This window comes from Pleurodeles waltl, chromosome 9, assembly GCF_031143425.1.
Source record: "Pleurodeles waltl isolate 20211129_DDA chromosome 9, aPleWal1.hap1.20221129, whole genome shotgun sequence".
NCBI classification, from domain to species: Eukaryota; Metazoa; Chordata; class Amphibia; order Caudata; family Salamandridae; genus Pleurodeles; species Pleurodeles waltl.
The window spans coordinates 462,743,670-462,887,848 of NC_090448.1; the positions used below are offsets into that span (position 1 = coordinate 462,743,670).

A 144,179-nucleotide genomic window follows, 5' to 3' on the forward strand; every position below is an offset into this window, starting at 1 on the left:
TGTTAAGGTTCCACAAAGGAACTGGTGGCGTCCTTGGTGGGATAATTCTTTTCAGACCCTCCCTAAAAGCCTTTATGACTGGGATCCTAAATAGTGATGTTGAATGCGTAATTTGCCGATAAGCCGAAATAGCGTTGAGATGAATTTTAATAGATGAAAAAGCTAGCTTTGACTTTTGTAAGTGCAGTAGGTAGCTGACGATGTCTTTAGCAGATGCGTGTAAGGGTTGTATTTGTTTATTATGGCAGTAATAAACAAATCTTTTCCACTTATTTGCATAGCAATGTCTTGTGGTTGGTTTCCTAGCTTCTTTTATGACCTCCATACATTCTTGTGTGAGGTCCAGATGTCCGAATTCTAAGACTTCAGGAGCCAAATTGCTAGATTCAGCGATGCTGGATTTGGGTGTCTGATCTGTTGTTTGTGTTGGGTTAACAGATCTGGTCTGTTTGGTAGTTTGACATTAGGCACTACTGAGAGGTCTAGTAGTGTTGTATACCAGGGTTGTCTTGCCCAAGTTGGTGCTATTAGTATGAGTTTGAGTTTGTTTTGACTCAATTTGTTTACCAGATATGGAAGGAGTGGGAGAGGGGGAAAAGCGTATGCAAATATCCCTGACCAACTCATCCATAACGCATTGCCCTGAGACTGATCCTGTGGGTATCTGGATGCGCAGTTTTGGCATTTTGCGTTTTCTTTTGTTGCAAATAGGTCTAATTGTGGTGTTCCCCATCTTTGGAAGTAGGTGTTTAGTATTTGTGGGTGAATTTCCCATTCGTGGATCTGCTGGTGATCCCGAGAGAGATTGTCTGCTAACTGATTCTGAATCCCTGGAATATACTGTGCTATTAGGCGAATGCGGTTGTGAATCGCCCAATGCCATATTCTTTGTGCCAGGAGACACAACTGTGTTCGAGTGTGTTCCTCCTTGTTTGTTCAGATAATACATCGTTGTCATGTTGTCTGTTTTGACAAGAATGTGTTTGTGTCTTATTGTAGGTTGAAATGCTTTCAACGCTAGAAACACTGCCAGTAGTTCTAAGTGATTTATGTGAAACTGTCTCTGCTGAGTGTCCCATTGTCCTTGGATGCTGTATTGGTTGAGGTGTGCTCCCCACCCTATCATGGAGGCATCTGTCGTTATTACGTATTGAGGCACTGGGTCTTGGAAAGGCCGCCCTTGGTTTAAATTTATATTGTTCCACCATTGAAGCGAGGTGTATGTTTGGCGGTCTATCAACAACAGATCTAGAAGTTGACCCTGTGCCTGTGACCATTGTGATGCTAGGCACTGTTGTAAGGGCCGCATGTGCAATCTTGCGTTTGGGACAATGGCTATGCATGAGGACATCATGCCTAGTAGTTTCATCACCATCTTGACTTGCATCTTTTGTTTTGGATACATGGCCTGTATTACATTGTGAAATGCCTGTACTCTTTGCGGACTTGGAGTGGCAATCCCTTTTGTTGTGTTGATTGTCGCCCCTAAGTATTGCTGTGTTTCACACGGCTGAAAGTGTGACTTTGAGTAGTTGAGTGAGAAACCTAGTTTGTGGAGGGTTTCTATGACATACTTTGTGTGTTGTGAACACCGTTCTTGCGTGTTGGTTTTGATTAACCAATCGTCTAGGTACGGGAACACATGCATTTGCTGCCTTCTGATATGAGCAGCTACTACTGCCAGGCATTTTGTAAAAACTCTTGGCGCAGTTATCCCGAATGGCAACACTTTGAATTGGTAATGTACCCCTTGGAATACAAACCTTAAGTACTTTCTGTGTGAAGGATGTATCGGTATATGGAAGTATACATCCTTTAGGTCTAGTGTTGTATAAGGAAATGCCTCCTTGGCATGGTTGCCCCCTGACTTTTTGCCTTTGCTGATGCTATGTTTACAATTGAAAGTGTGCTGAGGCCTGCTAACCAGGCCCCAGCACCAGTGTTCTTTCCCTAACCTGTACTTTTGTATCCACAATTGGCAGACCCTGGCATCCAGATAAGTCCCTTGTAACTGGTACTTCTAGTACCAAGGGCCCTGATGCCAAGGAAGGTCTCTAAGGGCTGCAGCATGTCTTATGCCACCCTGGAGACCTCTCACTCAGCACAGACACACTGCTTACCAGCTTGTGTGTGCCAGTGAGAACAAAACAAGTAAGTCGACATGGCACTCCCCTCAGGGTGCCATGCCAGCCTCTCACTGCCTATGCAAGTATAGGTCAGTCACCCCTCTAGCAGGCCTTACAGCCCTAAGGCAGGGTGCACTATACCATAGGTGAGGGTACCAGTGCATGAGCATAGTACCCCTACAGTGTCTAAACAAAACCTTAGACATTGTAAGTGCAGGGTAGCCATAAGAGTATATGGTCTGGGAGCTTGTCAAACACGAACTCCACAGCACCATAATGGCTACACTGAAAACTGGGAAGTTTGGTATCAAACTTCTCAGCACAATAAATGCACACTGATGCCAGTGTACATTTTATTGCAAAATACACCCCAGAGGGCACCTTAGAGGTGCCCCCTGAAACTTAACCGACTGTCTGTGTAGGCTGACTAGTTCCAGCAGCCTGCCACACTAGAGACATGTTGCTGGCCCCATGGGGAGAGTGCCTTTGTCACTCTGAGGCCAGTAACAAAGCCTGCACTGGGTGGAGATGCTAACACCTCCCCCAGGCAGGAGCTGTGACACCTGGCGGTGAGCCTCAAAGGCTCACCCCTTTGTCACAGCCCAGCAGGGCACTCCAGCTTGCTGGAGTTGCCCGCCCCCTCCGGCCACGGCCCCCACTTTTGGCGGCAAGGCTGGAGGGAACAAAGAAAGCAACAAGGAGGAGTCACTGGCCAGTCAGGACAGCCCCTAAGGTGTCCTGAGCTGAGGTGACTAACTTTTAGAAATCCTCCATCTTGCAGATGGAGGATTCCCCCAATAGGGTTCGGATTGTGACCCCCTCCCCTTGGGAGGAGGCACAAAGAGGGTGTACCCACCCTCAGGGCTAGTAGCCATTGGCTACTAACCCCCCAGACCTAAACACGCCCTTAAATTTAGTATTTAAGGGCTACCCTGAACCCTAGAAAATTAGATTCCTGCAACAACAAGAAGAAGGACTGCCCAGCTGAAAACCCCTGCAGAGGAAGACCAGAAGACAACAACTGCCTTGGCTCCAGAAACTCACCGGCCTGTCTCCTGCCTTCCAAAGAACTCTGCTCCAGCGACGCCTTCCAAAGGGACCAGCGACCTCTGAATCCTCTGAGGACTGCCCTGCTTCGACGATGACAAGAAACTCCCGAGGACAGCGGACCTGCTCCAAAAAGACTGCAACTTTATCCAAAGGAGCAGCTTTAAAGAACCCTGCAATCTCCCCGCAAGAAGCGTGAGACTTGCAACACTGCACCCGGCGACCCCAACTCGGCTGGTGGAGAACCAACACCTCAGGGAGGACCCCCGGACTACTCTACGACTGTGAGTACCAAAACCTGTCCCCCCTGAGCCCCCACAGCGCCGCCTGCAGAGGGAATCCCGAGGCTTCCCCTGACCGCGACTCTCTGAAACCTAAGTCCCGACGCCTGGAAAAGACCCTGCACCCGCAGCCCCCAGGACCTGAAGGACCGGACTTTCACTGCAGAAGTGACCCCCAGGAGTCCCTCTCCCTTGTCCAAGTGGAGGTTTCCCCGAGGAAGCCCCCCCTTGCCTGCCTGCAGCGCTAAAGAGATCCCATGATCTCTCATTGACTAACATTGCGAACCCGACGCTTGTTTCTACACTGCACCCGGCCGCCCCCGCGCTGCTGAGGGTGAAATTTCTGTGTGGGCTTGTGTCCCCCCCGGTGCCCTACAAAAACCCCCCTGGTCTGCCCTCCGAAGACGCGGGTACTTACCTGCAAGCAGACCGGAACCGGGGCACCCCCTTCTCTCCATTCTAGCCTATGCGTTTTGGGCACCACTTTGAACTCTGCACCTGACCGGCCCTGAGCTGCTGGTGTGGTGACTTTGGGGTTGCTCTGAACCCCCAACGGTGGGCTACCTTGGACCAAGAACTGAACCCTGTAAGTGTCTTACTTACCTGGTAAAACTAACAAAAACTTACCTCCCCCAGGAACTGTGAAAATTGCACTAAGTGTCCACTTTTAAAGTAGCTATTTGTGAATAACTTGAAAAGTATACATGCAATTGAAATGATTCAAAGTTCCTAATGTACTTACCTGCAATACCTTTCAAACAAGATATTACATGTTAAATTTGAACCTGTGGTTCTTAAAATAAACTAAGAAAATATATTTTTCTATAACAAAACCTATTGGCTGGATTTGTCTCTGAGTGTGTGTACCTCATTTATTGCCTATGTGTATGTGCAACAAATGCTTAACACTACTCCTTGGATAAGCCTACTGCTCGACCACACTACCACAAAATAGAGCATTAGTATTATCTATTTTTACCACTATTTTACCTCTAAGGGGAACCCTTGGACTCTGTGCATGCTATTCCTTACTTTGAAATAGCACATACAGAGCCAACTTCCTACATTGGTGGATCAGCGGTGGGGTACAAGACTTTGCATTTGCTGGACTACTCAGCCAATACCTGATCACACGACAAATTCAAAAATTGTCATTAGAAATTGATTTTTTGCAATTTGAAAAGTTTTCTAAATTCTTTAAAGACCTGCTAGGGCCTTGTGTTAGATCCTGTTTAGCATTTCTTTTAGAGTTTAAAAATTGGTAAAAGTTTGAATTAGAACCTAGAACTAGTTGTAGATTCTTAAAAAGTATTCCAACTTTTAGAAGCAAAATGTCTAGCACAGATGTGACTGTGGTGGAACTCGACACCACACCTTACCTCCATCTACAGATGAGAGAGCTAAGGTCACTCTGTAAACTAAAGAAAATAACAATAGGCCCCAAACCTACCAAAATACAGCTCCAGGAGCTTTTGGCAGAGTTTGAAAAGGCCAACCCCTCTGAGGGTGGCAACTCAGAGGATGAAGATAGTGACTTGGAGGGAAATTCCCCCCCTCCAGTCCTACTTAGGGAGAGCAGGGCTACTCAAGCCCTGACTCCACAAATAATAGTCAGAGATGCTGGCTCCCTCACAGGAGGGACCAACAACTCTGAAATCACTGAGGATAACCCCAGTGAAGAGGACATCCAGTTAGCCAGGATGGCCAAAAGATTGGCTTTGGAAAGACAGATCCTAGCCATAGAGAGGGAAAGACAAGAGATGGGCCTAGGACCCATCAATGGTGGCAGCAACATAAATAGGGTCAGAGATTCTCCTGACATGTTGAAAATCCCTAAAGGGATTGTAACTAAATATGAAGATGGTGATGACATCACCAAATGGTTCACAGCTTTTGAGAGGGCTTGTGTAACCAGAAAAGTGAACAAATCTCACTGGGGTGCTCTCCTTTGGGAAATGTTCACAGGAAAGTGTAGGGATAGACTCCTCACACTCTCTGGAAAAGATGCAGAATCTTATGACCTCATGAAGGGTACCCTGATTGAGGGCTTTGGATTCTCCACTGAGGAGTATAGGATTAGATTCAGGGGGGCTCAAAAATCCTCGAGCCAGACCTGGGTTGACTTTGTAGACTACTCAGTGAAAACACTAGATGGTTGGATTCAAGGCAGTGGTGTAAGTAATTATGATGGGCTGTACAATTTATTTGTGAAAGAACACCTGTTAAGTAATTGTTTCAATGATAAACTGCATCAGCATCTGGTAGACCTAGGACCAATTTCTCCCCAAGAATTGGGAAAGAAGGCGGACCATTGGGTCAAGACTAGGGTGTCCAAAACTTCCACAGGCGGTGACCAAAAGAAAGGGGTCACAAAACCTCCCCAGGGGAAAGGTGGTGAGACAGCCAAAAATAAAAATAGTAAAGAGTCTTCTACAGGCCCCCAAAAACCTGCACAGGAGGGTGGGCCCAGAGCCTCTTCACAAAACAATCCTGGGTACAAGGGTAAAAACTTTGATCCCAAAAAGGCCTGGTGTCGAAACTGTAGTCAGTCTGGACACCAAACTGGAGACAAGGCCTGTCCCAAGAAAAGTTCCACTCCAAACTCCAATCCAGGTAACACTGGAATGGCTAGTCTCCAAGTGGGATCAACAGTGTGCCCAGAGCAAATCAGGGTCCACACTGAAGCTACTCTAGTCTCTGAGGGTGGGGTGGATTTAGCCACACTAGCTGCCTGGCCGCCTAACATGCAAAAATACAGGCAGCAGCTCTTTATTAATGGGACAAGTGTAGAGGGCCTGAGGGATACAGGTGCCAGTGTCACCATGGTGACAGAGAAACTGGTTTCCCCTGGCCAATACCTGACTGGAAAAACTTATACAGTCACCAACGCTGACAATCAGACTAAAGCACATCCCATGGCAATGGTAACTTTAGAATGGGGAGGGGTCAATGGCCTGAAACAGGTGGTGGTCTCCTCAAACATCCCAGTAGACTGTCTGCTTGGAAATGACCTGGAGTCCTCAGCATGGGCTGAGGTAGAACTAAAAACCCATGCAGCCATGCTGGGTATCCCTGAACTGGTGTGTGTAAAAACAAGAGCACAATGCAAGGCACAGGGTGAAAAAGTATAGCTGGAGTCTGGAAAAATGGCCCAGCCTACCAAGAGAAAAGGAAAGTCAGTTGGGAAACCAACTGCAACACAGTCAGAAAAAGAGAACCTCTCTTCTCAGGAAGAAGTTCTGCCCTCTGAGGGAACTGAGCCTTTGGAGCTTGAACCTTATCAGGTTGAGCTCTTAGGCCCAGGGGTACCCTCAAGGGAAGAGCTGTGTAAGGGACAGGAAACCTGTCCCTCTCTTGAAGGCCTTAGGCAGCAAGCTGCTGAAGAGTCCAAGGGCAAGAAAAATGGAACACATAGGGTCTAATGGGAAGATGGACTCCTGTACACTGAGGCCAGAGACCCCAAACCTGGTGCCACTAGGAGAGTGGTAGTGCCTCAGTCGTTCAGAGAGTTTATTCTGACCTTAGCCCATGATATTCCCCTTGCTGGGCATTTGGGACAAACCAAGACGTGGGAGAGGTTAGTCAACCACTTCTACTGGCCCAATATGTGCCAGAAGGTTAAGGAGTTTTGCCTCTCCTGCCCCACCTGTCAATCCAGTGGTAAGACAGGTGGGCACCCAAAGGCCCCCCTCATTCCACTTCCAGTGGTGGGGGTCCCCTTTGAAAGAGTGGGTGTGGACACAGTTGGTCCACTAGAGCCTCCCACAGCCTCAGGAAATATGTACATCCTAGTAGTAGTGGATCATGCTACTAGGTATCCTGAAGCTATTCCCCTTAGGTCGACTACTGCCCCTGCAGTAGCCAAGGCCCTCATTGGTATCTTTACCAGAGTGGGTTTCCCTAAGGAGGTGGTGTCTGACAGAGGTACCAACTTCATGTCAGCATACCTAAAGCACATGTGGAATGAGTGTGGGGTGACTTATAAATTCACTACACCATACCATCCACAAACTAATGGCTTAGTTGAGAGATTCAACAAGACATTAAAGGGCATGATCATGGGGCTCCCAGAAAAGCTCAAAAGGAGATGGGATGTCCTCTTGCCATGTCTGCTTTTCGCTTACAGAGAGGTGCCACAGAAGGGAGTAGGGTTCTCACCCTTTGAACTTCTGTTTGGTCACCCTGTAAGGGGACCACTTGCTCTTGTTAAAGAAGGCTGGGAGAGACCTCTTCATGAGCCTAAACAGGACATAGTGGACTATGTACTTGGCCTTCGCTCTAGAATGGCAGAGTACATGGAAAAGGCAAGCAAAAACCTTGAGGCCAGCCAACAGCTCCAGAAGTTTTGGTATGACCAAAAGGCTGCAATGGTTAAGTTCCAACCAGGGCAGAAAGTCTGGGTTCTGGAGCATGTGGCTCCCAGGGCACTCCAGGACCAATGGAGTGGCCCTTACCCAGTGCTAGAAAGGAAGAGTCAGGTCACCTACCTGGTGGACCTGGGCAGAAGCAGGAGCCCCAAGAGGGTGATCCATGTGAACCGCCTTAAGCTCTTCCATGACAGGGCTGATGTAAATCTGTTGATGGTAACAGATGAGGATCAGGAGGCAGAGAGTGAACCTCTCCCTGATCTTCTGTCATCAGACCCAAAAGATGGCTCAGTAGATGGAGTGATCTACTCAGACACCCTCTCTGGCCAACAGCAAGCTGATTGTAGGAGAGTCCTACAACAGTTTCCTGAACTCTTCTCCCTAACCCCTGGTCAGACACACCTGTGTACCCATGATGTGGACACAGGAGACAGCATGCCTGTCAAAAACAAAATTTTTAGACAGTCTGACCATGTTAAGGAAAGCATCAAGGTGGAAGTCCACAAGATGCTGGAATTGGGAGTAATTGAGCGCTCTGACAGCCCCTGGGCTAGCCCAGTGGTCTTAGTCCCCAAACCTCACACCAAAGATGGAAAGAAAGAGATGAGGTTTTGTGTGGACTACAGAGGGCTCAACTCTGTCACCAAGACAGATGCTCATCCAATTCCTAGAGCTGATGAGCTCATAGACAAATTAGGTGCTGCCAAATTCTTAAGTACCTTTGACTTGACAGCAGGGTACTGGCAAATAAAAATGGCACCTGGAGCAAAAGAGAAAACAGCATTCTCCACACCTGATGGGCATTATCAGTTTACTGTTATGCCCTTTGGTTTAAAGAATGCCCCTGCCACCTTCCAAAGGTTGGTGAATCAAGTCCTTGCTGGTTTGGAGTCCTTTAGCACAGCTTATCTTGATGATATTGCTGTCTTTAGCTCCACCTGGCAGGATCACCTGGTCCACCTGAAGGCTCTGCAATCTGCAGGCCTCTCTATCAAGGCATCCAAATGCCAGATAGGGCAGGGAACGGTGGTTTACTTGGGACACCTTGTAGGTGGAGGCCAAGTTCAGCCACTCCAACCCAAGATCCAGACTATTCTGGACTGGGTAGCTCCAAAAACCCAGACTAAAGTCAGGGCATTCCTTGGCTTGACTGGGTATTACAGGAGGTTTGTGAAGGGATATGGATCCATTGTGACAGCCCTCACTGAACTCACCTCCAAGAAAATGCCCAAGAAAGTGAACTGGACTGTGGAATGCCAACAGGCCTTTGACACCCTGAAACAAGCAATGTGCTCAGCACCAGTTCTAAAAGCTCCAGATTATTCTAAGCAGTTCATTGTGCAGACAGATGCCTCTGAACATGGGATAGGGGCAGTTTTGTCCCAAACAAATGATGATGGCCTTGACCAGCCTGTTGCTTTCATTAGCAGGAGGTTACTCCCCAGGGAGCAGCGTTGGAGTGCCATTGAGAGGGAGGCCTTTGCTGTGGTTTGGTCCCTGAAGAAGCTGAGACCATACCTCTTTGGGACTCACTTCCTAGTTCAAACTGACCACAGACCTCTCAAATGGCCGATGCAAATGAAAGGTGAAAATCCTAAACTGTTGAGGTGGTCCATCTCCCCACAGGGAATGGACTTTATAGTGGAACACAGACCTGGGACTGCCCATGCCAATGCAGATGGCCTTTCCAGGTTCTTCCACTTAGAAAATGAAGACTCTCTTGGGAAAGGTTAGTCTCATCCTCTTTCGTTTGGGGGGGGGGGGGGTTGTGTAAGGAAATGCCTCCTTGGCATGGTTGCCCCCTGACTTTTTGCCTTTGCTGATGCTATGTTTACAATTGAAAGTGTGCTGAGGCCTGCTAACCAGGCCCCAGCACCAGTGTTCTTTCCCTAACCTGTACTTTTGTATCCACAATTGGTAGACCCTGGCATCCAGATAAGTCCCTTGTAACTGGTACTTCTAGTACCAAGGGCCCTGATGCCAAGGAAGGTCTCTAAGGGCTGCAGCATGTCTTATGCCACCCTGGAGACCTCTCACTCAGCACAGACACACTGCTTACCAGCTTGTGTGTGCCAGTGAGAACAAAACAAGTAAGTCGACATGGCACTCCCCTCAGGGTGCCATGACAGCCTCTCACTGCCTATGCAAGTATAGGTCAGTCACCCCTCTAGCAGGCCTTACAGCCCTAAGGCAGGGTGCACTATACCATAGGTGAGGGTACCAGTGCATGAGCATGGTACCCCTACAGTGTCTAAACAAAACCTTAGACATTGTAAGTGCAGGGTAGCCATAAGAGAATATGGTCTGGGAGCTTGTCAAACACGAACTCCACAGCACCATAATGGCTACACTGAAAACTGGGAAGTTTGGTATCAAACTTCTCAGCACAATAAATGCACACTGATGCCAGTGTACATTTTATTGCAAAATACACCCCAGAGGGCACCTTAGAGGTGCCCCCTGAAACTTAACCGACTGTCTGTGTAGGCTGACTAGTTCCAGCAGCCTGCCACACTAGAGACATGTTGCTGGCCCCATGGGGAGAGTGCCTTTGTCACTGAGGCCAGTAACAAAGCCTGCACTGGGTGGAGATGCTAACACCTCCCCCAGGCAGGAGCTGTGACACCTGGCGGTGACCCCTTTGTCACAGCCCAGCAGGGCACTCCAGCTTGCTGGAGTTGCCCGCCCCCTCCGGCCACGGCCCCCACTTTTGGCGGCAAGGCTGGAGGGAACAAAGAAAGCAACAAGGAGGAGTCACTGGCCAGTCAGGACAGCCCCTAAGGTGTCCTGAGCTGAGGTGACTAACTTTTAGAAATCCTCCATCTTGCAGATGGAGGATTCCCCCAATAGGGTTAGGATTGTGACCCCCTCCCCTTGGGAGGAGGCACAAAGAGGGTGTACCCACCCTCAGGGCTAGTAGCCATTGGCTACTAAGCCCCCAGACCTAAACACGCCCTTAAATTTAGTATTTAAGGGCTACCCTGAACCCTAGAAAATTAGATTCCTGCAACAAGAAGGACTGCCCAGCTGAAAACCCCTGCAGAGGAAGACCAGAAGACAACAACTGCCTTGGCTCCAGAAACTCACCGGCCTGTCTCCTGCCTTCCAAAGAACTCTGCTCCAGCGACGCCTTCCAAAGGGACCAGCGACCTCTGAATCCTCTGAGGACTGCCCTGCTTCGACGACGACAAGAAACTCCAGAGGACAGCGGACCTGCTCCAAAAAGACTGCAACTTTATCCAAAGGAGCAGCTTTAAAGAACCCTGCAATCTCCCCGCAAGAAGCGTGAGACTTGCAACACTGCACCCGGCGACCCCGACTCGGCTGGTGGAGAACCAACACCTCAGGGAGGACCCCCGGACTACTCTACGACTGAGTACCAAAACCTGTCCCCCCTGAGCCCCCACAGCGCCGCCTGCAGAGGGAATCCCGAGGCTTCCCCTGACCGCGACTCTCTGAAACCTAAGTCCCGACGCCTGGAAAAGACCCTGCACCCCCCAGGACCTGAAGGACCGGACTTTCACTGCAGAAGTGACCCCCAGGAGTCCCTCTCCCTTGTCCAAGTGGAGGTTTCCCCGAGGAAGCCCCCCCTTGCCTGCCTGCAGCGCTAAAGAGATCCCGTGATCTCTCATTGACTAACATTGCGAACCCGACGCTTGTTTCTACACTGCACCCGGCCGCCCCCGCGCTGCTGAGGGTGAAATTTCTGTGTGGGCTTGTGTCCCCCCCGGTGCCCTACAAAACCCCCCTGGTCTGCCCTCCGAAGACGCGGGTACTTACCTGCAAGCAGACCGGAACCGGGGCACCCCCTTCTCTCCATTCTAGCCTATGCGTTTTGGGCACCACTTTGAACTCTGCACCTGACCGGCCCTGAGCTGCTGGTGTGGTGACTTTGGGGTTGCTCTGAACCCCCAACGGTGGGCTACCTTGGACCAAGAACTGAACCCTGTAAGTGTCTTACTTACCTGGTAAAACTAACAAAAACTTACCTCCCCCAGGAACTGTGAAAATTGCACTGTGTCCACTTTTAAAGTAGCTATTTGTGAATAACTTGAAAAGTATACATGCAATTGAAATGATTCAAAGTTCCTAATGTACTTACCTGCAATACCTTTCAAACAAGATATTACATGTTAAATTTGAACCTGTGGTTCTTAAAATAAACTAAGAAAAGATATTTTTCTATAACAAAACCTATTGGCTGGATTTGTCTCTGAGTGTGTGTACCTCATTTATTGCCTATGTGTATGTACAACAAATGCTTAACACGACTCCTTGGATAAGCCTACTGCTCGACCACACTACCACAAAATAGAGCATTAGTATTATCTATTTTTACCACTATTTTACCTCTAAGGGGAACCCTTGGACTCTGTGCATGCTATTCCTTACTTTGAAATAGCACATACAGAGCCAACTTCCTACATGTTGTCATGTAGTCTTGTTGTTTGAGCAGTGGGATTACGTCCTGTAATGTCACCATGTGAAAGTGATCTGATTTGATGTAGGTATTTAATGTTCTAAGATCTAATATGGGTCTTAGAGTCTTGTCCTTTTTGGGTATGAGAAAGTACAGAGAGTAAACTCCTGTTCTTTTCTGTTGAATTGGTACTAATTCCATTGCTCCTTTTTGTAGTAACGTTTGGACCTCTAGTCCTAGAAGATCCATGTGTTGTTTTGACATAGTGTGTTTTCGGTGGGACGTTTCGAGGGAATTTGTGAAATTCTATGCAATAACCATGCTGGATAATTGCTAGGACCCAAGTGTCTGTAGTTATTTCCTCCCAATGTTTGTAAAACTTGGTTAGTCTTCCCCCCCCACAGGTGTTAGGTGTTGGGGATTTGTGATTTGGAAGTCACTGCTTGTTTTGAGGAGTTTTGGGACTTTGGAACTTTCCTCTACTCTTTTGGAATTGGCCCCCTCTATATTGTCCCCGAAAACTTCACTGCTGATATTGGCTCTGATAAGTGGGCCTTGTTTGTGAGGTTGTGGGTTCTGTAGTTTGTCCTCGAAACCCCCCTCTAAACTGAGTTGTGCGAAATGTGCCTCTGCTCTGTGGGGAGTAGAGTGCGCCCATGGCTTTGGCCGTATCAGTGTCTAAGTTTTTCAATAGCAGTGTCCACCTCCGGCCCAAACAACTGCTGTCCTTTAAAAGGCATATTAAGCACGGCTTGAATCCTGACGTACGCAACCATGCGTGTCTCCTTATGGTTACTACTGTATTTACTGTCCTAGCAGCTGTATCTGCTGCATCCATTGCGGCGGCGTATCTGATTTGATACACTTTGTCCTTCTTCCACCACTTGTTGTGCCATCTTCTGGAACTCCTTGGGTAAGTGTCCAATGAAATGTTGCATTTCGTCCCAATGAGCCCTATCATATCTTGCCAGCAGTGCCTGTGAGTTGGCAATACGCCATTGGTTGGCAGCTTGTGCTGCAACCCTTTTCCCCACAGCGTCGAACTTGCGACTCTCCTTGTCTGGAGGTGGTGCATCTCCTGAGGTGTGAGAGTTTGCTCTCTTGCGAGCTGCCCCTACTACCAGAGTCTGGTGTTAATTGCTGCGTGATATATACAGGGTCTGTTGGCAGTGGCTTGTACTTTTTTTCTACTCTTGGAGTTATGGCCCTGCCCTTCACAGGCTCCTGAAACACCTGTTTGGAGTGTTTTAGCATTCCGGGTAGCATAGGTAAGCTTTGATATTGGCTATGAGTGGAGGATAGTGTATTAAACAAAAAGTCATCCTCAATAGGTTCTGCGTGCAAGGTAACGTTATGAAATGCAGCTGCTCTGGACACCACCTGTGTGTAAGCTGTACTGTCCTCCGGTGGCGACGGCCTCGCTGGGTAACAGTCTGGGCTGTTATCTGACACTGGCGCATCATAAAGATCCCATGCGTCTGGATCATCCCGACTCATTCCAGTATGAGTTGGGGATTGCATTAGTGGTGGAGTGGCTACCGGTGATGTGTGCGTTGATGGTGGTGGGGATGGTGGCGGTATTGGTTTTGCCACCTTTGCCTGTGGCTGTTTGTCCTTTTCTTAAAAGGCAAGTCTTCTTTTCATCCTAATTGGGGGGAAGAGTACTTATCTTCCCTGTGTCCTTTTGGATGTGGAGCCTTCTCTGGGTGTAGTCTGGCTCCATTGACTGTAGTTCTTGTCCGAACTTATGTCCTTGCATTTGGGAGGACAGTCCCTGTTCCTCTGTGTAAGAACCTGATTTCGGTTCTGAGGCTGGATGTTTCGGTAGCCTTTTTCGGCTCAGACGACACCTTTATTTTCGGCATCCTGCGCTCTCGGTGCAGACTTGTTTTGGTGCCGCTCTCTCAGTGCCGAACTTGCTCAGACCCGCTGTCTCGGGCTCGAGTTTGCTGTGTGCCGGTATCTCGACCGGAGTCGGATGACTTCGACACATGCGTGCTCTTTTTCGGTGCCGATGGTCGTCACCTATTTTTCGGGTTAAGCCATGGCCTGCTGGCGGTGGCGTCCCCTGGGCTTTTGTGGTCTTCTCGTGAGTTGTGTGTCGACGTCTTACTCACGGTTTTAGGCGTCTCTTCAGGATCGAGCTCTTCAGAGTCCTGGATGGAAAAGGTTTCTTCTTCCTCCTCCAAGCGTGTTTGTCCTGTCGGCGCCGACGCCATTTGCAGTCTTCTTGCTCTTCGGTCTTGACCGAAACGCTAGACAGGCTTCACAAGTATCTTCTTTGTGTTCTGGAGACAAACAAGTTACAGACCAGGTGCTGATCTGTATACGGATACTTGTTGTGGCATTTGGGGCAGAAGCGGAATGGGGTCCGTTCCATCAGCCTTGGAGACACGTGGTCGGCCGGACCAGGCCCCGACGGGGGGATCGAAAAAACCCCGAAGGGCCACCGGAGCTCTTCAAAAGTCGGTGTCGATCTGTTGTAACTAACCCGATACCGAACGCAAACAATACAGTCGAATTTTCAGAGATTCTATCTTTCCGAACCGAACCACGGAGCGAAAAGATGGGGAGTTGACCATGCGGCTGCTTTACATATCTCAACCATTGGTAGGTTCCCTAAAAATGCCATTGATGCACCCTTCTTTCTTGTAGAATGCGCTTTAGGAGTGATCAGAAGGTGTCTTTTTGCTTTTAAATAGCATGCATCTAACAATGCATCTTGCTAAACCTTGTTTAGCTAAAGGATTGCCTTTATATGGTTGTTGGAAAGCAACGAAAAGTTGTTTTGTTTTTTAAAAATCTTTAGTTCTATCTTTATAGTACAAAAGAGCTCTTTTGAGATCTAGGGTATGAAGAGCTCTTTCTGCAGTCTGGCTGTGGAAAGGAGAATGGCAATTCCACTGTTTGGTTGATGTGAAACGGAGATACTTTTGGTAGAAATTTTGGATTTGTTCAAAGTACAACTTAATGTTTGTGTACTTTGAAAAAAGGTTCCTCAAAAGTGAACACTTGTATCTCACTAACTCTTCCTAAAGAGGTAATAGCTATAAGGAAGGCGACTTTGCATGTTAGAAATTGTATGGTCCCATGAGTCTGGTAAGTACTATATTTAAATTCCACAATGGAACAGGTTGTGGTGTAGGTAGAATAATGCGTTGTAATCCTTCCATAAAACCTTTAATTCACAGGAACTCTGAATAGAGAAGTGTGCTGAATATTCTAAGTAAGCTAATATTGCAGTTAGGTGTATTTTGATGGATGAAAAATCCAAATTTGATTTCTGCAAATGAAGTAAATAGCATACATTATGTTGAATAGATACGGTAAGTGGTTCGATGTTTTAGATTGGCAATAGAAAACAAATCTTTTCCACTTGTTTGCATAGCATTGTCTAGTAGTAGGTTTACGTGCTTGTTTAATTACTTCCATACAATCTGGAAGCTTTAGATAACCAAATTCTATGACTTCAGGAGCCAAATCACTAGACCGTGCATTGTGGTTTGGATGCCTGATTTGACCTTTGTTCTGTGTCAACTCTGACAGATCTACAAGTGTTGTGTACCAATGCTGGCATGCCCATGTTAATGCTATAGGTATCGTGGTGAGTGACGTTTGACAGTTTACTGACCAAAAAGGGAAGGAGTGGGGGAAAAGCGTAAGCAAATATTCCCGACCAATTGATCCATAGAGCATTGCCCGTGGATGTGTGTGTCTGGATGTGAAGTTTAGGCATTTTGTGTTTGCTTGTTGCGAATAGATCCATGCCTGGTGTTCCCCACTTTGGAAAGTACTTTTGAAGTATTTGGGAATGAATCTCCCATTCAAGTGTTTGTTGATGATTTCTGCTTAGATCTGCCAGCTGATTTTCTATCTCTGGAATATACTGTACTAGTAAATAAATTTGATTGTGCATTGCCCATTTCCAAATTGTTTGGGCTAGAAGGGACAGTTGAGATGAATGTGTCCAGCCCTGTTTGTTGAGGTAATACATGGTTGTCATGTTTGTTTTTATGAGAACATTCTTCTGTTTGAGAAGAGGTTGAATGGCTTTTAGGGCAATAAACGGCTAATAATTCCAAGTGGTTTATGTGTAGCTGTTTGTTTGACATCCCATTGCCCTTGAATGGTCTGATTGTTGAGGTGAGCTCCCCAAACGATCATTGATGCGTCTGTTGTGAAAATGGTCTGTAAGGAAATGCCTACTTGGCATAGTTACCCCTTGACTTTTTGCCTTTTGCTGATGCCAAGTTATGATTGAAAGTGTGCTGGGACCCTGCTAACCAGGCCCCAGCACCAGTGTTCTTTCCCTAAACTGTACCTTTGCTTCCACAATTGGCACAGCCCAGGCACTCAGATAAGTCCCTTGTAACTTGTGCCCCTGGTACCAAGGGCCCCGATGCCAGGGAAGGTCTCTAAGGGCTGCAGCATGTCTTATGCCACCCTGGTGAACCCTTACTCAGCACATGCACACTGCCTCACAGCTTGTGTGCGCAGAGGGGTAGAAAATGACTGCCATGCCAACCTCACACTGCCTGTGGCATAGGTAAGTCACCCCTCTAGCAGGCCTTACAGCCCTGAGGAAGGGTGCACTATTCCACACGTGAAGGCATATGTGCATGAGCACTATGCCCCTACAGTGTCTAAGCCAAACCTTAGACATTGTAAGTGCAGGGTAGCCATAAGAGTATATGGTCTGGGAGTTTGCAAACACAAACTCCGCAGTTCTATAATGGTAACACTGAAATCTGGGAAGTTTGATATCAAACTTCTCAGCGCAATAAATGCACACAGATGCTACTCTGGAATTTATTGTAAAATGCACCCAGAGGGGATCTTAGAGCTACCCCCTGAATACTAATCTGACTTCTAGTGTTAGGCTGACCAGTTTCTGCCAGCCTGGCACAACCAGACGAGTTGCTGGCCGCATGGGGAGAGTGCCTTTGTCACTCTGGCCAGGAACAAAGCCTGTACTGGGTGGAGGTGCTTCTCACCTCCCCCTGCAGGAACTCAGGCTCACCCCCTTTGTTACAGGGCCACACGGCATTCCAGCTTGTGGAGATGCCCACCCCTCAAGCCACTGCCCCCACTTTTGGCAGAAAGGCTGGAGGAGATAATGAGAAAAACACGGAGTCACCCACTAGTCAGGACAGCCCTAAGGTGTCCTGAGGTGACCCATGCCTTTAGAAATCCTCCATCTTAAGTTTGGAGTATTCCCCCAATAGGATTAGGGATGTGCCCACCTCCCCTCAGGGAAGAGGCACAAAGAGGGTGTAGCACCCTCCAGGACAGTAGCCATTGGCTACTGCCCTCCCAGACCTAAACATACCCCTAAATTTAGTATTTAGGGGCACCCAAGAACCCAGGAAATCAGATTCCTGCAACCTGAACTAAGGACTGCTGACCTGCAGAGACGATGGAAGACAACTGCTTTGGCCCCAGCCATACAGGCCCCCCCCCCCGAAAAAACTGCAACAGCGACGCATCCAACAGGGACCAGCAACCTCCGAAGCCTCAGAAGACTGCCCTCAACCTAACCACCAAGAAACTCCTAGGAGCAGTGGCTCTGCTTAAGAAACAACAATATTGCAACTTTCAAAGACTTCACTCTTCCTGCCGGATGTGTGAGATTTCACTCTGCACACGACACCCCCGGCTCGAGATCCAGAGAACCAACACCACAGGGAGGACTCCCAGGTGACTGCAACCCCGTGAGTAGCCAGAGACGACCCCCCTGGACCCTCACAGCGATGCATGCAGAGAGAATCCAGAGGCTTCCCCTGCCTGTGACTGCCTGTAACAAGGGACCTGACGCCTAGAACAAGCACTGTACCTGCAGATCCCAGGACCAGAAGGAACCGACCCTCAGTGCCGGAGTGACCCCCCCCAGGCGAGCCTCTGCCTAGCCCAGGTGGTGGCTGGCCCAAGAAGCCCCCCCTGTGCCCTGCCTGCACCGCTAGAGTGACCCCCGGGTCCCTCCACTGACTTTAATACAAAACACGACGCCTGCTTTGCACACTGCACCCGGCCGCCCCTGTGCCGCTGAGGGTGTGTATTGTGTGCCTACTTGTCCCCCCCCCCCCCCCCCCCACCAACCCCCCTCCCAGTGCTCTACAACCCCCCCCCCCCCCCCCCCCGGTCTGCCCCCCAAAGATGCAGGTAGTTACCTGCTGGCAGACTGTAACCAGAGTACCCCTGTTCTCCATAAGCACCTATGTGTTTTGGGCACCTCTTTGACCTCTGCACCTGACTGGTCCTGAGCTGCTGGTGTGGTAACTCTGGGGTTGCCTTGAACCCCGAACAGTGGGCTGCTGATGACAAGGAACTGAGACTTAAGTGTCTTACTTACCTCACAATCTAACCAATACTTACACCCCCCCCCCCCCATTTCCCCCCAGAACTGTTGATTTTTGCACGGTCTACTTTTAAAATAGCTTATTGCCATTTTAACAAAAACTGTATGTTATTGCTCTAATTCCAAGTTCCTTACTTACCTGTGTGGAGTACCTTGCATTTTATATATTTACTTCAAATCTTGAACTTGTGGTTCTAAAAATAAAGAAAAGGTTTTCTATATAAAAGCTATTGGCATGGAGTAAAGTCTGAGTGTGTGTTCCTCATTTATTGCCTGTGTGTACAACAAATGCTTAACACTTCCCTCTGATAAGCCTACTGCCCGACCACACTACCACAAAATACAGCATCAGAATCATCTTTTTGCCACTATCATACCTCTAAGGGGAACCCTTGGACTGTGCATGCCATCTCTTACTTTGAGATAGTATATACAGAGCCAACTTCCTACAATACGTTTTTTTTTTTCCTTAGTGAAGTGCTCCAACACCCATTGAGTTGGTTTCACACTGCTCACTTTAAACAGGGACTTTGTTTGCTACTGTGCAGTAAATGGTCTTGGTTTTCATATTCTTTTTTACCTTCCGATTAGACTGTATTGCTATAATGAAAAGTTTAAACATGACACTATATAAAAGAAAGACAGATTGTGACCCAAAGAAAAATAAGTTTTATTTGCACAACTGTAAAAATATGCACCAAGTGTTTATGTCCAATACCAAGATTTAAAAAGAATCCACATGCTGTGTCAGGGCAAAAATAACAAGTGTATTGACTTAGTTAAGCAGCTTAAAGAAGACCAATTGTAGTAAATAGTAGTAAAAACACATCTGCAGATTTTAAGTGCAGCACAACGATATGCTCTTGCAGCTTATTCACATTTATGTTGCACCTCTGGAGTAAAATGAGTAATGCAGTTTCCCCCCATTGGCTTGCGTTGCGTTTAAATGGCATCAATATCAATATCATCTTCTTTAGTTGCAGTTTTCAGAGTTTCAATTTTAGGAACACTGGCAGTGTTGGAATAGACGACCTTAAAAGGAAAAACAAGTAGATTAACAAGTAGAACACTAATTAACTGAGAAAGTTAAGTTATTGAATTGAGTCAAATCCACTGACCTACAAGAAAAAGAAAAGTTACTTACCTGTATTCCAAATTCTGTTCCTGGGGATTTTTTTTTAACAAAGACACAAGCACTTCTGTCAATGCGCACAAGTTGAGCTAGTGATTATGGTCAAGTGCAAGTTCCACTGGCTTTTGTTGTCGTTTGAGGAATTCATTCACAACTGGGCACTGCCTCACCATATCCAGCTAGCTTTTTTGCATACCAAGTTGTGTAGAGCCAGTGCTTTGTGTGTTGGTGCAAAAGTCGATTGTTCTTTCAATCAGTTTGGAAAGTGTTGAGCAGGCTATATATCAGGGGTTTTACAGTTGTAAAGGCTTTGTGATTCACCTTCATCTTGATGTGAAGATTGTACAAAATGTTTGTGAGACCTATTTTATCAGCTCATTTTCAAATTTTGGCACATTAGATATGGGGGTTAGAGAGGATTCACACTGGAGGAGTTATGTACAATGGAGTTTTGTAGCAGTCTGAGGAAGTGTTAATCATATGATGCTTGGGAGGTGTATTGTAAATCGAGGCCATATGATGTATGTTAGGCTAAGAGTGGGCTTGTGTTAACTGAACCTTGTACGAGTTACAGCTTGTGTGGTTGTACAGCATAGTGGATAGTGTGGCGGTATTCTGATGACAGTCATGGTAACTGACAAGGAACACCTACAGTAGTTGCGTCTATATATGATGGTCTGTGGACCTAATGGTAGGTGAATGTGATGTATTTGTGAGCCATTATTGTTGAGTGGTGGTGGTATAGAACGGTGTGGGACATTGAGGTTCTCTCATCATTAGTGTATACTGCTTGTACAGAGGTATATATTGATGGATTTGTACCCACACACTAGCAGATATTTTCATAGAATGGTGGAGGTGGTTTGTAAAGGCTGAGGTTACTTTGAAACAGAAGGTGGATATATCTATTTCAACACTAGATGGCAGAACTATGCAGAGCATTTGGTTGTACAGCCACACATGCTTTAACAAATGTTTACCGGTGGGTGTAGTTTTGCATCTTTAATTTTCTGGATTCACATGCCGTGCATTATTCTGCCATCTAGAGGTTGGGTCTGGAATTCTCCAACTTTAGTCTTTTGAGTCCTTGGTTTTTAGCAGTCTTTGAACCTACCCATTTGGTGCTTACTTGACGTCCCATCCCCTCCTTCGAAAGGTCCCACCTTTGGACGTCACCTTCAGATTTTTTTCCCTCTTACTATCTTCTTGGTGGAGGTTGGTGGATCGCTTGTGAATCCAGAAAAGTCTTAAACACGCTCTGGTAAGAAACTATTCACTTTTCATGGTGAATCTTTTCTGGATTCACATGCCGTGTACTGTAATGGTTTGTTCGTTTTGCGGTGAAGATGGATTTAAATTTGTAAACAGATGTTTCAACGTCTGTCCCACCTGAGCTTCCTTGCCAATTTAAATGTCAGTACAGTAGTCTTGTGAATGTGTGTAGAGATTAGCATGTTGCTGCCATACATATATCCTCTAACATGTATTTGCTAAAAAGGCAATAGTTGCTACTTTTTCCCTTGTTGAGTTTGCGTTTGATATTATTTTCACTCCTGCCCCTGTATGGCATAGTTTAATAGTTTGTGTGATCCATCTGGCAATAGTCCCTTTAGTTACAGCCTTCTCCATATTGCCTGCAAAAGACAAACAGCTGCTTTGTCAATGTAGTACTTTAAAGCTCATCATGTGTCCAGCGTATTTAGCGATCTCTGCCTAATTCTTTGGGAAACACTTGGTATTTGTATAATTTGATTTATGTGGAACCGTAACACAAGTTTACGTTAAAAAAAATAAAAAATAAAATAAAAAATTGTCACAACGATTCAGACTTTTGAGAAGGGATGTTATAGCTAGCAGAAATAGTCGTTTGTGGGAACATCTTTAGCATGGCTTTATGTGGAGGTTTTCATCAACTGGGTTAGTACATTTAGGTTCTATATGGGTGGGGGTACTTTCCTTAGTGGTGCCTTTCTTTTAGCCCCTTCTAAAAAGTTTTGAAGTATCAGTGCTGTGAAGCAGCTTCTTCCAACGTGACCCCTTGTGAAGGCCACTGTCACCAAGTGAACTTTTAAAGATGCATCCTGCACTCTAGCAGGTATTAGATATTTTAACATGGTTTCTCCTGCGTTTCTTTACTAACCACTTTTGAGACACAAGGAGTATAATGTCCATTGTGCGTTGTAGCACTTTGTTGTTGGTCTCCTTGCTTCTGAGGACAGCCATTGTGTTCTCTGGCAGTCTTACATGACCGAACTCCAAGTATTCAGGAACCAGGCTGCCAGGCTCAAAGACTCTGGTTTTTGAGTTTAGTACCTTTCCCTACTTCCACTTACAAGACAGGTTGCGTTGGTAGTTTTAGAGTGTTCCCTTGTACCATTTCTATCAGCTCTGAAAACCAGGTCTGTCTTGCCCATTGTAAGGCAACTAGTATTAGTGTAATCTTGCTTCTCCTGCATTTGTTGATCACCTTGTGTAACAGTGGTCAGGGGAAACACCCTAAATCAATCTATCGGCAGGGCATTCCCTAGTAACTAATGAAATGGTTGGAGACTTTTTTTGCATTATGCGTTCTCTGGAGTTGCAACTAGATCTATTTTTGGTGTTCCCAATTTCTGAAGATTTTTCGATAATTTTCTGATTGAGCTCCTATTTGTGAGATCATGTTGCTGGTCTGCTCAGGCTGTCCATTTGTGTATGGTCCTCGCCTGTAGATGAACAGCCACTTTCTCCATCTTCCTCTGAACTGCCCACTTCCGATAGAGCAAAGGATTGAGACCCTCCTTGCCTATGGATATAAAACACTACAGTTGTATTGTCTGTTTGAATCAATATATTCCCAAATAGTTTTCTGAAATGCTTTTAAGGCTGGGAACACTGTTTAATTCCAGGATATTGATGTGCTTTACAGCATCTTGTTCTTTCTAGACTCCTCATACTTTGAACATGTTGATGTGCACTCCCCATCCCATATGAGAGGCATCTGTTGTAATGGTTACTGTTGAGTTGATTATATAAATGTCCTTCCTAGTGTTGTGTGATTTGTTCCACTGAGCCATTTCCTGCTGTAGTTTGTGACAACACTAAATCCTCCCAACTCACTGTGGCCTGTGACCGTTGACCTCATAGCCATTCCTGAACTGGTCTCATGTGTAGGCTTGCGTATGGAATCAGGAAGATGCATGACACCATCTTGCGTAACAACTTCCCCAGAGTCCTCACCCGACATAGCTTACCCCTTCTGGTAAAGGTGAGTTTCCATCAACAGCGAATCAACACTCTTCTCACTGGGATACACTTTCACTTTTATGGAGTTGATCCTTGCTCCCAGAAACAACTTTTCCTGTTCTGGGGTTACATCACCAAATGGTTCACAGCTTTTGAGAGGGCTTGTGCAACCAGAAAAGTAAACAGATCTCACTGGGGTGCTCTCCTTTGGGAAATGTTCACTGGAAAGTGTAGGAATAGACTCCGCACACTCTGGAAAAGATGCAGAATCCTATGACCTAATGAAGGCTACCCTGATTGAGTGCTTTGGATTCTCCACTGAGTATAGAATTAGGTTCAGGGGGGCTCAAATCCTCGAGCCAGACCTGGGTTGATTTTGTGGACTACTAAGTAAAAACACTGGATGGTTGGATTCAAGGCAGTGGTGTAAATGATTATGATGGGCTGTACAATTTATTTGTGAAAGAACACCTGTTACGTAATTGTTCAAATGATAAACTGCACCAGCATCTGGTAGACCTAGGACCAATTTCTCCCCAAGAATAGGGAAAGAAGGCGGACCATTGGGTCAAGACTAGGGTGACCAAGACTTCCCCTGGGGAGGCTTTGTGACCCCTTTCTTTTGGTCACCCCCTGTGGAAGAGTGCTGAGACATCCAAAGGGAAAATAGTAAAGAGTCTTCTACAGGCCCCCAAAAACCTGCTCAGGAGGGTGGGCCCAGAGCCTCTTCACAATCCAATTTTGGGTACAAGGGTAAAAACTTTGATCCCAAAAAGGCCTGGTGTCGTAGCTGTAATCAGCCTGGACACCAAACTGGAGACAAGGCCTGTCCCAAGAAAGGTTCCACTTCTAACTACTCCAGCTAACACTGGAATGGCCAGTCTCCAAGTGGGATGAACAGTGTGCCCAGAGCAAATCAGGTGTCACACTGAAGCTACATTAGTCTGAGGGTGGGGTGGATTTAGCCACACTGGCTGCCTGGCCCCCTAACATGCAAAAATACAGGCAGCAGCTCTTAATGGGACAAGTGTAGAAGGCCTGAGGGATACAGGTGCCAGTGTCACCATGGTGACAGAGAAACTGGTTTCCCCTGGTCAATACCTGGCTGGACAAACTTATCCAGTCACCAACGCTGACAATCAGACTAAAGTACATCCCATGGCTATGGTAACTTTAGAGTGGGGAGGGGTCAATGGCCTGAAACAGGTGGTCTCCTCAAATATCCCTGTAGACTGTTTGCTTGGAAATGACCTGGAGTCCTCAGCATGGGCTGAGATAGAACTGAAAACCCATGCAGCCATGCTGGGTATCCCTGAACTGGTGTGTGTCAAGACAAGGGCACAGTGCAAGGCTCAGGGTGAAAAAGTGGTGTTGGAGCCTGGAAAAAGGGCCCAACCCCCCCAACAGAAAAGGAAAGAAGACTGGGGAACCAGCTTCAACCCAACAAGAGAAAGAGAACCTTTCTTTCCAGGAAGAAGTTCTGCCCTCTGAGGGAACTGAGCCTCTGGAGTTGGAACCTTATCAGGTTGAGCTCCTAGGCCCAGGGGGACCCACAAGGGAACAGTTGTGTAAGGGGCAAGAAACCGGTCCCTCTTGAAGGCCTGAGGCAGCAAGCTGCTGAAGAGTCCAACAGAAAGATAACAGGAACACATAGGGTCTATTGGGAAGATGGACTCCTTTACACTGTGGCAAGAGATCCCAAACCTGGTGCCACTATGAGAGTGGTAGTGCCTCAGGAGTTTAGGGAGCTCATTCTGACCTTAGCCCATGATATTCCTCTTGCTGGGCATTTGGGACAGATTAGTCAACCACTTCTATTGGCCCAACATGTCCCAGAAGGTCAAGGAGTTTTGTGTCTCCTGTGCCACCTGTCAAGCCAGTGGTAATACAGGTGGGCACCCAAAGGACCCCCTCATTCCACTTCCAGTGGTGGGGGTCCCCTTTGAAAGAGTGGGTGTGGACATAGTGGGTCCACTTGAACCTCCCACAGCCTCAGGGAGCCAATACATACTAGTTAGTAGTGGATCATGCTACTAGATACCCTGAAGCAATTCCCCTTAGGTCGACTACTGCCCCTGCAGTAGCCAAGGCCCTCATTGGTATTTTTACCAGAGTGGGATTTCCTAAGGAGGTGGTGCCTGACAGCGGTACCAACTTCATGTCAGCATACCTGAAACATATGTGGAATGAGTGTGGGGTGACTTACAAATTCACCACACCTTACCATCCACAAACCAATGGCCTTGTTGAAAGATTCAACAAGACGTTGAAAGGCATGATCATGGGGCTCCCTGAAAAACTCAAAAGGAGATGGATGTCCTCTTGCCATGTCTGCTTTTCGCCTACAGAGAGGTGCCTCAGAAGGGAGTAGGGTTTTCCCCCTTTGAACTTCTGTTTGGCCATCCTGTAAGGGTACCACTAGCTCTTGTGAAAGAAGGCTGGGAGAGACCTCTTCATGAGCCTAACCAAGATATAGTGGACTTTGTACTAGGCCTACGTTTAAGGATGGCAGAGTATATGGAAAAGGCAAGTAAAAACCTTGAGGCCAGCCAACAGCTCCAGAAGTTTTGGTATGACCAAAAGGCTGCAATGGTTGAATTCCAGCCAGGGCAGAAAGTCTGGGTTCTTGAGCCTGTGGCTCCCAGGGCACTTCAGGACAGGCCCTTACCCAGTACTAGAGAAGAGTCAGGTCACCTACCTGGTGGACCTAGGCACTAGCAGGACCCCCCCAATAGGGTGATCCATGTGAACCGCCTCAACCCTAAAGATGGCTCAGTTGATGGAGTGATCTACTCAGACACCCTCTCTAGCCAACAGCAATCTGATTGTTGGAAGGTCCTCAACAGTTTGCTGAGCTCTTTTCCCTAACCCCTGGTCAGACCCACTGGTGTACCCATGATGTGGACACAGGAGACAGCATGCCTGTCAAAAACAAAATCTTTAGACAGTCTGACCAAGTTAAGGAAAGCATCAAGGTGGAAGTCCACAAGATGCTGGAATTGGGAGTCAGTGGTCTTAGTCCCCAAACCTCGCACCAAAGATGGAAAGAGATGTTTTGTGTGGACTACAGAGGACTGAATTCTGTCACCAAGACAGATGCCCATCCCATTCCAAGAGCAGATGAACTCATTGACAAACTAGGTGCTGCCAAATTCTTAAGTACCTTTGACTTAACGGCAGGGTACTGGCAAATCAAAATGGCACCAGGAGCAAAAGAAAAGACAGCATTCTCCACACCTGATGCGCATTATCAGTTTACTGTTATGCCCTTTGGTTTAAAGAATGCCCCTGCCACCTTCCAAAGGTTGGTGAATCAAGTCCTTGCTGGCTTGGAGTCCTTTAGTGCAGCTTATCTTGACGGTATTGCGGTCTTTAGCTCCAGCTGGCAGGATCACCTGGTCCACCTGAAGAAGGTTCTGCAAGCAGCAGGCCTCTCTATCAAGGCATCCAAATGCCAGATAGGGCAGGGAACTGTGGTTTACTTGGTCACCTTGTAGGTGGAGGCCAAGTTCAGCCACTCCAGCCTAAGATCCAGACTATTCTGGACTGGGCAGCTCCAAAAACCCAGACTCAAGTCAGGGCATTCCTTGGCTTGACTGGGTATTACAGGAGGTTTGTGAAGGGATATGGATGCATAGTGACAGCCCTCACAGAACTTACCTCCAAGAAAATGCCCAAGACGGTAAACTGGACTGTAGAATGCCAACAGGCCTTTGACACCCTGAAACAAGCAATGTGCACAGCACCAGTTCTAAAAGCTCCAGATTACTCCAAGCAGTTCATTGTGCTGACAGATGCCTCTGAACATGGGATAGGGGCAGTTTTGTCCCAAACAAATGATGGCATGTTGCTTTCATTAGCAGGTTACTCCCCAGGGAGCAGCGTTGGAGTGCCATTGAGAGGGAGGCCCTCTTTGGTACTCACTTTGTAGTTCAGACTGACCACAGACCTCTCAGATGGCTGATGCAAATGAAAGGTGAAAATCCAAAACTGTGGAGGTGGTCCATCTCCCTACAGGGAATGGACTTTATAGTGGAGCACAGACCTGGGACTCCCCATGCCAATGCAGATGGCCTTTCCAGGTTCTTCCACTTAGAAAATGAAGACTCTCTTGGGAAAGGTTAGTCCCATCCACTTTCGTTTGGGGGGGGGGGGGGGGGGGGGGGTTGTGTAAGGAAAAGGATAATGAGAAAAAATGAAAATGTCACCAGTGTTCTTGCCCTAACCTGTACTTTTGTTTCCACAATTGGCACACCCTGGCATCCAGGTAAGTCCCTTGTAACTGGTACCCCTGGTACCAAGGGCCCTGATGACAGGGAAGGTCTCTAAGGGCTGCAGCATATCTTCTGCCACCCTGGGGACCCCTCACTCAGCACAGACACACTGCTTGCCAGCTTGTGTGTGCTAGTGGGGATAAAACAACTAAGTCGACATGGCACTCCCCTCAGGGTGCCATGCCAACCTCACACTGCCTATAGAGTATAGATAAGTCACCCCTCTAGCAGGCCTTACAGCCCTAAGGCAGGGTGCACTATACCATAGGTGAGAGCATAAGTGCATGAGCACTATGCCCCTACAGTGTCTAAGCAAAACCTTAGACATTGTAAGTGCAGGGTAGCCATAAGAGTATATGGTCTGGGAGTCTGTCATGCACGAACTCCAGAGCACCATAATGGCTACACTGAAAACTGGGAAGTTTGGTATCAAACTTCTCAGCACAATAAATGCACACTGATGCCAGTGTGCATTTTATTGTAACATACAGGGCACCTTAGAGGTGCCCCCTGAAACCTTAACCGACTACCCGTGTAGGCTGACTGGTTTTAGCAGCCTGCCACACACCAGACATGTTGCTGGCCACATGGGGAGAGTGCCTTTGTCACTCTGTGGCTAGTAAAGCCTGTACTGGGTGGAGGTGCTTCACACCCCCCCCTGCAGGAACTGTAACACCTGGCGGTGAGCCTCAAAGGCTCACCCCCTTTGTTACAGCACCCCAGGGCACTCCAGCTAGTGGAGTTGCCCGCCCCCTCCTGCCACGGCCCCACTTTTGGCGGCAAGGCCGGAGGAGATAATGAGAAAAAATGAAAATGTCACTTACCCAGTGTACATCTGTTCGTGGCATCAGTCGCTGTAGATTCGCATGTTTTGCATAGCTCGCCATCTGGTGTTGGGTCGGAGTGTTACAAGTTGTTTTTCTTCGAAGAAGTCTTTCGAGTCACGGGACCGAGTGACTCCTTTTGTCTCCATTGCGCATGGGCGTCGACTCCATCTTCGATTGTTTTTCCCCGCAGAGGGTGAGGTAGGAGTTGTATTGTAGTAATAGTGCCCATGCAATGGAGTGACTAAGTATGTACCTATTTAAGGTTAAAATAATATATATACAAATAGTTGAAGGTACCTTCCGAACTGCTACAGGCTCCCGGGGAGGCGGGTGGGCACATGCGAATCTACAGCGACTGATGCCACGAACAGATGTACACTGGGTAAGTGACATTTTCAGTTCGATGGCATCTGTCGCTGTAGATACGCATGTTTTGCATAGACTAGTAAGCAGTTATCTCCCCAAAGCGGTGGCTCAGCCTGTAGGAGTGGGAGTAGTCTGAAACAATGTTCTTAATACGGCTTGACCTACTGTGGCTTGTTGTGCGGATAACACGTCTACACAGTAGTGCTTGGTGAATGTGTGAGGCGTAGACCATGTGGCTGCCTTACATATTTCTTGCATTGGGATGTTTCCTAGAAAGGCCATGGTCGCACCTTTCTTTCTGGTTGAGTGTGCCCTTGGTGTAATGGGCAGTTGTCGTTTGGCTTTAAGGTAGCAGATTTGGATGCATTTAACTATCCATCTGGCTATACCTTGTTTTGATATTGGGTTTCCTGCATGAGGTTTTTGGAATGCAATAAATAGCTGTTTAGTTTTCCTGATGCTCTTTGTTCTGTCAATGTAATACATTAATGCTCTTGACATCTAAAGTATGTAGTGCCCTCTCAGCTACGGAATCTGGCTGTGGGAAGAACACTGGAAGTTCCACTGTTTGATTTAGATGGAACGGTGAAATTACTTTTGTAAGAAATTTAGGATTAGTCCTTAGGACGACCTTATTTTTGTGTAGTTGTATAAAAGGTTCCTGTATTGTAAACGCCTGAATCTCGCTTACTCTTCTTAGAGAGGTAATGGCGATGAGAAATGCAACCTTCCATGTTAGGAACTGTATTTCGCAGGAGTGCATGGGTTCAAAAGGTGGACCCATAAGTCTAGTTAAGACAACATTTAGGTTCCATGAAGGAACAGGTGGTGTTCTGGGTGGAATAATTCTTTTAAGGCCCTCCATGAATGCTTTAATGACTGGTATCCTATATAGGGAAGTTGAATAGGTAGGCTGCAGGTATGCAGATATTGCTGCAAGGTGTATTTTAATGGAAGAGAAAGCTAGGTTAGATTTTTGTAAGTGAAGCAAGTAACCCACTACATGTTTTGGGGTTGCGTGTATTGGTTGGATTTGATTAATATGGCAGTAGCAAACAAACCTCTTCCATTTACTTGCATAGCAGTGCCTGGTGGATGGCCTTCTTGCTTGTTTTATGACTTCCATACATTCTTGGGTAAGTTGTAAGTGCCCGAATTCTAGGATTTCAGGAGCCAGATTGCTAGATTCAGCGATGCTGGATCTGGGTGTCTGATATTTTGGTTGTGCTGTGTCAACAGATCTGGCCTGTTGGGCAATTTGATGTGGGGTACTACTGATAGGTCTAGCAGCGTTGTGTACCAAGGTTGCCTTGCCCAAGTTGGTGCTATTAATATGAGTGAGTTTGTTTTGACTGAGTTTGTTTACCAGGTAAGGAAGGAGAGGGAGAGGAGGAAAAGCGTAAGCAAATATCCCTGACCAGTTCATCCATAGGGCATTGCCTTGGGACTGTGTGTGTGTGGGTATCTGGATGCGAAGTTTTGGCATTTTGCGTTCTCCTTCGTCGCAAACAAGTCTATTTGAGGTGTTCCCCAGAGTTTGAAATAGGTGTTCAGAATTCCCCATTCGTGGACCTGTTGGTGATCGAGAGAGATTGTCTGCAAGTTGATTTTGGATCCCTGGTATAAATTGTGCTATTAGGCGAATTTGGTTGTGAATTGCCCAACGCCAAATTTTTTGTGCTAGCAGGCTTAACTGCGTGGAGTGCGTCCCCCCTTGCTTGTTTAGATAATACATTGTTGTCATGTTGTCTGTCTTGACGAGAATGTATTTGTGAACTATTATTGGTTGGAAAGCTTTTAGCGCTTGAAAAACTGCTAGAAGTTCTAGGTGATTTATATGCAGTTTTGTTTGATGTACGTTCCATTGTCCTTGTATGCTGATCGAGGTGTGCTCCCCACCCTGTCATGGAAGCATCTGTTATTACGTATTGTGGCACTGGGTCTTGGAAAGGCCGCCCTTTGTTTAAATTTATGTTGTTCCACCACAGAAGCGAGAGGTAAGTTTGGCGGTCTATTAACACCAGATCTAGAAGATGACCCTGTGCTTGAGACCACTGTGATGCTAGGCACTGTTGTAAGGGCCTCATGTGCAGTCTTGCGTTTGGGACAATGGCTATGCATGAAGACATCATGCCTAGGAGTTGTAATATCATCTTTGCTTGTATCTTTTGTGTTGGATACATGCGTTGTATGATGGTGTTGAAATTTTGAATTCTTTGGGGACTTGGAGTGGCTACTCCTTTTGTTGTGTCTATTATGGCTCCTAGGTATTGTTGTACCTTGCACGGCAGAATGTTGGATTTCGTGAAGTTGACGGTGAACCCTAGTTTGAAGAGGGTTTGTATGATCTGATGTGTGATTTGAGCACTCTATTAACGAATGGGCCTTGATTAGCCAGTCGTCTAGATATGGGAACACATGTATTTGCTGCCTTCTGATGTGTGCAGCGACTACTGCTAGACATTTGGTAAAGTCTCTTGGTGCGGTTGTTAATCCGAAAGGCAGTACCTTGAATTGGTAATGTATTCCTTTGAATACAAACCTTAGGTATTTCCTGTGCGATGGGTGTATTGGTATATGGAAATACGCGTCCTTGAGGTCTAAAGTTGTCATGTAGTCGTGTAGTTTTAGCAATGGTAATACTTCTTGTAGTGGGACCATGTGAAAGTGGTCTGATTTGATGAATGTGTTCACTATTCTGAGGTCTAGGATTGGTCTCAGCGTGTTGTCCTTCTTTGGTATCAGAAAGTACAGTGAGTAAACTCCTGTGTTTATTTGTGTGTATGGCACTAATTCGATTGCATTCTTTTGCAATAGTGCCTGCACTTCTATCTCCAGGAGATTGGAATGATGTTTTGTCAAATTTTTTGCTTTCGGTGGTATGTTTGGAGGGAATTGTAGAAATTCTATGCAATAACCATGTTGGATAATTGCTAGAACCCAAGTGTCTGTAGTGATTTCCTCCCATGCTTTGTAATAATGACTTATTCTTCCCCCCACTGGTGTTGTGTGGAGGGGGTGAGTGACATGTGAGTCACTGCTTAGTAGTAGGGGTTTTGGGGCTTTGAAATTTTCCTCTATTCCTAGGGAATTGCCCTCCTCTATATTGTCCCCGAAAACCTCCTCTGTGTTGCCTGTGAGGTGCTGGCTTGTGTGCTCTGACCCCGAAACCCCCCTCTAAAGGGTGTTTTACGGAATGTGCTGTAATTCCCTCTGCTCTGCGGGGAGTAGAGTGCGCCCATGGCTTTAGCAGTGTCCGTGTCTTTTTTGAGTTTCTCAATCGCTGTGTCTACTTCTGGACCGAACAGTTCTTTTTCGTTAAAAGGCATATTGAGAACTGCTTGCTGAATCTCTGGTTTAAATCCAGACGTTCGGAGCCATGCATGCCTTCTGGTAGTTACAGATGTATTAATTGTCCGTGCAGCTGTATCTGCAGCGTCCATGGAGGAGCGGATTTGGTTGTTGGAAATGGTCTGTCCCTCCTCAACCACTTGTTTTGCCCTATTTTGTAGGTCCTTGGGCAGATGGTCAATGAGATGTTGCATCTCATCCCAATGGGCTCTGTCATAGCGCGCAAGTAGTGCCTGGGAGTTAGCGATGCGCCACTGGTTTGCAGCTTGTGCTGCGACTCTTACCAGCTGCATCGAACTTGCGGCTTTCTTTATCTGGGGGTGGTGCATCTCCAGATGTGTGGGAGTTGGCCCTTTTCCTAGCTGCTCCTACAACGACAGTCTGGTGGCAGCTGTGTAGTGATTAAAACCGGGTCTGTAGGAGGCGCCTTATACTTTTTTTCCACTCTTGGTGTGATTGCCCTACTTTTGACCGGCTCCTTAAAGATTTCTTTTGCGTGCCGGAGCATACCAGGGAGCATAGGCAGGCTTTGGTAGGAGCTGTGGGTGGAGGAGAGTGTTGAATAAAAAGTCATCCTCGACCTGTTCTGAGTGGAGGCTTACATTGTGAAATTGTGCTGCTCTAGCCACCACTTGAGAATATGCAGTGCTGTCCTCTGGTGGAGATGGCTTCGTAGGGTATGCCTCCGGACTGTTATCTGACACTGGGGCGTCGTATAAGTCCCATGGATCTTGGTCACCCTGGCTCATGGTGGTGTGAGCTGGGGAATGTGATGGAGTTTGTGCTGGTGAGACGTTAATCACAGGTGGAGGAGAGGGTGGTGGGGTAACTTTTTTCACCACTTTTGTTTGTGGTGTTTGTTCAGTTTGGAACTCCAATCTTCTCTTTCTTCTAATACTAAAAACAATCGAAGATGGAGTCGACGCCCATGAGCAATGGAGACAAAAGGAGGAGTCACTCGGTCCCGTGACTCGAAAGACTTCTTCGAAGAAAAACAACTTGTAACACTCCGGCCCAACACCAGATGGCGAGCTATGCAAAACATGCGTATCTACAGCGACAGATGCCATCGAACTAAGTGTAACACACTAGGCCCTAATAAGTACTTTTATAGCCTATCCATGTTCTTTTTATAAAAAATAAATAAATAGATGAGCTACAGCCAATCAGGAGTCAACACGCCCAACATAGGCTGTTTCTCTGAGATTTTCTACCGCACGTCATGTGAAGGCAGTCTCCCTGAGCTCTGCTCAGTTTATTCTTCTGACAGGATTATTTTCTCTCAGAGATCCCAGCTTTGCAGTGGACAGTATGTCCCATCAGACTAAGAAAGGACTTTTTAGAGACTGACAGTTGTGGGAAGAAAATACTTCACATTGATGATCCCCACAAGAAATGCATCTACAGCCTTCATCAGGATCATAAAGGTGAGAGACTAAGATCTGTCGCTCCTTCAGTCACAAAACCCTCAAAGACCACGAGGGTAGGCTTTTGTTGTGGCTCCAAAAGCAGACAGCCATGGAAAATGCTTCTTCGGATGAGAGTGAAGCCTCATCTCACACTTCTTAAAAAGTCCGGGAGAGAAGGGAAAACTACCTACAGAGCCTCCAAGAAAGATGGCTAAAAAGAGAAAATATATATCTCTGGAAAAACATAAGTGCCAGGAGAGTGCTGCCTCGGGATCAGAGACCAGTTTAAGACTATCAAAAAAGGTGCACTCTGAGACTACCACACCTTTTTGGGGGGGGGGGAGGGCACCCCTAGAAGTCCCCCTCTGTCCCCGTCACCGGTGAAGGACCTGGGAAAATTCTCCGATGCTGCCAAAAAGGTCAATGGTCACTGCGACGACAGTAGACATTTACTACAGCGGTGTCCTGGATGATCGTTACGCTGTCGCCACTTTCAAATCAATCATTACTGCCAAGATCTATAAGAAAGCATTGTCGCCGAAATCCTCGTTGTTTCATCCGTCAACAGTGGCACCCCGACGAAACACCTGATGACAAGGGCGAAGGCGGCACCGTCGACAGCAAACTCTACCAACGAGGACATTGTCGTCGGGAGAAGGGTTGGTGAGGAAATCAGCGCAACTGTCGACGACACCATCTTCAAGAGATTTAATGCCGCAGGAGGACTCTGCAAGATTCCTCCCTCTTCCTTTTATAAACAAGGGAGAGAAAACATCTCCAATCCTCCAGAGGCATTCCTCAGCATCTCTTGGACGATGGCAGACATTTATTCGCAATAGGAGGGAATGTTTGGTGCAGCCAATAGTCCGTCGCAACTACATGTAAAATGCCAGGATCTGGATGAGGATGAAGGGCAGGACCAGCCCACCTACTCGTGATTCTATGAAAGATCCAATACTGGACAACTAAGTTTAATCTTTTGAGAACTGGTTAATTAAAAAGCCCACATGGGCATGCAGATTGTAACCAGCAAAAACGAAGCGATTAGTTGATGTGTAAAAACTAGAATACATTTGTTATGTTTATAGAATGTAAAAATAACATGAACAGAACTAATTAACATTTTTTAGTGTGCAGTCTCCCTCACCAGGGTTGGAACTTAATGGGTAAGAAAATCAACTAAAAAAAAACATATCAATCTCCAACACTTCCACACTTTTAATACCTTTCTTTGCACATGCCTGATGTTAGATAAACTAAAACCTGCATACACCCAGGCACAATGCTATCCTGCATGATTTTCAGACTTGTCCATATCACCACAAGTCTGGCTTTGGCTGCTTGCTTTGATTTATACTCTGGTGGTTCAATGGATGGATTTTTTGTTTGGGGAGGAGTGGAAATTTACGTCTAAACATCAGGAAGGAGGAATTCAACCAGTTCAGGCACCACATCTTTCCTTTCAGAATTGTCACTGCATATTGGTAATATCAAAAGAAACAGATGTGTATGCACACAACTGCATATCCTCGGGTCCACTCTGGAGGGAAGCATCTAGTGTAAGTGACGGGGAGATTTCCCTGTTCATCGGTGAGGACCATAGGTCTATCAGTAAAAACTTTGAGGCAATAAGGAGTTTAATAGTGTCTAACCTGAGATAGAAACAGTAATGTTCACCTACGTACCTCAATGTTTTCATCATCGTCATCCTCATTGCCAGAGGACTCCTCTTCTGCTTCTTTCAACCACTTAATGAAAGGCTCAGCTTTGACACGAATCTCTTTGGCAAGCTCCTTGGAAACATATTTTTTTGATGGCTTTAAGTGGAGAGATTTAATATGATTACTCATTCTAGAATTTGAGAAGTCAAAAATAGGCATTTGGTCTTCTAATATGAAGATTTTCACTTCTGTAAGTTCTCTAATATATATGTACTGCGCATTATCTATACTATACTTTTATTGGAGAAAATGAAGCGATAGTTCACAATAAACTGAAATCAGGCCAATATTTCATGGTTCCTTGTGAATGGGAATGTTACTTACCCAAAAAAACAGCTGTTTGTGGCATGTAGTGTAGTTTCACATCCTTAGCATAATCATGCCATCTAATGTTGGTAATGTACATGGTCATCTACTCCATTATTAGACTGTTTTCCCACATGGCAGGTGAATATGCAAAGTGTAGTATGGAAAATGTCACTTACCCAGTGTACATCTGTTCGTGGCATTAGTCGCTGCAGATTCACATGCTGTGCACAGTCCGCCATCTGGTGTTGGGCTCTGAGTGTTACAAGTTGTTTTTCTTTGAAGAAGTCTTTGAGTCACGAGACCGAGGGACTCCTCCCATTTCGAGTCCATTGCGCATGGGCGTCGACTCCATCTTAGATTGTTTTGCCCACAGAGGGTGAGGTAGGAGTTGTGTATGCTAGTAATAGTGCCCATGCAATGGAGTGAATGTGTATGTACATAATAAAGTTTTAAGTAATATATTTACAAATGTTTAAGATCTACTTCTAAACGGCTACAGGCTCCCGGGGAGGCGGGTGGGCGCATGTGAATCTGCAGCAACTAATACCACGAACAGATGTACACTGGGTAAGTGACATTTTCCGTTCGATGGCATGTGTAGCTGCAGATACACATGCTGTGCATAGACTAGTAAGCAGTTATCTCCCCAAAAGCGGTGGTTCAGCCTGTAGGAGTTGAAGTAGTTTGAAATAATGTTCTTAATACAGCTTGACCTACTGTTGCTTGTTGTGCAGTTAGCACATCTACACAGTAGTGCTTGGTAAATGTATGAGGCGTAGACCATGTTGCTGCCTTACATATTTCGTTCATTGGAATATTTCCTAGAAAGGCCATGGTAGCACCTTTCTTTCTGGTTGAGTGTGCCTTTGGTGTAATAGGCAGTTCTCTTTTAGCTTTAAGATAGCAGGTTTGAATGCACTTAACTATCCATCTAGCAATGCCTTGTTTTGAAATTGGATTTCCTGTATGAGGTTTTTGAAAGGCGACAAATAATTGTTTTGTCTTTCGAATTAGTTTTGTTCTGTCAATATAGTACATTAGTGCTCTTTTGATGTCTAATGTATGTAGTGCTCTTTCGGCTACCGAATCTGGTTGTGGGAAGAATACTGGTAATTCTACCGTTTGATTTAGGTGGAACGGTGAGATTACTTTTGGTAAAAATTTAGGATTGGTCCGTAGAACAACTCTATTTTTGTGTATTTGAATAAATGGTTCTTGAATGGTAAATGCTAGAATCTCACTCACTCTTCTTAGAGATGTGATGGCAATTAAAAATGCAACTTTCCACGTTAAGTATTGCATTTCACAAGAGTGCATGGGCTCAAAAGGTGGACCCATGAGTCGTGTTAGGACAATGTTGAGGTTCCATGAAGGAACTGGTGGTGTTCTTGGTGGTATAATTCTCTTTAGGCCTTCCATAAACGCCTTTATGACTGGTATCCTAAACAATGAAATTGAGTGCGTAATTTGTAGGTAAGCAGAAATTGCCGTAAGATGTATTTTAATGGAAGAGAAAGCTAGGTTCGATTTTTGCAAATGTAGTAAGTATCCTACTATTTCTTTTGCAGATGCGTGTAAAGGTTGGATTTGATTATTATGGCAGTAATAAACAAATCTTTTCCTTTTATTTGCATAGCAGTGTCTAGTGGTAGGTTTTCTAGCTTGTTTTATGACCTCCATACATTCCTGTGTGAGGTCTAAGTGCCCTAATTCTAGGATTTCAGGAGCCAAATTGCTAGATTCAACGATGCTGGATTTGGAGGTCGGACCTGTTGTTTGTGTTGTGTTAACAGATCTGGTCTGTTGGGTAGTTTGACATGAGGTACTACTGAAAGGTCTAGTAGTGTTGTGTACCAAGGTTGCCTTGCCCATGTTGGTGCTATTAGTATGAGTTTGAGTTTGTTTTGACTCAACCCGTTTACTAGATATGGAAGGAGAGGGAGAGGGGGAAAAGCGTACGCAAATATCCCTGACCAGTTCATCCATAGAGCATTGCCTTGGGATTGATCTTGTGGGTACCTGGATGCGAAGTTTTGGCATTTTGAATTTTCTTTTGTTGCAAATAGATCTATTTGAGGTGTTCCCCAAATTTGAAAGTAATTGTTTAGTATTTGGGGGTGAATTTCCCATTCGTGGGTTTGTTGGTGATCGAGAGAGATTGTCTGCCAACTGGTTCTGAATCCCTGGAATAAATTGTGCTATTAGGGGAATGTGGTTGTAAATCGCCCAAGGCCATATTTTTTGTGTTAGGAGGCACAACTGTGTCGAGTGTGTCCCTCCTTGTTTGTTTAGATAATACATTGTTGTCATGTTGTCTGTTTTGACAAGAATGTATTTTTGGGTTATTATGGGTTGAAATGCTTTCAGCGCTAGAAATACTGCCAACAGTTCTAAGTGATTTATGTGAAACTGCCTCGGAAGTATGTCCCATTGTCCTTGGATGCTGTGTTGATTGAGGTGTGCTCCCCACCCTGTCATGGAAGCATCCGTCGTTATGACGTATTGTGGCACTGGGTCTTGGAAAGGCCGCCCTCGGTTTAAATTTGTACTGTTCCACCATAGAAGCGAGATGTATGTTTGGCGGTCTATCAACACCAGATCTAGAAGTTGACCCTGTGCTTGTGACCATTGTGATGCTAGGCACTGTTGTAAGGGCCGCATGTGCAATCTTGCGTTTGGGACAATGGCTATGCATGAAGACATCATGCCTATGAGTTTCATTACCATTTTGACTTGTATCTTTTGTGTTGGATACATGGCCTGTATTACCTTGTGAAATGTTTGAACCCTTTGTGGACTTGGAGTGGCAATCTCTTTTGCTGTGTTGTAAGGAAATGCCTCCTTGGCATGGTTGCCCCCTGACTTTTTGCCTTTGCTGATGCTATGTTTACAATTGAAAGTGTGCTGAGGCCTGCTAACCCGGCCCCAGCACCAGTGTTCTTTCCCTAACCTGTACTTTTGTATCCACAATTGGCAGACCCTGGCATCCAGATAAGTCCCTTGTAACTGGTACTTCTAGTACCAAGGGCCCTGATGCCAAGGAAGGTCTCTAAGGGCTGCAGCATGTCTTATGCCACCCTGGAGACTTCTCACTCAGCACAGACACACTGCTTGCCAGCTTGTGTGTGCTAGTGAGGACAAAACGAGTAAGTCGACATGGCACTCCCCTCAGGGTGCCATGCCAGCCTCTCACTGCCTATGCAGTATAGGTAAGACACCCCTCTAGCAGGCCTTACAGCCCTAAGGCAGGGTGCACTATACCATAGGTGAGGGTACCAGTGCATGAGCATGGTACCCCTACAGTGTCTAAACAAAACCTTAGACATTGTAAGTGCAGGGTAGCCATAAGAGTATATGGTCTGGGAGTCTGTCAAACACGAACTCCACAGCACCATAATGGCTACACTGAAAACTGGGAAGTTTGGTATCAGCACAATAAATGCACACTGATGCCAGTGTACATTTTATTGTAAAATACACCACAGAGGGCACCTTAGAGGTGCCCCCTGAAACTTAACCGACTGTCTGTGTAGGCTGACTAGTTCCAGCAGCCTGCCACACTAGAGACATGTTGCTGGCCCCATGGGGAGAGTGCCTTTGTCACTCTGAGGCCAGTAACAAAGCCTGCACTGGGTGGAGATGCTAACACCTCCCCCAGGCAGGAGCTGTGACACCTGGCGGTGAGCCTCAAAGGCTCACCCCTTTGTCACAGCCCAGCAGGGCACTCCAGCTTAGTGGAGTTGCCCGCCCCCTCCGGCCACGGCCCCCACTTTTGGCGGCAAGGCTGGAGGGAACAAAGAAAGCAACAAGGAGGAGTCACTGTCCAGTCAGGACAGCCCCTAAGGTGTCCTGAGCTGAGGTGACTGACTTTTAGAAATCCTCCATCTTGCAGATGGAGGGTTCCCCCAATAGGGTTAGGATTGTGACCCCCTCCCCGTGGGAGGAGGCACAAAGAGGGTGTACCCACCCTCAGGGCTAGTAGCCATTGGCTACTAACCCCCCAGACCTAAACACGCCCTTAAATTTAGTATTTAAGGGCTACCCTGAACCCTAGAAAATTAGATTCCTGCAACTACAAGAAGAAGGACTGCCTAGCTAAAAACCCCTGCAGCGGAAGACCAGAAGACGACAACTGCCTTGGCTCCAGAAACTCACCGGCCTGTCTCCTGCCTTCCAAAGATCCTGCTCCAGCGACGCCTTCCAAAGGGACCAGCGACCTCGACATCCTCTGAGGACTGCCCCTGCTTCGAAAAGACAAGAAACTCCCGAGGACAGCGGACCTGCTCCAAGAAAGGCTGCAACTTTGTTTCCAGCAGCCTTGGAAGAACCCTGCAAGCTCCCCGCAAGAAGCGTGAGACTTGCAACACTGCACCCGGCGACCCCGACTCGGCTGGTGGAGATCCAACACCTCAGGAGGGACCCCAGGACTACTCTGATACTGTGAGTACCAAAACCTGTCCCCCCTGAGCCCCCACAGCGCCGCCTGCAGAGGGAATCCCGAGGCTTCCCCTGACCGCGACTCTTTGAATCCAAAGTCCCGACGCCTGGGAGAGACCCTGCACCCGCAGCCCCCAGGACCTGAAGGACCGGACTTTCACTGGAGAAGTGACCCCCAGGAGTCCCTCTCCCGTGCCCAAGTGGAGGTTTCCCCGAGGAACCCCCCCCTTGCCTGCCTGCAGCGCTGAAGAGATCCCGAGATCTCTCATAGACTAACATTGCGAACCCGACGCTTGTTTCTACACTGCACCCGGCCGCCACCGCGCCGCTGAGGGTGAAATTTCTGTGTGGGCTTGTGTCCCCCCCGGTGCCCTACAAAACCCCCCTGGTCTGCCCTCCGAAGACGCGGGTACTTACCTGCAAGCAGACCGGAACCGGGGCACCCCCTTCTCTCCATTCTAGCCTATGTGTTTTGGGCACCACTTTGAACTCTGCACCTGACCGGCCCTGAGCTGCTGGTGTGGTGACTTTGGGGTTGCTCTGAACCCCCAACGGTGGGCTACCTTGGACCAAGAACTGAACCCTGTAAGTGTCTTACTTACCTGGTAAAACTAACAAAAACTTACCTCCCCCAGGAACTGTGAAAATTGCACTAAGTGTCCACTTTTAAAACAGCTATTTGTCAATAACTCGAAAAGTATACATGCAATTTGTATGATTTGAAGTTCCTAAAGTACTTACCTGCAATACCTTTCGAATGAGATATTACATGTAGAATTTGAACCTGTGGTTCTTAAAATAAACTAAGAAAAGATATTTTTCTATACAAAAACCTATTGGCTGGATTTGTCTCTGAGTGTGTGTACCTCATTTATTGTCTATGTGTATGTACAACAAATGCTTAACACTACTCCTTGGATAAGCCTACTGCTCGACCACACTACCACAAAATAGAGCATTAGTATTATCTCTTTTTACCACTATTTTACCTCTAAGGGGAACCCTTGGACTCTGTGCATGCTATTCCTTACTTTGAAATAGCACATACAGAGCCAACTTCCTACATGTGTTGATTGTCGCTCCTAAGTATTGCTGTGTTTGACACGGCAAAAGGTGTGACTTCGCGTAGTTGATCGAGAAACCTAGCCTGTGAAGGGTCTGTATGACATAGTTTGTGTGCTGTGAACATGGTCTTAGCGTGTTGGTTTTGATTAACCAGTCGTCTAAGTACGGGAACACATGTATTTGCTGCCTTCTGATATGTGCAGCTACTACTGCCAGGCATTTTGTAAAAACTCTTGGCGCAGTTGTTATTCCGAATGGCAACACTTTGAATTGGTAATGTATTCCTTGGAATACGAACCTTAGGTATTTCCTGTGTGAAGATGTATTGGTATATAGAAATACGCATCTTTTAGATCTAATGTTGTCATGTAGTCTTGCTGTTTGAGCAGTGGGATTACGTCTTGTAATGTGACCATGTGAAAGTGGTCTGATTTGATGTAGGTATTTAGTGTTCTGAGATCTAGTATTGGTCTCAGAGTTTTGTCCTTTTTGGGTATTAGGAAGTACAGTGAGTAAACTCCTGTGTTTTTCTATTGAATTGGAACTAATTCTATTGCGTCCTTTTGTAGCAATGCTTGAACTTCTAGTCCTAGAAGATCTATATGTTTTGACATATTGTGTGTTTTCGGTGGGACGTTTGGAGGGAATTGGCGAAATTCTATGCAATGACCATGCTGGATAATTGCTAAGACCCAAGTGTCTAGTTATTTCCTCCCAAAGTTTGTAAAATTGGCTTAGTCTTCCCCCCACAGGTGTTATGTGATGAGGGTGTATGACTTGTGAGTCACTGCTTATTTTGAGGGGGTTTGGGGCCTTGGAATTGGCCCCCTCTAAATTGCCCCCAAAAACCTCCCTTTTGATATGGACCCTGGTAGGTAGGCCTTGTTTGTGAGGTTGTGGTTTCTGCGGGTTGACCTCGAAACCCTCCCCTAAAAGGTGTTTTCCGAAATGTGCCTCTGCTCTGCGGGGAGTAGTGCGCGCCCATGGCTTTGGCTGTATCAGTGTCCTTCTTGAGTTTTTCGATGGCAGTGTCTACCTCCGGCCCAAACAATTGCTGTTCATTAAACGGCATATTGAGCACAGCCTGCTGGATTTCCGGTTTGAACCCAGAAGTGCGCAGCCATGCGTGCCTTCGTATTGTGACTGCAGTGTTTATTGTCCTTGCAGCTGTATCTGCTGCATCCATGGAAGACCATATCTGATTTGAGATACTTTGTCCCTCTTCCACCACCTGTTGCGCTCTTTTTTGGAACTCCTTGGGTAAGTGTTCGATGAAATGTTGCATTTCATCCCAGTGAGCCCTGTCGTATCTTGCCAAAAGTGCTTGTGAATAGGCAATACGCCACTGATTTGCTGCTTGTGCTGCAACCCTTTTTCCCGCAGCATCAAATTTGCGGCTCTCCTTGTCTGGAGGTGGTGCGTCGCCCGAGGTATGAGAGTTGGCTCTCTTACGAGCTGCCCCCACAACTACTGAGTCTGGTGTTAGTTGTGTTGTAATATATATTGGATCTGTGGGCGGTGGCTTATATTTTCTCTCCACCCTTGGAGTTATGGCTCTGCCTTTAACTGGATCCTGAAAAATTTGTTTTGAATGTCTTAGCATTCCTGGGAGCATGGGAAGGCATTGATACTGGCTATGGGTGGAGGATAGGGTGTTAAAGAGAAAGTCATCCTCAATTGGTTCCGAATGTAAGGAGACATTGTGAAACTCGGCTGCCCTTGCGACCACCTGTGTATAGGATGTACTGTCCTCAGGTGGTGACAGTTTTGTAGGATAAGAGTCTGGGCTATTGTCAGACACTGGAGCATCGTAGAGGTCCCATGCATCGGGATCATCCTGACTCATTGTGGTATGAGCTAGTGAGTGCATCAGTGGTGGAGTTGTTGCTGGTGATGCAGGTATTGATGGTGGTGGAGACGGTGGTGGGGTTGTTTTCCTTGCCACCTTTGCTTGTGGTTGCTTGTCCTTTTGTTGAAAGGCAAGTTTCCTTTTTATTTTGATTGGGGGAAGAGTGGTTATCTTCCCTGTGTCCTCATGAATATGAAGCCTTCTTTGGCCCCCCTCGCTCAACTGGCCCGCCAACATCATCTCAGCATCATCTCCTACGCCGACGATACCCAGCTCGTCCTCTCCCTGACCAAAGACCCGCTCTCCGCCAAAACAAACCTCCACGAGGGACTAAAATCCATCGCCGATTGGATGAACAACAGTCGCCTGAAACTCAACTCCGACAAGACGGAAGTCCTCATCCTCGGACGCACTCCCTCGGACTGGAACGACTCATGGTGGCCCTCCGTCCTCGGACCCCCACCCACCCCTGCCAGCCACGCAAGAAACCTCGGCTTCATCCTGGACTCCGCCCTCACCATGCCCAAACAGGTCAGCGCCGTCTCCTCCTCCTGTTTCAACACCCTTCGAATGCTCCGCAGAATCTTCAAGTGGATTCCAACAGAAACCAGAAAGACGGTGACCCAGGCCCTCGTCAGCAGCAGACTTGACTACGGCAACGCACTCTACACAGGCATCCCAACCAAAGACATCAAACGCCTCCAACATATCCAAAATGCCTCCGCCCGACTGATCCTCAACATACCCCGCCGAAGTCACATCTCCCCTCACCTAAAGGAACTCCACTGGCTCCCGGTAGACAAGAGGATCACCTTCAAACTACTGACCCACGCTCACAAGGCACTTCACAACACCGGACCCTCCTACATCAACACCAGACTCAACTTCTACACTCCAACACGTCAACTCCGATCCAGCGCAAGACATCCGGCGGCAGATCCTTCTCCTTCCTCGCCGCCAAGACCTGGAACTCTCTCCCCACATCTCTTCGCCAGACCCAGGACCTCCTCGCATTCAGAAGGCTCCTCAAGACCTGGCTCTTCGACCGCTAAACCAGCAGCGCTCCCCCCCCCCCCCCCCCCTCAGCGCCTCGAAACCCTGACGGGTACATAGCGCGCTTTATAAATACTATGATTGATTGATTGTGTAGTCAGACTCTACAGCTTGAAGCTCCTCTCCAAATCTGTGTAATTGGGAGGTTAATCCTTGTTCCTCTGTATAGGAACTAGTTTTCGGCTCCGAGGCTGGCTGTTTCGGAACCGAAACCTTTTCGGAAGTCTTTTTAGGCTCCGAAGAAACCTTTGTTTTCGGCGTGGTGTCTCTGTGCCGAAGTTTCTCGGAGCCGCTGTCTCGGCTCAGAGGTTGCTGTGTGGCGGTATCTCGACCGGAGTCGGATGACTTCGACACCAGCATGCCCTTTTTCGTGCCTTGGATCGGTCACCTAGTTTTCGGGTTAAGCCATGGCCCCCCTGGGCTTTTGTGGACTTCTCGTGAGTCTTGATTTGACGTCTTACTCACGGTTTGGTGTGTTTTTTCGGCGTCGAGTTCTTCAGAATCCGACTCGCGGATGGAAAAAGCTTCTTCCTCCTCGAAACGATCTTGACCTGTCGGCGTGGACGCCATTTGTAGTCTCCTGGCTCTTCGGTCTCTCAGCGTCTTCCTCGACCGAAACGCTCGACAGGCTTCACAAGTATCCTCCTTGTGCCTCGGGGGACAAGCACAAGTTACAGACTAGATGGTGATCCGTATACGGATACTTGTGATGGCATTTTGGGCAGAAGTGGAATGGGGTCCGTTCCATGAGCCTTTAAGCCGCACGTGGCCAGGCCGACCAGGCCCCGACGGGGGATCGAAAAAACCCCGAAGGGCCACCGGAGCTCTTCAGAATTCGGTGTTGATTTGTTCTAACTAACCAGATACCGAACGCAAACAATACCGACGATTTTTTTCCGAGATTCTAACTAACTTTCCTACCTGAAACACGGAGCGAAAAGGAACACGTCCGAACCCGAGGGCGGTAAAAAAACAATCTAAGATGGAGTCGACGCCCATGCGCAATGGACTCGAAATGGGAGGAGTCCCTCGGTCTCGTGACTCGAAAAGACTTCTTCGAAGAAAAACAACTTGTAACACTCCGAGCCCAACACCAGATGGCGGACTGTGCACAGCATGTGTATCTGCAGCTACACATGCCATTGAACAGAGTGATATTCATGAGAAAGGAGTTTGTGAGAAACAGTAACAAGCAACTGCAGGCGTCTGGGGAGGAGGGTGGGCGCATGCTAATCTATAGCACTACATTTGACTAACAGATGCCTACTGGGTAACTAACATTCTGTTTGAGGCTTGTGTGCCTGTAGATAAACATGCTGTGCAGACTGTAAAGCAGTCCTTTCCAAAAGCAGTGGCTAGCCTGTGGATGTTGCAATTGATTGGGAAAGTTTACTGTAGGAAGTTGGCTCTGTATGTGCTATTTCAAAGTAAGGAATAGCATGCACAGAGTCCAAGGGTTCCCCTTAGAGGTAAAATAGTGGTAAAAATAGATAATACTAATGAAGTACCAGTTACAAGGGACTTATCTGGATGCCAGGGTCTGCCAATTGTGGTTGCCCCCTGACTTTTTGCCTTTGCTGATGCTATGTTTACAATTGAAAGTGTGCGGAGGCCTGCTAACCCGGCCCCAGCACCAGTGTTCTTTCCCTAACCTGTACTTTTGTATCCACAATTGGCAGACCCTGGCATCCAGATAAGTCCCTTGTAACTGGTACTTCTAGTACCAAGGGCCCTGATGCCAAGGAAGGTCTCTAAGGGCTGCAGCATGTCTTATGCCACCCTGGAGACCTCTCACTCAGCACAGACACACTGCTTGCCAGCTTGTGTGTGCTAGTGAGGACAAAACGAGTAAGTCGACATGGCACTCCCCTCAGGGTGCCATGCCAGCCTCTCACTGCCTATGCAGTATAGGTAAGACACCCCTCTAGCAGGCCTTACAGCCCTAAGGCAGGGTGCACTATACCATAGGTGAGGGTACCAGTGCATGAGCATGGTACCCCTACAGTGTCTAAACAAAACCTTAGACATTGTAAGTGCAGGGTAGCCATAAGAGTATATGGTCTGGGAGTCTGTCAAACACGAACTCCACAGCACCATAATGGCTACACTGAAAACTGGGAAGTTTGGTATCAAACTTCTCAGCACAATAAATGCACACTGATGCCAGTGTACATTTTATTGCAAAATACACCCCAGAGGGCACCATAGAGGTGCCCCCTGAAACTTAACCGACTATCTGTGTAGGCTGACTAGTTCCAGCAGCCTGCCACACTAGAGACATGTTGCTGGCCCCATGGGGAGAGTGCCTTTGTCACTCTGAGGCCAGTAACAAAGCCTGCACTGGGTGGAGATGCTAACACCTCCCCCAGGCAGGAGCTGTAACACCTGGCGGTGAGCCTCAAAGGCTCACCCCTTTGTCACAGCACCGCAGGACACTCCAGCTAGTGGAGTTGCCCGCCCCCTCCGGCCCGGCCCCCACTTTTGGCGGCAAGGCCGGAGAAAATAATGAGAATAACAAGGAGGAGTCACTGGCCAGTCAGGACAGCCCCTAAGGTGTCCTGAGCTGAGGTGACTAACTTTTAGAAATCCTCCATCTTGCAGATGGAGGATTCCCCCAATAGGGTTAGGATTGTGACCCCCTCCCCTTGGGAGGAGACACAAAGAGGGTGTACCCACCCTCCGGGCTAGTAGCCATTGGCTACTAACCCCCCAGACCTAAACACGCCCTTAAATTTAGTATTTAAGGGCTACCCTGAACCCTAGAAAATGAGATTCCTGCAAACTACAAGAAGAAGGACTGCCTAGCTGAAAACCCCTGCAGAGGAAGACCAGAAGACGACAACTGCCTTGGCTCCAGAAACTCACCGGCCTGTCTCCTGCCTTCCAAAGAACTCTGCTCCAGCGACGCCTTCCAAGGGACCAGCGACCTCTGAATCCTCTGAGGACTGCCCTGCTTCGAAATAGACAAGAAACTCCCGAGGACAGCGGACCTGCTCCAAAAAGACTGCAACTTTGTTTCAAGGAGCAGCTTTAAAGACCCTGCAATCTCCCCGCAAGAAGCGTGAGACTTGCAACACTGCACCCGGCGACCCCGACTCGGCTGGTGGAGAACCAACACCTCAGGGAGGACCCCCGGACTACTCTCCGACTGAGTACCAAAACCTGTCCCCCCTGAGCCCCCACAGCGCCGCCTGCAGAGGGAATCCCGAGGCTTCCCCTGACCGCGACTCTCTGAAACCTAAGTCCCGACGCCTGGAAAGGACCCTGCACCCGCAGCCCCCAGGACCTGAAGGACCGGACTTTCACTGGAGAAGTGACCCCCAGGAGTCCCTCTCCCTTGCCCAAGTGGAGGTTTCCCCGAGGAAGCCCCCCCTTGCCTGCCTGCAGCGCTGAAGAGATCCGTTGATCTCTCATAGACTAACATTGCGAACCCGACGCTTGTTTCTACACTGCACCCGGCCGCCCCCGCGCTGCTGAGGGTGAAATTTCTGTGTGGGCTTGTGTCCCCTCCGGTGCCCTACAAAACCCCCCTGGTCTGCCCTCCGAAGACGCGGGTACTTACCTGCAAGCAGACCGGAACCGGGGCACCCCCTTCTCTCCATTCTAGCCTATGCGTTTTGGGCACCACTTTGAACTCTGCACCTGACCGGCCCTGAGCTGCTGGTGTGGCGACTTTGGGGTTGCTCTGAACCCCCAACGGTGGGCTACCTTGGACCAAGAACTGAACCCTGTAAGTGTCTTACTTACCTGGTAAAACTAACAAAAACTTACCTCCCCCAGGAACTGTGAAAATTGCACTAAGTGTCCACTTTTAAAACAGCTATTTGTGAATAACTTGAAAAGTATACATGCAATTGAAATGATTCAAAGTTCCTAATGTACTTACCTGCAATACCTTTCAAACAAGATATTACATGTTAAATTTGAACCTGTGGTTCTTAAAATAAACTAAGAAAAGATATTTTTCTATAACAAAACCTATTGGCTGGATTTGTCTCAGTGTGTGTACCTCATTTATTGTCTATGTGTATGTGCAACAAATGCTTAACACTACTCCTTGGATAAGCCTACTGCTCGACCACACTACCACAAAATAGAGCATTAGTATTATCTATTTTTACCACTATTTTACCTCTAAGGGGAACCCTTGGACTCTGTGCATGCTATTCCTTACTTTGAAATAGCACATACAGAGCCAACTTCCTACATTGGTGGATCAGCGGTGGGGTACAAGACTTTGCATTTGCTGGACTACTCAGCCAATACCTGATCACACGACAAATTCCAAAATTGTCATTAGAAATTGATTTTTGCAATTTGAAAAGTTTTCTAAATTCTTAAAAGACCTGCTAGGGCCTTGTGTTAGATCCTGTTTAGCATTTCTTTTAGAGTTTAAAAGTTTGAATTAGATTCTAGAACCAGTTGTAGATTCTTAAAAAGTATTCCAACTTTTAGAAGCAAAATGTCTAGCACAGATGTGACTGTGGTGGAACTCGACACCACACCTTACCTCCATCTTAAGATGAGGGAGCTAAGGTCACTATGTAAAATAAAGAAAACAACAATGGGCCCCAAACCTACCAAAATACAGCTCCAGGAGCTTTTGGCAGAGTTTGAAAAGGCCAACCCCTCTGAGGGTGGCAACTCAGAGGAAGAGGATAGTGACTTGGAGGAAAATTCCCCCCTACCAGTCCTATCTAGGGAGAACAGGGTCTCTCAAACCCTGACTCCAAAAATAATAGTCAGAGATGCTGGTTCCCTCACAGGAGAGACCAACACCTCTGAAATCACTGAGGATAACTCCAGTGAAGAGGACATCCAGTTAGCCAGGATGGCCAAAAGATTGGCTTTGGAAAGACAGATCCTAGCCAAAGAGAGGGAAAGACAAGAGATGGGCCTAGGACCCATCAATGGTGGCAGCAACATAAATAGGGTCAGAGATTCTCCTGACATGTTGAAAATCCCTAAAGGGATTGTAACTAAATATGAAGATGGTGATGACATCACCAAATGGTTCACAGCTTTTGAGAGGGCTTGTGTAACCAGAAAAGTGAACAGATCTCACTGGGGTGCTCTCCTTTGGGAAATGTTCACAGGAAAGTGTAGGGATAGACTCCTCACACTCTCTGGACAAGATGCAGAATCTTATGACCTCATGAAGGGTACCCTGATTGAGGGCTTTGGATTCTCCACTGAGGAGTACAGGATTAGATTCAGGGGGGCTCAAAAATCCTCGAGCCAGACCTGGGTTGACTTTGTAGACTACTCAGTAAAAACACTAGATGGTTGGATTCAAGGCAGTGGTGTAAGTAATTATGATGGGCTGTACAATTTATTTGTGAAAGAACACCTGTTAAGTAATTGTTTCAATGATAAACTGCATCAGCATCTGGTAGACCTAGGACCAATTTCTCCCCAAGAATTGGGAAAGAAGGCGGACCATTGGGTCAAGACTAGGGTGTCCAAAACTTCCACAGGGGGGTGACCAAAAGAAAGGGGTCACAAAACCTCCCCAGGGGAAAGGTGGTGAGGCAGCCAAAAATAAAAATAGTCAAGAGTCTTCTAAAGGCCCCCAAAAACCTGCACAGGAGGGTGGGCCCAGAGCCTCTTCACAAAACAATCCTGGGTACAAGGGTAAAAACTTTGATCCCAAAAAGGCCTGGTGTCGAAACTGTAGTCAGTCTGGACACCAAACTGGAGACAAGGCCTGTCCCAAGAAAGGTTCCACTCCAAACTCCAATCCAGGTAACACTGGAATGGCTAGTCTCCAAGTGGGATCAACAGTGTGCCCAGAGCAAATCAGGGTCCACACTGAAGCTACTCTAGTCTCTGAGGGTGGGGTGGATTTAGCCACACTAGCTGCCTGGCCCCCTAACATGCAAAAATACAGGCAGCAGCTCTTTATTAATGGGACAAGTGTAGAGGGCCTGAGGGATACAGGTGCCAGTGTCACCATGGTGACAGAGAATGAAAATGTCACTTACCCAGTGTACATCTGTTCGTGGCATCAGTCGCAGTAGATTCGCATGTTCTGCAATAGCTCGCCATCTGGTGTTGGGCCAGAGTGTTACAAGTTGTTTTTCTTCGAAGAAGTCTTTCGAGTCACGGGACCGAGTGACTCCTCCTTTTGTCTCCATTGCGCATGGGCGTCGACTCCATCTTCGATTGTTTTTCCCCGCAGAGGGTGAGGTAGGAGTTGAATTGTAGTAATAGTGCCCATGCAATGGAGTGACTAAGTATGCACCTATTTAAGGTTGAGATGATACATATATAAATAATTGAAGGTAACTTCCAAACTGCTACAGGCTCCCGGGGAGGCGGGTGGGCACATGCGAATCTACTGCGACTGATGCCACGAACAGATGTACACTGGGTAAGTGACATTTTCAGTTCGATGGCATCTGTCGCTGTAGATACGCATGTTCTGCATAGACTAGTAAGCAGTTATTTCCCCAAAAGCGGTGGATCAGCCTGTAGGAGTGGAAGTAGTCTGAAATAATGTCCTTAATACAGCTTGACCTACTGTGGCTTGTTGTGCGGATAACACGTCTACACAGTAGTGCTTGGTGAATGTGTGAGGCGTAGACCATGTGGCTGCCTTACATATTTCTTGCATTGGGATGTTTCCTAGAAAGGCCATGGTAGCACCTTTCTTTCTGGTTGAGTGTGCCCTTGGTGTAATGGGCAGCTGTCGTTTAGCTTTAAGGTAGCAGATTTGGATGCATTTAACTATCCATCTGGCTATACCTTGTTTTGAAATTGGGTTTCCTGCATGAGGTTTTTGAAATGCAATAAAGAGTTGTTTAGTCTTTCTGATGTTCTTTGTTCTGTCAATGTAATACATTAATGCTCTTTTGACATCTAATGTATGTAGTGCCCTTTCAGCTACGGTATCTGGCTGTGGAAAGAACACTGGAAGTTCCACTGTTTGATTTAGATGGAACGGTGAAATAACCTTTGGCAAAAATTTAGGATTGGTCCTTAGGACGACTTTATTTTTGTGTAGTTGTATAAAAGGTTCCTGTATAGTAAACGCCTGAATCTCGCTTACTCTTCTTAGGGAAGTAATGGCGATGAGAAATGCCACCTTCCAGGTTAGGAACTGTATGTCGCAGGAGTGCATGGGTTCAAAAGGTGGACCCATAAGTCTAGTTAGGACAACATTTAGGTTCCATGAAGGAACAGGTAGTGTTCTTGGTGGTATAATTCTCCTAAGGCCCTCCATGAATGCTTTAATGACTGGTATTTTATATAGGGAAGTTGAATAGGTAGTCTGCAGGTATGCAGATATTGCTGCAAGGTGAATCTTAATGGAAGAGAAAGCTAGGTTAGATTTTTGTAAGTGAAGCAAGTAACCCACTACATGTTCTGGAGTTGTGTGTAATGGTTGTATTTGATTAATATGGCAGTAGCAAACAAACCTCTTCCATTTACTTGCATAGCAGTGCCTGGTGGATGGCCTTCTTGCTTGTTTTATGACTTCCATACATTCTTGGGTAAGTTGTAAGTGCCCGAATTCTAGGATTTCAGGAGCCAGATTGCTAGATTCAGCGATGCTGGATCTGGGTGTCTGATCTTTTGGTTGTGCTGTGTCAACAGATCTGGCCTGTTGGGCAATTTGATGCAGGGTACCACTGATAGGTCTAGCAGCGTTGTGTACCAGGGTTGCCTTGCCCAAGTTGGTGCTATCAATATGAGTTTGAGTTTGCTTTGACTGGGTTTGTTTACCAGGTAAGGAAGGAGAGGGAGAGGAGGAAAAGCGTAAGCAAATATCCCTGACCAGTTCATCCATAGGGCATTGCCTTGGGATGGTTTGTGTGGGTATCTGGATGCGAAGTTTTGGCATTTTGCGTTCTCCCTTGTCGCAAACAAGTCTATCTGAGGTGTTCCCCAGAGTTTGAAATAAGTGTTCAGTATTTGGGGGTGAATTTCCCATTCGTGGACCTGTTGGTGATCTCGAGAGAGATTGTCTGCGAGTTGATTTTGTATCCCTGGTATAAACTGTGCAATTAGGCGAATTTGGTTGTGAATTGCCCAATGCCAAATTTTTTGTGCTAGCAGGCTTAACTGCGTGGAGTGCGTCCCTCCCTGCTTGTTTAGATAATACATTGTTGTCATGTCTGTTTTGACGAGAATGTATTTGTGAACTATTATTGGTTGGAAAGCTTTTAGTGCTTGAAAAACTGCTAGAAGTTCTAGGTGATTGATATGCAGTTTTGTTTGATGTACGTTCCATTGTCCTTGTATGCTGTGTTGATTGAGGTGTGCTCCCCACCCTGTCATGGAAGCATCTGTTGTTATTACGTATTGTGGCACTGGGTCTTGGAAAGGCCGCCCCTTGTTTAAATTTATGTTGTTCCACCACAGAAGCGAGAGGTAAGTTTGGCGGTCTATTAACACCAGATCTAGAAGGTGACCCTGTGCTTGAGACCACTGTGATGCTAGGCATTGTTGTAAGGGCCTCATGTGCAGTCTTGCGTTTGGGACAATGGCTATGCATGATGACATCATGCCTAGGAGTTGTAATACCATCTTTGCCTGTATCTTTTGTGTTGGATACATGCGTTGTATGATGGTGTTGAAATTTTGAATTCTTTGTGGACTTGGAGTGGCTACTCCTTTTGATGTGTCTATTATGGCTCCCAGGTATTGTTGTACCTTGCGTGGCAGAATTTTGGATTTTGTGAAATTGACGGTGAACCCTAGTTTGAAGAGGGTTTGTATGATATGATTTGTGTGATTTGAGCACTCTATTAACGAATGGGCTTTGATTAGCCAGTCGTCTAGATATGGGAACACATGTATTTGCTGCCTTCTTATGTGTGCTGCGACCACTGCTAGACATTTGGTAAAGACTCTTGGTGCGGTTGTTAATCCGAAAGGCAGTACCTTGAATTGGTAATGTATTCCTTTGAATACAAACCTTAGGTATTTCCTGTGCGATGGGTGTATTGGTATATGGAAATAAGCATCCTTGAGGTCTAAAGTTGCCATGTAGTCGTGCAGTTTTAGCAATGGCAATACTTCTTGTAGTGTGACCATGTGGAAGTGGTCTGATTTGATGAAAGTGTTCACTACTCTGAGGTCTAGGATTGGTCTCAGCGTTTTGTCCTTCTTTGGTATCAGAAAGTACAGTGAGTAAACTCCTGTGCTTATTTGTGTGTTTGGCACTAATTCGATTGCATTCTTTTGCAATAGTGCCTGCACTTCTATCTCCAGGAGATTGGAATGGTGTGTTGTTAAATTTTGTGCTTTTGGTGGTATGTTTGGAGGGAATTGTAGAAATTCTATGCAATAACAATGTTGGATAATTGCTAGAACCCAAGTGTCTGTAGTGATTTCCACCCATGCTTTGTAATGACCTATTCTTCCCCCCCACTGGTGTTGTGTGGAGGGGGTGAGTGACATGTGAGTCATTGTTTAGTAGTAGGGGTTTTGGGGCTTTGAAATCTCCCTCTATTTCTAGGGTATTGCCCTCCTCTATATTGTCCCCTAAAACCTCCTCTATACTGTCCCTGGTAAGTGGACGGTGTTGCTTGTGAGGTGCTGGCTTGTGCGCTTTGACCCCGAAACCCCCCTCGAAAGGGCGTTTTACGGAATGTGCTGTAATTCCCTCTGCTCTGCGGGGAGTAGAGTGCGCCCATGGCTTTGGCAGTGTCTGTATCTTTTTTGAGTTTCTCAATCGCTGTGTCCACTTCTGGACCGAACAGTTCTTTTTCATTAAAAGGCATATTGAGAACTGCTTGTTGAATCTCTGGTTTAAATCCAGACGTTCGGAGCCATGCATGCCTTCTGATAGTTACAGATGTATTAATTGTCCGTGCAGCTGTATCTGCAGCGTCCATGGAGGAACGTATCTGGTTGTTGGAGATGGTCTGTCCCTCCTCAACCACTTGTTTTGCCCTATTTTGGAAGTCTTTGGGCAGATGTTCAATGAGATGTTGCATCTCGTCCCAGTGGGCTCTGTCATAGCGCGCAAGTAGTGCCTGGGAGTTCGCGATGCGCCACTGGTTTGCAGCTTGTGCTGCGACTCTCTTACCAGCTGCATCGAACTTGCGGCTTTCTTTATCTGGGGGTGGTGCATCTCCAGATGTGTGAGAGTTGGCCCTTTTCCTAGCTGCTCCTACAACAACAGAGTCTGGTGGCAGCTGTGTTGTGATGAAAACCGGGTCCGTAGGAGGCGGCTTATACTTTTTTTCCACCCTTGGTGTGATTGCCCTACTTTTGACCGGGTCCTTAAATATGTCTTTTGCGTGCCGGAGCATACCAGGGAGCATAGGCAGGCTTTGGTAGGAGCTGTGGGTGGAGGAGAGTGTGTTGAACAAGAAATCATCCTCGACCTGTTCTGAGTGGAGGCTTACGTTGTGAAATTGTGCTGCTCTAGCCACCACCTGAGAGTACGCGGTGCTGTCTTCTGGTGGAGATGGTTTTGTAGGGTATGCCTCTGGGCTGTTATCTGACACTGGGGCGTCGTATAGGTCCCATGCGTCCTGGTCTTGGTCACCCTGGCTCATGGTGGTGTGAGCTGGGGAGTGTGATGGCGTTTGTGCTGGTGAAACGTTAATCACGGGCGGAGGAGAGGGTGGTGGTGTAACTCTTTTCACCACTTTTGGTTGTGGTGCTTGTTCCGTCTGGAACTCCAACCTTCTCTTTCTCCTAATGGGGGGAAGGGTGCTTATTTTTCCTGTCCCCTGCTGAATGAAGATACGCTTTTGCGTATGGTCCACATCAGTTGCTTGTAGCTCTTCCTCAAACCTATGCTTTTGCATTTGGGAGGTTAGCAAGTGCTCTTCTGTATAAGAGCCCGAAGCTGGGTCGCTTGCAGTTTGTTTCGGCATCGAAACTTTGTCTGCGTGTTTTTTCGGCTCCGAGGTGACTTTTTTCCTTTTCGGGGCCGAAACCTCTCGGCGTCGATCTGTTTCGGTGCCGCTGTCTCGGCGTCGAGCCGTGTCCACACCGGCATCTCGGTGTCGAGGCTGGTCTCCAGCACTTTCTCGGTCCCGAGAAGGCTGCGTGCCGGTGTCTCGACCGGAGTCGGACGATCTCGGCACTGTTTGGGCCTTTTTCGGTGCCGACGGTCGGTCACCGAATTTATGGGTCGAGCCATGGCCTGGTGGCAGTGGCGTCCCCTGGGCCTTGTAAATGTTTCTTTGTGTGGTTTTCGACGTCTTACTCACGGTTTGTGTATCGTCGAATCCTTCGGAGTCTGAGTCTTGGATCGAGAAGGTACCTTCCTCTTCCTGTTCCTCGAACTCCCGTTGGGCTGTCGGTGCGGACGCCATTTGAAGTCTTCTGGCTCGACGGTCTCGGAGTGTTTTTCGGGACCGGAACGCACGACAGGCCTCGCAGGTGTCTTCGCTGTGCTCAGGTGACAGGCACAGGTTGCAGACCAAGTGTTGGTCTGTGTAGGGGTATTTATTGTGGCATTTGGGGCAGAAACGGAACGGGGTCCGTTCCATCGGCGTTCCTCAGCACGCGGTCGGGCCGACCAGGCCCCGACGGAGGATCGAAAAACTACCCCGAAGGGCACCGGAGCTCTTCGATGCGGTGTTGAATCTAAGTACGCCGATCCCGAACGCAACAATACCGACGAAAATCTTCCGAAATTAACTATTTTTTCCGTTCCGAAACTCGGAGCGACAGGAACACGTCCGAACCCGATGGCGGGAAAAAAACAAATCGAAGATGGAGTCGACGCCCATGCGCAATGGAGACAAAAGGAGGAGTCACTCGGTCCCGTGACTCGAAAGACTTCTTCGAAGAAAAACAACTTGTAACACTCCGGCCCAACACCAGATGGCGAGCTATTGCAGAACATGCGTATCTACAGCGACAGATGCCATCGAACACTGGTTTCCCCTGGCCAATACCTGACTGGAAAAACGTATACAGTCACCAATGCTGACAATCAAACTAAAGCACATCCCATGGCAATGGTAACTTTAGAATGGGGAGGGGTCAATGGCCTGAAACAAGTGGTGGTCTCCTCAAACATCCCAGTAGACTGTCTGCTTGGAAATGACCTGGAGTCCTCACAGCATGGGCTGAGGTAGAACTAAAAACCCATGCAGCCATGCTGGGTATCCCTGAACTGGTGTGTGTAAAAACAAGGGCACAATGCAAGGCACAGGGTGAAAAAGTAGAGCTGGAGTCTGGAAAAATGGCCCAGCCTACCAAGAGAAAAGGAAAGTCAGTTGGGAAACCAACTGCAACACAGTCAGAAAAAGAGAACCTCTCTTCTCAGGAAGAAGTTCTGCCCTCTGAGGGAACTGAGCCTTTGGAGCTTGAACCTTATCAGGTTGAGCTCTTAGGCCCAGGGGGACCCTCAAGGGAGGAGCTGTGTAAGGGACAAGAAACCTGTCCCTCTCTTGAAGGCCTTAGGCAGCAAGCTGCTGAAGAGTCCAAGGGCAAGAAAAATGGAACACATAGGGTCTATTGGGAAGATGGACTCCTGTACACTGAGGCCAGAGACCCCAAACCTGGTGCCACTAGGAGAGTGGTAGTGCCTCAGTCGTTCAGAGAGTTTATTCTGACCTTGGCCCATGATATTCCCCTTGCTGGGCATTTGGGACAAACCAAGACGTGGGAGAGGTTAGTCAACCACTTCTACTGGCCCAATATGTCCCAGAAGGTTAAGGAGTTTTGCCTCTCCTGCCCCACCTGTCAATCCAGTGGTAAGACAGGTGAGCACCCAAAGGCCCCCCTCATTCCACTTCCAGTGGTGGGGGTCCCCTTTGAAAGAGTGGGTGTGGACATAGTTGTCCACTGGAACCTCCCACAGCCTCAGGAAATATGTACATCCTAGTAGTAGTGGATCGTGCTACTAGGTATCCTGAAGCTATTCCCCTTAGGTCGACTACTGCCCCTGCAGTAGCCAAGGCCCTCATTGGTATCTTTACCAGAGTGGGTTTCCCTAAGGAGGTGGTGTCTGACAGGTACCAACTTCATGTCAGCATACCTAAAACACATGTGGAATGAGTGTGGAGTGACTTACAAATTCACTACACCGTACCATCCACAAACTAATGGCTTAGTTGAGAGATTCAACAAGACATTAAAAGGCATGATCATGGGGCTCCCAGAAAAACTCAAAAGGAGATGGGATGTCCTCTTGCCATGTCTGCTTTTTGCTTACAGAGAGGTGCCACAGAAGGGAGTAGGATTCTCACCCTTTGAACTTCTGTTTGGCCACCCTGTAAGGGGACCACTTGCTCTGGTTAAAGAAGGCTGGGAGAGACCTCTTCATGAGCCTAAACAAGACATAGTGGACTATGTACTTGGCCTTCGCTCTAGAATGGCAGAGTACATGGAAAAGGCAACCAAAAACCTTGAGGCCAGCCAACAGCTCCAGAAGTTTTGGTATGACCAAAAGGCTGCACTGGTTGAGTTCCAACCAGGGCAGAAGGTCTGGGTTCTGGAGCCTGTGGCTCCCAGGGCACTCCAGGACAAATGGAGTGGCCCTTACCCAGTGCTAGAAAGGAAGAGTCAGGTCACCTACCTGGTGGACCTGGGCACAAGCAGGAGCCCCAAGAGGGTGATCCATGTGAACCGCCTTAAGCTCTTCCATGACAGGGCTGATGTAAATCTGTTGATGGTAACAGATGAGGATCAGGAGGCAGAGAGTGAACCTCTCCCTGATCTTCTATCATCAGACCCAAAAGATGGCTCAGTAGATGGAGTGATCTACTCAGACACCCTCTCTGGTCAACAGCAAGCTGATTGTAGGAGAGTCCTACAACAGTTTCCTGAACTCTTCTCCTTAACCCCTGGTCAGACACACCTGTGTACCCATGATGTGGACACAGGAGACAGCAGGCCTGTCAAAAACAAAATTTTTAGACAGTCTGACCATGTTAAGGAAAGCATCAAGGTGGAAGTCCACAAGATGCTGGAATTGGGAGTAATTGAGCGCTCTGACAGCCCCTGGGCTAGCCCAGTGGTCTTAGTCCCCAAACCTCACACCAAAGATGGAAAGAAAGAGATGAGGTTTTGTGTGGACTACAGAGGGCTCAATTCTGTCACCAAGACAGATGCTCATCCAATTCCTAGAGCTGATGAGCTCATAGATAAATTAGGTGCTGCCAAATTCTTAAGTACCTTTGACTTGACAGCAGGGTACTGGCAAATAAAAATGGCACCTGGAGCAAAAGAGAAAACAGCATTCTCCACACCTGATGGGCATTATCAGTTTACTGTTATGCCCTTTGGTTTAAAGAATGCCCCTGCCACCTTCCAAAGGTTGGTGAATCAAGTCTTTGCTGGTTTGGAGTCCTTTAGCACAGCTTCTCTTGATGATATTGCTGTCTTTAGCTCCACCTGGCAGGATCACCTGGTCCACCTGAAGAAGGTTTTGAAGGCTCTGCAATCTGCAGGCCTCTCTATCAAGGCATCCAAATGCCAGATAGGGCAGGGAACGGTGGTTTACTTGGGACACCTTGTAGGTGGAGGCCAAGTTCAGCCACTCCAACCCAAGATCCAGACTATTCTGGACTGGGTAGCTCCAAAAACCCAGACTAAAGTCAGGGCATTCCTTGGCTTGACTGGGTATTACAGGAGGTTTGTGAAGGGATATGGATCCATTGTGACAGCCCTCACTGAACTCACCTCCAAGAAAATGCCCAAGAAAGTGAACTGGACTGTGGAATGCCAACAGGCCTTTGACACCCTGAAACAAGCAATGTGCTCAGCACCAGTTCTAAAAGCTCCAGATTATTCTAAGCAGTTCATTGTGCAGACAGATGCCTCTGAACATGGGATAGGGGCAGTTTTGTCCCAAACAAATGATGATGGCCTTGACCAGCCTGTTGCTTTCATTAGCAGGAGGTTACTCCTCAGGGAGCAGCGTTGGAGTGCCATTGAGAGGGAGGCCTTTGCTGTGGTTTGGTCCCTGAAGAAGCTGAGACCATACCTCTTTGGGACTCACTTCCTAGTTCAAACTGACCACAGACCTCTCAAATGGCTGATGCAAATGAAAGGTGAAAATCCTAAACTGTTGAGGTGGTCCATCTCCCTACAGGGAATGGACTTTATAGTGGAACACAGACCTGGGACTGCCCATGCCAATGCAGATGGCCTTTCCAGGTTCTTCCACTTAGAAAATGAAGACTCTCTTGGGAAAGGTTAGTCTCATCCTCTTTCGTTTGGGGGGGGGGTTGTGTAAGGAAATGCCTCCTTGGCATGGTTGCCCCCTGACTTTTTGCCTTTGCTGATGCTATGTTTACAATTGAAAGTGTGCTGAGGCCTGCTAACCAGGCCCCAGCACCAGTGTTCTTTCCCTAACCTGTACTTTTGTATCCACAATTGGCAGACCCTGGCATCCAGATAAGTCCCTTGTAACTGGTACTTCTAGTACCAAGGGCCCTGATGCCAAGGAAGGTCTCTAAGGGCTGCAGCATGTCTTATGCCACCCTGGAGACCTCTCACTCAGCACAGACACACTGCTTGCCAGCTTGTGTGTGCTAGTGAGGACAAAACGAGTAAGTCGACATGGCACTCCCCTCAGGGTGCCATGCCAGCCTCTCACTGCCTATGCAGTATAGGTAAGACACCCCTCTAGCAGGCCTTACAGCCCTAAGGCAGGGTGCACTATACCATAGGTGAGGGTACCAGTGCATGAGCATGGTACCCCTACAGTGTCTAAACAAAACCTTAGACATTGTAAGTGCAGGGTAGCCATAAGAGTATATGGTCTGGGAGTCTGTCAAACACGAACTCCACAGCACCATAATGGCTACACTGAAAACTGGGAAGTTTGGTATCAAACTTCTCAGCACAATAAATGCACACTGATGCCAGTGTACATTTTATTGCAAAATACACCCCAGAGGGCACCATAGAGGTGCCCCCTGAAACTTAACCGACTATCTGTGTAGGCTGACTAGTTCCAGCAGCCTGCCACACTAGAGACATGTTGCTGGCCCCATGGGGAGAGTGCCTTTGTCACTCTGAGGCCAGTAACAAAGCCTGCACTGGGTGGAGATGCTAACACCTCCCCCAGGCAGGAGCTGTAACACCTGGCGGTGAGCCTCAAAGGCTCACCCCTTTGTCACAGCACCGCAGGACACTCCAGCTAGTGGAGTTGCCCGCCCCCTCCGGCCCGGCCCCCACTTTTGGCGGCAAGGCCGGAGAAAATAATGAGAATAACAAGGAGGAGTCACTGGCCAGTCAGGACAGCCCCTAAGGTGTCCTGAGCTGAGGTGACTAACTTTTAGAAATCCTCCATCTTGCAGATGGAGGATTCCCCCAATAGGGTTAGGATTGTGACCCCCTCCCCTTGGGAGGAGACACAAAGAGGGTGTACCCACCCTCCGGGCTAGTAGCCATTGGCTACTAACCCCCCAGACCTAAACACGCCCTTAAATTTAGTATTTAAGGGCTACCCTGAACCCTAGAAAATGAGATTCCTGCAAACTACAAGAAGAAGGACTGCCTAGCTGAAAACCCCTGCAGAGGAAGACCAGAAGACGACAACTGCCTTGGCTCCAGAAACTCACCGGCCTGTCTCCTGCCTTCCAAAGAACTCTGCTCCAGCGACGCCTTCCAAGGGACCAGCGACCTCTGAATCCTCTGAGGACTGCCCTGCTTCGAAATAGACAAGAAACTCCCGAGGACAGCGGACCTGCTCCAAAAAGACTGCAACTTTGTTTCAAGGAGCAGCTTTAAAGACCCTGCAATCTCCCCGCAAGAAGCGTGAGACTTGCAACACTGCACCCGGCGACCCCGACTCGGCTGGTGGAGAACCAACACCTCAGGGAGGACCCCCGGACTACTCTCCGACTGAGTACCAAAACCTGTCCCCCCTGAGCCCCCACAGCGCCGCCTGCAGAGAGAATCCCGAGGCTTCCCCTGACCGCGACTCTCTGAAACCTAAGTCCCGACGCCTGGAAAGGACCCTGCACCCGCAGCCCCCAGGACCTGAAGGACCGGACTTTCACTGGAGAAGTGACCCCCAGGAGTCCCTCTCCCTTGCCCAAGTGGAGGTTTCCCCGAGGAAGCCCCCCCTTGCCTGCCTGCAGCGCTGAAGAGATCCGTTGATCTCTCATAGACTAACATTGCGAACCCGACGCTTGTTTCTACACTGCACCCGGCCGCCCCCGCGCTGCTGAGGGTGAAATTTCTGTGTGGGCTTGTGTCCCCTCCGGTGCCCTACAAAACCCCCCTGGTCTGCCCTCCGAAGACGCGGGTACTTACCTGCAAGCAGACCGGAACCGGGGCACCCCCTTCTCTCCATTCTAGCCTATGCGTTTTGGGCACCACTTTGAACTCTGCACCTGACCGGCCCTGAGCTGCTGGTGTGGCGACTTTGGGGTTGCTCTGAACCCCCAACGGTGGGCTACCTTGGACCAAGAACTGAACCCTGTAAGTGTCTTACTTACCTGGTAAAACTAACAAAAACTTACCTCCCCCAGGAACTGTGAAAATTGCACTAAGTGTCCACTTTTAAAACAGCTATTTGTGAATAACTTGAAAAGTATACATGCAATTGAAATGATTCAAAGTTCCTAATGTACTTACCTGCAATACCTTTCAAACAAGATATTACATGTTAAATTTGAACCTGTGGTTCTTAAAATAAACTAAGAAAAGATATTTTTCTATAACAAAACCTATTGGCTGGATTTGTCTCTGAGTGTGTGTACCTCATTTATTGTCTATGTGTATGTGCAACAAATGCTTAACACTACTCCTTGGATAAGCCTACTGCTCGACCACACTACCACAAAATAGAGCATTAGTATTATCTATTTTTACCACTATTTTACCTCTAAGGGGAACCCTTGGACTCTGTGCATGCTATTCCTTACTTTGAAATAGCACATACAGAGCCAACTTCCTACATTGGTGGATCAGCGGTGGGGTACAAGACTTTGCATTTGCTGGACTACTCAGCCAATACCTGATCACACGACAAATTCCAAAATTGTCATTAGAAATTGATTTTTGCAATTTGAAAAGTTTTCTAAATTCTTAAAAGACCTGCTAGGGCCTTGTGTTAGATCCTGTTTAGCATTTCTTTTAGAGTTTAAAAGTTTGAATTAGATTCTAGAACCAGTTGTAGATTCTTAAAAAGTATTCCAACTTTTAGAAGCAAAATGTCTAGCACAGATGTGACTGTGGTGGAACTCGACACCACACCTTACCTCCATCTTAAGATGAGGGAGCTAAGGTCACTCTGTAAAATAAAGAAAACAACAATGGGCCCCAAACCTACCAAAATACAGCTCCAGGAGCTTTTGGCAGAGTTTGAAAAGGCCAACCCCTCTGAGGGTGGCAACTCAGAGGAAGAGGATAGTGACTTGGAGGAAAATTCCCCCCTACCAGTCCTATCTAGGGAGAACAGGGTCTCTCAAACCCTGACTCCAAAAATAATAGTCAGAGATGCTGGTTCCCTCACAGGAGAGACCAACACCTCTGAAATCACTGAGGATAACTCCAGTGAAGAGGACATCCAGTTAGCCAGGATGGCCAAAAGATTGGCTTTGGAAAGACAGATCCTAGCCATAGAGAGGGAAAGACAAGAGATGGGCCTAGGACCCATCAATGGTGGCAGCAACATAAATAGGGTCAGAGATTCTCCTGACATGTTGAAAATCCCTAAAGGGATTGTAACTAAATATGAAGATGGTGATGACATCACCAAATGGTTCACAGCTTTTGAGAGGGCTTGTGTAACCAGAAAAGTGAACAGATCTCACTGGGGTGCTCTCCTTTGGGAAATGTTCACAGGAAAGTGTAGGGATAGACTCCTCACACTCTCTGGACAAGATGCAGAATCTTATGACCTCATGAAGGGTACCCTGATTGAGGGCTTTGGATTCTCCACTGAGGAGTACAGGATTAGATTCAGGGGGGCTCAAAAATCCTCGAGCCAGACCTGGGTTGACTTTGTAGACTACTCAGTAAAAACACTAGATGGTTGGATTCAAGGCAGTGGTGTAAGTAATTATGATGGGCTGTACAATTTATTTGTGAAAGAACACCTGTTAAGTAATTGTTTCAATGATAAACTGCATCAGCATCTGGTAGACCTAGGACCAATTTCTCCCCAAGAATTGGGAAAGAAGGCGGACCATTGGGTCAAGACTAGGGTGTCCAAAACTTCCACAGGGGGGTGACCAAAAGAAAGGGGTCACAAAACCTCCCCAGGGGAAAGGTGGTGAGGCAGCCAAAAATAAAAATAGTCAAGAGTCTTCTAAAGGCCCCCAAAAACCTGCACAGGAGGGTGGGCCCAGAGCCTCTTCACAAAACAATCCTGGGTACAAGGGTAAAAACTTTGATCCCAAAAAGGCCTGGTGTCGAAACTGTAGTCAGTCTGGACACCAAACTGGAGACAAGGCCTGTCCCAAGAAAGGTTCCACTCCAAACTCCAATCCAGGTAACACTGGAATGGCTAGTCTCCAAGTGGGATCAACAGTGTGCCCAGAGCAAATCAGGGTCCACACTGAAGCTACTCTAGTCTCTGAGGGTGGGGTGGATTTAGCCACACTAGCTGCCTGGCCCCCTAACATGCAAAAATACAGGCAGCAGCTCTTTATTAATGGGACAAGTGTAGAGGGCCTGAGGGATACAGGTGCCAGTGTCACCATGGTGACAGAGAATGAAAATGTCACTTACCCAGTGTACATCTGTTCGTGGCATCAGTCGCAGTAGATTCGCATGTTCTGCAATAGCTCGCCATCTGGTGTTGGGCCGGAGTGTTACAAGTTGTTTTTCTTCGAAGAAGTCTTTCGAGTCACGGGACCGAGTGACTCCTCCTTTTGTCTCCATTGCGCATGGGCGTCGACTCCATCTTCGATTGTTTTTCCCCGCAGAGGGTGAGGTAGGAGTTGAATTGTAGTAATAGTGCCCATGCAATGGAGTGACTAAGTATGCACCTATTTAAGGTTGAGATGATACATATATAAATAATTGAAGGTAACTTCCAAACTGCTACAGGCTCCCGGGGAGGCGGGTGGGCACATGCGAATCTACTGCGACTGATGCCACGAACAGATGTACACTGGGTAAGTGACATTTTCAGTTCGATGGCATCTGTCGCTGTAGATACGCATGTTCTGCATAGACTAGTAAGCAGTTATTTCCCCAAAAGCGGTGGATCAGCCTGTAGGAGTGGAAGTAGTCTGAAATAATGTCCTTAATACAGCTTGACCTACTGTGGCTTGTTGTGCGGATAACACGTCTACACAGTAGTGCTTGGTGAATGTGTGAGGCGTAGACCATGTGGCTGCCTTACATATTTCTTGCATTGGGATGTTTCCTAGAAAGGCCATGGTAGCACCTTTCTTTCTGGTTGAGTGTGCCCTTGGTGTAATGGGCAGCTGTCGTTTAGCTTTAAGGTAGCAGATTTGGATGCATTTAACTATCCATCTGGCTATACCTTGTTTTGAAATTGGGTTTCCTGCATGAGGTTTTTGAAATGCAATAAAGAGTTGTTTAGTCTTTCTGATGTTCTTTGTTCTGTCAATGTAATACATTAATGCTCTTTTGACATCTAATGTATGTAGTGCCCTTTCAGCTACGGTATCTGGCTGTGGAAAGAACACTGGAAGTTCCACTGTTTGATTTAGATGGAACGGTGAAATAACCTTTGGCAAAAATTTAGGATTGGTCCTTAGGACGACTTTATTTTTGTGTAGTTGTATAAAAGGTTCCTGTATAGTAAACGCCTGAATCTCGCTTACTCTTCTTAGGGAAGTAATGGCGATGAGAAATGCCACCTTCCAGGTTAGGAACTGTATGTCGCAGGAGTGCATGGGTTCAAAAGGTGGACCCATAAGTCTAGTTAGGACAACATTTAGGTTCCATGAAGGAACAGGTAGTGTTCTTGGTGGTATAATTCTCCTAAGGCCCTCCATGAATGCTTTAATGACTGGTATTTTATATAGGGAAGTTGAATAGGTAGTCTGCAGGTATGCAGATATTGCTGCAAGGTGAATCTTAATGGAAGAGAAAGCTAGGTTAGATTTTTGTAAGTGAAGCAAGTAACCCACTACATGTTCTGGAGTTGTGTGTAATGGTTGTATTTGATTAATATGGCAGTAGCAAACAAACCTCTTCCATTTACTTGCATAGCAGTGCCTGGTGGATGGCCTTCTTGCTTGTTTTATGACTTCCATACATTCTTGGGTAAGTTGTAAGTGCCCGAATTCTAGGATTTCAGGAGCCAGATTGCTAGATTCAGCGATGCTGGATCTGGGTGTCTGATCTTTTGGTTGTGCTGTGTCAACAGATCTGGCCTGTTGGGCAATTTGATGCAGGGTACCACTGATAGGTCTAGCAGCGTTGTGTACCAGGGTTGCCTTGCCCAAGTTGGTGCTATCAATATGAGTTTGAGTTTGCTTTGACTGGGTTTGTTTACCAGGTAAGGAAGGAGAGGGAGAGGAGGAAAAGCGTAAGCAAATATCCCTGACCAGTTCATCCATAGGGCATTGCCTTGGGATGGTTTGTGTGGGTATCTGGATGCGAAGTTTTGGCATTTTGCGTTCTCCCTTGTCGCAAACAAGTCTATCTGAGGTGTTCCCCAGAGTTTGAAATAAGTGTTCAGTATTTGGGGGTGAATTTCCCATTCGTGGACCTGTTGGTGATCTCGAGAGAGATTGTCTGCGAGTTGATTTTGTATCCCTGGTATAAACTGTGCAATTAGGCGAATTTGGTTGTGAATTGCCCAATGCCAAATTTTTTGTGCTAGCAGGCTTAACTGCGTGGAGTGCGTCCCTCCCTGCTTGTTTAGATAATACATTGTTGTCATGTCTGTTTTGACGAGAATGTATTTGTGAACTATTATTGGTTGGAAAGCTTTTAGTGCTTGAAAAACTGCTAGAAGTTCTAGGTGATTGATATGCAGTTTTGTTTGATGTACGTTCCATTGTCCTTGTATGCTGTGTTGATTGAGGTGTGCTCCCCACCCTGTCATGGAAGCATCTGTTGTTATTACGTATTGTGGCACTGGGTCTTGGAAAGGCCGCCCCTTGTTTAAATTTATGTTGTTCCACCACAGAAGCGAGAGGTAAGTTTGGCGGTCTATTAACACCAGATCTAGAAGGTGACCCTGTGCTTGAGACCACTGTGATGCTAGGCATTGTTGTAAGGGCCTCATGTGCAGTCTTGCGTTTGGGACAATGGCTATGCATGATGACATCATGCCTAGGAGTTGTAATACCATCTTTGCCTGTATCTTTTGTGTTGGATACATGCGTTGTATGATGGTGTTGAAATTTTGAATTCTTTGTGGACTTGGAGTGGCTACTCCTTTTGATGTGTCTATTATGGCTCCCAGGTATTGTTGTACCTTGCGTGGCAGAATTTTGGATTTTGTGAAATTGACGGTGAACCCTAGTTTGAAGAGGGTTTGTATGATATGATTTGTGTGATTTGAGCACTCTATTAACGAATGGGCTTTGATTAGCCAGTCGTCTAGATATGGGAACACATGTATTTGCTGCCTTCTTATGTGTGCTGCGACCACTGCTAGACATTTGGTAAAGACTCTTGGTGCGGTTGTTAATCCGAAAGGCAGTACCTTGAATTGGTAATGTATTCCTTTGAATACAAACCTTAGGTATTTCCTGTGCGATGGGTGTATTGGTATATGGAAATAAGCATCCTTGAGGTCTAAAGTTGCCATGTAGTCGTGCAGTTTTAGCAATGGCAATACTTCTTGTAGTGTGACCATGTGGAAGTGGTCTGATTTGATGAAAGTGTTCACTACTCTGAGGTCTAGGATTGGTCTCAGCGTTTTGTCCTTCTTTGGTATCAGAAAGTACAGTGAGTAAACTCCTGTGCTTATTTGTGTGTTTGGCACTAATTCGATTGCATTCTTTTGCAATAGTGCCTGCACTTCTATCTCCAGGAGATTGGAATGGTGTGTTGTTAAATTTTGTGCTTTTGGTGGTATGTTTGGAGGGAATTGTAGAAATTCTATGCAATAACAATGTTGGATAATTGCTAGAACCCAAGTGTCTGTAGTGATTTCCACCCATGCTTTGTAATGACCTATTCTTCCCCCCCACTGGTGTTGTGTGGAGGGGGTGAGTGACATGTGAGTCATTGTTTAGTAGTAGGGGTTTTGGGGCTTTGAAATCTCCCTCTATTTCTAGGGTATTGCCCTCCTCTATATTGTCCCCTAAAACCTCCTCTATACTGTCCCTGGTAAGTGGACGGTGTTGCTTGTGAGGTGCTGGCTTGTGCGCTTTGACCCCGAAACCCCCCTCGAAAGGGCGTTTTACGGAATGTGCTGTAATTCCCTCTGCTCTGCGGGGAGTAGAGTGCGCCCATGGCTTTGGCAGTGTCTGTATCTTTTTTGAGTTTCTCAATCGCTGTGTCCACTTCTGGACCGAACAGTTCTTTTTCATTAAAAGGCATATTGAGAACTGCTTGTTGAATCTCTGGTTTAAATCCAGACGTTCGGAGCCATGCATGCCTTCTGATAGTTACAGATGTATTAATTGTCCGTGCAGCTGTATCTGCAGCGTCCATGGAGGAACGTATCTGGTTGTTGGAGATGGTCTGTCCCTCCTCAACCACTTGTTTTGCCCTATTTTGGAAGTCTTTGGGCAGATGTTCAATGAGATGTTGCATCTCGTCCCAGTGGGCTCTGTCATAGCGCGCAAGTAGTGCCTGGGAGTTCGCGATGCGCCACTGGTTTGCAGCTTGTGCTGCGACTCTTACCAGCTGCATCGAACTTGCGGCTTTCTTTATCTGGGGGTGGTGCATCTCCAGATGTGTGAGAGTTGGCCCTTTTCCTAGCTGCTCCTACAACAACAGAGTCTGGTGGCAGCTGTGTTGTGATGAAAACCGGGTCCGTAGGAGGCGGCTTATACTTTTTTTCCACCCTTGGTGTGATTGCCCTACTTTTGACCGGGTCCTTAAATATGTCTTTTGCGTGCCGGAGCATACCAGGGAGCATAGGCAGGCTTTGGTAGGAGCTGTGGGTGGAGGAGAGTGTGTTGAACAAGAAATCATCCTCGACCTGTTCTGAGTGGAGGCTTACGTTGTGAAATTGTGCTGCTCTAGCCACCACCTGAGAGTACGCGGTGCTGTCTTCTGGTGGAGATGGTTTTGTAGGGTATGCCTCTGGGCTGTTATCTGACACTGGGGCGTCGTATAGGTCCCATGCGTCCTGGTCTTGGTCACCCTGGCTCATGGTGGTGTGAGCTGGGGAGTGTGATGGCGTTTGTGCTGGTGAAACGTTAATCACGGGCGGAGGAGAGGGTGGTGGTGTAACTCTTTTCACCACTTTTGGTTGTGGTGCTTGTTCCGTCTGGAACTCCAACCTTCTCTTTCTCCTAATGGGGGGAAGGGTGCTTATTTTTCCTGTCCCCTGCTGAATGAAGATACGCTTTTGCGTATGGTCCACATCAGTTGCTTGTAGCTCTTCCTCAAACCTATGCTTTTGCATTTGGGAGGTTAGCAAGTGCTCTTCTGTATAAGAGCCCGAAGCTGGGTCGCTTGCAGTTTGTTTCGGCATCGAAACTTTGTCTGCGTGTTTTTTCGGCTCCGAGGTGACTTTTTTCCTTTTCGGGGCCGAAACCTCTCGGCGTCGATCTGTTTCGGTGCCGCTGTCTCGGCGTCGAGCCGTGTCCACACCGGCATCTCGGTGTCGAGGCTGGTCTCCAGCACTTTCTCGGTCCCGAGAAGGCTGCGTGCCGGTGTCTCGACCGGAGTCGGACGATCTCGGCACTGTTTGGGCCTTTTTCGGTGCCGACGGTCGGTCACCGAATTTATGGGTCGAGCCATGGCCTGGTGGCAGTGGCGTCCCCTGGGCCTTGTAAATGTTTCTTTGTGTGGTTTTCGACGTCTTACTCACGGTTTGTGTATCGTCGAATCCTTCGGAGTCTGAGTCTTGGATCGAGAAGGTACCTTCCTCTTCCTGTTCCTCGAACTCCCGTTGGGCTGTCGGTGCGGACGCCATTTGAAGTCTTCTGGCTCGACGGTCTCGGAGTGTTTTTCGGGACCGGAACGCACGACAGGCCTCGCAGGTGTCTTCGCTGTGCTCAGGTGACAGGCACAGGTTGCAGACCAAGTGTTGGTCTGTGTAGGGGTATTTATTGTGGCATTTGGGGCAGAAACGGAACGGGGTCCGTTCCATCGGCGTTCCTCAGCACGCGGTCGGGCCGACCAGGCCCCGACGGAGGATCGAAAAACTACCCCGAAGGGCACCGGAGCTCTTCGATCTTCGATGCGGTGTTGAATCTAAGTACGCCGATCCCGAACGCAACAATACCGACGAAAATCTTCCGAAATTAACTATTTTTTCCGTTCCGAAACTCGGAGCGACAGGAACACGTCCGAACCCGATGGCGGGAAAAAAACAAATCGAAGATGGAGTCGACGCCCATGCGCAATGGAGACAAAAGGAGGAGTCACTCGGTCCCGTGACTCGAAAGACTTCTTCGAAGAAAAACAACTTGTAACACTCCGGCCCAACACCAGATGGCGAGCTATTGCAGAACATGCGTATCTACAGCGACAGATGCCATCGAACACTGGTTTCCCCTGGCCAATACCTGACTGGAAAAACGTATACAGTCACCAATGCTGACAATCAAACTAAAGCACATCCCATGGCAATGGTAACTTTAGAATGGGGAGGGGTCAATGGCCTGAAACAAGTGGTGGTCTCCTCAAACATCCCAGTAGACTGTCTGCTTGGAAATGACCTGGAGTCCTCACAGCATGGGCTGAGGTAGAACTAAAAACCCATGCAGCCATGCTGGGTATCCCTGAACTGGTGTGTGTAAAAACAAGGGCACAATGCAAGGCACAGGGTGAAAAAGTAGAGCTGGAGTCTGGAAAAATGGCCCAGCCTACCAAGAGAAAAGGAAAGTCAGTTGGGAAACCAACTGCAACACAGTCAGAAAAAGAGAACCTCTCTTCTCAGGAAGAAGTTCTGCCCTCTGAGGGAACTGAGCCTTTGGAGCTTGAACCTTATCAGGTTGAGCTCTTAGGCCCAGGGGGACCCTCAAGGGAGGAGCTGTGTAAGGGACAAGAAACCTGTCCCTCTCTTGAAGGCCTTAGGCAGCAAGCTGCTGAAGAGTCCAAGGGCAAGAAAAATGGAACACATAGGGTCTATTGGGAAGATGGACTCCTGTACACTGAGGCCAGAGACCCCAAACCTGGTGCCACTAGGAGAGTGGTAGTGCCTCAGTCGTTCAGAGAGTTTATTCTGACCTTGGCCCATGATATTCCCCTTGCTGGGCATTTGGGACAAACCAAGACGTGGGAGAGGTTAGTCAACCACTTCTACTGGCCCAATATGTCCCAGAAGGTTAAGGAGTTTTGCCTCTCCTGCCCCACCTGTCAATCCAGTGGTAAGACAGGTGAGCACCCAAAGGCCCCCCTCATTCCACTTCCAGTGGTGGGGGTCCCCTTTGAAAGAGTGGGTGTGGACATAGTTGTCCACTGGAACCTCCCACAGCCTCAGGAAATATGTACATCCTAGTAGTAGTGGATCGTGCTACTAGGTATCCTGAAGCTATTCCCCTTAGGTCGACTACTGCCCCTGCAGTAGCCAAGGCCCTCATTGGTATCTTTACCAGAGTGGGTTTCCCTAAGGAGGTGGTGTCTGACAGGTACCAACTTCATGTCAGCATACCTAAAACACATGTGGAATGAGTGTGGAGTGACTTACAAATTCACTACACCGTACCATCCACAAACTAATGGCTTAGTTGAGAGATTCAACAAGACATTAAAAGGCATGATCATGGGGCTCCCAGAAAAACTCAAAAGGAGATGGGATGTCCTCTTGCCATGTCTGCTTTTTGCTTACAGAGAGGTGCCACAGAAGGGAGTAGGATTCTCACCCTTTGAACTTCTGTTTGGCCACCCTGTAAGGGGACCACTTGCTCTGGTTAAAGAAGGCTGGGAGAGACCTCTTCATGAGCCTAAACAAGACATAGTGGACTATGTACTTGGCCTTCGCTCTAGAATGGCAGAGTACATGGAAAAGGCAACCAAAAACCTTGAGGCCAGCCAACAGCTCCAGAAGTTTTGGTATGACCAAAAGGCTGCACTGGTTGAGTTCCAACCAGGGCAGAAGGTCTGGGTTCTGGAGCCTGTGGCTCCCAGGGCACTCCAGGACAAATGGAGTGGCCCTTACCCAGTGCTAGAAAGGAAGAGTCAGGTCACCTACCTGGTGGACCTGGGCACAAGCAGGAGCCCCAAGAGGGTGATCCATGTGAACCGCCTTAAGCTCTTCCATGACAGGGCTGATGTAAATCTGTTGATGGTAACAGATGAGGATCAGGAGGCAGAGAGTGAACCTCTCCCTGATCTTCTATCATCAGACCCAAAAGATGGCTCAGTAGATGGAGTGATCTACTCAGACACCCTCTCTGGTCAACAGCAAGCTGATTGTAGGAGAGTCCTACAACAGTTTCCTGAACTCTTCTCCTTAACCCCTGGTCAGACACACCTGTGTACCCATGATGTGGACACAGGAGACAGCAGGCCTGTCAAAAACAAAATTTTTAGACAGTCTGACCATGTTAAGGAAAGCATCAAGGTGGAAGTCCACAAGATGCTGGAATTGGGAGTAATTGAGCGCTCTGACAGCCCCTGGGCTAGCCCAGTGGTCTTAGTCCCCAAACCTCACACCAAAGATGGAAAGAAAGAGATGAGGTTTTGTGTGGACTACAGAGGGCTCAATTCTGTCACCAAGACAGATGCTCATCCAATTCCTAGAGCTGATGAGCTCATAGATAAATTAGGTGCTGCCAAATTCTTAAGTACCTTTGACTTGACAGCAGGGTACTGGCAAATAAAAATGGCACCTGGAGCAAAAGAGAAAACAGCATTCTCCACACCTGATGGGCATTATCAGTTTACTGTTATGCCCTTTGGTTTAAAGAATGCCCCTGCCACCTTCCAAAGGTTGGTGAATCAAGTCTTTGCTGGTTTGGAGTCCTTTAGCACAGCTTCTCTTGATGATATTGCTGTCTTTAGCTCCACCTGGCAGGATCACCTGGTCCACCTGAAGAAGGTTTTGAAGGCTCTGCAATCTGCAGGCCTCTCTATCAAGGCATCCAAATGCCAGATAGGGCAGGGAACGGTGGTTTACTTGGGACACCTTGTAGGTGGAGGCCAAGTTCAGCCACTCCAACCCAAGATCCAGACTATTCTGGACTGGGTAGCTCCAAAAACCCAGACTAAAGTCAGGGCATTCCTTGGCTTGACTGGGTATTACAGGAGGTTTGTGAAGGGATATGGATCCATTGTGACAGCCCTCACTGAACTCACCTCCAAGAAAATGCCCAAGAAAGTGAACTGGACTGTGGAATGCCAACAGGCCTTTGACACCCTGAAACAAGCAATGTGCTCAGCACCAGTTCTAAAAGCTCCAGATTATTCTAAGCAGTTCATTGTGCAGACAGATGCCTCTGAACATGGGATAGGGGCAGTTTTGTCCCAAACAAATGATGATGGCCTTGACCAGCCTGTTGCTTTCATTAGCAGGAGGTTACTCCTCAGGGAGCAGCGTTGGAGTGCCATTGAGAGGGAGGCCTTTGCTGTGGTTTGGTCCCTGAAGAAGCTGAGACCATACCTCTTTGGGACTCACTTCCTAGTTCAAACTGACCACAGACCTCTCAAATGGCTGATGCAAATGAAAGGTGAAAATCCTAAACTGTTGAGGTGGTCCATCTCCCTACAGGGAATGGACTTTATAGTGGAACACAGACCTGGGACTGCCCATGCCAATGCAGATGGCCTTTCCAGGTTCTTCCACTTAGAAAATGAAGACTCTCTTGGGAAAGGTTAGTCTCATCCTCTTTCGTTTGGGGGGGGGGTTGTGTAAGGAAATGCCTCCTTGGCATGGTTGCCCCCTGACTTTTTGCCTTTGCTGATGCTATGTTTACAATTGAAAGTGTGCTGAGGCCTGCTAACCAGGCCCCAGCACCAGTGTTCTTTCCCTAACCTGTACTTTTGTATCCACAATTGGCAGACCCTGGCATCCAGATAAGTCCCTTGTAACTGGAACTTCTAGTACCAAGGGCCCTGATGCCAAGGAAGGTCTCTAAGGGCTGCAGCATGTCTTATGCCACCCTGGAGACCTCTCACTCAGCACAGACACACTGCTTGCCAGCTTGTGTGTGCTAGTGAGGACAAAACGAGTAAGTCGACATGGCACTCCCCTCAGGGTGCCATGCCAGCCTCTCACTGCCTATGCAGTATAGGTAAGACACCCCTCTAGCAGGCCTTACAGCCCTAAGGCAGGGTGCACTATACCATAGGTGAGGGTACCAGTGCATGAGCATGGTACCCCTACAGTGTCTAAACAAAACCTTAGACATTGTAAGTGCAGGGTAGCCATAAGAGTATATGGTCTGGGAGCTTGTCAAACACGAACTCCACAGCACCATAATGGCTACACTGAAAACTGGGAAGTTTGGTATCAAACTTCTCAGCACAATAAATGCACACTGATGCCAGTGTACATTTTATTGCAAAATACACCCCAGAGGGCACCTTAGAGGTGCCCCCTGAAACTTAACCGACTATCTGTGTAGGCTGACTAGTTCCAGCAGCCTGCCACACTAGAGACATGTTGCTGGCCCCATGGGGAGAGTGCCTTTGTCACTCTGAGGCCAGTAACAAAGCCTGCACTGGGTGGAGATGCTAACACCTCCCCCAGGCAGGAGCTGTAACACCTGGCGGTGAGCCTCAAAGGCTCACCCCTTTGTCACAGCACCGCAGGACACTCCAGCTAGTGGAGTTGCCCGCCCCCTCCGGCCCGGCCCCCACTTTTGGCGGCAAGGCCGGAGAAAATAATGAGAACAACAAGGAGGAGTCACTGGCCAGTCAGGACAGCCCCTAAGGTGTCCTGAGCTGAGGTGACTAACTTTTAGAAATCCTCCATCTTGCAGATGGAGGATTCCCCCAATAGGGTTAGGATTGTGACCCCCTCCCCTTGGGAGGAGACACAAAGAGGGTGTACCCACCCTCAGGGCTAGTAGCCATTGGCTACTAACCCCCCAGACCTAAACACGCCCTTAAATTTAGTATTTAAGGGCTACCCTGAACCCTAGAAAATGAGATTCCTGCAAACTACAAGAAGGACTGCCTAGCTGAAAACCCCTGCAGAGGAAGACCAAAAGACGACAACTGCCTTGGCTCCAGAAACTCACCGGCCTGTCTCCTGCCTTCCAAAGAACTCTGCTCCAGTGACGCCTTCCAAGGGACCAGCGACCTCTGAATCCTCTGAGGACTGCCCTGCTTCGAAAAAGACAAGAAACTCCCGAGGACAGCGGACCTGCTCCAAAAAGACTGCAACTTTGTTTCAAGGAGCAGCTTTAAAGACCCTGCAATCTCCCCGCAAGAAGCGTGAGACTTGCAACACTGCACTCGGCGACCCCGACTCGGCTGGTGGAGAACCAACACCTCAGGGAGGACCCCCGGACTACTCTCCGACTGAGTACCAAAACCTGTCCCCCCTGAGCCCCCACAGCGCCGCCTGCAGAGGGAATGCCGAGGCTTCCCCTGACCGCGACTCTCTGAAACCTAAGTCCCGACGCCTGGAAAGGACACTGCACCCGCAGCCCCCAGGACCTGAAGGACCGGACTTTCACTGCAGAAGTGACCCCCAGGAGTCCCTCTCCCTTGCCCAAGTGGAGGTTTCCCCGAGGAAGCCCCCCCTTGCCTGCCTGCAGCGCTGAAGAGATCCGTTGATCTCTCATAGACTAACATTGCGAACCCGACGCTTGTTTCTACACTGCACCCGGCCGCCCCCGCGCTGCTGAGGGTGAAATTTCTGTGTGGGCTTGTGTCCCCTCCGGTGCCCTACAAAACCCCCCTGGTCTGCCCTCCGAAGACGCGGGTACTTACCTGCAAGCAGACCGGAACCGGGGCACCCCCTTCTCTCCATTCTAGCCTATGCGTTTTGGGCACCACTTTGAACTCTGCACCTGACCGGCCCTGAGCTGCTGGTGTGGCGACTTTGGGGTTGCTCTGAACCCCCAACGGTGGGCTACCTTGGACCAAGAACTGAACCCTGTAAGTGTCTTACTTACCTGGTAAAACTAACAAAAACTTACCTCCCCCAGGAACTGTGAAAATTGCACTAAGTGTCCACTTTTAAAACAGCTATTTGTGAATAACTTGAAAAGTATACATGCAATTGAAATGATTCAAAGTTCCTAATGTACTTACCTGCAATACCTTTCAAACAAGATATTACATGTTAAATTTGAACCTGTGGTTCTTAAAATAAACTAAGAAAAGATATTTTTCTATAACAAAACCTATTGGCTGGATTTGTCTCTGAGTGTGTGTACCTCATTTATTGTCTATGTGTATGTGCAACAAATGCTTAACACTACTCCTTGGATAAGCCTACTGCTCGACCACACTACCACAAAATAGAGCATTAGTATTATCTATTTTTACCACTATTTTACCTCTAAGGGGAACCCTTGGACTCTGTGCATGCTATTCCTTACTTTGAAATAGCACATACAGAGCCAACTTCCTACAGCTCTCCCTTGTTGGGACATTACACACTCCACATTTGGTATACTGGTGCCCCCATATAATTCCCTAGTATATGGTACGTAGGTACCCAGGGCATTGGGGCACCAGGGGTTTCCCCATGGGCTGCAGCATGTATTATGCCACCTGTGGGAGCCCATTTAAAATGTGTCTGCAGGCCTGCCACTGCACCCTCTCCCTTTGGAAATAGGTAATACATGGCTTGGGAGGGGTACTGGTATGCTTTGAAGTGCACATTTGGTGCCCTTCTTGCATAAGCCAGTTTGCACCAGTCCAGGAACCTCAGGTCCCCACTGTTGCGAAACTGGACAGGGGAGTAATCACTCCCCTGTCCACCACTCTAGAGGTGGTGCCCAGAGCTCCTCCAGGTGGCCACTTGATTCTCGGAATCAACATGCAGGATTCCAGCTGGATTCCCCTGCAATGTTTACTTCACCTTCTGGCCACTGGAACTGCACCTTGAGCCTCCAGGAACCGCTAATCTGCACCCACAGCAATAACTGCTTGCAACATTGTTTCTCCAGCTCCTTCCAGAAAGCGCAACATTTCCCTAGCTGTGCAACCTCTGAAGACGACGAGAAGGAATCTACCTTGGAGTGAAGGAGTTGCACCCCTGCATCTGCATGTACCAACTGCAACGACGACCAGCTGCGTGGATCTCCTTTCCTCCAGAGCTTTGTGGATCCTGCATCACAGGTGGTGGTCTGGCGTGGTCCCCTTGGTCATCTCTACCAGCTGTGTCCAAGCAGCAGTTAGCCCTCAACTCTCCACATAGTACAGTACCCCAGTGCACCTAGTCTCTTGAAGCCAACAAGGCTTGTTGGCATCTCCAAGGGATCTTCAGGCTCCATGTAGCCCCAGCTCTCTTCCCTACGACTCACAACCGTCTGCATGCTTCTCCAGTGAACTTGGACCCCTTTCTAGGCGTGCTGCGTGGGCATCTCCGACTCCTGTGCTTGCTGCCTGTGGGTCGCCTTTGGAGGCTGCGTCTTCCTGCGACTCCTCACTGCTGAGGGTCACCCGGGACTCCCCTCCATGGGTTACGTCCCACTGCACCTTGCTGGTCCCCGGCAGCTCTGCAACTCTTCATCTGTGACTTTGGCCTTTGCCAAGGCTGGTTGGTGGTGGTGGTTTTTCCACACCACTGACCGACTGCAATCCTTCTTCCGGTATGGGTCGTAGACTGCCTCACTTCAGGAACTTTCCAGCTGCTCCAGTGCTGCACTGCTGCTTTGTTCACCGTTGACCAGGTCTTGCATCCACAGACTGGTGGGTAGTTGTGCCTGCCACACCCAGACCCGCCAATGTGAACTGGACTTTGTCCCCTTCCTTTAACAGTAGGTCCAGAGGGCTGGTTCAAAGGGTACCCTAGAATAGGAATAGATCCTCCTTGGACGACTCACATCTCCTCAGTATCCGAGGGAACACACCAAACAACTCCAGGGGAAGATTCTGTAGATAGGGAACTCTGGCAACTGAGGCTGGAGGGGGCCCCGCTGAAGCTGCAGCAGCGAGAGAAGGGTTGCGGTTAGCCAAGCTGAAGCAGCAATGAAAATGTCACTTACCCAGTGTTCATCTGTTCGTGGCATTAGTCGCTGCAGATTCACATGTGTGGCACAGTCCGCTGCCTGGTGTTGGGCTCGGAGTATTACAAGTTGTTTTTCTTCGAAGAAGTCTTTTTGGTCACGGGACCGAAGGACTCCTCCCTCGTCGGCTCCATTGTGCATGGGCGTCGACTCCATCTTAGATTGTTTTCCCCGCAGAGGGTGAGGATGGAGTTGTTTGGTATAAATAGTGCCCATGCAATGGAGTGAATATGTATGTACGTTAAGAGTTTCTAATAATTATTTACAAATGTTCAGATGTTTAAGATTTATGATCTACTTCTAAACGGCTACAGGCTTCCCGGGGAGGTGGGAGGGTACATGTGAATCTGCAGCGACTAATGCCACGAACAGATGTACACTGGGTAAGTGACATTTTCAGTTAGATGGCATATGTTGCTGCAGATACACATGTGTGGCATAGATTATAAAGCAGTTACCTCCCCTAAAAGCGGTGGTTTAGCCTGTAGGAGTTGAAGTAGTTTGGAATAATGTTCTTAGTACAGCTTGGCCCACTGTAGCTTGTTGTGCATTTAGTACGTCTACACAGTAGTGTTTAGTAAACGTGTGAGGCGTAGACCAGGTTGCAGCCTTACATATTTCGCTCATAGGAATGTTTCCTAGAAAGGCCATTGTAGCACCTTTCTTTCTGGTTGAGTGTGCCTTTGGTGTAATAGGCAATTCTCTTTTGGCTTTAAGATAGCATGTTTGAATGCATCTGACTATCCATCTAGCAATGCCTTGTTTAGAGATTGGATTTCCTATGTGTGGTTTTTGAAAAGCTATGAACAGTTGTTTTGTTTTTCTGATTAGCTTTGTTCTGTCAATGTAATACATTAGTGCTCTTTTGATGTCTAATGTATGTAGTGCCCTTTCAGCCACAGAATTTGGTTGTGGGAAGAACACTGGCAATTCTACTGTTTGATTTAAATGGAATGGTGAGATTACTTTTGGCAGAAATTTTGGATTTGTTCTTAGAACTATTTTATTGTTGTGTATTTGAATAAATGGTTCTTGTATGGTAAATGCCTGTATTTCACTTACTCTTCTGAGGGATGTGATTGCAATGAGAAATGCGACCTTCCAGGTTAGATATTGCATTTCACAGGAATGCATGGGTTCGAAAGGTGGACCCATGAGTCTTGTTAAGACGATGTTAAGATTCCATGAAGGAACTGGTGGTGTTCTTGGTGGTATAATTCTTTTTAGCCCTTCCATGAATGCTTTAATAACTGGTATTCTAAACAGAGACGATGAATGAGTAGTTTGTAGGTAAGCAGATATTGCTGCGAGGTGTATTTTTATAGATGAAAAAGCGAGATTTGCTTTTGCAAATGTAGTAAGTATCCTACTATGTCTTTAGTAGAGGCATGTAATGGTTGTATTTGATTGGAATGGCAGTAGTAAACAAATCTTTTCCACTTAGATGCATAGCAGTGTCTAGTGGAAGGTTTTCTAGCTTGTTTTATGACCTCCATGCATTCTTGTGTGAGGTCTAAGTGTCCGAATTCTAGGACTTCAGGAGCCAAATTGCCAGATTCAATGATGCTGGGTTTGGATGCCTGATCTGTTGTTTGTGTTGTGTTAACAGATCTGGCCTGTTGGGTAGTTTGACATGCGGGTACTAGTGAAAGGTCTAGTAGAGTTGTATACCAAGGTTGTCTTGCCCATGTGGGTGCTATCAGTATGAGTTTGAGTTGGTTTTGACTCAACTTGTTTACTAGATATGGAAGGAGAGGGAGAGGGGGAAAAGCGTACGCAAATATCCCTGACCAACTCATCCATAGAGCATTGCCTTGTGATTCGCGGTGTGGGTACCTGGATGCGAAGTTTTGGCATTTTGAGTTTTCTTTTGTTGCAAACAAATCTATCTGGGGTGTTCCCCAAATTTGAAAGTACTTGTTCAGAACTTGGGGGTGAATTTCCCATTCGTGGACTTGTTGGTGGTCTCGCGAAAGGTGGTCTGCTAGTTGGTTTTGTATTCCTGGAATAAATTGTGCTATTAGGCGAATGTTGTTGTGAATCGCCCACTGCCAAATTCTTTGTGTTAGGAGGCACAATTGTGTTGAGTGTGTTCCTCCTTGTTTGTTTAAATAATACATTGTTGTCATGTTGTCTGTTTTGACAAGAATGTATTTGTGTGTTATTATGGGTTGGAAGGCTTTTAACGCTAGATATACTGCTAACAGTTCTAGGTAATTGATATGAAATTTTGTTTTGTGTATATCCCATTGTCCTTGAATGCTGTGGTGATTGAGGTGTGCTCCCCACCCTGTCATGGAAGCGTCTGTTATAACGTATTGAGGCACTGGGTCCTGAAATGTCCGCCCTTTGTTTACATTTTTGCTGTTCCACCATAGAAGCGAGAGGTAGGTTTGGCGGTTTACCAACACCAGATTTTGAAGTTGACCCTGTGCCTGTGACCATTGTGATGCTAGACACTGTTGTAAGGGTCGCATGTGTAGTCTTGCGTTTGGGACAATGGCTATGCATGATGACATCATGCCTAGAAGTTTTAGCACATGTTTTGCTTGTATCTTTTGGTTTGGAAACATAGCACTTATTACCTTGTGGAATGCCTGCACTCTTTGTGGACTTGGAGTGGCAATTCCTTTTGATGTGTTGATGGTTGCTCCTAGATATTGTTGTGTTTGACACGGTTCTAGGTGTGATTTTGTATAGTTGATGGAAAACCCCAGTTTGTGAAGGGTTTGTATGACAAATGTGGTGTCGTTTGCGCATTTTTTTTACTGTGTTGGTCTTGATTAGCCAATCGTCTAGGTAAGGGAACACATGTATCTGTTGTCTCCTGATGTGTGCTGCTACTACTGCTAGACATTTTGTGAACACTCTTGGTGCAGTTGTTATTCCGAATGGCAACACCTTGAATTGGTAATTTATTCCTTTGAATACGAACCGTAGGTACTTTCTGTGAGAAGGGTGTATTGGTATATGAAAGTACGCATCCTTTAGGTCTAATGTGGTCATGTAATCTTGCTGTTTGAGCAGTGGAATGATGTCTTGTAGTGTGACCATGTGAAAATGGTCAGATATGATGTAGGTATTTAGTGTCCTGAGATCTAATATTGGTCTTAATGTTTTGTCTTTTTTTGGAATTAGAAAGTACAGGGAGTAAACTCCTGTGTTTTTTTGTTGTACTGGTACTAACTCTATTGCATCCTTTTGCAGTAGTGCTTGAACTTCTAGTCCTAAAAGTTGTGGTGACATTTTGCGTGTTTTGGGGGGGATGTTTGGTGGGAAGTTGTGGAATTCTATGCAATAGCCATGTTGGATTATTGCTAATACCCAATTGTCTGTTGTAATCTGTTGCCAAGATTGGTAGAATTGGCTTAGTCTTCCCCCCACTGGTGTTGAGTGAAGGGGTTGCGTGACTTGAAAGTCACTGTTTAGGTGGAGGTGTTTTTGGAGTCTGGAATCTTCCCCTACTCCTTGGGAATTGACCCCCCCCGATATCCCCTGAAACCTCCCCTTTGGAAGGAACCCTGATATGGTGTGGTTCTTGTTTGTTGGCTGGTGGTGTCTGTGGGTTGGCCACGAAACCCCCCTCTAAATGGAGTTTTTCTGAAAGAGCCTCTGCTCTGCGGGGAGTAGAGTGCGCCCATGGCCTTGGCCGTGTCTGTGTCCTTTTTAAGTTTTTCAATGGCTGTGTCCACTTCAGAGCCAAAAAGTTGTTTCTCGTTGAAGGGCATATTAAGGACAGCCTGCTGGATTTCAGGTTTGAACCCTGAAGTGCGTAGCCAAGCGTGTCTCCTTATGGTGACAGCAGTGTTGACTGTTCTCGCTGCAGTATCGGCTGCGTCTAGTGAAGAGCGGATTTGATTGTTTGAGATCGTTTGTCCCTCTTCCACTATTTGCTGCGCCCTTTTTTGGTATTCCTGGGGAAGATGGTCTACGAGAAGTTGCATCTCGTCCCAGTGTGCTCGGTCATATCTGGCCAGCAGCGCTTGTGAATTTGCGATGCGCCACTGGTTGGCTGCCTGTGATGCTACTCTTTTCCCTGCTGCATCAAATTTTCGGCTTTCTTTGTCCGGAGGTGGGGCGTCGCCAGATGTATGTGAATTTGCTCTCTTGCGAGCTGCCCCTACTACCACGGAGTCAGGTGGTAACTGCGAAGTAATAAACGCTGGGTCTGTGGGTGGTGGTTTGTATTTCTTATCCACCCTTGGGGTGATGGCTCTTGATTTTACGGGCTCTTCAAAAATTTGTTTTGCGTGCCGTAACATCCCTGGTAGCATTGGGAGACATTGATATTGGCTGTGTGTAGCCGAGAGGGTGTTAAATAAAAAATCATCCTCTATAGGATCGGAATGCAGTTGGACATTGTGGAATTCTGCTGCCCTAGCCACCAGTTGCGAGTATGAGGTACTGTCCTCTGGCGGTGACGGCTTTGTGGGGTATGACACGGGATCATTGTCCGGCACTGGGGTGTCGTATAGGTCCCAAGCGTCTTGATCCTGATTATCTTGACTTATAGTAGTTTGCGCTGGTGAGTGCATTTGTGGCGGAGTTTGTGCCGGCGATGCCTGTTGTGGTGGAGAGGGCGGAGGCGTGACTTTTTTAAACCACTTTGGCTTGTGGTTGTGCGTCATCCTTGAGAAATCCGATCCTTCTTTTTCTCATTATTGGGGGGAAGGGTTGATATCTTCCCTGTGTCTTGTTGGATGTACAGTCTCTTGTGTGTAGTCTGATTCTACACTTTGGAGCTCTTGTCCAAATCTGTGCATCTGGCCACTTATTCCTTGTTCCTCTGTGTAGGAAGGAGGTGTGGAACTTTTCGGCGCCGAGAGAGAATCTTTTTTCGGCTTCGGTACCGACTGAATTTTTGTGGCTTTGTTCGACGTCGGAGTCTCCGGATTCTGAGTCCGGAACCGAGAAGGTTTCCTCTTCGTCGTCGAAACGTTGTTTTGTCGGCGTGGACGCCATTTGTAGACGCCTGGCTCTTCGGTCCCGGACTCGACAGGCCTCACAGGTATCCTCCTTGTGCTCGGGGGACAAGCACAAGTTACAGACCAAGTGCTGATCTGTATAAGGATACTTACTGTGACATTTTGGGCAGAAACGGAACGGGGTCCGTTCCATCGGCTTCGATGTCGCACGCGGTCGGGCCGACCAGGCCCCAATGGGGGATCGAAGCTACCCCAAAGTCTTCCGATGATCGGTGTCGATGTACCTAACTATCCCGATACCGAACGGAACAATACCGACGCTTTCTTCCGAGATTCTGACTAACTTTCCGAACCGAAACACGGAGTGAAAAGGAATACGTCCGAACCAGACAGCGGAAAAAAACAATCTAAGATGGAGTCGACGCCCATGCGCAATGGAGCCGAAGAGGGAGGAGTCCTTCGGTCCCGTGACCAAAAAAGACTTCTTCGAAGAAAAACAACTTGTAATACTCCGAGCCCAACACCAGGCAGCGGACTGTGCTCAACATGTGTATCTGCAGCAACATATGCCATCGAACATAAAGTACCTTTATTTTTAAACAACTGTTTTCTTTCATGTGTGTAAGTGCTGTGTGGCTGCAGTGGTTTTGCAGGTCTCCTAGATAAGCATTGGCTGCTTCTCCACAACTACCTCTAGAGAACCTGGCTTCTAGACACTGCCTACACTTCACTAGTAGGAGATCCCTGGAATAAGGTGCCCACCACACACCAGGACAGCGTCCTACAAATGTTTCAAGTTGAGATGTTTTTCTTCTGTTGTAATTGTGTCCCGCAGCCTGCACCCATATAGACATTTAACACTTATGAATATTAAAGATCTGCCTTTATATTGCCAGGATATAGCACGCACCCAAGCTCAGGTCTTCTGTACTACAAATCACAAGGCGTGCTGGTTCATTTGACCCAAGAGAAGCAACACCAACAGCCATACTGCAATAGGGGGTCACACGAAAACAGACTGGATACATGGTGGCCTGTTATGGAGTGACGTGGCGATTCTTCATCTGTCCGACAGTAAGGCCTATAGCTAAACACTTGAGAATTGTCAAACTGGTGTTTCTGAACAGCAACCAGGCAAATGCATTTTGCCCAACTTAGATCAAGGGTAAGTTTGCAAAAAATAATAAAACCACTGGCTAATACATAATTAGAACTAAATATAACCTGTCAGTCAACATTCCACCCCAAATACCCAGAGTAAAAAGAAATGTGTGCAGCGCTTTATAAATACCAAATAAAGAATATACCTTTTCTGCCCAGCTGATGATGACTTCCTCCTCTAAAAGATCTGCATCATACATCTCTTTAAGGGTGCGAGGAATTTTAGACAGAAGTTGCGCTTGATGTATATCCACCACACACTCAAATCCATGCAGCAAGTACTTCTGTGCTTTTTTGTTGTTATGACAAAACTGCAAAAGAAAAGAAAAAATCTTTAAAAAAAAATTCATTCCAGTCCCCCAGCATACCCAACTAAAAAACAAATCATCCAATCCTCCTCAGCTAGATATGCAAGTTTTGCATCAGTTATGCCATCATCACTTCACACTAAATATCCTGGTCACAGTGACAGAAGTCTAGCAGCAAACCGCTTTCAAATTCACATTTAAACAGTAGGATGCATTCTGAGAATTCAGATAATTAGCAGACAAGGCTACATTGCACTTAAAGTAACTCAGGAATCGGTGTACAAGTTTATCCTCCAACCCATCACTCGAGGCACAAAATACTAGTGCGCACCTGCACTATTTATTAGGAGGAGGTACATCAGTAAAGGTACATGGGAAGCACATGACGACAGACAAGAACACCATGGGGGGGGGGGGGGGGGGGGGGTGAATAAAGCAGCAACCACAATCATTTTATTACCAATTAAACACTTACCCGTAGAAAGTGGCGTCTGTATTTCCTTATCTGCTCTCGGATTCTTTCATCAAAGAGAACCTCAGTCAAGACCAGAGGACCCATTGCTTTTACATCAAGCCTTTCAGCCTCTGCCAAAATATCTTTGTCTGATGTATCAATTACACCCTCTTCCTTCCGTTTCTAATGGGAAAAGTTAGACACAAGGAATAAGCATTTTAAATGCAACAACAATATAATTAGAGAATAGTAGCCACTAAGATTTCGTTTTTAGCTCACCCTTCACATGCCCGTAATGTGCATGTTAAGACTGCTCCGAACAAATCTAGAAGCCGGCTACAGCTCACCTCTGCTTTATTATGTAACAACTTAACTGTACCTAGAGTTCTAAATCTTTGAAATCTGTAATATTCAGATGCCTGGATCATTACCCATTGTCGAACCGGGAGTCCCAGGATGAATAACAGCAGTATGGTCAAATTGCATTAGAAATACATTGAAAATATTTTAGTAGAAATTAAAAAAAGAAAAAAATCCCCAAAAGGTGAACCAATAGGAGTTAATGAATCAGTGTCCCTTAACCCTGGACACCACTATTCTTCAGATTTTCAAAGCACCAAACGTGAAGGGAAAGTTAGCCTCCTATTGGAAGTAGGGAGGGTCGCACAGGAATCTGAAATCTATGCCAAGAAGCTGGCTCTCTATATAGTGCACTAAAATGAAGTACACTGTGCAGAGTCCAGTGGATCCCCACTTGGTATGGCAGAGGCAAAAAGGAGATAGGACTAATGCTCTATTTTGTGAGTGTGGGGTGAGCAGTTAGGATTAGAGGGTAGTGTTGAGCATTTTTGTTGTACCCAGAGGCAATAAATGAGACTTAAGAATAAACATTGAAGACCAATTTAGAGAAATAATTTTATATATTTCAAATGCAAGAACTACATAACCAGGTAAGTAAACTTTAGCATAAATACCTTGCAGTTTCCGAAATAGGCAAAATAAATTTTCTAAAGTTCTCTAAATGTCATACTAAGGAGGAAAAAGATGTTCAGCAAACAGGGTTAACAATGACTTATGCGGTCAATCTCAGGGACTTCGGTACTGGGAACTGGTCAGGACCACACAAACCGGTCACACCGGGCAGCAATCTGGCAGCTGGGTGCAGAGGTGCAGTAAGGCATCTGGTTCCCTAAGAGAATTTGGTCCTCATGAAGACCAGCTGCAGGTAAGCAGTAGACTTTGGGTGCTCAGGGACATGGGAGCACCTTTAGTCCTCTTCTTCTGTGCTCGGGGGCGATCGATGCAGGGGGGGGGGGGGGGGGGGTCTTTAGGTGTTGTGTTTTCACGCCCGGGAGCACTAGCGGTCGGGGGTCCTGTGTGTTGAGGCTGGGAGTCTGGCAGTGGTGTACTCGAGCTCTCAGGAGACACTTGGCACCAGTGACCCACTGCAGGTCAGGACGACAGGTGCAGTGGTTGCTGGCGGTGTGAGTTTTCTCCATTCACAAGCCTGTGGGGGGAGGGGACCTGCGTGCAGAGGCTGCAAGTGTCTTGGGAGAGTCCAAGATGGGTGAGACCACACTGGACTGTCTCTGGACAGCTGCAGTCCTTTCTTTGAAATTAATTCTTCTCTATTGAAGGCTGGACGAATGGGCTTCTGGAGCAGTATCCTTTGAGCTCAACAGGCCGGGCTGAGGGGCTGCTTCTTTCTGGGTCACTCAATTTGGGGGTATTACAGTGAGTGCCAGGCAGTAGCCAATGGGCTGACCACCTTCAGGGTAACTATACCCCCTTTTTTATGACCACTTATGCTGGAAAGTGGGATAACCCCAAACCTAGTGTAATTCCTCCTAAGCAAGATGGAGGAATACACCTTATGGATGGGACTAGCATGAAGTGGGCACTCCTAGTTTAACTAATATTCCCGCCTGTGCTGCTGCCAAAATGTTGGGGGGTTGTGGTTCTGCCATTTGGAGAGACCTGGGTTGCATTACAAAGGTGGTAAGGCCTTTGAAGCTCCCCACCTGGAATGTACATACTGCTCTGGATGAGGTGTTATCACCTTCACCCAGAGCAGGCCTTTGTTCTGGCCCTCCAAGAGCAGTGGCTCACACTTTAGGGGACCAAAACTCGGTCAAGGGTTAGATCAATAACCGGGTAGGTTTTCAAGGGGGAACTTTACAGTGCCCTCTGAATACATTTAGTAATTAATTCATCAGTAAGGGTTTATTTTTCTGAGATGTTTGATATTAAACACCCCATGATTCAGAGAAGCCATCCTGTAGCTGGGGAACTCATAACGAACGGTGCCCAGCACATGTATTTAAAATGGGTACCATTTACTAGGGACTTACAACAGATGCCATCGAACCTGTAGTTTTGGGGGAAAGATCTGGCATTGGGGGCAAGGTTAACAGAGACCCAGTGCACTAAATCAAAGCCACATCAGAAACCAGACAAAATGTGGGGGCTAACCACGTCAAAAAGGGTGCTTTTCTACAATGTCCTTGTTCTCTCATCCTCTTATTTGTTGAAGAGAGGTATCTACCACGACTCCAAAGACAGGTTCCTAAGTAAAAATTATTTATTATGAATGCCTCTAACTCCGGTTAGAAGCAGAGACCAGTCTACTAAGCCCCAGTGCGCATTTGCCTGCTAAGGGAGGTGTTGAGTTGTCTTCACCTCTTATACAATAGCCTGAGATTCTCTTGTTTTTATTTGGATGGAATTGCAAGAAATCTATCCCTGCCCACCTCTGATGTTGATGGCCCTTTTAACCGGAAACTGAAATTAGCTATTCTCTTTGTAAGGAAATGGCTGCCTGTTGCAGTTACCCCCCACTTTTTGCCCGATACTGATTTGACTGAGAAGTGAGCTGAGACCCTGCTAACCAGGCCCCAGCACCAGTATTTTCACCTAAAATGTACCATTGTTTCTACAATTGGCACACCCATGGCACACAGAAGTCCCTTGTAAAATGTACCAGTGGTACCAAGGGCCCTGTGACCAGGGAAGGTCCCTAAGGGCTGCAGCATATGTTGTGCCACCCTAAGGGACCCCTCACCTAACACATGCACACTGCCATTGCAGATTGTGTGTGTTGGTGGGGAGAAAAAAGGCAAAGTCGACATGGCATCCCCCTCAGGATGCCATGCACACAAAATACTGCCTGTGGCAGGGTACACTATACCACAGGTGAGGGCATAGCAGCATGAGCAATATGCCCCAACAGTGTCTAAGTCTATTCTTAGACATTGTAAGTACAGTTGGTGCCATATTAAGTATATGGTCTAGGAGTTTGTCAAAAACTAACTCCACAGCTCCATAATGGCTACACTGAATACTGGGAAGTTTGGTATCAAACTTCTCAGAATAATAAACCCACACTGACGCCAGTGTTGGATGTATAAAAAAATGCACACAGAGGGCATCTTAGAGATGCCCCCTGTATTTTACCCAATTGTTCAGTGCAGGACTGACTGGTCTGTGCCAGCCTGCTGCTGAGAAGAGTTTCTGACCCCATGTGGTGAGGGCCTTTGTGCTCTGAGGACAGAAACAAAAGCCTGCTCTGGGTGGAGGTGCTTCACACCTCCCCCCTGCAGAACTGTAACACCTAGCAGTGAGCCTCAAAGGCTCAGGCTTCATGTTACAATGCCCCAGGGCACTGCAGCTAGTGGAGATGCCCGCCCCCCTGGACACAGCCCCCACCTTTGGCGGCAAGTCCAGGGAAGATAATGAGAAAAACAAGGAGGAGTCACCCACCAGTCAGGACAGCCCCTAAGGTGTCCTGAGCTGAGGTGACCCCTGCCTTTAGAAATCCTCCATCTTTATTTTGGAGGATTCCCCCAATAGGAATAGGGATGTGCCCCCCTCCCCTCAGGGAGGAGGCACAAAGAGGGTGTAGCCACCCTCAAGGACAGTAGCCATTGGCTACTGCCCTCCCAGACCTAAACACCCCCCTAAATTCAGTATTTAGGGGCACCCCAGAACCTAGGAAACTGTCTTCAGGTTGCAGGAATCTAAAGGAGGACTGCTGACCTGAAGCCCTGCAGAGAAGACTGAGACACCAACTGCTTTGGCTTCAGCCCTACTGGCCTGTCTCCCCACTTCAAGAAAAACTGCAACAGCGACACGTCCCCCAGGGTCCAGCGACCTCTGAAGCCTCAGAGGACTACCCTGCATCTAAAAGGACCAAGAACTCCCAAGGACAGCGGCCCTGTTCCAAAGAAACCGCAACTTTGCAACTAAGAAGCAACTTTTAAAGACCACACGTTTCCTGCCGGAAGCGTGAGACTTTCCACTCTGCACCAGACGCCCCCGGCTCGACCTGCAGAAAACCAACACTACAGGGAGGACTCCCTGGCGACTGCGAGCCCGTGAGTAGCCAGAGTTGACCCCCCCCCCACCCGAGCCGCCACAGCAACGCCTGCAGAGGGAAACCAGAGGCTCCCCCTGACCGCGACTGCCTGCTTCACAGAACCCGACGCCTGGGAAACCCACTGCACCCGCAACCCCCAGGACTTGAAGGATCCGACCTCCAGTGCAGGAGCCACCCCCAGGCAGTCCTCTTCCTAGCCCAGGTGTTCGCTACCCCGAGGACCCCCGCCCCCTGCCCGCATCGCTTTAGAGTCCCCTAGGTCTCCCATAGAACTCCATTACAAACCAGACGCCTGTATGCACACAGCACCCGGCCGCCCCAGTGCCGCTGAGGGTGTACTTTGCCCTCCGAAGTCGCGGGTACTTACCTGCTGACAGACTAGAACCGGGGCGCACTTATCTCCATTGAAGCCTATGCATTTTGGGCACCACTTTGATCTCTGCACCTGACCGGCCCTGAGTGAAATACCTTTCATTTAAAGTATTTTGTAAATCTTCAACCTGTGGTTCTTAAAATAAACTAAGAAAATATATTTTTCTATATAAAAACCTACTGGCCTGGAATTGTCTGAGTGTGTGTTCCTCATTTATTGCCTGTGTGTGTGTACAACAAATGCTTAACACTACCCTCTGATAAGCCTCCTGCTCGACCACACTACCACAAAATAGAGCATTAGAATTTTCTCTTTTTTTGCCACTATCTTACCTCTAAGGGGAACCCTTGGACTCTGTGCATGCTATTTCTTAATTTGAAATAATACATACAGAGTCAACTTCCTACAGCACCCCTTTAGAATTTCACAATTATCTTATAAAGATGGAAAGGTTTAAATAGGTCTAGATGTATTTAAACCTTGCAGTTAAGCACGGATACATTTTTTAAAATGCAATAACATGTTTCTGCTTAAAACAAAACACTTAATTGTGTAATGACTCTTGACGCAATCATTCTTCAGCACTGGAATACACTAGCAAAATGTTTTTTTTTTCTTGTATGACTAGCTTTCTACAACTGAAATTAGTGGGTTGCTAGATGTTGCCATCCTAAGGTAGTATAGTGCCAAAAGGGAAGTAGTAACCTACTGGTGTAAGGGTACTGGGATCCCTTTTACAGTGGTAAAAGCCCTAATCCAAATTAGAAAACTGCTTGGTAACACCTGCATTCCCCCCAGGATCCACTGAAAAGCCGAATTATGTCACATCCAATCAGAAAGGAGGGGGGGGGGGGGGGGGTTTACCCTTTCTGCATTGTGGATTTTGCAACATGCAATGGCTAATTATAGAACGCCTCGAAGAAGAGCAACCTGTAATATTAGATGGGAGGACAGTACATTGCTTCACCTTTATTCCAACACACAAATGCAACTTCGGTGACAAGACAAAAAAAAAAAAATCTGCTGCCTCACATATCTACTATGTTTACCAGTAGGGAAATGCTGCTCTTAGATGCAGGGTCTAGTTGTAATCACAAAACCTTTATTTACCACTGGTGCTCTACAAACAATGTGTACAGCTAAACTGCCTACCAAATCAGTAGCACAAGCTTGCAAAATTTGATTTTATGGGGCAGTAAACAAATGAAATTGCACAACATTTTTCCTAATGGAGTAAAAATGCTAATTGAACACCTACAGTTCAACCTCTTACTCCCAAGGATTTAAATAGAGGATGGTGGAATTATTCTGAGCTCTACTTAACGTATCCATTGGGAATTTTGTGAAAAACAGCCTGAAATCTACTGAAATCTCAAAGTAATACTACAATGAATAACTTCCAACTTATTTAAAAAAGTGTGCAAAACATTTAAATCAAATAACGTGCTACTGTACCACCTACAAGGGGGGCTCAGTTTTAAAGGGCTCAAAAAACCTGCAATAAAAAGGGAAGAGCCAAAACAACATTTTTCATTAAGACAAGCAAGAAATAAGCAAAATCAAATTCAATTACCTTAACGAAGTTAAATAATATATTAACTCTATCTTCTATAGGTTTCTCCAGTTCTTCGCTAAGGGTCAGGTTCTTTGCGTGGTCACTTATTTCTGCCATTCTCTTTTGTTGCGCTTCTGCTGTTGTGTCTTCACCCCAATCTTCATCATCTTCATCTTCCTGTGTGTATTACAAACATGTTGCAGCAGTTACGAAAATATAAACTCGCATAAGAAAAAGTTACATATCTGCAACTACAGGTTCACATACTTACATTAGGTACGGAACCTTTGGGTAGTTGCTGTATCAAATACTGCGGTTTTAAAACTGACTAACGTTGAAAAACTCGATAAACAAGTTGACTATGCACCTCATTTCATGAGCCAAACACGAACCAACTCCTGCGAGGTTACTCTGACTAAATTCCAAATGAAAAGCAGGGTACAAGATCATCAGCTGCAGAAGGCTGTTAGGCATGTCCGCACTACAAGGTGTACAGTTATAACAGCTTTCCCTACAAGTCATACACTTTTTCCATGTTTCCCGGCACTGTGTAGAGCAGGTGTCTCCAACTAGTCGACCGCAAGTTAGCAGTAGCTCGCAGACACCTTCAGCATAGCTTGCAGCCCCGAGTTCATTCTTAAATGAGCAGAGTCACATTTCACTTAAAATTTAATTAAGGTAAGTCTGTTCATTTTACATTATCAAGCTGCAGATAACAGGGCCTGATAACGAGCAGTGTTCAGTTGAGTTAGGACCTAGGCTGGGGCACAGAGATCAAGAAATTAAAGCACTGTGATACTCAACTCAAATAAGAGTTTGTCAACTCTATACTGCAGCAGTAAAACAAAATAATGTTTCAGAATGCCTTTAAATGGGAGAAAAATAAAATGAAGTTACCCTTGATTAGGTAACTTCATTCGAATTTTCTACCATTTCAAATTGTTCCATTTACAGAACAGCAGGCCTCTTGCACCTAATGGCCAATACACGTCATATTTAGAACTGTAAAATACAGTTTTTAAGGAAATGCCTCCTTGGCATGGTTACCCCCTGACTTTTTGCCTTTGCTGATGCTAAGTTTTGATTTGAAAGTGTGCTGAGGCCTGCTAACCAGGCCCCAGCGTTCTTTCCCTAACCTGTACTTTTGTTTCCACAATTGGCACACCCTAGCATCCAGGTAAGTCCCTTGTAACTGGTACCCCTGGCACCAAGGGCCCTGATGGCAGGGTAGGTCTCTAAGGGCTGCAGCATGTCTTATGCCACCCTGGGGACACCTCACTCAGCACAGACACACTGATTGCCAGTGAGGACAAAACGACTAAGTCGACATGGTACTCCCCTCAGGGTGCCATGCCAACCTCACTGCCTATGAAGTATAGATAAGTCACCCCTCTAGCAGGCCTTACAGCCCTAAGGCAGGGTGCACTATACCATAGGTGAGGGTACCAGTGCATGAGCACTGTGCCCCTACAGTGTCTAAACAAAACCTTAGACATTGTAAGTGCAGGGTAGCCATAAGAGTATATGGTCTGGGAGTCTGTCATGCACGAACTCCACAGCACCATAATGGCTGCACTGAAAACTGGGAAGTTTGGTATCAAACTTCTCAGCACAATAAATGCACACTGATGCCAGTGTGCATTTTATTTTAACATACACCCCAGAGGGCACCTTAGAGGTGCCCCTGAAACCTTAACCGACTACCTGTGTAGGCTGACTGGTTTTAGCAGCCTGCCACACACCAGACATGTTGCTGGCCACATGGGGAGAGTGCCTTTGTCACTCTGTGGCTAGTAAAGCCTGTACTGGGTGGAGGTGCTTCACATCTCCCCCTGCAGGAACTGTAACACCTGGCGGTGAGCCTCAAAGGCTCACCCCCTTTGTTACAGCACCCCAGGGCACTCCAGCTAGTGGAGTTGCCCGCCCCCTCCGGCCACGGCCCCACTTTTGGCGGCAAGGCCAGAGGAGATAATGAGAAAAACAAGGAGTCGTCACTGGCCAGTCAGGACAGCCCCTAAGGTGTCCTGAGGAGACTAACACTTAGAAATCCTCCATCTTGCAGATAGAGGATTCCCCCCAATAGGATTAGGGATGTGCCCCCCTCCCCTCAGGGAGGGGGCACAAAGAGGGTGTACCCACCCTCAGGGCTAGTAGCCATTGGCTACTAACCCCCAAGACCTAAACACGCCCTTAAATTTAGTATTTAAGGGCTCCCCAGAACCTAGGAACTCAGATTCCTGCAACCTAAGAAGAGGACTGCTAAGCTGAAAAACCCTGCAGAGAAGACGGAGACACCAACTGCTTTGGCCCCAGCTCTACCGGCCTGTCTCCCCACTTCTAAAGACACTGCTCCAGCGACGCTTTCCACAGGGACCAGCGACCTCTGAAGCCTCGGAGGACTGCACTGCATCTAGAAGGACCAAGAACTCCCGAGGACAGCGGCTCTGTTCACCAAAGACTGCAACTTTGAAACAAAGAAGCAACTTTGAAACAACTTGCGTTTCCCGCAGGAAGCGTGAGACTTGACACTCTGCACCCGACGCCCCCGGCTCGACTTGTGGAGAACAATCACTTCAGGGAGGACTCCCTGGCGACTGCGAGACCTTGAGTAGCCAGAGTTGCCCCCCCCTTGAGCCCCCACAGCGATGCCTGCAGAGGGAATCCCGAGGCTCCCCCTGACCGCAACTGCCTGCTTCCAAGATCCGACGCCTGGTAAAGACTCTGCACCCGCAGCCCCCAGGGCCTGAATGATCCGACCTCCAGTGCAGGAGGACTCTGCACCCTTGCCCAGGTGGTGGCTACTCCGAGGAGGCCCCCCCCCCCCTGCATCGCTGAAGAGACCCCTTGGTCTCCCATTGAAACCTATTGAAAACCCGACGCGCATTTGCAGCCCCCGTGCTGCTGAGGGATGTACTTTGTGTGGACTTGTGTCCCCCCCGGTGCCCTACAAAACCCCCCTGGTCTGCCCTCTGAGGACGTGGGTACTTACCTGCTGGCAGACTGGAACCGGGGCACCCCCTTCTCCATTGAAGCCCATGCGGTTTGGGCACCACTTTGACCTCTGCACCTGACCGGCCCTGAGCTGCTGGTGTGGTAACTTTGGGGTTGCTCTGAACCCCCAACGGTGGGCTACCTTGGACCCAAACTTGAACCCCATAGGTGGTTTACTGACCTGCAAAATCTAACAAACTCTTACTCCCCCCCAGGAAATGTTGAAAATTGCACTAAGTGTCTAGTTTTAAAATAGCTATATGTGATTTATGTGAAAACTGTATATGCTATTTTGCTAATTCAAAGTTCCTAAAGTACCTACCTGCAATACCTTTTATTACATGTAAATCTTGAACCTGTGGTTCTTAAAATAAACTAAGAAAATATATTTTTCTATACAAAAACCTATTGGCCTGGAATTGTCTAAGTGTGTGTTCCTCATTTATTGCTTGTGTATGTACAACAAATGCTTAACACTACTCCCTTGATAAGCCTACTGCTCGACCACACTACCACAAAATAGAGCATTAGTATAATCTCTTTTTGCCACTATCTTACCTCTAAGGGGAACCCTTGGACTGTGCATACTATTCCTTACTTTGAAATAGTGCATAGAGAGCCAACTTCCTACACAGTTTGTTTAAAGCGAGAACTGTAAAGCAGAGAAAATGTTTCTATGAAACATTAGGTCTTACTTTTTTTTCTTTAATTCTCAATGTAATCAATTACATCCTAATCTTACGGAGCATGTTTATTTCAAATTCTCCAGACCCTTGGTTTAGAGCCATGAGAGAACAGACATCCTGCCTCCTCAAAATGCATACTTCCAAGTACAAACTAGTCACAATAAAATAGCTCACATTTTAGAGACTTTCTAATTAGGTTCTTACCACGCGGGGAGGGCTGATCTCATCTAATGGATTATCATTGCTGGATGAAGAACCATTTTCCTTTTCTTTACCCTTTCGATTTTTCTTGTCCTTTTCCTTTTTTCCTGTACCACCATCACAACTCTCTACGAAAGGAAAATGTTACAATGTACAATAAGGCTTGGGCAAAAAGACAGTAATTCACTCTTTATATAGCAACCCAATTAGTAAACGTGTAGGCATTTATTTACTCTAAAGAAATTGACAACATAAGACATGTATTCCCTTTCGACCGCAAAGAACCAAGTAAGTCCTGTGGGTGTTTTCTTGATTTGTGGATATCGAGGAATTAACTGTTTTGAAATACATGGGCCATCTCCCATTCTTCAAACGGTTTTGCTATTGCCGAGTTAGTAGTGCAACTAACAGCGTTACACTACTATCATTCCAGCTTCAAGCTAGATCTCAAAAGTTCAGTGAGCGCTGAAAAACATAAGGTACAATCTGGTCACTCGGCTGACCAGCTGCGCCACTTGTAATATACTTCCTATAAACAGAAGTTTAAAGTACATGTAAGGAGTTACTTAAACCAAGTTAAACAGTTGCATCCTTCAGATTTATGTGCATGAAATAGTGATCTTGTTTTGTGTCATGCATAGCCTCATGCACTGCGTTCAGTCAAATATATTCACATGGAGTTATGCATATCTCTGCATCATTAAACGATAGGCTATCAAGTTCAGAATGCAAAGTGTAACAGAACCTTCAGCCTAGCAATTTGTCTTGACTGCTAGGACTTCAATGAGAGAATTATCAGAGGGTAACAGTTATGTTTTGTGGATGGACTTGCATGCTCTATCCTGAAAATTTCTCCTGCGTAACATGACCTGTGCTTGCCGCAGGGTGGGACAAATACATAGCAAGTGTACGAGGTTTTACTTTTCACATCTACACAGCCTGCATGTTGTTGTGTCCATGTGCTTCCATTTTGGTAGCTCTGAGACCCGGGAACTGACCGAAGAATAGCACTAGTCTTAATTCGAGATGAAAAAGTCCGATTTAAATATGCCGCTAGTTTAATCTCGTCATAATTATTATCCACCATTCAAGCATAATTTCTTAACATTTTTGTACATGACTGCGTGAAGTTTTGCTGCCTTGTTTGCCACACACCTGAATACTGGAATAGGCATTTCCCGTCCACACAGCTTCCCCAGATTTGCATGCTTTAACGAAGAGATATTTGCGGTGACTAGAAAAAAAGAGATCACTGACCACAGCAGTCCATAGGGCTTATTTTAGTGTGTTGGCATGGGCAGCTCTAATGTTGTACCATGTTTTAATGGTTGTATAGTTTGAAATTATCTGCTGCGTAAGGCCAAATTCCAGGCAGTCTTGCGCCAGGGGAGCAGTTTTTTGGAAGGTCAAACACACGGTCTTGTATGTGGTGACTTGGATATTCACCAGGTGCTGACCATTCTTCCCATGCTGGAGTAAGCTATAGTTGTAAGAAATTGTGTACCCATTATCGTCATTAACAGTTTGCACGATGGACTATCTATTTTTTTTATTATATATGAATGCATAATGCGTGATTAATGCTTTGGCTTTCCTGGTCATATCGTTTCTGCTCCGCAAGGTTTACTTTCTTATTTAAATAAACACCCGGGTATTTGTAGGTATTAACTTCCTCTAGGATCTTATCATCCAGATGGATCCTTGACGGTTGACCAAAGCAGTCTGAGAGCACCATTGCCATCTCTTACCCGAGACAACTGATTTGCACTGAGTAACTGCAGCGGCGGGATTACTTATTGCTAAGGGTTGCAAATCTGTCATTAATATTTGAAGTCGAATTTCATATTCTAGAAGTCTATTAGTATCCTGCTTATTTAATGCAATTGGTTTGCTTTGGTCAATAATACTTGATAATAGTACTAAGACTGCTTAATTTATCTATGATCAGGACACACATACAGGTAGGTTGAGAGAAGGAAATACTATTTTTAACCCTTATAATTATAAGTCTGAGAGATTTTGCATTTTGTTGCTTCTATCAATTTATGAGCGAAGCCATAATGTTCATTAAGTCAATTTATATGTCCACCTTATCAGATTGCATGTGTAGTGCCATGATTGATGCTTGCATAATTCCTATATATGGACTGTAGAAGTGCACTAAAAACTATCCACGCTCCCATCTGCGAGTCCTTCATGTGAATTATCTGCATCTTAAGCAAGGTGCTCTCCTCGAAATATACTTGGTTGCATATCTAGTGTTATAATTTCTGCCACATTATCTTTTATTTGATCCTTCTGGACATTACACAGCAATATGGGAGCTCTACCAAACTTACTTTAAAACTTTGCATGGGATCGGTTGGGTAGTTCTGCTCTGCTGGATTTATTTATGATAGGGCCTGGGAAGATGTCAGATGGTCGGGTGAATTTTATGGAAGAACTATTGTAGGAAAGTGCCCTCTTTCTTGGCATGGTTACCCCATTTTCTGCCTGTTGTCAGTATGTTTGACTGTCTACTGGGTTCCTGCTGACCAGGACCCTAGTAGTTTTGCTCTCTCGCCGGTGACGCCAGAGCCCCCTCCCGATAGGAGCTTACCTGATTAGGTGACCAATCCCCCTTCCAGGGCTATTTAGGGTCTCTCTTGGGTGGGTCCTCGGATTCGGCTTGCAAGATTCCAGCAGGACTCCTCACCAACCTTTACTTTTTCTGGCTTCCAGAACCGCAACTGGACCCTCCAGGAACCTACAAGCTGCAGATCGATGAGGAAGACTCTTCTGCAACATTGTATCCAGAGTTCCTGCCAGCTTTGCAACAGTTTCCTCACCGTGCATCCTCAGAAGACTGCAACTCTTCATCCTGCACAAGTAGTACTCTCTCTTGGGAGTAAAGGAGCCACTTCCCTGCAACCACTGGCACCTACACACAAGCGACGTCCGGCTGTGTGGATCCCCTCTCCTGCTGAGCTGCGTGGATCCTTTATAGCGGGTGGTGGTCCGGAGTAGACCTCTTGGTCCTCTCTGCCAGCTGTCCAACTTTGGTGGAGGTAAGCCTATGCCTTCCCATGGTAGACAGCATCCCCGTGCACCGCGTCTCATGCACCTGCCAAGGCTTGTTTGCATCTCCTACAAGGGATCTTCAGGCAACGTGCAGCTCCAGCCCCCAGCACTCCTTCCTACAAATCCAAGCATCCTGTAGGGTTCTCCTGTGCTGTGGGTTACTTACCTTTGAGGTTTTCTAATACCGCCAACTCCCCTCTACACATTTAACATACCTAGGTGGGGGTACCTTGTTCGCATTCCATTTTTTATTATATGGTTTGTGCTCCCCCTAGGGTCACTATTGGTCATTACTGTTTGCACTGTTTTCTAATCTTTTCTATGCCCATTTATGATTGCTAGTGTATATATATTTAGTATATTTCTTACCTCCTATGGGTGGGTCACTTGTCTGGTGATTTGTGATAATCTGTGCCAATTATAAAAGTATCTTTATTTTTGTACAACTGAGTGTTTTCTTTTATGTGTTCAAGTGCTGTGTGACTACACTGGTATTACATGAGCTTTGCATGTCTCCTAGATAAGCCTTTGGCTGCTCATCCACAGCTACCTTTAGAAGCCTGGCTTCTAGACACTGCCTACACTTCACTGGGATACCTGGACCTAGTATAAGGTGTAAGTACTTTGGGTACCCACCATACACCAGGCCAGCTCCCTACAACTATCCAAGTTAATCGTTTTAACTTCCATTGCTTTAAGTCTGCATCATTATTTGAGAATGAAATGGAGTGCAACCATGAGGAGTCTGCAAGTGTTTGATGGGCTGAATGATGGTTTGCCGACTGGGATTGAGGACTTAATGGCACGTTTACCTGCGCATGCACTTCAGATATTTTTAATGCAGATTTTTTAACTAGTAGTGCAATCAAGATTTCTTCCGTAACTGCCTCTAGACGGTACCCATGTGCTTAAGTTGAGATGGGATCGATGCATTGCGGCATGGGTGGTGTTGACAGACCATAAATGTATGCCGCCATGTCCTTAAGGAAAGAACTTCTGGCTTATGGGCCCACTAACAAAATAAATTTTGTATGGGTGATACTAGGGAAGCTGCCTCATTATGCTTCAATATATTTACTGCCTTAAGAATGTTGTATTCTTTTTTCATTTATTCGTTTTGGAGGGGCCTGTTGCCTGTCTCGTCCTGATCTCATTTTCTACCGCATGTTTAACTAAATGTTTATATAGTATTAAACTTGGAGTATTTAATTTGTTATTGTTTTGCCCCCATGTTTCAAAACATTGGTTGTTTATTGTTCATTATTTATTGACAGACTATTTGTTTGGCTGATTCACCCGAAATTTGCCCCAGCTTGGGTTTTGACCTGGTATGACTGTTTTGGAGCTTAGGTCGATGTGCAGATGGACAACGGCAGCTGAATTTCAACTGACCAATTAGTTTTTAATGTTTCTGGTGCTCCTTTTATCTTTCGTCTGTTAACGCAATTAATTTGCTGTATTATCCTAGAGCCGCTGAGACCATGGGTCATGAGCCCCTCCTCGTTTAATCCACACCTACGTTCTGTTGCTGTTCTTTTAGTCTAGACTTTGCCAGATTTGGGATTTTCCTGGGTCAAGCTGACGGTTTACTAGCTGTGTTCACAAGTAGGACGAAGAGCTCAGCGGGCCACACCACAAGCTGCATGCACCCAGACCTAGATGGGCTGCTTCTGGAGTGGGCCTGGGCTCGCTCTTGGCAGAGGTTTGTTACGGCCAATGCATAATCTATAAAATACTACGCTGTGAATGTAGCCCTGGGGTTCCCGGAGGTCCTAGATCATACTTATGGCCGTAGCAGTCTCAATGTGGCTAGCGGCTGGCGACAGAACCAGTGCAGCAAGGGGCAGAGGGCGAGCGAGGGGTAACAGTCGATGCGGCTGATGGCAGAATAAAATGCAGCAGGGGGCAGGCAGGCGAGGTAGCAGGGGCTGCTTTTGGCAAACCCAGCGAGATCAACAGGCTTGATACCGCCACTCACTGCTACTTGCTGCCATGCGCCAATCCCCCGCAGGCTACACTCTCTCGTAGATGTTCCCAAGTCCCCAGACTGGACCCACAATCCTCTGCTCCGTCACGCCGCCTCATGCCTTCCTTGCGTCCTTTCGTCACGTCTGCCCTCGTCAACAGCAGATCATGTTTTGCACTAACTGGTTTATGTGCACCTGGTAATGCAGTAGTGGACAAACAATTTCTATTTGGTAGCCAACATGTATATGGTGAGTTTACACACATTAGGTTGGACTTGCATACACTCCTCCAGGAGTTCTAGGTCACCAAAATCTAGGATCGCAGTAGTAGAGTCTAGGTTCAGCTGCCCGATGTCTGAACTTACCCATGTGTTCATAACTGGGTTCACTGAGCTAGAGGTGCACAGACTCAACGATGTCTGCCCCACGTCAGTGATACAAATATCCTGGTTTAGCTGTCGTGTCCAGCCCCCAGTCGAAATACTTTTTGCTTAGGGCATCTAGTGTTACATACCGGGAATACGTTCCACTGTTAGGTCGATCTTGTATAGCTTAACCAATGCTTTAGCTGCTCAAGCGCTCTTAATTGCCTGGACCTAGGCTAATGTTCGGTTCTTATTCTCACATCTTGGTGTAATAGTATTTAAGTAGTAAGGCCTTTAAATCCAGCCTGAATGTTCACAACTACAGTGTGTGTGTGTGTAATTTTTTCTGCTAAGGAGACAGGCTGCTTGAGGACACTTAACGGGCTCGTCGACCCTTCAATGAGGTGTCTTCATCCAGAAGTGATCATGATCTACTAAAGTGCAGGAATATCCAGCGAGTCTATGTACTGGTAGACGAAAATACACATTTTCCAGATCTCCTAACACCAAAAGCTCTTCCCTACCTATGTACTGTAAGACATCGGTTAGCAAAATCAGAAAGGTTTCTTTATAGAATTGTTCAGGGCTCAATATCTAGAGACTCTTGGAGTAACAACCATGTTTGTAGGAATGAAGAACTGTGGAAGATCCTGGCTGTAATGATCTTAGTCCATATTACGGTCTTCAATAGGAGATGGTCAGTCTTTGTAGCACTTTTAATGACCATAAAGTGTCATTTTTTTGGCAGCAGGATTTCTTTAGCTACACCCTGGAAGTAATAAAAAGGAGTTTCTCAAAAAGGGACAATGTTAGCCCAGAGCAGCAAGTCATAAAGTAACAGCATTTTTACAAGTGTTGCAGCAGAAATGCCTGGTCTTTTCCCTATGGAAGCCAGACTTCTTGCATTGATGAGACAGCATACGGAGTTGCTAGGTTTCATGAGAGCCCTTGTATGGCAGCCAACTTGATCTGATTTAGCCGACACCCTGTGGTTGGGTTAGGCACTTTATAGCTCTTCAAGTATTCCAATAAGGGAGGAACCTGAAGCCAGGTTTCACATGCAAGACAGGCCAGTTCCTAGGAGGTAATCATGGACTGAAGTGGTCCTAACTGATTTTTCTTTTTTAATCCTCGAACTCGCAGAGCAAGAACTCTCCTCCACTGTGGCTAGATTGAACCATTGTGACTCATCTGACTGGAGTCTTGGATCTTGTTCTGGACCTTGCTGTTCCACACGAATTATGTTCTAAGATCAGTCTTATGATCACAATGTGACCTGTCACCTTCCAGATGTGATTGTCCATCTCAGGCTGTGACCCTGGGAGAGTCAGATTCAATAGAAGTGCCTGTAGAGGAGTTTGCGGACGACTTGAGGATACAATCAAGCCAAAATGCCTGTTCTCCATTTACATCATGATGACTGAAGTCTTTGCTTAATGAGGATACTCAAGAATGACCTAAGCGTTGTGCAGGTGGCTCCAGTAGCTTTTTAATTGGGGATGTCAACTCTAAGATTAGCAACATGGAGGGAATAGGGTTTTATGCAACGTGGAAGCCATTGTTATGAGAGCCAGAAGATGAACTAGTCACCGTCAGGACTGTGGGCCCGAGGACAGTAACGGCCTCTTGCCGACAGTGGAACCCTGGGTTTCAATGAATGGTCCTTGTCTGTTTTTTGGTAAACAATTAGGGGGCATATGGAGAATGGATCTGTAAGACTACACCTTGAAAAAGTCAGTAATAGCCTTCAGTCAAAGTCAGGGTTCAGTGAACAAGAGGTCGCGGGAGAGTGATCAGTGAGTTCTGACTTTTGTCAAGAATGTAAGGGTCTAGCATGGTGGCCAAACATATGCCCCTTTACAAACAAAAAACAAACAAACAGAATACAATTACTTTGAGAACTATCTCCGCAACAACTTGTAGGAGTACGTTTAAATCTCAGCACCTTTAAATGTGGACGGAGAGTAAACTGATCGGGTAGGTGGGGATGGCAAGATGACAGATAATGTGACTTAACCACATGAAGTCAAAAACCTCATCCTGTACAAGACTGCTTGTGCATGGAATGGGAACCTCTAATACTACGAGCCCTACTAATCCCTAAGTGCACCCATTTACATGATGCTTAAGGATCTTAATCGAAAAGGAAGGTCTAGTGTTAGCTTGCACACCTGGGCAAAATAAAAAAAAAAAGCAACACCACACCCACGTGCTCAAGCACGCAACAACGTATGCATGCAATTCATAGATTGTATGCCCTCTGAAGTGTCCACTGTGGCAGATCAGGTCTGGTCAACCTCCTTGAGGATGGTAAGTGCACCGGTCACAAAAGGCTTGAAGTAAAAACTTTTGCGTTCCTTTAGCTGTAGGATGGGTTGCTCAGATAGCAGATTTTGCCCTAAAAAAATAAACCATTATTGATTTACCCGTGTCAACTCTTCCACCCGAGCGCAAAAATTCCATATGAAGCCTAATGTTGAAAATCGGAAGAACAGCATCTACTATATTAGTAGACTCTCTTTAGATTTCAATTGCTCTAGCAAGCGAAAATTGTGAAAGGTAATAAAACACCCAGCACAGAGTGTTGCTTGCATTTATAAAGTACGTTACTTACCAGCAAAACTTTGCTTGCAGAAGGTCATGTTGTACTCTCTCCTGTCGTGCGTTTTGGAATATTTCATCAAAACCTTCCTTTGGGTACTGCATTAGATACTGTATTGGCACTTATCAAAGGGCATGTCAGAAATCTGGCACATTAATGAACTACATCAGTGTTTTGGCTGGGAACTATTTTAAGAGGGTCGCAGATAACTTTAAATCCAGTGTTGATAAACACCAAAGTCCAATTTCAGGTAACTTCTTTAGACAGTTCACTGCTTTTTTTTTATTTATCTTAAAGGGGATTGGTGTTTACTAACTCCTCTCACTTTACAGACAGCGAAAGTAAAGTGAATTTTGCTGGGGTATGGGGAAGTGTGAAAGTTAAGGCTGTAGAAAGCCTTTTTGTAATGCACAAACTAAATATTTGTAAATGAAACTGTACACATTAAGCAGTAAGGAAAGCAAAAAAAGGAAGCACTTTTTTTCGCAAATTCTCAAGTGTGGGGGACAGACCTCAATAGGATCAAAACAAATCAAGGCACTTTACCAATAGGATCAAAACAAAATCAAGGCACTTCGACTGGTGCTGGACAAAAAAAAAAAAAAAGACGTCTGATTTCTGCACTATGTGGGCATTATAGTTTGATCAGTAAAAACTAAGGCTGGGCAAATTTGGTGGCCACTTCCATGGAAATGAGATACCACATAATGCTTTACAGGGAAGGGAAGGAAAAAAAAAAAAAAAAAAAAAAAAAAAAAACCTTTAGGAAGCATTAAACTACACTTTGCCACGCAAAGTGTTCTAGTCTTACGGAGCCCATTTCCCCAAAAAATTGCCATATATTCTTTTGATACCAAAATACACCTCTGCTTCTCCATGTCAACATGTATAATGCCAGAAAGCTCAGGGACCGCTCTCATTTCCCCCGCAACGTGTAAATGGGGGGGGAGGTTGAGGGGGGCGGGGAGGATCGGGAGGCTGCTTACTCTTGGCCCACTGCAACATGAAGTAGCCAAAAACTGCACAAAGTAGTATGTCCACCTGCTATGTGGCATTTTTGCAGCTAAAAGCCCGACAGCCAAAGAGTTAGCCTGTTCAAGTCCCTCGACAGGAACAGCTAAGCTACAAATTTTGCTTTGCTGACCGGCATACTTCAATAACAGTGGAAGAACCCAAGAGTTTTTCATGACGACTAACCCCCCCCCAGTGAGTATTCCAGCTATATGACCTGGCCCTGTTCAGTCACGGGCCTTTTCAGACGTTTAAGTGGCTCTTAAACTTCGTACATTCAAGTCTTTAATGTCCGAACCAAATGGCAGCTAAATAGGAGATAGCCTGTGTCTAAGCGAATTGAATGCCCGATGCATATCCCCACCCTCCACTCCCTAAAAGACCAAAAAAAAAATATCCACCTACAGAAAAAGCCTTTGGGGCAGGAGCGTTCACACAGTAGGCTACCTACGTGTAGCACACATGTGATTTAATTCCGTCCAAAAATACCCATGGAGTTTCAAATTAAGTATTAGTGCACGAATAAAGAGAGAAAACAGTTTAACAAAACTCACCAGGCGGGTTTTTGAGAATGAAAGTGCAGAGTTTGTGTTTCGTGTCAAGCATACCCCGGTAGCCACAGGCTTTGCAGGAGTTACCAATTGTTTGCTTCTTAGGATTTACATGCTGTTAAAGATGAAGACAATTTAAGATTAGAGCATATTAATTTGCTTGAACACGACATGCAAGGTCAGTAATTTCAGCAGTTTTGTTCGAAAGTAAACCTATAACAAGTTATGAAACATCTTTTCACCTGAATTACGTCATAAAATTGCTAGCCATTCAGAGCGAAAATCTGTTTGACTTGAACAATTTATGGCAAAATCACCATTAACAAAACTAAAATAATCTCCAACATAACCCCCTAACTGCCCTTCTTCACTGCAACATTAATTTATTTTCTGGCTACATTTTCTCAGATTTCCAGGCTAAATTATAGTGCCCGATTCATCAGCGTGTCAAGATCCCTTGTCCGACCCTTTCGGGGGGTAATCTTGAAAGGTCTCGAACTGTGTGGACGGCAAAAAGGCCCATATTAACAGCCACCATGTTAACAAGCCCCCCCCTCCAAATTAATATTCCCTGTTTAACCTTTCCCACTATCAAATCAGCATGGAAGCTAATCAAGATAGTCCTATCACATTCAACGCCAATCTCCTAATGCATGCCAATTTACTAAGGGGAAAGCTCAAACCGTTGCCCATTAGGTGCAACCGACTTTTGGATCACTACAACCATGATCGACTTAAGGTTTCCTTTTAGAATTCAAGGACATCTACAGCGACTTTGATAAGTTTCCTCCTTGTGATGGCACGTCCAGAACCCTTCTGTCCAACTGCCTTTGTTAGCATCTTTTAATACACATTCAATACAACAAACCACTTTAAACTCTAGAAGGATAACTGTATAAAAGGGATGCTTTTTAATTAGGAGTTCAGCGAGATCTCAAATGAAATAAGCATTTGGTGTTCTTATGTCACTCAGAACGGGAGAACGTTACAGAATGTAATTATTAAAAAAATAATAATCTTGTCCAATGGCCTGTGTACTCGGCTTTCAAGTGCTGCACTGACAGGTTCCGAGAACCCGGTCAGAGCTGCCTGGTATTCCTTTACGGCATAGCAATAATGGGGAACAACTTTTGCTTCCCACTGTTGCTACGTCACAGCAGTGAGTAACTAGATTTAGACTCTGGAGAGGTGGAGTATCTAAGACCTGGTCATGTGGACTCCCTGGGCCACGGGTTATAAACATCGGATGCACTATCCTTAAGCCCCAACCCTCCTTCATTGCTTTTCTCACTAGCAAACTAATCATACAAACGTCAAGACTTTAACAGAAAACCTAATACATATTGGGGGGGGTGGGGCTCAAGGTCGGGATTCTCCCAAAACACAACTAAGAAGAATGTGAAGTGCGGTTGCCAGCCCAAACCTTTCAAGAGTATTTTCAGGTAAACTGACAGTCAGCAAAGGGCCCAGATGCACAGCCAAGCGACACTCCAAAACACATACACACAAAACTGGGCATGGATACAAGAGGCTTTAAATGTCCTGACCTAACTGCCAGATCAGAAAACAGCAGGCTGTCTTATGCTCAGAGAAAGTCAGATGTAGGGAAGTACCCTTGTTTTGGCATGGTTACTCCGATTTGCCCGCCGTCAGTGTGTTTTGTCTATATCCACTGGGATCCTGCTAACCTGGACCTCTGACTGCTCTCTCCCACAAAAATTGGCTGCGTGGGGCCCCCATGTAAGTCCCTGTCGCACATGAGCCCCTGCAAAATGTCTTTGCATGCCTGTCATTGCAGCCTGTGTGAAAAGGTGCATGCACCCTTTCACTACAGGTCACCAAGTCACCCCAGTGGCAGGCACCTGCCCTCTGTGCTAGGAGGGCAAGTACCTGTGTGTGAGGGCACCCCTGCATGAGCAGAAAAAATCCTAGTCTACTGCTTAATAGCTAAGCAAGCATCAATTGACACTAGAACGATTTGTTACAGTGATAAACCGTTGACAATAGTTCATTGGTCGCCCTAGAGGCACATATGGGCGAGTAACCTCCCAGTGAACCCGGATTCAAAACTACTCGAAGGGCAGGCCAAACTAGTCTCTGTGGATCGAAATATGCAAACAAAAAGGAAAGGCACATGGCAGCCAAGCAATACAACGCTGGAGCACTCCCTCTCTGTAGGAAAGTGCTCCTTTTGCCATGGTTTCACCCCCCCACCCCTACACAGTTTTGCCAGATATTGATGCTGACTTGTCCGAGTGTGCTGAGATCCTGCTAACCAGGTCCCAGCATTCTTTCCCAAAACTGTACCATTGTTCTCACAAGTGGTACACCCTGGCACACAGTAAAGTCCCCTGTAAAAGGTACTCATGGTACCAAGGGCCTGCAGCATTTATTATGCCACCCTTGAGGACCCCCTCACCAAGCACATGCACACTGCCTATGCAACTTGTGTGCTAACAGGGAGAAAAAGACAGTCTGCATGGCACCCCCGTTAGGTTGCCATGCCCACAAACCACTGCCTTTGGCATAGATAAGTCACCCCTCTAGTAGGCCTTACAGCAGGGCGCACTTTACCATTGGTGAGGGCCTAGCCTCAGGAGCAATAGGCCCCTACAGTGTCCAAGTCCATTCTTAGACATTTTAAGTGCAGCGTGGTCATATAAAGTAGACTGGCTGGAAGTTTGTCATTACTAACTCCACATCTCCATAAAGCTTCACTAAAGTCTGGGTAGTTTGGCATCAAACTTCCCAGCACAATAAGCCCACACTGAAGCCAGAACTGGATTTGTTTAAAAATGTACTCAGAGGGCATCTTAGAGATGGCCCCTGTATTTTAGCCAAACTTATAATGCAGGACTGATCAGTCTGTGCCAGCCTGCCACTTCCAGATGAGTTTCGTACCACATAGAGTGAGAGCCTTTGTGCTCTCTTAGGCCAGAAACAAAGCCTGCACTGGATGGAGGTGCTTCATCCCTACCACCTGGCGGTGAGCCCCAAAGGTTCAGGCCGCTTATTACAGTGCCCCAGAGCACTCCAGCTAGTGGAGATGCACCCACCTCCCCCCTGACTGACAAAGCCCCACTTTTGACAGCAACTCCGGCAGGAAAATTAGGGAATGCATCGAGGAATGAACACCTCAGTTGGGACAACCCCTAGGGTTAGGTCATGCCCCACTCCCCAAAGGGAGTGGACACCAAAAGGGTGGAATCACACTCGGGGACAGTAGCCACTGGGTATTGTCCTCGGACCCCTGTAACACCGCTAAATCAAGGATTTAAGGGTCCCCTGAACCAGGTTTATCAGATTCCTGGCAACCTCACAGGAAGCAGAAAAAAAAAGGGGGGGGGGGGGGGGCTGCGAAACTGACCCCCAGCAGAGAAGACGGAAGACGCAAACTGACTTAGCCCCAGCCCTAATGGCCTGTCTCCAGCCTCCAAAGCTGTGTTAAAAGAAGTGGACTCATCCTGCAGGCCCAACGACCTCTCAAAAGCCCCAAGAGGACTGCCTGCATCCAAAAAGATAAAGATCTCCATTGGACAGCAGCCCTGTTCAGAAGGAAACTCCATCCAAGGACTCCAGAACCACCCGGATCTACAAGTCCTTCCCACTTTGCCCCCAACGCCAATGGCCTTTGTCTAGGTGGCCCAACTGACTAGAGCTGGTCCAGAGGCAATTCAGAGCAAGTTCCCACCCTGGGTTGACCCCTCTTGTCCAACATGTCGCCTGTAGCCTGAATCCAGAGGACCCCGACTGCGACAGAACTCGGCAAAGATTACGGATGCCAAAGGGTACCCCCCCACCCCCCACTTGGAGAATCCGACCTTTGGTGCAGCAACATCCATCAGGCGGCCATCCTCCTTGTCCAGCCTTTGGTTTCCTGGAACCAACCCCATGGACTTCACCAGCATCTTTGTGACCCCTAGGGCCCCCCCTATAGGAAAGCACTGCGAGTCTGTCACTGCGTTTGTACCCTGCAGCCCCTGTTTGGTGCTGACCTGTGCCCTGCCCCTGTGCTCCTCTAAACCCCCCAGGTCTGCCCTCTGAAAACACAGGTACTTACCTGCAAGCACGCCTGATTACAAATGCAGCCAGTCTCCATAAGATCCTGTGTTAAATCGACAAACTTTTGAGCTCTGCACCTGGCCGGCCCCATGTTGCTGGTGGTGGGTGTTTGGGGGTTACCTTGAACCCCAACCTGTGGGCATCCTAATGCCAGCGAGTGTAATGTTATCTCTGCAAGCGGGGTAGCCTATCAGCTGCACCTAACGGGTATGCTAGACAACTAGCAAAGCATCAGTGGTAGGGACGCACCTGCTTTGCTTATTCAGCCCAGCCTTTGCACAAGGTATTTTAAACTGATCTCAGGGTGGAGGATCTTGCAGCATAGGTCAATTTAAACTGACTTTATGATTTGACAAGCATGGCACTTCAAACAAGGCCCATTGGGGAGGATTTTGACTATGTAAGAGGACGCTCACTATTCCTAGATCTGGCACATAAAGTGTTTTGAATTGGCCTCATGGCAGGGGCCCCTGAAAAAAGTAACAATTCATGACGAGGCAGACCACAACTCAAACCGGACAATAGAGTAAGTCGGCTCCAGGCTTTTGAAACACCAAAATCACTTGCACCACGCTAACTGCGATGTGTGCAGCATTTTTAATTCATGATGGGACAGTTTTAAAGCTTTACTGAACGTGTGGCACCAGCTCTTCAGGTGTGAGGTGCACCTCATGCTCCAAAGCCAACAGAAGTACTTGAAGTTTGTGTGTAACGGGGAAAGGTGGAAACTGTACAATTAAAAAACAATTAGGATTCTGAGAAGAAGTATTGCCAAGAGAAACTACAAAAATGCCAACTGTCTTACAATGGACATCAAATAAAAGTCTGCAGAAAATGTGTAAACGACCATCAAAGCAGTATCTATAGAAACTGGTTATTTTAAAATGAACATGTCTTTATGGCAGCGATAACCTAAGATTTTTTTCAAATGCTGCTACGAAATTTCATTCATAGGGGCCATAGTATCGTCATAAAGGCTGGCACAATTTTACCGCTGCTTGCAACAATGCAATAACTTCCTCACAACTGCATTGTCAGTTCGTGAGCTAGTAATACAAAAGACAGACGTAGGAAGAAAAATTGTCTTAAAGGCATCACCAGCATACAAACTACCATTCACTTCGAACTGCACAATTAGTACAAACAGACCTGCTGGTTGCCATGTAGTGCCATCGTTATATGAGGGGTAAATGAACCATCAATTTCTCCCCCTATTGGGCAGACCTCAATGTTGCATAAAATGCCTTACACACAGGTGTTGGGTTTTCCTTGCCTGCTATACCCACTATAGCGAGTGCACTACACTTGCCACCAACAAAGAGTTTATCGGTTTTGCTTATAGACAGCTGCTTACCAGATCAGTTTCAGGATTATCACATTCAGGACAGAGAACAAATTTTTTAATAAATCCATCCAACATGTCTTGCAGCTTATTCGACTCATGAGATCCATTGACAATGAAACGGTCATTCTTAACATCAAACTGTGTCTGAGCTCCCAGCTCACAACCAAAATACTTGGTGGGATCTTAAAGAGAAAACAAATATATATATTTAGGCATGCAGTCCTAAAACGTTCAACTGCTCAAATCATCTACTTGCTAAATGCAAACATTATAAAGGAAGGCATATTTAACCATAATCCCATCGCACCTGGCTATCTTTGAATTAATAAACAGACTTTGTTTTAACAGCATTTCATTAGGCAAAACTGAAAGTTAATTTTTTTTTAAATAAGGCAGGAAAGATTGCAGATATACATCAACACCTTCAGTGAATTGTGCATCTGACAGTTTAAAGAAGAACGTACATTCCACACACAAACATCTCCAATTTTGTGGGGAAATCTGCGAAATAAACTAGATTGTTAAATGTCAGTAGTGCTACTGCTTTAACAGAGAAGGGACCAGCATGTGGTGTGGGGAACCAATCTGTTTGAGGACTACTTTCTTGAAAGCAAGTCAATCCATGAAAGTACATAATCCATGGTAGGTGTGAACACAAAGGGCACTTCATTACGTTCCTACTTGTCACCAAAAAGAGCAGAGAAGAAAAGGTTGTCCTCTGTCACCATTGGTTCTCATAGGTTTTCCTGTACTGGCCTCATGTGAAAGCAAAAGTGTGAAGCATGATGAAGAGGCAGGATGCCAATAAGCTCTAGGAGAAATAAGTCTAATGTTGAGGCAGTTTTCTATGCGGATGACAAACAGCTAATACCGCATCTTGACTAGATTCAGTCAGCTTCTGCCTATTTTCCTGGCCAGTATGTCTGCCACTGAAGTGAGTCATTTACCTTTGGCAAGGCTAGCCTCAAAGTGCAGGAAAGTGCCCTCTTCCTGGGGTGGTTACTCCCACTCGTTGCCTGCGGTCAGTGTGTTTTGACTGTGTTCACTGTGATCCTCTAAATTTGGTTGCTTAGGACTTGGCACACTGGTGCCCCCATGTAAGCCCTAGTATATGGTACCCAGGGCATTGGGGCACCAGGGGTCCCCCATGGGCTGCAGGGCTGCCCTTTCACTACATATCACCGCACCAGGTCACTATAAGTCACCCTCATGGCAGGCCCTCCTAGCCCAGAGGGCAGGGTACAAGTACCTGCGTGTGAGGGCACCCCTGCACAAGCAGGAGGTGCCCCTATGAACTCCAGCTCAATTTCCTTGACTTTGTAAGTGCAGGGAAGCAATTCTACCCATGTACTGACAAAGGTCCAGCTACATAATGGTAACTCCTAACTTAGGCATGTTTTGTTATCAAACATGCCAGAATAATACCACAACATGTTTGATACCAGAGTGAGCTCCTTAGAGGACCCCCAGCATTGCTCCTCCCAGTCTTTTGGGGTTTCCAGCCAGCCCTCATGGATAAGCTTTAGCTGTCTGGACACCTATTAACTATCGCTAAGGGTTGCCTTCACTCAGTATAGGGGGCCACACCATAAGTGTGCACCGTAAACTGAGCCAGTCTCCTACAATAACGTGCATTTAAAAAAAAAAAGTCAGCAATTAGCTCTGCCGCCATTAATAAAATAAAAAAAACACAAACCACCCCACATGGTATATTTTCAAGCATTAAAAAGATAATTACTGACTGCCTCTCACTAATGAAGTTTTTCAGAAGCATTCTTCTACTGAAAAGGGATGCAAATTTGTATCAATAGCCCATAGAAAACTAATTTCTAACCATCTTGACTATGTTGGGTGCATTTTAATCACATTTTTCCACCTGTCATAATATTGTTATCTGGAAGGAGAAGGAGAAAGAGGAAAAAAAAAAAAAAAAATTGTGGCTACCAAATTGACTAAAAGCACACATCCCGGAATGGGCTTAAAAAAATTCCCCTTGCACCTGCTTTAAGTAAAAAAAAAATAAGATACTTACACGTTGGAGGCCGATTAAGCGCCTTTGCAACGTCAACCATGTTGACTATCACCGTCTTTATTCCATTTCCCTTGCCCTCGACCTTAAAGAAAAGATAAGTGTTAACGTTTGCATAAATATATTCTAGAGTTACTATGCAATTTATACAACACTAAACGTACCTTAGCAATCAGACGGGGCATCTTGTACCGATAAAACTGATCGGAAACGCTGCGGTTGACGTTGACAGACATTTTGGTTTATTAGTAGCCTTTTCAGCAAGATAAAAAGATCTTTGATTGCAACTTTTTGGTATCTTCGGTCTGGAGAAGAGTGGATGACATAAACAATTGCAAGAGTGCTCGGTCTCTGACATGAAAATGTTTTCGCCACAGAGGCAGAGATTTTCCTGCTTGTGTGCTATGTTTCCCCAATACAGGTACCAATGGCTGCGCAACAGCTCTACAAAGGAAAAAAAATATATATGTATATATGACATCTTGCAAAATAAGACAAATTTAAACAAACTTCGACAAAGCCAAGAGTTCTGGTTTGCATTTTTAGCACCGAATGAACTTAATTTCTGTAAACAATGACTACATCATGTGCAGTTCGGAGATACATTGCTTTCCATTAGGAGATATATTGTAAGCATTCTATTACAAGTAGAATGATACACCACGCAGTCAATAGCTTGAGCGGACTGAAAAAAAAAAAAAAAAGAAAAAAGAAAAAAAAAGGTGGAGCCAAAGCCAACCCAATTTACATTTTAAAGCATCAATAAGGAATCATGCAAACAGGTTTTCTTTCAAGACAGACCTAAAAGCAGCAGCATTAAAAAGGTCGTAGAAAGTTTTGCTATACGAGTGACTAACTTAGAATACTTTCCACACTCCTAGTGTCAATTCAGACTTTCTGCACAGCTATTAGGGGGCCTTCACAAGATGAAACTTTATCAGTAACTAACGTGTGTACATCTAAGATTAGTGAACTGCAGTGTTCTACCTAAAGGATCCTACCAAAGGAGGAGCCATCTTCACAACTTGGAGCCATCTTCACAACTTGGAATTTACTTCTCTTTAAGACCGAGGTTCCATTTAAAAAAAACTGTATATAATAAACATTCACTCCTCCTTTCAGACAGTCATTTAAATCCACTGTAATATCAGTTTTCAGAAAGCTAGGAATGTATCCATAAGTCAACAAACGTGGGAACTTCGTGCACTATTTTTTAAGTTACCGGCGTGGGTGCAACATTGGAGGATTAAATGGTGAGTGATGTAAAGGAAAAAAAAAAAAAAATCCTTTCACTGTTCTCTAATGAAGCAGTCCACAATACAGCCGTTATATCGCTGCAAACGTATTTCATGTTTGTATTTTACATTTTGATTACTTCACTATAGGACGGAGCTTCAACAACTCAATTATGGGTGTAAAAAGTAAGACACCCGATTTACTCTAACCTTAAAAAAAAAAAAAAATCTGTCTTGGAAAGGTCAGTTGTCGGCTAAGGGATCCTCAACTAGGAGGATGAATCAAACCAGAAAATAAATAAATATATATATATATATATACACACATACACACACACAATGTGTTTGACATTAGCTCTCGTTTAAATGGAGGCATTTAATACACGAAAAGAACTCCAATAAGACAAATAAGAATTCTGCAATTCAATACAACCATTTTTTGCTAATTAAAGTTTTAATGGTAAAAAACCTCAATTTTGTAAAACTTGCTTCCAAGAAGTATTTAATTTGTCACTTTGGAACGATGTAACTTATTTTTGTTCACTGGTCCCAATATAGGCACTACTTGCTCGTTTGTATTTTAAAACCACGTTCTACCTTTTCAAGTCCCGTTATACTGGCGTACAAAAAGCAATAAAGCATGGATTAGTGCTTCATGCTCTGGAAAAGCCATTGGCTGATCTTATTGAAACAAATCTCTACAGTCCTTTAACGCCAGCCAAATAAATCAGTGGAAAGGGTAGTGATTGGTTGAATTCAGGCTTATCTTGAATATATAAAACATTGTACAACACTCACTTTTTTACAACAAGAATAGAAGTGGCACTGATGAGCTTGTCGGCCATCAGAAATAATCTTTATCTAGCTTTTAATCCACTAGTGGGTTCCCCTGTCGATTTCAGGTGGGTCAGGAAAGAGCAATGAAGATGCTTTTACATTTATCACATCACATTTGCTGTGCTTCAAAGACCAAGGTCAATGGCTACATATTCCGTCAAACTGATTTTTTTTTTAAATGGGGACTGGCGTTTACTTTTGACTGCAAAGTGAGAGGATTTCTTGTATAAGTACCTATGTGAAAAACTTGCTGGAGTACAGGTGTTAAAAGAAAGGCTGTAGGAAGTATTTCTAAAAACAAAATGTAAGTAGCTGTAAATGAACTTTACGTATTTAGAACGTACCAGCAAGCAGGGAAGAAACGTTATTATTCTTAAGGGCGACGGAAACACATAGTTAGGAGCAAGACTGGCTATTCAGTGAAACCAGGTATCCACACCATGTGTGTGTGCGCTGAAAAGTTATCTGTAAAACGTTGTCTGAGTAAATTAACTGGCCACCTTAAATGGGCTTTCTGACAATGACAGCGTCCTGCCGCATGATACTTTACGAATATTTGCAACAGTGTGCTCCAAAATGCACCACCAACTACATACTAAAACCTTACCACTCTCCAGACTGACATTTGCTACACTGTGTGAAGCTAGGATTTTTCACAATCCCTGCGACTTCATTGATTTAACAAGGATACCAACAAATGCACCCTGAAAATTGCTCAAGCACAATCAGTTCAAAAAGGTGCTAGATCATGGAGTCAGGTGTTAAAACAAACACTCGTAGTATCTCCAAGTTTCTGTTTGACACTTCAAAGCCATTTCAACAAATAAAGTGCTTCCTATACATAACCATATACACAATCATCCCATTTGTGTTTGACCTTCACACAAATAAAAAAACATGGATGTGACCAAATGGCCATAATTGCTTAGTATCTGGAGAACCAGGTTGGAGCCCCAGTGTTTGCTCTGGGAAAATCACAAATCTCATATGTTTAAAATAAAATGGCTGACCTTAAGTAATGTAATGCTCATTTGATCTGCCATGTGTAATGGCTATATAAAACTGCTATATCTATCGCTATACATATCAATAGCTTGGCCGCAGTACAATCTGGTCATGACCTTTACAATTACCATTAGGGGAGAGCGCAAAAAAATGTCAATAGTATTTTATTTTAGTTATTCAAGGCATTTGGAAAGTAGGTATACTATTACATTAAATAATTTCCCCCGCCTCATGTCCGTTAATGCTAGGTGGGAAGCAAAGGTTTGACGTTCTAAAAGCTAGGCCATGGTTCTAAAATGTCTGGCAAGTATAGTTTTATTCTATATCAGTGGAAATAAACTCCCTCTCATTGGTTCATTCTTTTCAGTGAAATCTTAACAAGATAATAAACACCCTGGTATTTTGTTGCATTAACGAAGAAAGATATGGCGGCCAGAGAATTAAAGTTGCGACATTAACACGGCATTAAATTAAGCCCATATTTACGGTAGGCAGCAACACAACTTGAGAACCTTAATTGAGGACAACCGCGACTGAACAAACTTACACCCCTGCGTGGAATATATATAGTTTAGATTTGACTTCCAAACTGCCAAAAGTCTGGCACACAGGAAAGGTTAATGACCATTGGCGCTATCAAAGCCCACTTTGGTCCATTAATATTTGGCTGCTCTCTCACACATCCACCAACTTAAACTGATGCCACCGTGACGAAATCAATGCTTTCCGGAACTGCAGATAGTAACATTCCCCAAAACTGCAAAAATTGACCACGGAGCACCGAGTAACATTTACAACTAAATGCAAAGCCAATAAAATTAAACAAACACCGTGGACACAAAAACAAGTGTGGGCACTGATGGCGGATTCCAATCGAGAAAGTTACTACAGTAAGTGCCACGATACATATGTCATCTTCACATTTCTACCATCCATGATTTAGAGTCACGATGTCTCTGGGTCGCAATTAACTTTGATTATATAACGAGATTACTATTACTGCATTTGCAATCAACTACGAAGAATTCCAACTAACCATACGATAGAACTAAAAACGTTACATGTTTAACTAGTCACGAACACAACACATCATTTAAACAAAAACTATGCCGCCACAGTACCCTGTATTTACATCCCAGTTCCCTTAGTATCAAAGAAGTTTTCGCCTGACTTCCCTTCATCCAAATAAGCCAAAAACTGTAGCACGCAGAAATCGCTCGAAACTAGGCATACAGCGCGTTGTACTCGGGCCTACACAACGTGCCACGGTAACGGGCAACATGCTCATCCGAACACCACCAAAACAAGATGGCATCACTACTTCGCCTAGAATGCCATTTACTACTCAAAAGACGCACGAAACGAGTCTGCGTTGACGGATTTTCATACGGCTCTTCGATAAATTTTATGCCTAACTTCTAGTGTCCCGATACAGTGGGACCTTTGAATCCTCGTTTTCCTTACCACCGCATGAACTCCTAGCCTCGCTTCCCACCTCCCAAGGCACCCCCAGGTTGCACGCGCTTCCAATGAGTCATCGATGCAGCAATTAGAAGAAACTCTTCAACGCGCATGCGCACTACGGTTATACACAACCTGGACCATCCCACACTAAGGCAGATTCGCCGTGACTCCCCCCACCCCCCACAAAACACACGATTTACCACGTCGCAGAAAATACGGTGATCACAATCCACTGTTCACCGACCATCCAAATACGATACATCAAACACCATGTCCTTGTTATGCAACCAGAATGAGATTCTTGTTGACTTAACGCGGAAATTGTAACCGGAAAATGGGCGGAGAGTCGCCTGTGGTCGAAGCACGGCTAAGTGCGTCACAACGCACCCACTCCGTCACGAGGGCCGCGCGTGCGGCCGCCATATTGCATAGCCGCCATTTCCCCGGGCGGATGCGTCACTGGTGTTCTAAAAGAGCTGACGCTTAACGCCGAGAAGCCGCGAGCGAGGCATAGGTGTCATAAGGGAAAATGGCGGCGGCGCCCTGGCATCCCTAAAGCAGCTGCCCACTGCCTCGTTTCATCTGCTGTGTCACGACGGCACTCACCGTTTTCGTCAAATAAAGACATAAACACAACGCTGCTCGCCCTGGAGTGTGATGAACTGAAGGGTTGAGTCGTGGGGCGTTTAAGATAGACTTGGTTAGGAACGGCACACCACCGTGCCGTATGGGCTGCTCAAGCCGTGAAATCCAGCAGGGGTAGATAATCCTCCGGCGGATGAGATGCCCTTGAGCCAGGGAATCTAGGGGGAATAGATACAAAAAAAAAAGTTAATTAAAGGTTAATACACACATACGACAGTTACAATTATTCGCGCAAGCCGCTGAAAAAGACACATCTGAGCTCTATATTCACTGGTTAGCACTGATGAAAACTACATGGTCTTAATTAAACTACTCCAGTCGTGTCGAAGAGGCACAGGCAGTCACTTAATCGCACTCACCTCAAGAATGTTCTCGCTCGATAGCTCGGCGATGCCAAACGAGCAGCCAGGTCAGGCTCTGCCCACCCGCTTCCGAGAGGCGTCTCCGCCTGCATGCGCCTATTGGTGGAGGACAGGCAGCTACGTCTCTACTATTGGCTGTTGAAGAAGCCCATCAGACTATAGCCCACAGCGTCCAATAACGATCGGTCCGCTCACTGCGTACCACCTACTCCCCAGCGGAAAGTGCAGGTCCCGTGGTAGCTAGTATTGAGTGGGAGGAGTCCATGTTACTCGCCTCGGTCGCTCTATGCTCTTCCAGAACAGACCGAGTACACAAGGATACGCCTCTGCAAGAGCCGCCCACAAGCCCATGGACGTCCCCGTATAGTAGAAGAAATAACAGGGTTTTGTGAGACAAGACTGATTTTGTAATAAAAAAAGGAAAGAACACATTGTAATGCACACTCCATTAGGTGTGTGAAAATCACATATTTTGATGTATGTTTCTTAAAAAAAAAACGTTCTCCAAGCATTTTTTATTTTTTTGCTCTTTCTATTCAGTTCGTTCGAGAATATCAAGTCATCGCGCCCAGCTCGTGTATTTGTTCGTGCTAGTGTTACAATCAGTGCTGGACTTTAAAAAGATTTATTATGAGAACCCATAAATTAGGCCTAAGGGTGTGTCAGCGGTAAGGGGATGAGTCACGAGGGTCGGATGGACTCATGAAAAGCGCAATCTGACAATCAATTCACGCTTACATTTTTCATTTTTAAACTTAACTATGTCACAAAGAAATTGGCAACAAGGACACATCTGAGGGTATATCCTTTGTGACTTACTAAATTAGTCACAAAGAGGCCGCATTTGAAAATATCTTTGCATTATGACCCCTGCTACATAGATGTCTGTGTGTCCAGCAGTTTTCCAGGGGATAATGGTAAAAATCTCTGAGGATAATGCGCTTACCGAAGAGATGTATGTTTTGACTAGCCATAGTTTTGGCAAAGGATCTATTATTGAGTGGCAATGTGCTTGCTGAAAAGCAAATTGTGTGACATGCAGATCACACATTGATGTAGCATCCTGGTGTTATGCGCACTATAACCCTCGTGGTTCTGGGAAGACTCTGAACATGAAATACGTAATGGATGGGAAGTATTAAGGTGTGGTGATAGAAAGTATGATGTTATTCACAGTATGTTAGTATATGCTGCAGAATAAATTAATGTTTGATCGCAGCTCCGGTGTGGCCTAGATTCATATGCATTTTCCAGGGGTGTGGAAAATGCTACAACTGGAGATGAAGGTGGGATACGTGCCCAGGAAGACAGGACTGGCCTCCCTGGGAGTTTGAATGATACAGCAAACTGCTTGTGCATGCCACGGGTGCCCAGAAACAATATAGAGTGATCTGCTACTGGCACATAATGAGTCAGAGCCCTGCTTGAGCCCGTAGACAGCTACCGAAGAGATATATGTTTCTGCAAAAAAGTACATTCAAAATGCTCACCAAAACTGCAGAGGGGGTGGTCAATAGAAACACTGCACGTGCATCAAATACAGAACGATTATTTAGATGAAGCAAGCAATAACAATCACATCAGCAAGGTACGAAAGAAAATTCACTCACTGTTAAGGGCCATTGAAGCACATAGAGGCATATACTCTTCCCGCGACCTCTATTTGCAGGCGTTGTCAGTGCCACCCTGAGTGGCGAAAGCAGCTTGAACAGCGCATTCTCTCAATGGCGGCAAAATGGAGCTCTAAATATAATGTAGCCATGTTCCTGAAGCCACCACCGCCTTTCAATGCTTCTGAGAAGCAAAATATTGGTGCCAGGTGGGCTGCGTGGATTGATATATTCAATTACTTCAAATATGCACTAGAAGATGAAGATGACAAAAAGATCATCAAATATTTGAAAAACCTTGCAGGTGATGGAGTGAAAGAACTGGTAAAGAAAATCTCACAGACTGTTGCAGAATTGTACCAAAAGATCAAACAAGCATTAGAGGCCAAGTTCAGTCCGATGCTGAATATCGACTATGAAAGGTATAACTTCAAGCAAGCGTGACAACAGGTTGGTGAAACAATAGCTGAGTTTGTTGAAAGACTCAATGCACATATTAAATTTGCAAGTTCTGCAACTTCACTGACGAAGAAGCTATACTCCTCAGAATTATTGATGGCTGCGTTTCAGATTCATTTTGAAGGCTCATGATAAGAGAAACACATTGTTTAGATGTATGGAAATGGCTCCCTGTTGAAGTTACCCCCCGCTTTTTGCCTGATACTGATGCTGACTTGACTGAGAAGTGCGCTGGGATCCTGCTAACCAGGCCCCAGCACCAGTGTTTTTTCACCTAAAATGTACCATTGTTTCCACAATTGGCACACCCCTTGCACACAGATAAGTCCCTTGTAAAAGGTACCAGTGGTACCAAGGGCCTTGTGAAAAAGGAAGATCCCTAAGGGCTGCAGCATATGTTGTGCCACCCTAAGGGACCCCTCACCTAACACATGCACACTGCCATTGCAGATTGTGTGTGTTGGTGGGGAGAAAAAAGGCAAAGTCGACATGTTAACTAAAACTGTGTATGTTACTGCTCTAATTCAAAGTTCCTTATTTACTTGTGTGGAGTACCTTGCATTATATGTATTAACTTCAAATCTTGAATCTTGTGGTTCTAAAATAAATTAAGAAAATATATTTTTCTATATAAAACCTATTGGCCTGGAGTTAAGTCTTCGAGTGTGTGTTCCTCATTTATTGCCTGTGTGTGTGTACAACAAATGCTTAACACTACCCTCTGATAAGCCTACTGCTCGACCACACTACCACAAAATAGAGCATTAGAATTATCTAATTTTGCCACTATCTTACCTCTAAGGGGAACCCTTGGACTCTGTGCCCACTGTCTCTTACTTTGAGATAGAATATACAGAGCCAACTTCCTACATTAGAGAAAACGCTGATGGCTGCGAGAGCAGAAGAAAGAGCAGATTGACAAGCTGTTGACATGGAAGCAGGAACGGACTACCATGAATCGGTAATGATGGCCACAATCACTGAGTGTCTGGGCACTGGCGGAGGGAATGTCTCTCCATCGTGAGGATACCCTGGGCCTGTGCAGAAATCCACTTGCGACTTAGTGGAAGTCAATCCTTGCAGTTCTTTACACACCTATTTGTGCGACGCCATGTCACCAGGCAATGTTGGGACCTGAGGCTGCTGTCCATAGTGCAACATCTCCCTTCTGACCACAATACCAAGCACAACATTGTGCATTGTTGAATGCAATTATACCTGCACGTTTGTAACTGTGATATTGTGTTGCTGAAATGCTTGTCACGACAACAAAGTAACCTTGCTGATGTCTTATTGGACTTGACAAGAATTGTCACTGAGTTAATTGCCTATAAACCTTTGCTTCCCTTTTCACCTTCCCTGCTTTCTCCCCAGCCAATGTACCTTATTGCTCTTACCTCTATAATCATCTCATTCCGCTATTCCTGCTAGGTCTATACTTCCTATGTGGATTTTTATTTCCCCACAAAGGTGAATGCCCAGCCATAGGACAGGTTTGAAAAAGTTGTGGAAGAGAGAACCACTTCATAACTGTGTCTGTGCAAAAAAGAAATTAAGGGCCAGATGTAGGAACCGGTTTGCATATCGCAAACTGCGAAAAACGCAGTTTGCGCCATGCAAAACGGCCATCGTGATGCTGATTCACATTTTGCGAGTCGGTACCGACTCGCAAAATGTGAATCCAACTCGCAAATAGGAAGGGGTGTGTAAGGAAATGCCTCCTTGGCATGGTTACCCCCTGACTTTTTGTCTTTGCTGATGCTAAGTTTTGATTTGAAAGTGTGCTGAGGCCTGCTAACCAGGCCCCAGCACCAGTGTTCTTTCCCTAACCTGTACTTTTGTTTTCCCAATTGGCACACCCTGGCATCCAGGTAAGTCCCTTGTAACTGGTAACCCTGGTACCAAGGGCCCTGATGCCAGGGAAGGTCTCTAAGGGATGCAGCATGTCTTATGCCACCCTGGGGACCCCTCACTCAGCACAGACACACTGCTTGCCAGCTTGTGTGTGCTGGTGAGGACAAAACGAGTAAGTCGACATGGCACTCCCCTCAGGGTGCCATGCTAACCTCACACTGCCTATGCAGTATAGATAAGTCACCCCTCTAGCAGGCCTTACAGCCCTAAGGCAGGGTGCACTATACCATAAGTGAGGGCACAAGTGCATGATTACTGTGCCCCTACAGTGTCTAAGCAAAACCTTAGACATTGTAAGTGCAGGGTAGCCATAAGAGTATATGCTCTGGGAGTCTGTCATGCACGAACTCCACAGCACCATAATGGCTGCACTGAAAACTGGGAAGTTTGGTATCAAACTTCTCAGCACAATAAATGCACACTGATGCCAGTGTACATTTTATCGTAAAATACACCCCAGAGGGCACCTTAGAGGTGCCCCCTGAAACCTTAACCAACTACCCGTGTAGGCTGACTGGTTTTAGCAACCTGCCACACTCGAGACATGTTTCTGGCCACATGGGGAGAGTGCCTTTGTCACTCTGTGGCTAGTAACAAAGCCTGTACTGGGTGGAGATGCTTATCACCTCCCACTTGCAGGAACTGTAACACCTGGCGGTGAGCCTCAAAGGCTCACCCCCTTTGTTACAGCACCCCAGGGCATTCCAGCTAGTGGAGTTGCCCGCCCCCTCCGGCCACGGCCCCACTTTTGGCGGCAAGGCCGGAGGAGATAATGAGAAAAACAAGGAGGAGTCACTGGCCAGTCAGGACAGCCCCTAAGGCAACCTGAGCTGAGGTGACTCTGACTTTTAGAAATCCTCCATCTTGCAGATGGAAGATTCCCCCAATAGGGATAGGAATGTGACCCCCTCCCCTTGGGAGGAGGCACAAAGAGGGTGTAGCCACCCTCAGGGCTAGTAGCCATTGGCTACTGCCCTCCCTGACCTAAACACACCCCTAAATTCTGTATTTAGGGGCTCCCCAGAACCTAGGAACTCAGATTCCTGCAACCTAAGAAAAAGAGGACTGCTAAGCTGAAAAACCCTGCAGAGAAGACGGAGACACCAACTGCTTTGGCCCCAGCTCTACCGGCCTGTCTCCCCCCTTCTAAAGACACTGCTCCAGCGACGCTTTCCCCAGGGACCAGCGACCTCTGAATCCTCAGAGGACTGCCCTGCTCTAGAAGGACCAAGAACTCCTGAGGACAGCGGCTCTGTTCAACCAAGACTGCAACTTTGTTTCCAAAGGAGCAACTTTAAAACAACTGCGTTTCCCGACGGAAGCGTGAGACTTGCTACTCCGCACCCGACGTCCCCGGCTCGACTTGTGGAGAAACAACACTTCAGGGAGGACTCCCCGGCGACTGCGAGACCGTTAGTAGCCAGAGTTGCCCCCCCTGAGCTCCCACAGCGACGCCTGCAGAGGGAATCCCGAGGCACCCCTGACCGCGACTGCCTGACTCCCAGATCCCGACGCCTGGTAAAGACTCTGCACCCGCAGCCCCCAGGACCTGAAAGATCGGAACTCCAGTGCAGGAGTGACCCCCAGGAGGCCCTCTCCCTTGCCCAGGTGGTGGCTACTCCGAGGAGCCCCCCCCTTGCCTGCCTGCATCGCTGAAGAGACTCCTTGGTCTCCCATTGATTTCAACGACAAACCCGACGCGTGTTTGCACACTGCACCCGGCCGCCCCGTGCTGCTGAGGGTGTATTTTCTGTGCTAACTTGTGTCCCCCCTGGTGCCCTACAAAACCCCCCTGGTCTGCCCTCCGAAGACGCGGGTACTTACCTGCTGGCAGACTGGAACCGGGGCACCCCCTTCTCCATTGAAGCCTATGCGTTTTGGGCACCACTTTGAAATCTGCACCTGACCGGCCCTGAGCTGCTGGTGTGGTAACTTTGGGGTTGCTCTGAACCCCCAACGGTGGGCTACCTTGGACCCAAACTTGAACCCCGTAGGTGGTTTACTTACCTGCAAGAACTAACAAACTCTTACTCCCCCTAATTTTAAAAATAGCTATATGTGATTTATTTGAAAAGTATATATGCTATTGTGATTATTCAAAGTTCCTAAAGTACCTACCTGCAATACCTTTCATTGGAAGTATTACATGTCAAATTTAAACCTGTGGTTCTTAAAATAAACTAAGAAAATATATTTTTCTATACAAAAACATATTGGCCTGGAATTGTCTTTGAGTGTGTGTTCCTCATTTATTGCTTGTGTATGTACAACAAATGCTTAACACTACTCCTTTGATAAGCCTACTGCTCGACCACACTACCACAAAATAGAGCATTAGTATTATCTCTTTTTGCCACTATCGTACCTCTAAGGGGAACCCTTGGACTCTGTGCATACTATTCCTTACTATGAAATAGTGCATACAGAGACAACTTCCTACAGGGTGTTCCCTTCCTATTTGCGACTCGCACCGCAATGCAGATTTGCTTTGTGACCGCGAAAGCGGTCGCAAAGCAATTCACAGTTAAAACCCACTTGAAGTGGGTGGTAACTCATTCGCAAACGGGAAGGGGTCCCCATGGGACCCCTTCCCCTTTGTGAATGTCGCTAAAACTAATTTTTCAGAGCAGGCAGTGGTCCAATGGACCACTGCCTACTCTGAAAAAATGAAACCAAATGGTTTCATTATTTTTTTGTATTGCAACTCGTTTTCCTTTAAGGAAAACGGGCTGCAATTAAAAAAAAAAACTGCTTTATTAAAAAAGCAGTCACAGACATTTAGGTCTGCTGTCTTCAGCAGGCCACCATCCCTGTGAATGCATGTACTCGCTATGGGGTCGCAAAATGCGACCCACCTCATTAATATTCATGAGGTGGGTCTTTGCGGCCCCATAGCGAGTCGCAGAAGGTGTCTGAGACACCTTTCTGCATACAATTTTGTGAGTTGCAAATTGCGAGTCGGTCTGACTAGCAATTTGCAACTCGCAAAATTTTCTGTTGCTACATCTGGCCCTAAGTGTGTCATGCCTGGAAAGAGAAAATGTGCGAGATAATATTCCAGAAGCATGCAAGCCATGCCCCTAAAACTAAAAAGCAACATCAGCTACGAGTAGAAACCAGGCATTATCAATCATCATCGAGCTCATCGTACAAAGGTTCTTTAACATCACTATCAAGTACCATTGAAGAAGATGAACGTGCACTGATAATATCCACCAAACAGCGGTATGTACATGTGGGGTTAGCTACCTGCAAAGAAGATCATAATTTAAAGAAAGTTCACCAAACATGGCGACAAACGTAATTTGGATACTGTCCAAAAATCAAGTTGAAAGTGAAAGATCATCCAATAACCTTCATCATAGACAGAGGTGCGCTGGTTAACATCATGTCAGTAGAAAAGTTTAACAGCCTATCCTTTGTGCTCGCCTCACTCCATCAGGCACAAAGGTGTATACTTGGGCTGCTTCTGAACCATTGCAAAGCCGAAGGTCGTTCTTAGTGACTATGCAATACAAAAATACATCAATGGGAGCCATCATTATCATTCTACAAGGAACTTTGTTGAGTGCCTTTTTACTTAGTTTTGTCACTGCTGCTGACATGGGACTGTTATTCCTCAGCTACACCTTCTGTGTTCGATCGGAGATTAAAAGATGTTAATGCAGAAATTTTACTAATGAAAATTCATGTATTCTGAATGTTAAATCTGCATAGAAAATGAGTTTATGTAGATAAATAATACACAAGCTTGAAAATGTGCCTACTTGAGGCACCATCAATAATCACGAAGTGTACTTATTGACAGCTTATTAATGTAAAATGTCGAGCTCATGTTTGGATTAATGTAGTAGTATGTCATATTCATGGTTATTGTAGGAAGTTGGCTCTGTATAAACTATCTCAAAGTGAGGGATAGTGTGCACAGAGTCCAAAGGTTCCCCTTAGAGAGTCTGATAGTGGCAAAATTAGATATTACTAATGATCTATTTTGTGGTAGTGTGGTCGAGCAGTAGGCTTATCAGAGGGTAGTGCTAAGCATTTGTTGTGCACACACAGGCAATAAATGGGAACACACACTCAAAGACTTAACTCCAGGCCAATAGGTTTTTATATAGAAAAATATTATTTCTTTATTTTAGAACCACAAGATTCAGAATTTAGGTAAGCACATAAATTGTAAGGTACTTCACACAGGTAAGTATGGAACTTTGAATTAAAATAGTAATGTACACATTTTTGGCAAAAATGGCAATAAGTTGTTTTAAAAGTGGACAGTGCAAAAAATCAACAGTTCCTGGGGGCGGTAAGTATCGGTTATTTTGTCAGGTAAGTAAAGCACTTTACAAGTTCAGTCTGCTGGGCATAGGCAGCCCACTGTTGGGGGTTCAAGTTGACCCAAACACCCAGCACCAGCAACACAGGGCCGGTCACGTGCAGAGGTCAAAGTAGGGCCCAAAAAACATAGGCGCCTATGGAGAACAGGGGTGTTCTGGTTACAGTCTGCTAGCAGGTAAGTCCCTGCGTCCGCGGGGAGCAGACCAGGGGGGGATTTGTAGAGCACTGGGGGGGTCCCAAACAGGCACACAGAATGCACCCTCAGTGCAGTGTGTGAACAAGTCGTCAGGTTTTGTATTGAAATCAATGGAGGGACTCGTGGGTCACTCTGGCGATGCAGGCAGGGCACAGGGGGGCTTCTCGGGCCAGCCACCAACTGGGCTAGGATGAGCGCCTCCTGCTGGTCTCTCCTGCACCGGTGGTTAGTTCCTCTCGGTCCTGGGGGCTGCAGGTGCAGTGCTTCTTCCAGGCATCGGGTTCTTTGTTACCGGGAAGTCACGGTCAGGGGGAGTCTCTGCATCCTCTCTGCAGGCGTCGCTGTGGGGGTGCAGGGAGGTCGACTCAGGGTGTCCACATCGTTGGAGTTGCCTGGGGGTCCTCTCTACGGTGTTGGTTATTCTGGACACGAGCCGGGGGCGTCGGGTGCAGAGTGTGAAGACTCACTTGTCCGTAGTGAGGCTGGAGTCTTCTTTAAAGCTGGTTTCTTTGTGGTAGTTTTGGCAGAGCTGCTGTCCTCTGGAGTTTCTTGGTCCTTTAGGTGCAGGTCAGTCTTCTGAGTCCTCAGAGGTTGCTGGTACTGCTGGATGCATCGCTGTGCAGGTTCTCTGCGTCTGGAGACAGGCGGGTAGGGCCGGGGCCAAGTCAGTTGTCGTCTCTGGGGGGATTTCAGGTCAGCAGTCCTTCTTGTTTCAGGTTGCAGGGATCTGATTTCTTGGGTTTAGGGTCGCCCGTAAATACTAAATTTAGGGGTGTGTTTAGGTCTGGGGAGAAGCAGCCAATGGCTACTGTCCTGGAGGGTGGCTACACCCTCTTTGTGCCTCCTCCCTGTGGGGAGGGGGCACATCCCTAATCCTATTGGGGGGAATCCTCCAAAACAAGATGGCTGATTTCCTAGGGCAGGGTCACCTCAGCTCAGGGCACTTTAGGGGCTGTCCAGACTGGTGTGTGACTCCTCCTTGTTTTTCTCATTATCTCCTCTGGACTTACTGAAAAAAGTGGGGGCTGTGTCCGGAGAGGCGAGCATCTCCACTAGCTGGGACTGCTGACCTGAAAGCCCTGCAGAGACGACGGAGACAACAACTGATTTGGCCCCAGCCCTACCGGCCTGTCTCCAGACTCAAAAAACCTGCACAGCGACGCATCCGACAGGGACCAACGACCTCTGAAGCCTCAGAGGACTGCCCTGAACCCGAAGGACCAAGAAACTCCTGAGAACAGTGGCACTCTTCACAAACAGCAACAACTTTGCAACTTTCTTGCAACTTTTAAAGACTTCCCTCTTCCCACCGGAAGCGTGAGGCTTCACCCTCTACACCTGACGCCCCCGGCTCGAGCTCCAGGGAACCAACACTACAGGGAGGGTTCCCAGGTGACTGCAACCTCGTGAGTAACCTGAGATGACCACCCTGGACCCCCACAGCGATGAATGCAGAGAGGATCCAGAGGCTCCCCCTGACCACTACTACCTGGAACAAAGATCCCGACGCCTGGACCAAGCACTGCACCCGCAGCCCCCAGGACCAGAATGAACCGAACTCCAGTCAGGAGTGACCACAAGGTGACCCTCTGCCTAGCCCAGTTGGTGGCTTGCCCGAGAAGCCCTCCTGTGCCCTGCCTGCACCGCTAGAGTGACCCCCGGGTCCCTCCATTGATTCCTATTGAAAACCAGATGCCTGCTTTACACAGTGCACCGAGCCGCTCCTGTGCAGCTGAGGGTGTGTTTTGTGTGCCTACTTGTGTCCCCCCAGTGCTCTACAAAAAACCCCTGGTCTGCCCTCTGAAGACGCAGGTACTTACCTGTTGGCAGACTGGAACCAGAGCACCCCTGTTCATCATAGGTGCCTATATGTTTTGGGCCCTCCTTTGACCTCTGCACCTGACCGGCCCTGTGTTGCTGGTGCGGTGACTTTGGGGTTGCCTTGAACCCCCAACAGTGGGATGTCTATGCCCAGAAGCTTGAACTTGTAAGTGCCTTACTTACGGGAAAAACTAACCAATACTTACCTCCCCCAGGAACTGTTGATTTTTGCACTGTCTCCACTTTTAAAATAGCTTATTGCCATGTTAGCTAAAACTGTGTATGTTACTGCTCTAATTCAAAGTTCCTTATTTACTTGTGTGGAGTACCTTGCATTATATGTATTGACTTCAAATATTGAATCTTGTGGTTCTAAAATAAATTAAGAAAATATATTTTTCTATATAAAACCTATTGGCCTGGAGTTAAGTCTTTGAGTGTGTGTTCCTCATTTATTGCCTGTGTGTGTACAACAAATGCTTAACACTACCCTCTGATAAGCCTACTGCTCGACCACACTACCACAAAATAGAGCATTAGAATTATCTAATTTTGCCACTATCTTACCTCTAAGGGGAACCCACACTGTCTCTTACTTTGAGATAGTATATACAGAGCGAACTTTCTACACCATCAGGTGTAGATAATGCTGACTTTTCTTTTGCTCCAGGTGCCATTTTGATTTGCCAGTACTTTGCTGTCAAGTCAAAGGTAGTTAAGAATTTGGCTTCACCTAATTTGTCAATTAATTCATCTGCCCTTGGTATGGGGTGAACATCTGTCTTGGTGACAGAGTTGAGCCCTCTGTAGTCCACACAAAACCTAATCCCTCTCTTTCCATCCTTGGTGTGAGGTTTGGGGACTAAGACCACTGGGCTAGCCCAGGGGCTATCAAAGTGCTCTATCACTCCCAATTCCAGCACCTTGTGGACTTCCACTTTGATGCTTTCTTTGACTTGGTCAGACTGTCTGAATATTTTATTCTTGACAGGTAAACTGTCTCATGTGTCCACATCATGGGTACACAGCTGTGTCTGACCAGGGATCAAGGAAAAGAGCTCAGCAAACTGCTGGAGGACCTTCCTGCATTCAGCTTGCTGTTGGCCAGAGAGGGTGTCTGAGTAGACAATTCCATCTACTGAGCCATCTTTCGGGTCAGTTGAGAGGAGATCAGGGAGAGGTTCACTCTTTGCTTCCTGATCCTCATCCGTAACCATCAGCATGGTTACATCTGCCTTATCATTATAGAGCTTAAGGCGGTTAACATGGATCACCCTCTTGGGTATCCTGCTAGTGCCCAGGTCCACTAAGTAAGTGACCAGGCTCTTTTTCTCTAGCACTGGGTAAGGGCCACTCCATCTGTCTTGAAGTGCCCTGGGAGCCACAGGCTCCAGAACCCATACTTTCTGCCCTGGCTGAAACTCAACCATAGCAGCCTTTTGGTCATACCACAACGTCTGTAGTTGTTGGCTGGCCTTAAGGTTTTTGCTTGCCTTTTCCATGTACTCTGCCACCCTTGAGCGGAGGCCTAGTACATAGTCCACTACATCTTGCTTAGGCTCATGGAGAGGTCTCTCCCAGCCTTCTTTCACAAGTGCCAGTGGTCCCTTTACAGGATGGTCAAACAGAAGTTCAAAGGGGGAAAACCCTACTCCCTTCTGTGGCACCTCTCTATAGGCGAAAAGCTGGCATGGCAAGAGGATATCCCATCTCCTTTTGAGTTTTTCAGGGAGTCCCATAATCATGTCCTTTAATTTCCTGTTAAATCTCCCCACAAGACCATTGGTTTGTGGATGGTATGGTGTGGTGAACTTGTAAGTCACCCCACACTCATTCCACATATGCTTTAGGTAAACTGACAGGAAGTTGGTACCTCTGTCTGAAACCACCCCCTTAGAAAATCCCACTCTTGTGAAAAAATACCTATGAGTGCTTTGGCTACTGCAGGGGCAGTAGTGGACCTAAGGGGAATTGCCTTAGGGCACCTGGTAGCATGCTGTACTACTACCAGTATATATTAGTTCCCTGATGCTGTGGGAAATTCCAGTCGTCCCACTATGTACACTCCTACTCTCTCAAAGGGGACCCCCACTACTGGAAGTGGAATGAGGGGGGCTTTGGATTGCCACTTGTCTTACCACTGGCTTGACAGGTGACACAGGAGCTGCAAAACTCCTTAACCTTCTGGGACATAATGGGCCAATAGAAATGGTTGACTAATCTCTCCCAAGTCTTGGTTTGTCCCAAATGCCCAGCAAGGGGAATTTTCACGGGCTAAGGTCAGAATTAACTCCCTAAACTCCTGAGGTACTACCACTCTCCTAGTGGCACCAGGTTTGGGATATCTTGCCTCGGTGTAAAGGAGTCCATCTTCTCAATGGACCCTGTGGGTTCCACTGATATTACCATTTTCTTGCTCAGCTGCTTGCTGTCTTAGGCCTTCAAGAGTGGGACAAGTCTTTTGTCCCTGACACAGCTGTTCCCTTGAGGGTCCCCCTGGGCCCAAGAGCTCTACCTGATAAGGCTCCAGCTCCATGGACTCAGTTCCCTCAGGGGATAGGACATCTTCCTGGGAAGAGAGGTCCTGCTTCTTTTGCTTAGAAGAAGCTGGTCCCCCAGTCTTCTTTCCTTTCCTCTTGGAAGGTTGGGCCATTATTCCAGACTCCAACACTTCTTTTTCACCGTGTGCTCTGCATTGTGCTCTAATCTTGACACACACTAGTTCAGGGATGCCCAGTATGGCTGCATGGGTCTTGAGCTCTACCTCAGCCCATGCTGAGGACTCCAGATCATTCCCTAGCAGACATTCTACTGGAATTGCAGAGGAGACTACCACCTGTTTCAGGCCAGTGACCCCTCCCCATTCTAAAGTTACCATTGCCATGGGATGGACTTTAGTTTCATTGTCAGCATTTGTGACTGGATATGTCTGTCCAGTCAGGTACTGTCCTGGTGAAACCAGTTTGTCTGTCACCATGGTGACACTGGCACCTGTATCCCCCAGGGCTTCTACTCTATTCCCATTTATCAAGAGCTACTGCCTTTATTTTTTCATGTTAGGCGGTTAGGCAGCAAGTGTGGCTAAATCTGCCCCACCCTCTCAGACTAAAGTAGCTTCACTGTGGACCCTGATTTCCTCTGGGCACACTGTTGATCCCACCTGGAGGCTGGGTATTTCAGTAATAACTGGAGTAGTGGTTGTGGAACTTTTCTTAGGACAGGCCTTGTCTCCAGTTTTGTGTCTATGTTGTCTACAGTTGTGACACCAGGCCTTCTTAGGATCAACGTTTTTACCCTGATACCCATTTGTGGACTGTGAAGAGGCTCAGGGCCCACCCTCCTGAGCAGGTTTTTGGGGCCCTGTAGAAGACTCTTTGTTTTTGTCCTTGGGTGTCTCACCACCCTTCCTCTGTGCAGGCTTTGTGACCCCTTTCTTTTGGTCACCCCTTGTGGAAGGTTTGGTCACCATTGTCTTGACCCAGTGGTCTGTCTTCTTTCCCAATCTTTGGGGAGAAATAGGACCTAGGTCTACCAGATGTTGATGCAGTTTGTCATTGAAGCAATTACTTAACAGATGTTCTTTCATAAATAAATTATACAGCCCATCATAATCACGTACACCACCTCCAGTTATCTAACCATATAGTGTTTTGACTGGGAAGTCAACAAAATCAACCCAGGTCTGGCTCAAGGATTTGTGAGCCCCCCTGAACCTAATCCTGTACTCCTCATTTGAGAATCCAAAGCCCTTAATCAGGGTAGCCTTCATGAGGACATAAGATTCTGCTCTTTACCAGAGAGTGTGAGGAGTCTACCCCTACACTTTCCAGTGAACATTTCCCAAAGGAGAGCTCCCAAGTGAGATCTGCTTAATTTTCTGGTTGCACGAGCCCTCTCAAAAGCTGTGAACCATTTGGTGATGTCATCACCTTCTTCATATTTAGTTACAATCCCTTTGGGGATTTTTAGGATGTCAGTATTCTCTCTGACCCTATTTAAGTTGCTGCCACCACTTATGGGAGTTAAACCCTTTTCTCTTCTTTCCCTTTCTATGGCTAGTAGCTGCTTCTCCAAAGCCAATCTCATAGCCATCCTTGCTAAAAGGATGTCCTCTTCATTGAGACTGTCCTCAATGCTCACAGAGGCACTGGACTCCCCTGTGGAAGAACCAGGCTCTCTGACTATGATATTTGGGGACAGGGTTCTAGAAGCTGTGTCCTCCGTATTTAGGACAGGAGGGGGGAGTTCATCCTCCTGTTCACTTATTTCCCCATCTGAAGCAGTATCTTCCATATCAGAGGGGTGGTCCCTTGTGAACTCTGCCAAGAGCTCCTGGAGCTTTGCCTTGGTGGGGCTGTACCCAGTTTTTATTTTTTTTGTCTTACAGAGAGACCTTAATCTGACACCCCTAGGTGCAGGTAAGGGGTGAGGTTGAGTTCCATCACTGTCTCATCTGTTTGACTCATTACACTATAAAAGTTGGGATTACTTTTTAAGAATCTAAAAACTACTTCTAGAACTTAAATCCTAACTTTTACAAACTTTTAAACTTCAAAAGAAATACTAACAGGGACTTTCACATGGCCCAGCAGGACATTTAGAAATTTAGAAAAATAGTCAAATTCTAAAAATCTATTTCTAATGACAATTTTTGGAATTTTAGTCGTGTGATCAGGCATTGGCTGAGTAGTCCAGCAAATGCAAAGTCTTAGACCCCACCGCTGAACCACCAATGTAGTAAGTTGGCTCTGTATATACTATCTCAAAGTGAGCGATAGTGTGCACAGTGTCCAAGGTTTTCCCTTAGAGGCTGATAGTGGCAAAATTAGATAATACTAATGCTCTATTTTGAGGTAGTGTGGTCGAGCAATAGGCTTATCAGAGGGTAGTGTTAAGCATTTGTTGTACACACACAGGCAATAAATGAGAACACACACTCAAAGACTTAACTCCAAACCAATAGGTTTTATAAAGAAAAATATTATTTTCTTAATTTATTTTAGAACCACAAGATTCAGAATTTAGGTAAGTACATAAATTATAAGGTACTTCACACAGGTAAGTATGGAACTTTGAATTAAAACAGCAATGTACACAGTTTTTGCAAAAATGGCAATAAGCTATTTTCAATTGTGGACACTGCAAAAATCAACAGTTCCTGGGGGAGCTAAGTTTTGGTTAGTTTCTCAGGTGAGTAAAGCACTTACAAGTTCAGTCTCCTGGGCCTAGGCAGCCCACCGTTGGGGGTTCAAGTTAACCCTAAACACCCAGCACCAGCAACACAGGGCCAGTCAGGTGTAGAGGTAAAAGTAGGGCCCAAATAACATAGACGCCTATGGAGAACAGTGGTGCTCCGGGTCTAGTCTGCTAGCAGGCAAGTACCTGTGTCCTCGGGGAGCAGACCACGGGGGTTTTGTAGGGCACTGGGGGGTCCCAAACAGGCACACAAAATATACCCTCAGTGGCACAGGGGCGGCCGGGTACAGTGTGTGAACAAGGCGTCGGGTTTTGTATTGAAATCAATGGAGGGTCCCGGGGGTTACTCTGGCGATGCAGGCAGGGCACAGTGGGGCTTCTCAGGCCAGCCACTAACTGGGCTAGGGTGAGGGTTGCCTGCTGGTCACTCCTGCACTGGTGGTTGGTTCCTCTCGGTCCTGGGGGCTGCGGTGCAGTGCTTCTTCCAGGCGTCAGGTTCCTTTGTTACCGGGCAGTCACGGTCGGGGGAGCCTCTGGATCCTCTCTGCAGGCATCGCTGTGGGGTGCAGGGAGGTCGACTCAGGGTGTCCACATCGTTGGAGTCGCCTGGGGGTCCTCTCTGTGGTGTTGGTTCTTCTAGACACAAGCCAGGGACGTCGGATGCAGAGTGTGAAGACTCACGCTTCCGGAGTGAGGCTGGAGTCTTCTTTAAAGATGGTTTCTTTGTTGTAGTTTTGGACAGAGCCTCTGTTTTGGAGAGTTTCTTGGTCCGTTAGGTGCAGGTCAGCTCTCTGAATCCTCAGAGGTCACTGGTCCCGCTGGATGTGTCGCTGTGCAGGTTCTCTGAGTCTGGAGACAGGCCGGTAGGGCTGGGTCAAAGTCAGTTGTCATCTCTGTCATCTCTGCAGGGCTTTCAGGTCAGTAGTCCATCTTCTTGTTTCAGTTTGCAGGAATCTGATTTCCTGGGTTCAGGGTCACCCCTAAATACTAATTTTAGGGGTGTGTTTAGGTCTGGTGGGCAGTAGCCAATGGCTACTGTCCTGGAGGGTGGCTACACCCTTTTTGTGCCTCCTCCCTGTGGGGAGGGGGGCACATCCCTAATCCTATTGGAGGGAATCCTCCAAAACAAGATGGAGGATTTCCTAAGGCAGGTGTCACCTCAGTGCAGGGCACCGTAGGGGCTGTCTTGACTGGTGGGTGACTCCTCCTTGTTTTCCGGACTTGCTGCCAAAAGTGGGGGCTTTGTCTGGAGGAGCGGTCATCTCCAATAGCTGGAGTACCCTGGGGTGCTGTAACACCAGGCTCGAGCCTTTGAGGCTCACCGCCAGGTGTTACTGTTCCTTCAGGGAAAGTTTTGAAGCACCTCCACCCAGTGCCGGCTTTTTTCCTGGCCACAGAGTGACAAAGGCACTCACCTTATGTGGCCAGAAACCCATCTGGATGTGGCAGGCTGGCAGAAACTGGTCAGCGTAGCACTAGTAGTCGGACTGGTATCCGTAAGATGCCCTCTGTGTGCATTTCTCAATAAATCCCACACTGGCATCATTGTGGATGTATTGCGTTGAGAAGTTTGATACCAAACTTCCCAGTATTCAGTGTAGCCATTATGGAACTGTGGAGTTCATGTTTGTCAAACTCCCAGACCATGTACTCTTTATGGCTACCCTCCACTTACAATGTCTACGAATTTGCATAGGCACTGTAGGGGCATAGTGCTCATGAGACTATGCCCTCACCTGTGGTATAGTGCACCCTGCCTTAGGGTTGTAAGGCCTGCTAGAAGGGTGACTTACCTATGCCACAGGCAGTGGGTTGTGGGCATGGCACTCTGAGGGGAGTGCCATGTTGACTTAGTCATTTTCTCCCCATCAGCACACAAGCTGTGAGGCAGTGTACATGTGCTGAGTGAGGGGTCCCCAGGGTGGCATAATACATGCTGCAGCCCTTAGAGACCTTCCCTGGCCACAAGGCCCTTGGTACCAGGGGTACCATTTACAAGTGACTTATCTGTGTGCCAGGGCTGTGCCAATTGTGGAGACAAAGCTACAGTTTAGGGAAAGAACACTGGTGCTGGGGCCTGGTTAGCAGGGTCCCAGCCCACTTTCAATCATAACTAGCATCAATAAAAGGCAAAACGTTAGGGGGTAACCATGCCATGAGAGGCATTTTCCTACAGTTATGTACTACGTATTTTGCTTTATAAATCTTAGGCCTTAATTCAGCGAGGTCCTGGGCCTAGTTGCACGGCCTCATGTGAAGCTGCATTGTTTAGACGAATCACAAAATTGCTGCTTAGAGAAATAAATTGCAATTTTCCTTTACATTGACCGAATGTTAGTAGATAGAATCCTTTCCCATGAGAACTGCTTGCTAGAATATGCTGTACTAGCTAAGGATACTTTATACAACGTAGTGTGTGTTTAGGTCGAGGTTCCCAGGAGCTGACAATGGATGCATTGACTGGAGCATAAGCTGATACAAATTTGTTACCTGACGAGCCCAACGACGGGAACAGGAGAAAAGGAGCCAATCATCGACATGTGAGCAACGTTTTAGTAAGTTGTTAGATTTGAGGTTCTACTTTGATTGGACTAAACGTAAATGTATGATTCTTTGACCAATATCAACATGAGAAGTAGTTTTAGGTAATCTAACTTAGCCAGACTGCACCGAGAGGAGAGAAGCCATTCGCCCCATTCTTTCCTAACCACCCTGAGAAGATATAGCCATTATTCTTCTGAACTTCATGAAGAGACATTTCTATCTTGAACTTTATTGCTGAGTTCTGATGGTTTGCTGACCAAACCGATGTCCAATTGACAAAGACAGGCGCAGGTTGATGAACCATACTGATGCAAGGTATAAGACGATGTTACTGATTGCTATGTCAATTTGCTTTTGTTCTTAGGTACCAACTGCTAATTTTGATAGACACATAATTAGATGTATTCCAAATTTCTGTTGACTAAATTGTTTTGCATGAAGCCCAAACATGCTATTCTAATCAGAAGGTTAGTTAGGATACTCACTGATCTATGCCTGCTAAATATTAATAAAAGTTGATGTCTTTTCTTTGCTGAATTCTAAATGTATGCTATCTCTATTGCACAGTTATTCTTGCTGTTGATTTGTACTGTAACTCTAGAATGTGTAGTGATCCAGGCTTTGATTAAATTGAGATTCTTTAGAAGATTCAGGCAACCAGTATTGTTTCTGTATGCTTATCATTTGATTTTGAGACTAGGTTACGTGATATTAGCATTGTTAATATAGGCAAATAAACATTCTAACTTTTACATAAAGGTGTGGTTATTCATGGCCAAGGGGTTGTGGTGCGTGGAAATTACTGACTCCTAAGATTATTGATGTTATTGATAAGTATTGCTATTCATTTATATTGGAACTGAGTCTTATGGTGGGCACTTCTCTAAGCGCAGTCAAAAGATCTATCGAACCTCTAACACGTCCCCTTATAAACTAATGGTAAACAACCAAATAAGATCAGATGCGCTAACAGTGATGGTAGCAGAGGATGGTTAGTCTCCTTAAGAGCCCATCATAAAGGCCCGGTACATGGTTAGCCCTCTAAAGAGAAAATAATTTGCAGAAAGTTTGGATTTTCAGATTCGATGATACTAGTTGGAGAGTAAATGTATTCCTAAATACTTAGAACCTTGGAGTTTGCCTATGATTGTTTGAGGATGTTCTCGGCATTCTAGTGATAGTGTGAATGGAATAGATTTTGCACTTGCACAGCTTACGCAAATCGCAGGTGAATTGTGATGTTTGTGAGGGTTTAGGGATTTTGCGTATTCAAAATGAAGTTGTTGAAGGAGTTTGTGTACTCGAAAGTGTGAGAGTAGAGAAGTCGTCGAACTTCACATGTGTGTGTCGTTTTGTGCAAATAAATTGGCCATATGGTGGTTGGTATACGGGTTCTGCGAGGTCTGATACTCCGGAGTATATTGAAAAGTGTATGAGACACTTGGTTTCTGTTGTAATTTAGTTTAATTGGTCGATCGGGCATGGTTGACAAGTCAGAGTGTGAGTCAAAGTGAGTGAAAGAATTTTCAACTGAGATCTGGCGAGAACTCTGTGCACCAGGACAGACCCACTGATCAGTTGAGAGTAAAATTTGCAGGTCGAATTTTGCTTGCGAATCAGGGAAACTGAGAAAGAAAGAGTAGCTGCTAGAGCGGAAGACCGTCAGTGAAAAATCCGTAAGGTTTCTGAAGCGATTGTGTTACCTTACCTATAGTAAATGGACAAATTGGGTTTTGATTTTGTTAAGTACTCGCAATAATTTTGCGTTAGTTGAGTGTGAATTTGAGTTTGGGAGAACAAACCGCAAGACTTTGTCAGCCGCTGTACGTGTGAGTGTGACGTCATTGGAGCTGCGCTTGGATAGGTTGGTTAGTGAGAAGGGCCGAGCACAGATTGGTGAACAACCGTGAAGCGCAATTGGTTGAGAAAGTCGGTGGAAAGGATTCTGGGATTGAAAGTCACTTCCTGATTTGATTTAGAAATGTTGCAGAAATGACATTTTTCAAAACGTTAAAGAGTGCCTTAGGGGGAGATCTGTAGATTAAACCAGTATAGAGATATTGCACCGCCAGAAGGTACACCTGCTTACATTGTAATAGAAGAAAAGGGTGCTGAGTCATGTCTTAGGCTGAAACAATGGTACAAAGTGACAGAGAAAGATAGGAGCTTAGCATTTCCTGCCCATGGAACATTTAATTTGAGGAGCTTAGAGAATCTGAGCAGGATGCTATATAATTTGGAACCTCCTCCGAGACCAGCACAGTTCGAGGCATTAGCAATCTGGGAATTAGTAGCCGGACAGCAACAGCAACAGAATTTTAAGAGGAGAATGAGAAAGGCAGGGAATTAGGTTGTTTCCTGCAATTACACAGGACAGTGAGAGAGAAGAAAGGAAAAGTACCAGAAAGACAAACAGAAGTCCCTCTGAGAGTAGGCAGTGGAGATCAAAAGAGTCTAGGAGATCTTTGACACTTGAGGAAGAATCAGATGATGAGGAGTTCATTTTACAATTAATGAGAAATCGTCCCCCATCATATACAGCACAAGAGAGTGGTCCAAGCACTAGTGTAAACCCTTCAGCACTGACACCGGTTAACATGTCTACGAGTTCAGTGCAGATTATTCCTAGCATGACGCAGAGCCCAATTCGGAGCAGTCTTAATCTACCTACTGCATCGGCAGCGCAAAATCAGATGCCACAGCCAACTGTCCAGAAAATTTACCCGATGTACTCATTGTGGAATCTGCCACAAACTTAACAATGCCAAGTGCAGTCACAAGCAATACCAAAGTTCACTCCTATAACAGGGACACAGACAGATATGTCTGTACTGATGAGTCAGAATAAGGGAATTATGCATCCACAGAACCCGAATGCTAGACCAAGTCCAGAATCTGTGTCTGTACCCGTCACCATTGACCCAGTCATACCCTTGTTTGCCTAGGGAAATGACAGCACAAATGGACAGGGAGTCCCAAGTCAGATTTCAATGAGAGGAGGACTCAATGAAAGAGCCAGAGTAGTCTCTCATGTGGCACAGACCTTTGAACAAACAGGATCATTGTTAGACCTTAGTCCATTTGGAGTTCCTCCAAACACTGGAACAGGGTCTGTAACCGGGCGTCTATCACCGCGGTTACAAATGGTAGCCCCGGGCCGACAGAGTCGTACCCCGAGGGGTACCTGCGAGAGAACAGCCTACCCAGAAGAGCTCTCTGACCCAGATATCCGGGACGCAGCAGCGGTGATAAGAGGAAAAGAGAAGCCAGAGGGGGTGTGTCCCGACACATCTGGAAAAGACCCGTGGAGGATGACAAAGACGGAGCAGAGAACGGCGCCAGGAGCGGAGGACGGAACCGAATCCAGAGAAGAGGATGCCGACGAGAACGCAAACGACCAAAGGAGCGACCCCCAGACAGCGGAAAGCCTGGAGAAGGATCAGAAGACCCCAACAGAGACACTGAGGAGAGCCGAACACTGCCGCCACGACCTCGGAGGGGCGTGGCTCACACAAGTACAATCGTACCTCAGATTAAAGTTCCTGCCCGAGTGGATAAGGGGTGGGAGCGAGCGAGAGTGAGCTGGGAAGGGGTTGGAGGAAGGGATCAAAAGAAGGGAAAACTTTTTCTTTCATTTCTCCACCTGTGAGTTCTAACCGCACAAAAGGGGATGGTGAAGTGAACCACCCTCATAGACAAGATAACGAGAGAGAGACTCCTGTACACGGGGAAAAAGGGGTGATTCACTATAAATTTATTCCTCTCACACCCTGGCACACCTACCCTTCCACACCTTTACTAACACTTGCAACCCTTCAAACCAACACCTGCACTTACCTGTTTTTCCCGTTGTTTTCTGTGGGAAATTGGCCAACATCCTCTGGGGACGAGCTCCTGTTCTCCTGACGACCATCACCATGGGATCCTGACCGCCGATTAGAGAATCCTAGAGGAAATAAAAACCCTGTCTTTACCTCTACTGGAAAAAAGGAAGAAGATAAGAACAAAGACATTTCTTAAAGGAAGAATACATATAAAGTGAAGATTCCGTTTAAAATTATCCCAAATAAAAGGAATTGTGAAACCAAGGTCGCTGCCTATAGAGTCATTTGCACATCCAACCACCTACAGAGTGGGAACCCACTAATGGGTCAAATATCAGTCATAGTCTTAAGTTACTGACACCACAGTCTCCAAAACTAACTCAACAACCGTTGCCAAATACCCATCCCAACAACATTTCACTGCAAGGCTTGACTTCCCAGGAATTTACTGAATGGTTAGATAAGCAGAATACCCCGCAGAGTGCTCCTAGGGGAGAGGAGTACTTGAACTATACTAGACTAGGGATGGAAGCGAGCGAACTTATTGAAAGAACTATGGGTTTGAACAGACTCAAATCTTACACAGAAGCAGAATTGAGATACATGTGCCTCAAAATTATAAGGTAAGCGAGCGGGGTGAATCAAAGGCTAGCAGACTTAGCAGAGAAATATGGCATAGAAATCGAGAAGTACTTGAAGAGGAGTTACTGGTGAGATTTTTACTCAAAGGATTTCGAACACATAAGATCTGCAGGAATGAAGGCACACCTTAGGGAGTTACTCCAAAGCGTCCAGACATGGGGAGCATTAGGCAAGTGGGAAGGCAGATGGGTAGGGAAGATAGATAAGAAGAAAAGGGATTCCTCAAATCTTACTGCAAATGTGCAGCAGGTTGAGGACCCAGTAAAAACATTACAGGAAGTTTTGTCCATGTCCCTTGGAGCAGAAGTGACATTCTGTCCTTTACAAACAATTACCCCAGGTTGAGAGAGAAACCAGTAGAATGGTACCAGCAGACAGACAGGTTTGTGAAACATGCAAAATGACTGTGGGAGGATTAGAACCATCTGTTAGAGATTGTAGTTCCAGCAGATTTGTGGATTGAGTGTAAAAGAAGCGTAGATTGGGTGCCAAAGGAACCAGAGAGAGACCCGATTACAGGTGCACCATCTCCTGAGGTGATGAAATACTACTATAAAGTGATTGCATTTTTTAAAACGAGAATTTCACCCAAAAACATTGACTGGCAGGGAATAGACAGGACAGCCCAGGAAGTGAAAGAATCAATACATGCGTATTATGAGAGATTGTTGCAGGCGTTTAAACATAACAGTGGTACAGAAACAATTGAGCTGAGCTATATGATTCATTTTGTGTTTAGATTTGTGGAAGGATTGAGACCTGAAATTAGCCAGATGATTAAGAGTAATTTGATATGCTGGAAAGCGAAGCTGATTGATGAGGTATTGCAGTATTATTGCAGTATACAAAGTACTGTAGTGACGAGATTGAGTTGAAGCAGAGAAAGTTGAAAGAAAAGGCAATGGTGATGGAGATAGGCGGCACAAACAGGGATGCAGGGACGTTTTCTGCAGCAGCAGCAACAGCAGGGAAATATGATATTTTAAAACCAGTCAATAGGTAGAGGTCGCAGAGGAATTGGAAACGGAAACTGTAGTCCTGATTTGGGTACTGTAGTGGTTCCGAATGATGTGCAGGGAATGAACAGATTGTTGCCTTGCCACACTTGTGGAGGGATCAGACATTGGAAGCGGGAGTGTATGATGATGGTACAGGAAGGTGTTGTCCAGCAAACAAGTGACATCAATTTGCTCTAAAACATGAACTGACCAAGAATGAGGGGTCATAATCCAAATTTTCAAAACAATGTGAATCAAATGGAAAACTTTCATCCCATGCAGCAGGTGTGCAGTTGGCACAGTGACAGCCAATTCAACAGCAGGTTCAAATAGTACCTAGACAGCAGATCCAAATACCTCAAGCCCCAATGGAGCAGCAGCAGGTGATGGTTCCTCAACAGATCACAGGTCAGAAGTCTAACCAGAGAATGGAATAAACAACAATTGATTGAGTGAGAGTTCGGACGAAGAGAAATGTGTGTTTGCAGCTTCCTTAGAAGTATATAAGAAGAGTCCATATGTAAAGGGAAAAGTAATGGGTCACAAAGCTCTACAGTGATAACTGCAGAAGTTCCAAACCTGCCCCTTTCAAGTAAAACAGTCCAGATTGTAGGAGTATCGAATCAGTATTTGACCAACCTAACTATAGAACCAGTTCTGGTTAAAATTGGCAACTTTGAGGGAATTACACAAATTCGTAGTCTTTGACTCAAGTCCGGTATCCCTACTAGGAAGGGACTTGCTGTGTAAAACGAGATGCTCAATTACTTGCTCAAATGATGGAATTGAGATACAGACGAACAGTGATGTTGAGGATGACCCAGCTCCAGAGACAGAGTGTGAGGTAATAAACAAAGACTACCCCCTGATTATCTTCTTTCCAGTTTTCACAGTAAATGATCTTCCTACTGACTTACAAGGACCAGTAAAAGACAGCGTGTGGGATTTGAAAGGGAAAGACATTGGTCTGATAAAGGGAGTTGAGCCAGACAAGGTTCCAGTAAAGCCACATGCAATTTTTCCCCAGATTCCCCAGTACCACATGACACAGGACATCATTAAAAAGGTTGCTCCCATAATTGTGGAATTCGTGAACCAAGGGGTTTTGAAATAAATATTGAGCAGCCCATGTAATTTGCTGATAAGGGGATTGAGAAAGCCCTGTGGAAAAGTTTAAATTGTTCAGGATCTGAGGAAAATAAATGACATTGTGATCAAATGTTGTCCCATAGAACCAAATCCAGCTGTAATTTTGTTTCAGATTCCATGTGATGCTGAATGGGTCACAGTAATTGACTTGTCACAAGCATTCTTTTCTGTGCCTCTTCATGAGGATAGTCAATTTCTCTTCTGTTTCAAATTTCTAGATCGAGTTTACTGTTGGTGAAGAATTCCTCAAGGGTTTTCAGAATCATCTTCCATATTCACCCAGGTCTTGAAAAAGAACCTGGAGTCATTGGAAATGCCTTTCCAATCAACCATGGTACAGTACATTGATGATTTGTTGATTGCATCCAAAACTAAGGAAGAGTTCAAATTTGATACGATTGCCTTACTTAAACATTTGGAAAAGAATGGTCATAAAGTGTCCCCACTTAAATTACAATACTGTCAGAAATAAATATTTGGGTCACCATGTTTAGAAGGGAATTAGGAAAATATCCAGAGAGAGGGTTACAGCCATATTGCAGATAAGTCCCCCAGCTACACAGAGAGATGTCAGGATATTTTTGGGGGTGGTAGGGTACTGGCGCCATTGGATTCCCAACTTTTCAGTCATTTCAAAGCCATTGCAAAAGCTGACTCACAATAAAGTTACTGATCCCCTAGTGTTAGATCATGCCTGTATGAAGGCAATTTTTGAATTGAGAGAGAGTTTGTGCAAAGCCTCAGCTTTGGGAATGCCTAACTACACAAAAATCCTTCATGTTGTATTGTCATGAGCGTGATGCATGGTCTCTGTCTGTCTTGACTCAAGTCCATGGTGGTGTAAACTGCCCAGTAGCATATTTTTCAGCTACTTTGGACCCAATTGCAGCAGCTTTACCAGTCTGTTTGTATTCACTCGCTATGGTTGGACAGAGTCTCGCACAGTGTGAAGGCATTGTGATGGGACATCTCCTGTCTATTATGGTCCCTCACTTCAGTGAAGTTATACTTATACGAACAAAGACGCAGTATCTAACAGGTGACAGACTGACTTGCTATGAAAGGAGCATGCTGGCGTCCCCAAACGTGACATTGAAAAGATGTATGTACAGTGCTTAACCGGGCAACCTTACTCCCAAATGAGAATGTTGAAATTGAAAAATGTTAAGATATTGAGCATAATTGTCTTGAAGTAACTGATCTGTGCACAAAACGAAGACCCAAAATTAGAGACACCTTATTGGAAGAAAATGACCAGATTATCTTTGTTGATGGCTCCTGTCTTAGGGACAATACTGGACTACTGAGAGCAGGACATGTAGTGTGCATAATTTCTGGTATACTTGAAGCATCCTGGCTTTGAGGAGTATACTCTGCACAAGTATCAGAACTGGTAGCCCTTACTAGAGCATGCCATGTTTCTGCACAGCTTAAGGCTACCATCTATACGGGTAGCCAGTATGGATTTGGAATAGTGCATGACTTGGCCAGTTGTGGTCTCAGAAACATTTCTGGACCTCTTCTGGTTCACCAGTAAGACATGGTGAGAGAATTCAGGAGTTGTTTCAAGCTATTCAAATGCCTAAAAAGATTGCTGTGGTGAAATGCAGTACACATCTGAAAACACAAGATTTTGTGTTAATGGGAAATGGATTTGTGGATCAAGTAGCAATGTTTTGCGCATTGAACTGTAAATCGTTCAAAGATAAGTGGGAACTGTTACCTGAGGAAGATGAAACATGTCCACGTTATGTATTACATGTTATAGACACCTTGGAAGAGCAGAAAACGTTGCAAAATAATGTTGACAGGAATTAAAAAAGGTCATGGGTCAAAATGAAATGTGTACAGCGACAGGATGAACTGTGGATTTCAGAAGAAGGTCAATTAGTACTGCCGACCAGTTTGTTGACTCAAATGGCTAGATATTATCATGGTCAAGCACATGTTGGGAGGGATGTGATGATTCGATTGTTCAAGCAGAATTGGTTCATTACATAGTTTAGACAGGTTGCTGAAGCAGTTTGCCATTGTTGCGTCATTTACCCACAAATGAACGTGGGTAAAGGAACTGTGGTCAATTTGAGCCACATTGGAAGAGCAGGAGGTTCATTCAGTAGCATGCATTTGGATTTTATTGAGATGCCTGTGTGTGGAGGATTGAGACACGTGTTCGTGATTGTCTGCATCTTTAGTCATTGGATTGACACTTATCCTACAAGAAGAAATGACAGTCTCACAGTAGCTAAATTACTGCTCAGGGAACTGATACCATGTTTTGGGTTTTCAATCTCTTTAGAATCAGATAGAGGAAGTCACTTCAACAATGAAGTGGTTAAATTACTATGTGCAGCCTTAAACATCGAGCAGAAGTTGCATTGTAGTTACCGCCCTGAAGCATTAAGACTTGTGGAACATATGAATGGTACCTTGAAATCTAGAAAAGCGAAAATGTGTGCGTCCACGAATCTGAAATGGCCTGACGCACTACTGTTAGTTCTGATGTCTTTGAGAAACACCCGACAGGAAGACAGAATTGTCACTGCATGAGATCCTCATGGGCAGAGCAATGAGGTTGCCAGCGGTTCCTGCAAATGCTCTTGTAAACATTCAGATGATATGGTGATGGACTACTGCAAGGGTCTAGCTGATGTGGTTCACTCTTTCTCTCATCAGGTGGAAGCCAGCACACTGCAACCGTCTCAAGATCAAGGACACAACCTAAGTGCAGGTGACTGGGTTGTGATCAGAAAACACGTGAGGAAGATGTGTTTGCAGCCTCGTGGAAGGGCCCTTTCCAGGAAATTTTGATCACTACCACATCTGTGAAGTGTGCTGGAGTTCCGAACTGGATCCACGCACGCCATACGAGAAAGGTGGCAAGTTCTTTGAAGAAGAGTTGTTGAGAATACCAACAATGACGAGACCAACCTCAGAGCCGGAAAGAAGAGAAAGAGGAACTGAGACCAGATCTGAGCAAATTGAGAACTGTTCAGCCACTCCTGCAAGAGACGAAGGAGAAGACCTACAGAAAAGTGAAAGCGAACCAAACTCAATTGAGGAGAGTCTAGTCAGAGGAGGGCTGTCCCAGAAGTAGGCGATTTTGAGAGACAAACATAACACACGACAGACCCTGAGGGGGAAGGAGTTGAGGCAGATCAAAGCCACTGTGGTCTGACTCCTGCTGATCCAGTTGCAGATCCGTCAAGAGAAAGTCCTGCAGAGCAAGATAAA

The 144,179-nt window shown here is 46.4% G+C and overlaps 1 protein-coding gene across 3 annotated transcripts; it reads right to left on the reverse strand.

The window, feature by feature from the left end:
* Positions 1-19,242: 19,242 nt before the first annotated feature.
* EIF5 (eukaryotic translation initiation factor 5) lies at positions 19,243-116,549 on the reverse strand. 3 transcript variants are annotated; one of them, XM_069207288.1, is made up of 12 exons: positions 116,252-116,549; positions 115,854-116,050; positions 110,871-111,150; positions 110,710-110,791; positions 108,687-108,859; positions 103,274-103,385; positions 93,718-93,842; positions 89,855-90,013; positions 83,555-83,716; positions 82,918-83,082; positions 34,866-34,997; positions 19,243-19,628 (listed from the first exon to the last, which is right to left on the reverse strand). In XM_069207288.1, the coding sequence occupies exons 3-12, from the start codon at positions 110,940-110,942 to the stop codon at positions 19,539-19,541; spliced, it is 1,272 nt and encodes a 423-aa protein (XP_069063389.1). In that variant the 5' UTR covers positions 110,943-111,150; positions 115,854-116,050; positions 116,252-116,549; the 3' UTR covers positions 19,243-19,538. The 3 variants fall into 3 exon arrangements, with proteins under 3 accessions (XP_069063389.1, XP_069063391.1, XP_069063390.1); XM_069207290.1 differs by lacking the exons at positions 115,854-116,050; positions 116,252-116,549 and adding an exon at positions 115,448-115,690; XM_069207289.1 differs by lacking the exons at positions 115,854-116,050; positions 116,252-116,549 and adding an exon at positions 115,248-115,343.
* Positions 116,550-144,179: the final 27,630 nt, after the last annotated feature.

What these genes read in the sequence shown, in the direction of transcription:
- EIF5 (XM_069207288.1), bottom strand. Translation starts at nt 110,942, where the DNA reads ATGTCTGTCAACGTCAACCGCAGCGTTTCCGATCAGTTTTATCGGTAC. An exon ending in ACAGACGCCACTTTCTACGG is followed by an intron (nt 83,083 to 83,554) that starts GTAAGTGTTTAA and finishes TTTCTTTTGCAG; the next exon opens with TTTTGTCATAACAACAAAAA. An exon ending in ACGATGATGAAAACATTGAG is followed by an intron (nt 19,629 to 34,865) that starts GTACGTAGGTGA and finishes TTTCCTTTTAAG; the next exon opens with GTCGTCTATTCCAACACTGC.